The following is a 144,179-nucleotide window of genomic DNA, read 5'->3' as shown; positions in this document are numbered from 1 at the left end:
TTCTAATTTCTCGATGTTAAGCATGACATAAGTTGCTTCCTTCTTAGCCATTAGTTGTTGTTGTTGTTGCGTTAAATTAAAAGAAGAAAGGGCCAGATGTATCAAAGGGTTTTGTCCATTCTGTGTCTATGGGAAAATGTGTTTGTACATATGGCCCAAAATATCTCCCGTGCACTGACGTGCTGCCATGAAACGCGACCCGCATTCAATGTTTGAAGCGTCCAACCCAACTGCATAATGGACCTGATCTGACTCTTTCCATGGTATAAGGAAGACAAATCAGATTGTATAATGTCTATAGCAGAAGAGACAATGTTGTTAATTGTATATATCCGGTTGGCAAAGGTGTTAATCCCATTATCCACAACAGCTAATGCCTTTTTAAAATGTTCCTGGTCTATTTTCCTTAACCGGGCAGCAGCATCTTGTTGGGAAAATTTCCAAATCTCATTGCATACTGCATATAAAAAACGCTTCTTACGTGGTGTTCTGGGGCCTGACAAGAAATCTTGTAAGTCAGTGGAGTTAGACAGGAGATTGAGGTGCTCTCTAACCTCATTTAGTGAGGATGATTTTAGCCACTGTTGGCATAATTTTCCCACACTATGGGGGTCATTACGACCTCGGCGGGCGGCGGGCGCCGCCCGCCGGGCGGAGACCGCCAGAAGACCGCACCGCGGTCAAATGACCGCGCCGGTCATTCTGACTTTCTCGCTGGGCGGGCGGGCGACCGCCAAAAGGCCGCCCTCCCGCCCAGCGGGAAAGCCCCAGCAACGATGAAGCCGGCTCCGAATGGAGCCGGTGGAGTTGCTGGTGTGCGACGGGTGCAGTGGCACCCGTCGCGATTTTCAGTGTTTGCTTTGCAGACACTGAAAATCAGAATGGGGCCCTGTTAGAGGGCCCCACGACACCCGTTCCCGCCAGCCTCTTCCTGGCGGTGTAAACCGCCAGGAACAGGCTGGTGGGAAGGGGGTCGGAATCCCCATGGCGGCGCTGCTTGCAGCGCCGCCGTGGAGGATTCCCTGGGGCAGGGGAAAACCGGCGGGAAACCGCCGGTTCCCCTTTTCTGACCGCGGCTTTACCACTGCGGTCAGAATTGCCCCAGAAGCACCGCCAGCCTGTTGGCGGTGCTTCCTCCGTCCCCGGCCCTGACGGTCCATGACCGCCAGGGTCGGAATGAGGCCCTATATGTTGTAATGATATCTGCATGCTCCGGTGATATATAGCGAGGGTCTGGCTTACTCGTCCTAAAACCCCGAGGAGTTAATAAAATGTTGATGACACCCATTGGTATCTATTGGCCACAATAACCACCCGCCTAGACGTGTCAATGAAGCATTAAACGTACCATTCTGGACCCACTCATCAAGCTCGTCTTCAGTTGCATTCTAATTATTTTGCCATTTGTAAAATTTTGCCGGGGCAGGTATACTGGGCATGTTTAATTCCCCGTTTGTAGCTAAGCCTAAACAACTCGTTTGTTGCATTGTTGCATTTAAAAAGATAATTTGAACAGGAATGAGACATGCTCTAAACAATGTTTCTTTTCCCTTAATTTGCCAATTTTTATTCCCCAGACACTTTTCAGATCAATTGATTTTGACCATTATTCATAGCCTTCCATTGATAACCAGGAAACAAAGGATTCCGAATATATACATTTCGTATTGGTTAATAACATGTGTATGTCTTTAGTAGGCGGTACCTTAAAATAATATGACTCAGTATTCTTTTGATTGTGCCCAGAAAAATATGCAAACTTTTCAGAATATGTTTTAGAACTCACTTGCGGTGGAGTTGGGCAATGTTCCCATTGCGTGTAATTAAATACATTTTTGGGACTGCTCGCTCTATGTATGAAATGGTACCCATAATAATTGTAGCAAAACATGTCACCATAATTTTCTTTAAATCGGTAAACATCTTAATTTTCAAAGACTGTGTAATATTGTAATTCAGTTTTCAACTGTTTTCATATCCCAATCATCAGAAACAATGCCTGGTATCACTATATCATTCATTGATCATTTGAACACATACGGTATTTGCATAACTTCTGTGGGACCATATATATCAAACATTACTTTGTCCCAAACAATCCCATCAGGAATTGGCACTGCGGAAATGTTCACAAAGGATAAGTCGCTTCAGACTTTGTGTGAAGAAAAATGTGGTTTCAAAACCTCTTCCACCAGTTCAACTGTCGATCTTTCAGGTAAAAAATGACCATGTATTAATAAGTAAAAGGTAATGACAAAACCAAACAAAGTAGGAAGGCTAGGACAGTCAAAGAGAGCCATAGATAGTTCCATGGAAAAATAAAATAAGTTTCTTTAAGCCAGTTTGTTAGCTTACGTGTACTTGACAAATCAGATGTCAAAGAGGCGAATGAGTCTGAGAAATCATCGTTGAAGTCAGCAAAATAACCAGAGGCAGTTCGTGCAAATGGCAGAGCCGTTGTCAGTGGTGGAGTTGGTGTTTCCTGCGGTGGTACACTATAGACGGCACCATCCGTTTGGCTTGTAGTCGAGTTGACTTGGTCAAAAGATTCTAAATTAGTTGACATTAGTGGAACTCATGCAAGATCATCTTCCACCCTCCCCATGCTCGGAGAGGTATCGGTGTTGGTATAAACAACTTGTAGTGGAACTTCTTTGCCAGTAGTGAGAGGGAGTCGGGAACTACTGGATGTTCCTCTTCGTCGGCTGTGTAGGATCGGCCACATGGTGTAGTTTGACATTGTCAATGGAGACAAAATGATTTTCTTTGGTACCGGCCAACGGTGGTAGAATAACAGTTCTGGTATCGTGTATCCCTAGTACAGGGACTGGTGCTCGATAAGAAGGGCCAAATTCCTTTTTCACTGTGACTTTTTCACGTACAAGATCCCCAACTCTGGGAATCCAGCCGGTAGATGTTACAGGCAAATCCTTAATTCCTGTGGAGGCGGCACTTTTGGAAGAATTATCATCACGGAACTGTTGCAATTCATGTAAGACAGTGACACGTTCATTTATGTCAAAAGGTGTTTTTGCTGCCTCCACGCCAGGACCATCAAGATCCGGAACATACATTCGAGTTCCGAACAGGAACTCATATGAAGTACGACCTCCCCAGGGACCTTCTAGGCAGGTTATTTGGTGCTCTCTGGACTCCATACAGGTGATTAAGCCAACTATGACCCTAACCTAAGACTCTGGCTGTTAAGGATTGCTTTAAATCGCAGTTTAATCGCTCCACAACACTATTTCACTCAGGATGAAATGGAGACGAGTACTGGAGTTGGACCCCCAACAAAGCCATGGTGTCCCTGAATGCCCTTGAGGCGAAAGCATGGCCCTGGTCTGAATGGAAAGCTCAATTGCATATGTACCAATAAAGATTTGCTAATCTTTAATAACAGTCCGAGCGTCAGCCGAGCATTGTGGCCACACCCATACAAATCTGGAGCATGAATCAACAGCAACCAAGATATATTTGTATGCACTATCAGGTGTTAAGGGACCACAGTGGTCCAATTACACACATTGTAATGGTTTGTTTGAAATTAAGAGGGGTGTCTGCGGCGGGCGCTTGGCAGTTGAAACTTTGATTTGTTGACAGATGTCACAACAAAGGACATACTGCTTAGTCCCTTTGTAGAGACCTGGCCACCAATAACGAGCCTGCAAGATCAAAATTGCAGCCGCCACACCAGCATGGGCAGATGCCACCCCTTCATGCACTGCTTTAATCAATTGTGATCTTATGTTTCTGTTGGGGATGTCTCGTACACCTACGCCTGGCATCTTAACTTCAGCGTTCAGCATACTTCCCATAAGATAATTATATTTGTTAGGCAATCCTTTAGGATGGGGCTTACCATCTGCCGTAGCTTTCACGGCAGCCCAGATGTCTGTGTCTGGTTGTGAACTCGAGCGAGTCACTGCAGCTACAGTGGCTACTGCCACTGATGAATTTGTGGCTTCATCAGCCAATGTATTTCCAGCAACGTGTATTCCAACACGCTGGTGTCCAAGTGTATGTATAACATGGACATTTGGTAGCGTCTCTTTCAGGTCAGCTACTTTCCCCCACAGTAGTCTGTGTTTAATGGTGTTGCCTTTGGAATCTCTGAACCCATTCTGGCGGCAATAATGCAGATATTCATTAAAAGACTGGACACAGTAATATGAATTACAAACAATCAGCGTAGGATGTGCCGGATCCGTGTGTTCCAGTGCCATCAGCAGAGCTTTTAGCTCAGCCAATTGTGCTGTACAATCCTCTAGGGTCTGTGTAAAGGTATGTGGAGGACAAAACTTGTCCCCTTCCATATAGGCACTTACGACTGTGCAAGCAGCAGAATATTGATGTTTAGTTACAATTGCAAGTTGTGCAGAGCCATCGGTGTACATGACTCAATGATACTGATCAATAGGCAAAGTATTTGCTGGAACTGGATATTCTACTTCATACTGTAGAAATTCCTGAGTCTGTAGCTTTGGGTCAAAAATGTAGTCTACATCAGTGGCTGTCAGAGACGTAGCCCATTGTATCCAACGTGGATGTAATGCTTTTGCGTTTGGAATGCTAGCTTTTGTAACAGCCTGTAGGGCTGGGATTGGAGAAACAACAATAATGTGTTTTCCTTGGGCAAGAGGTCTTTCTTTAATGACAGTCATCTGTACAGCAGTGAGAATTTTCTCTGGGGGAGCAAAGCGTTGTTCTGCTGCTGAGTACAAATGCGATTTGTTTGCAATCGGGACTGTCTCACCTTCATTAAATGTGACATAGGTGAAACCAATGGCCCAAGCTATTACTCTGATGACCAAATGTGTTTTGTTGTCCCTTGTGTGTAAATGTTGTGCTGCAAGCATGTCTGTCTGTAACTCTTGCAGAATGTGTGTATGTTCTATTGTCGAGAATTTACTTGAAAAATCGGGACGCATTAAGTCATATAAAGGTTTTATGCGTATAGCATAATCTGGAATGTAGGTTGTGCCAAAATGTAAGAAACCCAATAATCAATGGAGTTTTTTAATCGTATTCGGTGGTTGTAACTGTGCGCATTTTTCTAAGAATTGTGGCGCTAGGCTCTTCCCTTCACTTGACAGCTCATATCCTAGAAACAAGACGCTAAAGAAGGCTATTTTTGTTTTTTTAAAGTTAAATTTGTAGCCAAATTCGGCAAACCCTACAACAATGCGGGCTACCCGTCTTAAATGTTGTAGTAGTTCATCATCCGTGAGATATATATCATCTACATAGGACAATGCTTCAGGGTCAATCTCGTGCAATATAGCAGTGACACGAGCTGCAAACAGTCCTGGGCTGTTCTTATACCCTTGAGGTAAACAACAGAATTTTCTGGGAGGCTAGTGCGCTGAAACTTGTTAAGTCTCTATTCTCAGGCATTATATTCTGGCAGAAAAACCCATTGGAAATGTCTAGTGTTGTTTTGTATTTTTTACGCACTATGTTGCTCATTAGTGCTGTGCTATGCAAATTTTGGATAGCATAGGTACGTGTATGACTGTTTAAATGTCTGTAGTCTAAGACTATTCTGTATGAATAGTCTGGTTTAGCTACTGGGAATAATGGGTTATTCATTGGTAAGACACAGGGTTCAATCACACCCTGGTACTCTAATTGCTTGAGTATTTCTCTCACTGGTGCTTTTGCTTCATGTTTTATAGGATACTGCGGTTGTGGCTGAGGTTCACTTTTAACAGGAATTACATGGTAGGGGGATTCTTTATCCCACCCTACGTGATTTCTGTATAATGCAGGTGCTTGTGCTAGAGCCCATTCAATAGAATAAGATTCAGCGAGTTCCTCTGGAACAAGGGGCAAGAAGGAAGGCTTAATGACATCTTCTCCATATGGGCAGGTACGGACAAAGACAGGTGGCCAATCTTGTTCGGCTAACAAGACATCATATACTTTTACTATGCGATCCCAAAAGATTGTGTCTATTGTGCGTTCAATGTCTCCTTCTAACTGTAGCGTTACTTTGTACACCCTATCAGGCTTGGAGACATGCATGTCCGCAGTTTCTACTTGTTTAAAGTCATCAGTTGCTTTCACTTCCAGATGCTCTAGAAGATTCCGGCGAACTATTGTGACCTCTGCCGCATTGTCTAGCAAAGCTAGAACCTAATTCTTGTTCTACAAGAGGACCCTCTTCCTGTGTGGCATGTCGGACTGCGACTGCTGCCACTTTTTTCTTTTTAAATTGTTGTTTTGGTTGGGCGGGTTTCTCTTCCTTTTTAACAGAAACCTCTGAAGAGCGTTGTGATGTCTGTCTCGGTTTCATGTACTCTGTTCTTCGCTCTGATCGCCCACCTCTCTCATCTCTCTTTTCCGATGAGTCCTCATCTCTCTTTTCCGTTGAGTCCTGAAAGGAACGAGATTGGCGTGTATCAGTATATTGATATCTATCAGGCGTTTTGATATTATCTCTATTTCTGAGATTATACCTATTTTGTGGGGTCTCCATACGCGTAGATTCTCCCCTTTCTTTCTTAGGAGTTTGTTGCTTTTCATCCCTCAGGTGCTTGCTTGGGGGTATCTTTGTTTGATTTACCGTGAAATTGAGGTTTTTGTGGTCTGGCCCCTAAGCTATCTCGACCGATACTTGAATAGGTCTCTGCTATTATTTTAGGCAGCTCTCGTTCTTGATCTTGTTGTGGAACGTCACAAAGCTGCATGCGCACTGCAAGTGCGACTGCTTCCCCTTTAAGGTTACTTAAAATGATTGAGGATACTGTGGCAAAATTGACCATCAATTGCATCCCCAAATCTAGGGCCGGGGCAGGCCCATATTCATCTTGAATTTGTTTCAGCACTTCCGGTAAATTGGCAAGTGTCGGTGTACCGTGTGCAGTTGTGTAGAGCACGGCAAATACCGTACCCCAGGTATTACAGTTTTCTACTGTAGGGACCATCCCGAAGGGCAAGCACATCGTTAAGATTCTATGTTTATCCTGAGGTCCCTTATGGGGAAATACTGCCTCCAGCGTATTAATTTTCTGTGCTAACCAAAACGGAGTTTCCTCTCGTTTGGTGGGTACTTTACCCATAATGAATGTACAGTCGCAGGATTTATACCTGGCGTTACTGCATGTGGATGAGATGGAGCAGCACAAGCTGGGTTTGTATTTAGTGTTTGCATCACGAATTGTACTAATCGTCTATATATTGCTATTAATTCAATATAAAAGCGACAAACCTCAGCTACTGCTAAATTTCCCACATCAGGATGTGCTGTATAGGTGGCCAGTAAAGGTCAGGTAGATCAGGTAGGACCGTCATTAATTAGTGGACCCAACCTTACTGGTAACATTGTGTGGGCTAGGGCACCATCAAGCCAATTATTTTGTTCTTGATAAGATAGAGGTATCTCTAAATATGCGTATGTTCTGTACTGTTTAGGTGCATTCGCAGGTGTATATTGATTAAATGTATTTGTGTTCCCATCAACTGTTGGAAATGTGAACCAAGAGTAAAAAAGTTCTGTTCCATAAGCAGCATGGGCATCCACCGTAAATGTGACTGGACATCCCTGGCCCGTTAGGCCATTTGTTAGTAAGTGTGCTGTGAGAGGTTGTCTCAGACTAACAGCTATTTGTACATGTTGGGGATTCACCATAATAGTAACACTATGAGTTCAGAGAAGGCACACCAAAATGGGGTTTCCTTTCAAAGTTCAAGCTTAAACAACCGCCAGTTGTAGTAGGGTTACCTACACAGCTGTGGTGGAAATCCTCAGCACCACGGATGTCTCCGCATACGGTACTGAAGTGTCATTACATATAATGAGACAGAGATATTCCAGAGGACCCGAAAATTAGAGCCTGACCAAACGTTGGCGGCGCCATGTCACGTAGGCTCTCATTATTCTAATGAGACTACTGGATTTTGAGCAGCAAGATCGTCCACAGTGTGGGGGACTGAGTCTGATCCACTGTGGGTGACACCTGATGCTCCAAATCCGGGTATTGCTCCGGCTAACTAGCAGTCCCTCATCTCTACCGAGGGGTAGAGATGATTGGGCAGCCGAGCGCATGACATATCATACTTCTCAGGGAAGTCGTGGTCACTCAGGTCACATCCGGTTCTCTCATTCACAATTCAGTCTCATATATGAATGACATTAAGAAGCAGTATGAGTTTTAAAGACTGGTTTAATAACACAACTGCATTTTAGATAGCAAAGTGTGAGCTGCAATAACCAGGACGACACAACATGACAATATTAAAATGGTGACCAGGAGAGTGAAGCATAAGAATAAAGCTATCATATTGTCACTAGGATTCATAGACTAAGTCGTAATCAGAGCACAGCATGTTAAGCTCCAATTCTGCCTTTCAGGTTCCCCCGGGAGGACATCAACCCTCATACCTGGGCAAAGGCCTGTAGTCTGCGTTAGCACCTGCAGAAAATCATTCAGCAGTAAGCATACAGTTGTGGTTCCCTGGCTGGAATCTCCCTCTTTACGTGTAAAGGGATTAGGAAGTGTTCTTATAATAACACAGCTGATGTTCTGAGAAAATGTCCCTACGTAAGAATGTGTATTTTCTATGAATGTTGGAGAGTAAACTTCTACCACGTTCACCGGCAATGTACCAAACTGTAGCCTTGACTGAAGCACAAAGTGATCAATAATGTCTTGTTTGAAAAGACAGTGCTGGGCTAAGCAAAACAGTTAGATAAATGAAAATAAAACAAGACCGTAAAACTGATTATTGTAAAAATAACAATGCAAAGCCGAATAAAATATATTTAGGTCAAAGTGCACAGCGGCCTAGTGTGTTCAAACTAAAGTGCATGGAGCTATAACTAAAATGGCTACACAAGAAAAGCTGCATGGCAAAGTTCTCTCTCATACAAATATAGTTGTCTGGTGGCAGGGACTGTTAGTGGAGCTGAATGTCACAAGATTCTGTGTAAGAAAGACCTACATAACACACCTCATCTGTAACTCATCTGATTGTTCTTGCACTGAGAGACACACCCCACTCTTCCAGGAAACACATTATTTTCTCCAGCTTCCCCTTTTTCAGCATTGGGGAACTACATATTTCTATGAAGGTATCACAGAATTGGCTTGCAACACCATTTCCCACTGCTGTACTAGCACCACCGAAATCTCTAAGATTACCCAGTATATCCCCATCATTTTAAACTGTGCTAGTGATCTTCAACTTTGACCTTCTGTTAGCAGGCCCAGCTACTTCAGTATGAAGTGTTTAAAAAACTCTATCAGTTGCACTGCAAATGTAATGGGGAAAGAAAGGAATGCTGCAAAGTAGGATACGTGAAATGTCACAGAGTTTTAGGTGTTAGTACAGTCTTATCAATTTTGGTGTTAATGTTAGAAATATTAATATGATTTTTATATGTTGTCTCGGCGATATAGAAACATATTCACACATCAGAGGCTTATCAGCTGGAAAAAGATGAGGAAGGAGACTGCTCCCCTCACTGCTGATTCCAGTTTCAGGGGCAGATTCATGGAAAGCTGCACTGCACCGAGTCTAGCGCCACTTTCCCTGCACCCTTTAGCACCCCCCTGCTGCCACCGTTTTTAAAATATGGCGCACCATGGTGCAGGTAGGGGGCAACAGCGTCATCTTTCAGACGCTATTGATGTACTCTGCAGGAATAGCGCCAAAATATTGACGCTATTCCTGCAGAGTACATAGGGCCCTATTCTAAAGAATGGAAGACCCCTTTTAATGCCTGCTTGGGGGACTGCCCCCTTTTGCATACATTATGCCTGGTGCAGGCATAATGTAGTGCAAAGTTTTACAGGGTGGCGCAATGCATGCATTGCGCCACCCTGTAATTACGGTGCTGAGATTTTGGCCACGTTGGGAAAAAATTAACATCAGAATAAAAGACGTTGATGTGGTGCTAGGTGGTGCTAGGGGCCTATAAATATGCCACTCAAGGTCATAAACTAGCACTAGTTTTTTCTGCAGTATGAAAAAGAAAGGATGACTCTTAGGCCCTGATTATGATTTAGGGGGCAAATTATCATCCTCAGCTCAGGGTAGTACCACATTCTAGTCCTCTCATCTCATAATCAGGGTCTTAAAGTCCTGTTTATGGTTGGCTGTTTTCAGAAGTGACTGATATGTAGCCTTCAGCTCCTGAAGGAATTGATTTGGTTGCAGGAAATAGGTGATTGCAAGGTGATGACTCGAAGTACGGAGGGATAAATATGGGGCTATGGGGTTAGCACAATTTTTTAGATGGGAATGCCAACTTTGCATCTCATTGATGCAAGGTAGGTTCACACATCTAAAAAATGGTGCAAACTCCAATATTTTGACGCTAGAAATGTCTAACATAAAATATAAATATAGAGTTAGTTTTGCGCCAAATTTGCATAAAAAAATATGATGCAAATTCATTGCAAATGGAAGATAAATATGCCCCTTAGAGTCATATGTTGCCCACTGATCTAATATGTATTGCCTACCCCTACAAAAGGTATTATCTATAGACTTATTGGATCCAATTCACAAAGGTTAATCTATGTGTGTTGATGTAGATTTCTGTGAATGCTTGGTTGTAAATCTTTGGGCAAAATTTTGCACCATATCGTAGAAATATGTGTACCTACATCCTGACATGAAGGATGGAGGCACATAAGACTTAAGACACTACCTCAAAGTAACTACTTGTAAACTTACAGATTATTTTTCTCAAGAATCATCCCAACATAATTCTATGTGGTCTAGTCAGAGATATCCACCTATTCTATTTAGAATTATGAATTAAAAAAAATAACAAACAAGTCAATACCTGATAAAAGTCACACCTGACAAACATAAATATAAAGCACATTAATACCGCTGAATCCTGGGCTTTGCACTCTTCCTCTTGTGTAACACCCTTTCTTATTTCAGACAAATGGCTGTCCAATTATGAATGTGTCCATATTAAAGGAATTTGCCTGCAAGGCAGTATTCAAGAAGGACAAAAGCATGCTGTTTTATGGTCATAATAAATTAGGACATCAGGTCTTTGAAGACATGATGGATCATCGCAAAGCTTTCTACAAGGTCCTACTTGATGACACATAGGGGGTTATTACAACTTTGGAGGAGGTGTTAATCCGTCCCAAAAGTGACGGTAAAGTGACGGATATACCACCAGCCGTATTACGAGTCCATTATATCCTATGGAACTCGTAATACGGCTGGTGGTATATTCGTCACTTTACCCTCACTTTTGGGACGGATTAACACCTCCTCCAAAGTTGTAATAACCCCCATAGTCTCAAAGCAGCTGTTGTCATAAGTGAATCCCACTAGACACATAGGCGGTCATTCTGACCGCGGTGGGCGGCGGTCGCCGCCCGCCATGCGGTCACCGCCGAATGACCGGTAAAAACCGCCAGGAACAGGATGGCGGGAAGGGGGTCGGAATCCCTGGAGGATTCCCTGGGCCAGGGGAAAACCGTCGGGAAACCGCTGGTTCCCCTTTTCTGACCGCGGCTTTACCGCCGCGGTCAGAATAGCCCAGGAAGCACCGCCAGCCTGTTGGCGGTGCTTCCGCGGTCCCCGGCCCTGGCGGTCATGGACCGCCAGGGTCGGAATGACCCCCATATATTGGGTAGATGGGAGTGGAGTCACACATGACGACCCAAGGGTGCCTGAAGCAAACTTCTCCCTTTGCTTTTTCTGGTGGTGAGCCCTATCTGTTAGCGGAATAAGAATGAGAAATGAGCCCCAAGCCTGCTGTTGTGACAACCTCTAGATTATCAGTGAAGGTGACCTAAGCCCCCCATGGTAAGATGACTTTGGGGGTCATTCTGACCCTGGCGGTCACCGACCGCCAGGGCCAACAACCGCGGAAGCACCGCCAACAGGCTGGCGGTGCTTCCTGGGCCATTCTGACCGCGGCGGTAAAGCCGCGGTCAGAAAAGGGGAACCGGTTTTCCCTTGGCCCAGGGAATCCTCCATGGCGGCGCTGCTTGCAGCGCCACCATGGGGATTCCGACCCCCTTCCCGCCATCCTGTTCCTGGCCGTTTTTACCGCCAGGAACAGGATGGCGGGAACGGGTGTCGTGGGGCCCCTGGGGGCCCCTGCACTGCCCATGCCACTGGCATGGGCAGTGCAGGGGCCCCCTAACAGGGCCCCATAATGATTTTCAGTGTCTGCTTTGCAGACACTGAAAATCGCGAAGGGTGCCACTGCACCCGTCGCACCCCAGCAACTCCGCCGGCTCCATTCGGAGCCGGCTTCATCGTTGCTGGGTCTTTCCCGCTGGGAGGGCGGGCGGCCTTTTGGCGGTCGCCCGTCCGCCCAGCGGGAAAGTCAGAATGACGGCGCCCGCCACCCGCCGGGGTCGGAATGACCCCCTTCGTCTTAGGACACCTCAGTGTTCTTCCGGCCAGAAGCACTGCTGATTTCAATTTCCTCCTGGCTGAGGGTGTCCATAGTGGCTAATTTTCACCTGCTTGAGATCTTCACCCAGAGATGTGTTGTGAGGAAGAGTGTCTGGATCTAGGGGGGCACACACTCCTCTATTCTGGTGGTATACTTGCCTGCACCTCCTTCACAGTAGTGATTGTTGGTACTAACCCTGATGAGGTGGTCATCTTACACTTTTGTCCAGGGTCTTATTGCTTACAACCTATTTCCTGGCTGCCAGCTGCAAAGGAACACATAGGGGGTCATTCCAACCCTGGCGGTCGGTTTTAAAGCGGCTGGCGGTTAAAAAAATGGAATTCTGACCCTGGCGGAAACCGCCAACAGAGACCGCCACATTAACACTCCGCCCGCCACAGCGGGACAAACAAACAGCGCGGCGGTCACCGCCAACAGACAGGCGGGAGTCAATGTACCGCCCACCCTATCACAACCCACCATTCCGCCACCTTTTCCGGGGCGTTAGCCCCGCCGATAAAAACACGGCGGAAACAGACATTTCAAACGGAAAACGCTCACCTCCATACACCCCACGAGGAATCTGGACAGCATGGAACCCGAACTACACATCCTACCAGCTATTGTATTCCTGCTCCTCTACCTGGAGCACGAACGCCGGCGCAGAAGACTGCAGTGAGTACTGCACCTAGGACACAGGGGAGGGGGGAGGAGAAAATATTACGGGCACACATACACTACACACCCACCACCACCCTCACCCACTACAACACACACATCAATGCATAGCAATACATCACTGTTACAACCCCCAAACCCCCCGGAAGAATGCAAAGACAAAATGAAATGATCATAAACAGTCGAATATATTGTATTATTGGCATATAAAAATATCACATATTTAAAACTAATATATACATAAATATTAAAAGTCCGATACTTTTAGCAGTCATTGTCCGTGGACCACTGGGCCCAAATCACATGGACAAGGCCCACACAGGATACCTGACACCAACGGAGAGAACACTGCAGGGGCATCAGATTGAAAAACTACAGGCACCTCAGGGGGAAGGGAAGGGGGGTACCTCAGCCACATGAGTACACGACGCCAGATCCACGAGGGGCCTCCATGCCCACTGTCCCATCCTGGGGAGTGAAAAGCCACAGTCTCTCAAGTCCAGACAGTGGGTGGTTTGCCCACTGTACCATCCTGGGGAGTGCAAAGCCACAGTCTCTCAAGTCCATACAGTGGGTGGCTTGCCCACTGTACCATCCTGGGGAGTGCAAAGCCACAGTCTCTCAAGTCCATACTGTGGGTGGCTTGCCCACTGTACCATCCTGGGGAGTGCAAAGCCACAGTCTCTCAAGTGGATGACAGTCTCCACTGGTTCTGGCGGGGGACTGGTGCCCAGAGTGCTTCGTGCAGCCCAGCCCGACACAGATGCGGCACTGCCCCTTCCGCCAATGCGCCAGCGGTGCTTGAGATGAAGAGCCCACTTCAGCGGTGTTTGAGATGAAGGGCCCTGTTCAGCGGTGCTTGAGACGGCGGTGCCCTGTTCAGCGGTGCTTGAGACGGCGGTGCCCAGCGGAGCGGTGCTTGAGTGAAAGGGCCCAGTTCAGCGGTGCTTGAGATGAAGGGCCCAGTTCAGCGGTGCTTGAGATGAAGGGCCCAGTTCAGCGGTGCTTGAGATGAAGGGCCCTGTTCAGCGGTGCTTGAGACGGCGGTGCCCAGCGGAGCGGTGCTTGAGTGAAAGGGCCCAGTTCAGCGGTGCTTGAGATGAGTGTCCAGTGCAGCGGTTCCGGCCCAGGCATGGATGTCACTCGCCACCTGACATGTGGCTGGCGGGGCCTTCCTGCCCATCTGTCTGTTGGCTTGCGGGGCCCTCCTGGCCTGCCGTTCCGGGCCTCTGGGTGTCCTCCTGCACACCTGGGATGGGGCTGGTGGGGCCCTCCTGGGCAGCTGACCTGCTGCCGGACTTGTCGGGTGTGCTGCCCTTCCCACCCTTCCCTGGTTGTCTGTGGCCCTTTCCCACCTTTGGTGGAGTGCCAGGTGCCACCCCACTTCCAGCCGGAGCCAGGGTAGTGATTTTGGTCCCTGGTGTCCTTGGCCTCTCGCGCCGGGCACTGGTAACCTTTGGGTGTTTTTCCGGGGGTGGGCTGGCCGTGCCTTGGCTCCTAGCAGAACTAGTTGCTCTTGAGGGTGGGGGACTCCACAGTCCTTGGAAAACAGTCTTGATAGGTCCTGGTTTGGTTGTGGCTGAGGTGCTGATTGCAGTCTTATTCGATGGACTCGGTGGGGGAGTTGTTGGAAAGAGGTCAAGTTTGGAAAGGAAAATCAATTTGGAAAGAGAGGGACGGCTAGGTGTAGTGGGTATGGGAGTGGAGGAAGAGGATGTGGTTGTAGGAGTGTGAAGTCTGGTGTCTTTGGGTGCAGGTGCTTGGGCTGGAGGCTGTCGTGAGGTGGATGGCTGTTGGGTGGGTGGCTGCCTGCGTTTGTGTGGTTTGGAAGAGGGGGTGACAGACACACTGGGAGAGGACACAGGGGACATGTAAATGGTAGTGGGGGTGGTGACTGCACGTGTGCGGAGTGTTCTGGTGGGTGTGCTGGTGATGGACGTACTGGCTGAAGATGTTGTGCATGCAAGTGTGAGTGGAGACGTCACAGGGAGGGAGGAGGGAGACGAGGAGGAGGGGTACACAGTGGAGGCAGTGGGTATTGGTGTGTCTGCATGAGGATGTTGCTTGTGTGAATGCTTGTGTGATGTGTGGTGCTTATGTCTGGATGAGCTTCCCTTGGGTGTTGAGGTGTGTGCAGGCTAGTCTGTAGGTGTGTCTGGGATAGGCAGAGGTACAGGGGATTGGTTCTGGGTGGAGGAAGTTGGAGGGGGGAGGCTAGAGACAGGGACAATTGCTGCCGTCAGTGCTGAGGCCAGAGCGTTGAACGATCGCTGATGGGCAGCCTGACCCGAATGAATGCCCTCCAGGTATGCATTACTCCGGTGCACCTCCCTTTCTACACCCTGGATGGCATTCAAAAGGGTAGACTGCCCAACAATGATGGTCCTCAGGAGGTCAATGACCTCCTCACTGAGGGCAGCAGGGGTGACAGGGGCAGGGCCTGAGGTGCCTGGGGCGAAGGAGATGCCCCCCTTCCTGGGTGAGCGGGCACGGGGAAAATGCTGAGGGGCTGCTGAGAGGGTGGTGCTGGTGCGCTGGGTGGCGGCTGTACCTGTTGTTGCGGGGGGCACGGATGTTGCCGCCACCACAAGGGAGCTCCCTTCAGAGGACGAGTCGCTGCCACTGACATCAGCACGAGTCCCCGCTGTGGAGCTCCCCTCGCCCTCCGTCCCACTGGTGTACTCAGAGTCCGTTGCATGGCCCTCCAGGGCCATGTGGGATGCAGCTCCCTCGTGCTCCGATGCCACTTCTCCTCCGCCTGATGCTAATGCACACATGAACAGGAAGACCACAAAAAAGGGGGGGGAGAAAGAAAGACATGTTGAGTGCATGCATAGGCGACACCGTTGGCGGAGAGGACAGACACAGAAGCCCCCTGCACTACGCTGCGCACTTGGGGTCCACTACTCAATCAGTGGGACATGGCCTACAAGCCTATGGACGACAACTGCACACATAGATAACACAGGGCCATGAATAGCTGTACTTGGCACCCTACAGAGGTGGGGGGCGGGGGCACAGGGCCATGCCTTACGGAGGGGCCTAGCCTACAGAAATCGCCCTGGCCTAGGGATACCCACAGCCCACCTCCCCCACCCAGACACCTCCACTGCGCGCAAAGTCACCAGAATGAGAGAGTACTCACCCCCTTGTGTCTGCTGTGATGTCCTCACGCGCCCATCCAAATCGGGGTAGGCCACCGCCAGGATCCGGGACATCAGGGGGGTCAATTGACGACTGGCACCCCTCCTACGTTGGGAGGCCATCCCCAGCAGAGCCTCCGCCGTCTTCCTGCTCCCGCGTCGGATGTCCTCCCACCTCTTCCGGCAGTGGGTTCCCTGTCTGTTGTGGACCCCCAGGGTCCGGACGTCCTTGGCGATGGCACGCCAAATAGCGATTTTCTGGTGGGCACTGACCTATGTGACATGTACAGGAGGAGAAAAAAAATCATCACCTTCTGCATGCTTGATGTGAGTGGCCCCCCATCCCCACCCTTGCCATGTGGCCAATGCTCTCATCTGTCGTCTGATGCATGCCTCAATCGCTCCACTCCCCACCATCTTTCATCCACCCGACTCAACCCATGCATTGCTGACAAAGCATGGTCCCAGTGTACTTACCTGTTGGTCTGGAGGACCGTAGAGTAGCGCATACTGGGGGAGGACCCCATCCACGAGTTTCTCCAATTCTTCAGAAGTGAAGGCAGCGGCCCTTTCCCCAGTCGCAGCAGCCATTGTCTCTTCCAGACCGAGGTCACAGCAGCACTTGCAGTGTAGGTCCTCTCCTGTGGAAGATCAGGTATCGAGTGATTAAGTAGATAGAAAATGGCGGTCACGCCCGCGGCGGTGCGTACCGCGACCGCCGGCACCATTCGTCATTGGCTCGTGAAACCCATAGGGTTCTATGTTAACCAATGCGGCTTTGCGCCGCGGTCTTCGACCGCCTACCGCCACGGTGTGCCACGCCAGCGCAATGACCTTACATCCCATTGTCACACTTCACAGGTCAGGCAGCCGCCATTTCAAGGGTCCACATGGCTTAATTTCTACTGCGTCACACATACCTAGGCCTTTCCTCAACACTCATACAAACCATTCAATGCATAGTGAATCGTGTTGTGTGAAAGCTGTGGGAACGTACCTGTGGGTTGATTGACTCTGTGCTCGCTGTTGTCCTTCCTAGGCACCGTCCACTGGGCAATGCGAGGAGATGGAGGAATCTTCCCGTGTACAGACCGCTGGTGGACCTGTCGACAATGGAGGAACGACATGTCATTCTGACATACAGGCTTGACCGAGCCACTATATATGAACTGTGTGCCCAGCTGGAGGCAGACCTGATGTCACCCATCCGCCAACCCACAGGGATTCCCCCTCTAGTGCAGGTGCTGTCAGTACTCGATTTCTTAGCAAGTGGGTCATTTCAAACAACAGTGGCAATATCATCAGGGATGTCTCAACCTATGTTTTCCAAGGTGTTGTCCAGAGTGTTGTCTGCCCTGCTGAAACACATGCGGAGCTACATCATTTTCCCTGAGGTGGGGGATTTGCCTACAGTGAAGGGTGATTTCTATGCCCTTGGACATATCCCCAACATCATTGGTGCCATTGATGGGACACATGTTGCTTTGGTCCCCCCCAGCAGGAGTGAACAGGGGTATGGGAACAGGAAAGGTTATCATTCGATGAATGTACAGATGGTCTGTTTGGCAGACCAGTACATCTCACATGTTAATGCCAAGTTCCCTGGGTCAGTGCATGACGCCTACATCCTGCGGAATAACAGCATCCCGTATGTGATGGGTCAACTCCAGAGGCACCGGGTGTGGCTATTAGGGGACTCTGGTTACCCCAACCTGTCCTGGCTACTGACCCCAGTGAGGAATCCCAGGACCAGGGCAGAGGAACGCTACAATGAGGCCCGTGGGCGGACTAGGATGGTGATCGAACCCACCTTTGGCCTCCTGAAGGCCAGGTTCAGGTGCCTCCATATGACAGGTGGATCCCTAATGTACTCACCAAAGAAGGTGTGCCAGATCATCGTAGCCTGCTGTATGCTTCACAACCTGGCTTTGCGCCGCCAGGTGCCTTTTCTGCAGGAGGATGGTCCAGATGGTGGTGTTGTAGCAGCTGTGGAGCCTGTGGAGAGTGAAGAAGAGGAAGCCGAAGAGGACGACATAGAAAACAGGAACACAGTAATAGAGCAATATTTTCAGTGACACACAGGTAAGAGTACACACCGGCATATTACATTTACTTAAAGACTCCTACCTCTCTACTGTCTGACTTTTTCCCCCAGTGTATGGTAACTGTGTTGTGACTTTCCCTTCCGTTTTCAGAGCTGTGGGCCCCACTGCGTGACATCTGCTTTGTTTCCCCATGGACTACAGCTGTGTGACAGCGGTTTGTTGGCATCACAATGTGAATAACAATTTTGGCACTGTCATGTCTAATACAGTTGTTAAAATCACAGACAGACTCCAGATTGTTTATTTGCAATAAGTGTGTTTATTCAAGTGCTCTAATTTGGATGGGTGGTTGCAAATCGGTGAGGGGTGATGGTGGAGGATTGTCCATGGCAGAGTCCAGACTATCAGTATCACAGGTGCATTGTCCAAATGCCTGTGGGAAGTGGAGCAAGGGCAGTTTAAGGTTGGACAGGGTGACAATGTGGGACAGGGGGATGACAATCAGGGCGGTATCCTTTGCGGGCGGGGGTCTTGACATGTTACTCTGTCTTCTTCCTGGATCTCAGGGCCCGCTTGCGGGGTGGTTCTCCTTCTGCAGGGGGTGGGGTTCTGGTGGCCTGTTGGTCTTGTGTCGGGGCCTCCTGTCCACTAGCACCGGCGGAGGTGGTAGCCAGTTCTTGGTCCATGCTAGTGTCAGGGGCCCTTTGAGGTGCCACAGTGGTCTGCAATGTGGTGATTAACTCATTCAGGGCCACTATGATGGTACCCATGGCGGAACTGATGTTTCTTAGTTCCTCCCTGAACCCCATATACTGTTGCTCCTGCAGAAGCTGGATTTCCTGAAACCTGGCCAGGACCTTCGCTATCGTCTCCTGGGAGCGGTGGTATGCTCCCATGATGGAGGAGAGGGCCTCGTGGAGAGTGGGTTCCCTTGGCCTGTCCCCCCCCCCTGTCGCACAGCAGCCCTCCCAGTTCCCCTGTTTCCCTGGGCCTCCGTCCCCTGGACCGTGTGCCCACTACCACTGCCCCCAGGTCCCTGTTGTTGTTGGGGTGGTGGGTTAGCCTGGGTTCCCTGTAGTGGTGGACACACCGCTGATTGACGTGTCCTGGGGACAGAGGTATGGGCCCGCTGGTTGGGTGCTGTGCTGGTGTTCCCAGAGGGGGGAAGGTCTTCTGTGGCCTGTGCCTGTCTGAGGGGAACCGACTGTCCCGAGGTCCCCGATGGACCGGGCTGGTCATCTAGATCCAGGGAGACAGAGCTGCTGTCATCACTGTGGGCTTCTTCTGGGGGTGGAGTGGACATTTGTGGACCCTCCTGCGCGGTGACCTGGCGTTCGGGTCCTGCAGGGGTATAAAAGTATGGTTATTGCTTCTGTGTGTGCCAATGGCGTGCAATGGGTGGGTGCCCGTGTACCCCAGTGCTGGCATTCCTTTGTGGGGGCTGTTGTGACGGTGTTTTGGGGGGGGGTGATGGGTATGTGCATTGGGCATGCTTTGGTGATGGGTGTCCATGCTTTCGGGCTGCATGCAGGGCTAAGTTTTGGGATGGGTGGGTTGTGATGGTGAGACATTTGCAAGGGGTAGTTGTGATGGGGTGAGGGTGAGGGTGGGGGTATGAGTTGGCATGCAGGTGGGGTGGGGGGGATGAAGTAGTGAAGATGAGACTTACCAGAGTCCATTCCTCCACCGACTCCTGCGAGGCCCTCAGGATGCAGGATGTTCAAGACTTGCTCCTCCCATGTTGTAAATTCTGGGGGAGGATGTGGGGGTCCGCCGCCAGTCCGCTGTACCGCGATGTTGTGCCTTGATACCATGGAACGCACCTTCCCCCGTAGGTCGTTCCACCGCTTCCTGATGTCGTCCCTATTTCTTGGGTGCTGTCCCACAGCGTTGACCCTGTCGACTATTCTGTTCCATAGCTCCATCTTCCTGGCAATGGTGGTGTGCTGCACCTGTGTCCCGAACAGATGGGGCTCTACTTGTACGATTTCCTCCACCATGACCCTGAGTTCATCATCTGAGAACCTGGGGTGTCTTTGAGGTGCCATGGGGTGGTGTGGATGATGTGTGGGGTGGAGTGTGTAGTGATAGGTGGGGTGCTATTTAGTGGTGTGTTGTGTGAGGTGCGTGGAAGTTCTGTGGGTATTGGTATTGTGTGCCTGTGGATGCTTGGTAGTTGACTGTGGTGTCTCTCTCTGGCCTTCTCTCAGAATTTCTGGTCATAGGGGTTTGTGGGTGATGTGGGTGTGCGTTTTATATTGTATTGGGTGTGTGGGAGTGGTGTGTGTATTTGTATCAGGTGTGTGTATTTCGAATTGGCCAATGTGGTAGTGTTTTGTACGAGTATGTGTATTTCGAACGCGGCAGTGTGTACCGCCAATAGAATACAGCGGTTGAAAGACCGCCGCGTGGATTCGTGGGTCGTAATGGCATGGGCGTATTTCTGTTGGCGTGACGGTGGAGATTTGGTCATCGCCAGTTTATCGCTGACCTTTGGTGTGGCGGACTTTTGTGGATGTCGGTATTTTGGCGGTTTGCCTGTTGTGGGTCAGAATGACCGTGGCGGTTTACCGCGGCGGTGTTATGGCGGTCTTCTGTGTGGCGGTAAGCGCTTTTTATCGCCGAGGTTGGAATGACCACCATAATGTGGAAAAGCGCTATGACTGCATGTCTTCACTGAGCCTTGTCTATCACAGAAGAGTTTGTTTTCTTATGAAAAGAGGGATGTTCCACACACCATTTAGTCATGTTCCACCTAGGCCAAAGAGATAAACTTTGTTGAACATTCTACTCCATAGCACATTGTATTTCAGGTATGATTAGCAATTGCCATATGTTATGTAGATCTACTTTAGGGACAAACTAGCTCCACTTACTGTGAGACATGCCTACGTGTTTACGCACATAGTAATCTGTTAGAATCATGAAACCACAAAATGCTAAGGCCCATATTTATACTTTTTGATGCAAAACTGTGCAAACGCAGTTTTGCATCAAAAGTATAGCTCCGGCTTGCGTCATTCCAGAGCGCCAGCTGGACGCCAAATTTATGGAATGCCGCAAGCTGGTGCAAAGGGTGGGCTACCATACAAATAAATGATGTTAGCCGGGTAAGGGTGGCAGTATGGGAGAAGGGGGTTTTGCACAAAAAAATGACGATAGCCTGATTAGAGGCAAAACAAATGCCTGTAACCAGCCTAGCATCATTTTCTGATGCAAAACCATCCATACCACATGACTTCTGTCTTAGAAAACACAGAAGTCATTCCCACCACCCCAATGGCCAGCACAGGGGGCCATTGCACCATGTGCCATGCAGGGGGCCCCAAGTTGGGCCCCAATGGCACTTTAAATTAAAAAAAATAAAACTTACCTATACATACCCTACTTACTTAGGATGGGGTCGCCCATCCTCCAATGTCCCTCTGGTGTGGGTGTTCCTGGGGCTTGATGAGGGCACCTGTGGACCCATTCCATGATGTTCAACCATGGAAATCGATCCCCAGGTCCCCTAATGCCTGGTCTGACCCAGGTGTTAAATAATGGTGCAAAGCAAGCTTTGCAGCATTTTTTAGCCCCTCCTCCCACCCATGTGTAATTTCAGCACAGGTGGATAAATATGGGGCTATGAGGTTAACACGATTTTTTAGATGGGAACGCCTGCCTTGCATCTCATTGACACAAGGAATGTTCACACATATAAAACTGGTGCAAACTCCAATATTTTGACATTAGACAGGTCTAACGTCAAAATATAAATATGGAGTTATTTTTCTGCAGAATTTACATTAAAAAATTATGCAAATTCGGCACAAATGGAGTATAAATATGCCCTGAAGAGTGTAAAGGCCTGGCTGTGTGCAAGAATTAATACCAAGGATTTGCTGCTGTATCTGTTATGACATCATGAATTGATGGCAGGTTTAGACATTAGGGGCCAGATGTACGAAGCATTTTTCTAGTCGCATAGGGACTGATTCGCAGAATCATCCCGTTTGTGACTAGAAAAATGCTTTTTGGGATGTACAAGCCCAAACTGCGACCTACCTCATGAATTTTCATGAGGTAGGTCATTTGCGACCCCATTGCGAATCGCAGACAGTGTCATTGACACTGTTGCACATCCGGTTTTGCGACTCGCACACAACCGGATCTTCATACATGTGGCCCTAGGTGAGGAATTATGGATCTATTTGAAATTATTGCACAAATATATTTCAGATTTTACATCATAGAACTGTGTATGGCGGTCTGCGGGTTATAGTAAGTTTTGGCCTATGTGTAAAGTATAACTTTAAGTTATAACTATAACTATAGAATTTCTAATTTTTATGTCATGTGATTTTGGTTTGTACAGAAATAATAAATCATTTTTTCTAACTATGACTAATCTTTAACCTTTGTGTTTTTTCATTGAATTTCAATCCTTTTTTTATAAAACTGTGTTTCAAATCGTAGAGTGGAGTGTTGTTGAGTGGAGTGTCATAAAGTACAGTGGAGGAGAGTGTTGTAGAGTAGAAAGTTGTACAGAGGAGTATCATAGAGTGGAGTAGAGTGGAGTGGCACTGAATGGAGTGCCATAGATTGGAGAGGAATAGAGTCAAAGAGTATTGTCTCGTACAGTGTTGTAGAGTGTGGTAAAATAGTCTTGTGGAGTACAGTATCATTGTGCAGAGTGGAATGGTGTAGAGAGTAGTGGTGTGTAATAGACTAAAATGGAGTGATATCATAGAATTACATGTTGTAAAGTGTCTTAGAGTAGAGGGGCATAAAGTGGAATAGCCTAGAGTGGAGAGGAATAACATAGAGTGAGGTGGCATGACATAGAGTGGTGTAGCATGTTTTAGAGTGGAGTAGCGTGTCATAGAGCTTTGACGAGTGGAGTGGAGTGGAGTGGAGTGCCGTACAGTTTAGTGGTGTGTCATGAAGTGGAATGACATGTCATACAGTACTGTGGATTGGAGTGGAGTGTTGTAGGGTGGAGTAATGTGGTGTCGAGTTGAGGAGCATAAAGTGGAGCAGAGTGTTATAGAGTGGAGTGGAGTAGAGTGGAATGGCATGCCATAAAATACAGTGGAGTGGTATGTCGTACAGTGTCTTAGGCTGGAGGGGCATAAAGTGAAGTGGCGTAGGACGGTTTGGCATGTCGTCTTGTGAAGTGGCATGTCATCGAGTGAGTGATGTGTTGTAGAGTAGAGTGGTGTGTCATAGAGTGGAGTTGCCTGTCATGCAGTAGCACATCATGGAGTGTCGAGTGGAGCGGTGTAGAGTAGAGTGGCATAGAGTGAAGTGGCATGCCGTAGAGTAGAGTGGCATGTCTTACAGTGGAGAGGTGTGGAGTGTCATAACGTGAAATGGAGTGTTGTTGGAGTGTTGTTGAGTGGAGTGCATATCGTACAGTAGAGTGGTGTGTCATAGAGTGGAGTTGAGTGGTGCATCGTAGAGTGCTGTATAGTAGAGAACAGGGCATAGAGTGGATTAGAGTGTTGTAGCGTGGAGTGGCATAGAGTTGAGTGGTGTGTCATACAGTATAGTGGAGTGGCTTGTCATAGATTGGTGTGTCATAGAGTGTTTTAGAGTGGTAGACCGTAGACTGGAGTTGCATAGAGTGGATTGGCATATCCCACAGTGGAGTGGCATGTTGTACAGTGGAGTGATGTGGACTATTGTAGAGTGGAGTGTTGTGGAGTATCTTAGAGTGAAGTGGCAAGACAAAGAGTGGAGTGGGATGTCGGAGAGTGGGGTAGTGTGTTACAGAGTGAAGTGGCATGTCGTAGAGTGCTGTAGATGGCATGTCAGAGAGCGTTGTAGAGTGCAGTGGCATAAAGTAGGGTGGAGTGTCTTGGAGCAGAGTGGTATGTCATAGAGTGGTGTGTCTTACAGTGTGTCAGAGTGGAATGATGTTCTGTGGAGTGGTGTGGCATGTTGTGTAGTGGAGTGTCATGTTGTAGAGTGGAATTATGTTTTGTACAGCGGAATGCCATATAGTAGAGTGGAGTGGCACAGAGTGGCATGCTATACAGTATCATATCATAGAGTTTCTTCCAGTGGAGGAGCGTGGCATATAGTAAAGGACAGTGGCATAGAGTTGAGGGGCATAGAGTGGATTTGAGTATTGCATGGTGGAGTGGTGTATAGTAGAGTGTTGTGTTGTACAGTAGAGTGGACTGGTGTGTTATATAGTGGCATGTTGTACAGTGTTGTAGAGTGGAAGGCTGTAGAGTGGAGTGGTGTACAGTGAAGTGTCATGTCCTATAGTGGAATGGCATGTCATAGAGTGGCGTGGCATGTTGTACAATGGAGTGGCATGTCCTACAGTGAAGTGGCATGAGTGTCATAGAGTGAAGTGGTTTGTTGTAGAGTGCAGTAGAGTGTTGTGCCATAGAGTGCCGTACAGTGGAACACAGGAGCTTAGAGTGGAGGGACGTAGAGTGGTGTACAATATTGTAGAGTGAGTGGTGTAGAATGGAGTGGAGTGATCTAGAGTATACTGGAGTGGTGTGTCATAGGCTGGCATGTCATAGATTGTCTTAGAGTGGAAAACCGTAGAGTGTTGTGGCATACCTTAGAGTGTATTAGAGTGGAAAGCCATGGAGTAGAGTGGCTTACAGTGGAGAAGCATGTTGTACAGCAGAGTAGCGTGTCACAGAGAGGAGTGGTATGTCGTACGTGTCAGAGAGGAGTGGTGTGTCGTACCATGGAGTGGCATGTTGTGCAGTGGAATACTATGGAGTCTCATAGAGAGGAGTGTCGTAGAGTTAAATAGGGTGTTGTAGAGTGGGTTGGCATGTCGTAGACTATTGTAGCGTGGAGAACTATGACGTAGACTGGAGGGGCATAGAGTGGAGTAGAGTGTTGCAGACTGGAGTGACATAGAGTGGAGTCGACTGTTGTAAAGTAAATTGGAGTGGCGTGTCATAGACTGGCATGTCATAGAGTGTCTTAGAGTGGAGGGGCATACAGTGGAGTGGTGTAGAGTGAAGTGGCATGTCATAAGTGAAGTGGCATGTTGTAGAGTGGAATGGTATGTGGTACAGTGGAGTGGTGTAGAGTTTGTAAAGTGGATTGGAGTGTAATACAGTAGAGTGGCGTGTCATGGAGTGAAGTGTTGTGTTATAGTCTGGAGTGAAGTGGCATGTCATGGAGTGGAGTAGAGTGGAGTGGAGGGGCATACCGTGGAGTGGTGTGTATGTAGAAGAGTTGATTGGCATGTGTAGGAGGCTGGCCTGGCTTGTAGTGGGTACCAAGGGGTACTTATACTCTGTACCAGGTCCAGTTATCCCTTATTAGTGTTCAAGAGGTGTTTCTAGCAGCTTAGGCTGATAGAAGGTAGCTACAGCAGAGCAGCTTAGGCTGAACTAGGAGACATGCAAAGCTCCTACTATACCACTGGTGTCATATGCACAATATCATAAGAAAACACAATACACAGATATACTAAAAATAAAGGTACTTTATTTTTATGACAATATGCCAAAAGTATCTCAGTGAGTACCCTCAGTATGAGGATGCCAAATATACACAAGATATATGTACACAATACCAAAAATATGCAGTAATAGCAAAAGGAAGTAATGCAAGCAGTGTATAGTTACAATGGATTGCAATAGGAGCACATAGGTATAGGGGCAACACAAACCATATACTCCAAAAGTGGAATGCGAATAAAGTATGGACCCCAAACCTATGTGAGCTCGTAGAAGGTCGCTGGGACTGTAAGAAAACAGTGAGGATTAGAAAAATAGCCCACCCCAAGACCCTGAAAAGTAGGTGTAAAGTGCACCTATATTCCCCAGAGAGCACAGAAGTCGTGATAGGGGAATTCTGCAAGGAAGACCAACAACAGCAATGCAAACAAAGTGGATTTCCGGACGAGAGTACCTGTGGAACAAGGGGACCAAGTCCAAGAGTAGATTGGGCAGATGCCCAGGAAATGCCAGCTGAGGGTGCAAAGAAGCTGCCACAGGATGGTAGAAGCTGTGGATTCTGTAAGAACCAAGAGGGCTAGAAACTTCCCCTTTGGAGGATGGATGTCCCACGTCGTGAAGAAGCTTGCAGAGGTGTTCCCACGCAGAAAGGCCGCAAACAAGCCATGCTAGCTGAAAGGGTCGCAGTTAGGGTTTTTGGATGCTGCTGTGGCCCAGGAGGGACCAGGATGTCGCCAATTGCGTGAGGAGACAGAGGGGGTACCCAGCAAGACAGGGAGCCCTCACAGAAGCAGGCAGCACCCGCAGAAGTGCCGGAACAGGCACTATGAAGAGGAGTGAACCGGAGCTCACCCGAAGTCACAAAAGAACATCCCACGACGCTGGAGGACAACTCAGGAGGTTGTGCACTGCAGGTTAGAGTGTCAGGGACCCAGGCTTGGCTGTGCACAAAGGAAATCCTGGAAGAGTGCACCGGAGCCGGAGCAGCTGCAAATCACGCGGTACCCAGCAATGCAGTCTAGCGTGGGGAGGCAAGGACTTACCTCCACCAAACTTGGACTGAAGAGTCACTGGACTGTGGGAGTCACTTGGACAGAGTTGCTGAGTTCCAGGGACCACGCTTGTCGTGCTGAGAGGGGACCCAGAGGACCGGTGATGCAGTCTTTTGTTGCCTGCGGTTGCAGGGGGAAGATTCCGTCGACCCACAGGAGATTTCTTCAGAGCTTCTAGTGCAGAGAGGAGGCAGACTACCCCCACAGCATGCACCACCAGGAAAACAGTCGAGAAGGCGGCAGGATCAGCGATACAAGGTTGCAGTAGTCATCTTTGCTACTTTGTTGCGGTTTTGCAGGCGTCCTGAGCAGTCAGCGGTCGATTCCTTGGCAGAAGGTGAAGAGAGAGATGCAGAGGAACTCTGATGAGCTCTTGTATTCGTTATCTAAAGAATTCCCCAAAGCAGAGACCCTAAATAGCCAGAAAAGGAGGTTTGGCTACCTAGGAAGGAGAATAGGCTAGCAACACAGGTAAGAGCCTATCAGAAGGAGTCTCTGACGTCACCTGCTGGCACTGGCCACTCAGAGCAGTCCAGTGTGCCAGCAACACCTCTGTTTCCAAGATGGCAGAGGTCTGGGGCACACTGGAGGAACTCTGGGCACCTCCCCTGGGAGGTGCAGATCAGGGGAGTGGTCACTCCCCTTTCCTTTGTCCAGTTTCGCGCCAGAGCAGGGCTGGGGGATCCCTGAACCGGTGTAGACTGGCTTATGCAGAGATGGGCACCATCTGTGCCCATCAAAGCATTTCCAGAGGCTGGGGGAGGCTACTCCTCCCCAGCCCTGACACCTTTTTCCAAAGGGAGAGGGTGTAACACCCTCTCTCTGAGGAAGTCCTTTGTTCTGCCTTCCTGGGCCAAGCCTGGCTGGACCCCAGGAGGGCAGACACCTGTCTGAGGGGTTGACAGCAGCAGCAGCTGCAGTGAAACCCCAGGAAAGGCAGTTTGGCAGCACCCGGGTCTGTGCTAGAGACTCGGGGGATCATGGAATTGTCTCCCCAATTCCATGATCTTAGACATGTTACATGGCCATGTTCGGAGTTACCATTGTGACGCTATACATAGGTATAGTTCACGCGTGTAATGGTGTCCCCGCACTCACAAAGTCCGGTGAATTTGTCCTGAATGATGTGGGCCCACCTTGGCTATTGCCAGGGTGCCCACACACTAAGTAACTTAGCACCCAACCTTTACCAGGTAAGGGTTAGACATATAGGTGACTTATAAGTTACTTAAGTGCAGTGGTAAATGGCTGTGAAATAACGTGGACGTTATTTCACTCAGGCTGCAGTGGCAGGCCTGTGTAAGAATTGTCAGAGCTTCCTATGGGTGGCAAAAGAAATGCTGCAGCCCATAGGGATCTCCTGGAACCCCAATACCCTGGGTACCTTAGTACCATATACTAGGGAATTATAAGGGTGTTCCAGTATGCCAATGTGAATTGGTGAAATTGGTCACTAGCCTGTTAGTGACAATTTGGAAAGCAGAGAGAGCATAACCACTGAGGTTCTGGTTAGCAGAGCCTCAGTGAGACAGTTAGTCATCACACAGGGAACACATACAGGGCACACTTATGAGCACTGGGGCCCTGGCTGGCAGGGTCCCAGTGACACATACACTAAAACAATATATATACAGTGAAATGTGGGGGTAACATGCCAGGCAAGATGGTACTTTCCTACACAACCCCCCCCCCCCCCCAAACGAAGGACAATAAGACTACCTGATGAGTCTTCATTGTCTAAGTGGAAATATCTGGAGAGTCCATCTGCATTGGAGTGGGTACTCCCAGGTCTATGTTCCACTGTATAGTAGATTCCCTGTAGAGATATGGACCACCTCAACAATTTAGGGTTTTCACCTTTCATTTGTTTTAGCCAAAGTAGAGGTTTGTGGTCTGTCTGAACAATGAAGTGAGTGCCAAACAGGTATGGCCTCAACTTCTTCAGTGCCCAGACCACAGCAAAAGCCTCCCTCTCTATGGCAGACCAACGCTTTTCTCTAGGGGTCAACCTCCTGCTGATAAAAGCAACAGGTTGATCCTGGCTCTCAGAATTGAGTTGTGATAAGTCTGCCTCTACCCCTAATTCAGATGCATCAGTTTGAACAATGAATTTCTTGGAGTAACATGGGCTTTTTAGGACAGGTGCAGTGCACATGGCCTGTTTCAGCTCCTCAAAAGCTTTCCGACAGCTAGCTGTCCACAATACCTTTTTAGGCATTTTCTTTGAAGTGAGGTCATTAAGAGGGGCTGCTATGGAGCCATAGTTCTTTATGAACCTCCTGTAATACCCATCTCTCTTTTCCCATCTTTAGAGTGAGGCTTTGGTACAAGTACCACAGGAGAGGCCCATGGACTTTCAGAGTGCTCAACCACTCCCAGTTCAAGCATTTTCTGAACTTCTTGTTTTATGCAGTCCCTGACATGGTCAGGCTGCCTATAGATCTTACTTTTGACAGACATGCTGTCTCCAGTATCTATAGTGTGCTCACACCAAGAAGTGGTGCCTGGCACAGTAGAAAAGAGTTCAGAAAACTGACCCAGGAGATTTATGCAGTGGTCTTTCTGCTCAGCAGTAAGACAATCTGCCAAAACTACACCTTCCACTAGAGCATCTTGTTCTGTGGAAGAGAAGAGATCAGGGATAGGGTCACTCTCTTCTTCCTGTCCTTCATCTGTTGCCATGAGCAGGGTGAGATCATCCCTGTCATAGTAGGGTTTCAGGCGATTGACATGGAGCACCCTAAGGGGGCTCCTGGCAGTGCCCAAGTCAACTAAATAGGTGACTTCTCCCTTCTTTTCAACAATAATGTGGGGTCCACTCCATTTGTCTTGGAGTGCTCTTGGGGCCACAGGCTCCAAGACCCACACTTTCTGCCCTGGTTGGTACTGAATCAGAACAGCCTTCTGGCCATGCCATTGCTTTTGGAGCTCTTGGCTGTCCTGGAGGTTTTTAATTGGCCTTTTTCATGTACTCCGCCATTCTGGATCTTAGGCCAAGTACATAGTCCACTATGTCTTGCTTAGGAGCTTTTAAATGTTGTTCCCAACCCTCCTTTACAAGTGTTAGAGGACCTCTTACAGGGTGTCCAAATAGGAGTTCAAAGGGGCTGAAGCCCACTCCTTTCTGGGGTACCTCCCTGTAAGCAAAAAGGAGGCAAGGTAACAGGACATCCCATCTCCTCCTGAGTTTTTCAGGGAGTCCCATTATCATACCTTTGAGAGTTTTGTTAAACCTCTCAACCAGTCCATTTGTTTGTGGATCTTAAGGTGTGGTGAATTTGTATGTTACACCACATTCCTTCCACATGGCCTTCAAGTATGCAGACATAAAGTTGCTACCCCTGTCTGATACCACCTCTTTTGGGAAACCCACCCTGGAAAAGATTCCCAGGAGGGCTTTTGCCACTGCAGGAGCTGTAGTGGTCCTTGGAGGAATTGCTTCAGGATACCTTGTGGCATGGTCCACTATCACCAAGATAAACCTATTGCCTGAAGCAGTAGGATGGTCAAGAGGGCCAACTATGTCAACCCCTACCCTTTCCAGGGGAACCCCAACCACAGGCAGTGGAATAAGGGGAGCCTTTGGGGTGCCACCAGTCTTGCCACTGGCTTGAGAGGTGACACAGGACATACAAAAATCTTTTGTGTCCTCTGACATCCTAGGCCAATGAAACAGGGGGACAAGCCTTTCCCATGTTTTAATTTGCCCTAGATGTCCAGCCAAGGGAATGTCATGGGCTAGAGTTAGGAGGAACTCTCTGTATTGCAGGGGAATGACCAATCTCATGGCTGCTCCAGGTTAGGGTCCCTTGCCTCTATATACAAGAGGTTGTCCTCCCAGTAAACTCTATGTGAGTCACTGACATCCCCATTTTGCTGTTTGACAGCTTGCTGTCTTAGGGGGTCATTCCGACCCTGGCGGTCCATGACCGCCAGGGCCGGGTACCGCGGAAGCACCGCCAACAGGCTGGCGGTGCTTCCTGGGCCATTCTGACCGCGGCGGTAAAGCCGCGGTCAGAAAAGGGCAACCCCTGGCTCAGGGAATCCTCCATGGCGGCGCTGCTTGCAGCGCCGCCATGGGGATTCCGACCCCCTTCCCGCCATCCTGTTCCTGGCCGTTTTTACCGCCAGGAACAGGATGGCGGGAACTGGAGTCGTGGGGCCCCTGGGGGCCCCTGCACTGCCCATGCCACTGGCACTGGCATGGGCAGTGCAGGGGACCCCTAACAGGGCCCCATAAAGACTGAAAATCGCGACGGGTGCCACTGCACCTGTCGCACCCCTACAACTCCGCCGGCTCCATTCGGAGCCGGCTTCATTGTTGAGGGGGGTTTCCCGCTGGGCCGGCGGGCGGCCTTCTGGCGGTCGCCCGCCGGCCCAGCGGGAAAGCCAGAATGGCCGCCGCGGTCTTTTGACCGCGGTGCGGTCATTCGGCGGTTCCCTCCAGGCGGGCGGCTCCCGCCGCCCGCCGGGGTCAGAATGACCCCCTTAGACCCTCTAATGTGGGACAGGTTTGCTGTGCCACACTCAGCTCCTCCCTGGCAGGGCCCCCTCCACCCAAAAGCTCAGCAGTGCCTGCTTCCAGCTCCTCTGGTGAAGGTTCTGCACAGGGGGGAAGTTCTTCTTCCTCAAAAGTTGAATCATCTGTAGAGGGAGGGATAGTAGGTAGGGATTTACCTTTACTAACCCTAGCTTTAGGGAGCACTTGTTCCATTGTTCCAGGATCCAATTCACCCTGTCCTTTTTGCTTTTTGGCCTGAGTCCTGGTTAAAGCATAAATATGCCCAGGAATGCCCAGCATTGCTGCATGAGCCTCCAACTCCACTTCTGCCCAAGCTGATGTCTCTAAATCGTTCCCTAGTAGACAGTCTACAGGTAAATCTGAGGCAACCACAACTTTCTTTGGACCAGTAACCCCCCCCCCCAAGTTGAGATTTACAACAGCCATGGGGTGTCTAAGAGTGTTGTTATGAGCATCAGTCACTTGGTACTGGTGACCAAGTAGGTGTTGTTCAGGGTGTACCAGTTTCTCTATTACCATGGTAACACTGGCACCTGTGTCCTTGTAGGCCTGAACCTCAACACCATTTATTAGGGGAAGTTGCTTGTACTTATCCATATTAAGGGGACAAGCAACCAAGGTGGCCAAATCAATGGCACCTTCAGAGACTAACACAGCCTCTGTGGTCTCCCTAACAAGACCAACCCCAACTAAATTACCAAAAGTGAGCCCAGCTACTCCCTTGGATTGGCTATTTGTAGGTTTGCTCCCACCACCACTGCTATTACTAGGGGCACTAGGTGTAGCAGTAGGGGTTGTGGTAGTGGGAGGCTTGGTGCTTTTCTTTGGACAACTGGCATCAGTTGTCCAATGGCCTTTTACTTTACATAAATAGCACCATGGTTTCTTTACTTGATTAGAAGAAGATTTGGACCCACCACCCCCACCAGAGTGTTTTTGTGGGCCTGATGAAGACTCATTTTTAGATTTGTCCCCACCCTTGTCTGAAGACTTACCATCCTTCTTCTTGCCATCCTTGTCACCCCCTGTATGAACTTTTCTGTTCACTCTTGTTCTGACCCATTTGTCTGCCTTCTTTCCCAATTCTTGGGGAGAGGTCAGATCTGAGTCCACTAGATATTGGTGTAACAAATCAGACACACAGTTATTCAGAATATGCTCTCTCAGGATCAGATTATACAGGCTTTCATAGTCAGAAACTTTACTCCCATATAACCACCCCTCCAAGGCCTTCACTGAATAGTCAACAAAGTCTACCCAGTCTTGTGAGGACTCTTTTCTGGTTTCTCTGAACTTAGTCCTGTATTGTTCAGTGGTTAAGCCAAATCCATCCAAGAGTGCATTCTTCAAAACTGTAAAATTATTGGCATCACTTTCCTTTACAGTAAGGAGCCTATCCCTACCCTTTCCACTGAAAGATAGCCATAGGATAGCAGCCCACTGCCTTTGAGGGACCCCTTGTACAACACAGGCCCTCTCAAGTGCAGCAAACCACTTGTTAATGTCACCCCCCTCCTTGTAAGGGGGAACTATCTTATGCAGATTCCTAGAATCATGCTCTTTCACAGGATTACTATCTGTAATACTGCTACTGCCACCATGGGGTCCTAACCCCAACCTCTGTCTTTCTTTTTCTAAGTCTAAAGATTCCCTGTCTAGAGCCAGCTGTGCTGTTTAAGCTTCAGCCTGGACTCTTCCACCCTCAATCTATTGAGCTCCCTTTCTAACATTCTGTCATCAGGGTGGGTGGTTTGGGCATGCTTTGACACAGAAGAATGGTGTGAATGGACAGAGGGAGACCTGTCCCTAACAGTTGGTACCCTAACAACCTGGCCTGCAGGAATGACATCCCTACTGTGATGAGAGCTCACATTAGTACCAGCTATGCTAGGTGGTCTGCTAAGGGGCAGGTTGGGAAGGATACCATATAACATTCTCCCTAGGGGTGCCCCAGAGTCAGAGTATGAACCATCTCCTAACTTCTCAACTGATGTGCCAGCTAAGGCCCTATCATTTTCAATGAGCATGTTAATTAACAATTCTCTAGAGGGATTCTTCCCTACCCCTAAACCTCTATCAATGCAGAGACTCCTCAACCCTTTCCAGCTAAGGTTATCATAAGCAGAGCTGACCAGATCAAGAGTAGGACCTGTACCAGACATGATAGAAAAAGGTTTAGGGACAGATAAAAGAAAGAAAAAGTTTCAGAACCTTTTAAGGAAACAGAAAAAAAAACTTTTTCAACTTTTTAGAACTTTTTGAAAGTTTCAAAGGTACTTTTCAGCACTTAGCAAATAGAGTAAGAGAAGAAAAACGAAACTTTTTGGTTAGGTGTACATACCCTGAACTTGTTTTGTATATTTTTCTCTTATGAAAAGTACAATATGACAAAGTGGTAAGCAGTTACAAGTACTTATCCCACCACTGCACCACCAATGTAGGAGGCTGGACTGGCTTGTAGTGGGTACCAAGGGGTACTTACACTCTGTACCAGGTCCAGTTATCCCTTATTAGTGTAGAAGAGGTGTTTCTAGCAGCTTAGGCTGATAGAAGGTAGCTATAGCAGAGCAGTTAAGGCTGAACTAGGAGACATGCAAAGCTCCTACTATACCACTGGTGTCATATGCACAATATCATAAGAAAACACAATGCACAGATATACTAAAAATAAAGGTACTTTATTTTTATGACAATATGCCAAAAGTATCTCAGTGAGTACCCTCAGTATGAGGATGCCAAATATACACAAGATATATGTACACAATACCAAAAATATGCAGTAATAGCAAAAGGAAGTAATGCAAGCAGTGTATAGTTACAATAGATTGCAATAGGAGCACATAGGTATAGGGGCAACACAAACCATATACTCCAAAAGTGGAATGCGAATAACGTATGGACCCCAAACCTATGTGAGCTCATAGAGGGTCGCTGGGACTGTAAGAAAACAGTGAGGGTTAGAAAAATAGCTCACCCCAAGACCCTGAAAAGTAGGTGTAAAGTGCACCTATATTCCCCTGAGAGCACAGAAGTCGTGATAGGGGAATTCTGCAAGGAAGACCAACACCAGCAATGCAACCAAAGTGGATTTCCAGACGAGAGTACCTGTGGAATAAGGGGACCAAGTCCAAGAGTCGCGACAAAGTCGAGATTGGGCAGATGCCCAGGAAATGCCAGCTGAGGGTACAAAGAAGCTGCCACCGGATGGTAGAAGCTGTGGATTCTGCAAGAACGAAGAGGGCTAGAAACTTCCCCTTTGGAGGATGGATGTCCCACGTCGTGAAGAAGCTTGCAGAGGTGTTCCCACACAGAAAGCCCGCAAACAAGCCTTGCTAGCTGCAAGAGTCGCGGTTATGGTTTTTGGATGCTGCTGTGGCCCAGGAGGGACCAGGATGTCGCCAATTGCATGAGGAGACAGAGGGGGCACCCAGCAAGACAGGGAGCCCTCACAGAAGCAGGCAGCACCCACAGAAGTGCCGGAACAGGCACTACAAAGAGGAGAGAACTGGAGCTCACCCGAAGTCACAAAAGAAGATCCCACGACGCCGGAGGACAACTCAGGAGGTTGTGCACTGCAGGTTAGAGTATCGGGCACCCAGGCTTGGCTGTGCACAAAGGAAATCCTGGAAGAGTGCACAGGAGCCGGAGCAGCTGCAAATCACACGGTACCCAGCAATGCAGTCTAGCGTGGGGAGGCAAGGACTTACCTCCACCAAACTTGGACTGAAGAGTCACTGGACTGTGGGAGTCACTTGGACAGAGTTTCTGAGTTCCAGGCACCACGCTTGTTGTGCTGAGAGGGGACCCAGAGGACCGGTGATGCAGTCTTTTGTTGCCTGCGGTTGCAGGGGGAAGATTCCGTCGACCCACGGGAGATTTCTTTGGAGCTTCTAGTGCAGAGAGGAGGCAGACTACCCCCACAGCATGCACCACCAGGAAAACAGTCGAGAAGGCGGCAGGATCTGCGATACAAGGTTGCAGTAGTCGTCTTTGCTACTTTGTTGCGGTTTTTCAGGTGTCCTGAGCAGTCAGCGGTCGATTCCTTGGCAGAAGGTGAAGAGAGAGATGGAGAGGAACTCTGATGAGCTCTTGCATTCGTTATCTAAAGAATTCCCCAAAGCAGAGACCCTAAATAGCCAGAAAAGGAGGTTTGGCTACCTAGGAAGGAGGATAGGCTAGCAACACAGGTAAGAGCCTATCAGAAGGAGTCTCTGACGTCACCTGCTGGCACTGGCCACTCAGAGCAGTCCAGTGTGCCAGCAACACCTCTGTTTCCTAGATGGCCGAGGTCTGGGGCACACTGGAGGAGCTCTGGGCACCTCTTCTGGGAGGTGCAGGTCAGGGGAGTGGTCACTCCCCTTTCCTTTGTCCAGTTTCGCGCCAGAGCAGGGCTGGGGGATCCCTGAACTGGTGTAGAATGGCTTATGCAGAGATGGGCACCATCTGTGCCCATCAAAGCATTTCCAGAGGCTGGGGGAGGCTACTCCTCCCCAGCCCTGACACCTTTTTCCAAAGGGAGAGGGTGTAACACCCTCTCTCTGAGGAAGTCCTTTGTTCTGCCTTCCTGGGCCAAGCCTGGCTGGACCCCAGGAGGGCAGACACCTGTTTGAGGGGTTGGCAGCAGCAGCAGCTGCGGTGAAACCGCAGGAAAGGCAGTTTGGCAGCACCCGGGTCAGTGCTAGAGACTCGGGGGATCATGAAATTGTCTCCCCAATGCCAGAATGGCATTGGGGTGACAATTCCATGATCTTAGACATGTTACATGGCAATGTTCGGAGTTACCATTGTGACGCTATACATAGGTAGTGACCTATGTATAGTGCACGCGTGTAATGGTGTCCCGCACTCACAAAGTCCGGGGAATTTGCCCTGAACGATGTGGGGGCACCTTGGCTAGTGCCAGGGTGCCCACACACTAAGGCGGTCATTCCAACTGGCGGGAACCGCCGAATGACCTCACCGCGGTCAAAAGACCGCAGCTGTCATTTTGGCTTTCCCGCTGGGCCGGCGGGCGACCGCCAAAAGGCCGCCCGCCGGCCCAGCGGGAAAGACCCAGCAACGATGAAGCCGGCTCCGAATGGAGCCGGTGGAGTTGCTGGGGTGCGACGGGTGCAGTGGCACCCGTCGCGATTTTCAGTGTCTGCAAAGCAGACACTGAAAATCTTTCTGGGGCCCTGTTAGGGGGCCCCTGCACTGCCCATGCCAGTGGCATGGGCAGTGTAGGGGCCCCCAGGGGTCCCAGGACACCCGTTCCCGCCATCCTGTTCCTGGCGGTAAAAACCGCCAGGACCAGGATGGCGGGAAGGGGGTCGGAATCCAGGCCCAGGAAGCACCGCCAGCCTGTTGGCGGTGCTTCCGCAGTCGTTGGCCCTGGCGGTCGGTGACCGCCAGGGTCAGAATGACCCCGTAAGTAACTTAGCACCCAACCTTTACCAGGTAAGGGTTAGACATATAGGTGACTCATAAGTTACTTAAGTGCAGTGGTAAATGGCTGTGAAATAACGTGGACGTTATTTCACTCAGGCTGCAGTGGCAGGCCTGTGTAAGAATTGTCAGAGCTCCCTATGGGTGGCAAAAGAAATGCTGCAGCCCATAGGGATCTCCTGGAACCCCAATACCTTGGGTACCTTAGTACCATATACTAGGGAATTATAAGGGTGTTCCAGTATGCCAATGTGAATTGGTGAAATTGGTCACTAGCCTGTTAGTGACAATTTGGAAAGAAGAGAGAGCATAAACACTGAGTTTCTGGTTAGCAGAGCCTCAGTGAGACAGTTAGTCATCACACAGGGAACACATACAGGGCACACTTATGAGCACTTGGGCCCTGGCTGGCAGGGTCCCAGTGACACATACACTAAAACAACATATATATACAGTGAAATATCGGGGTAACATGCCAGGCAAGATGGTACTTTCCTACAGCATGTCATAGAGTGACGCTTCATAGATTGTCATAGATTGTCTTAGAGTGAATGGAAATACAGTGAAGTGGCGATGGATGGATTGGGATGTGGCACAAGCAATTGCCAGGGGCTGAGATGAATTCAAGCATTCCTTCCATCAACTCATTCTTTTTGCAATTACTGCCCTAGGTGAGCCATGGATGCCCATATGAGGGTCATGGGCTCACTGTGCAACTGGAACCAAGCTATACCCGGCTGAAAATCCCTAACCAGGGCACAACCTGGCATAGGTTTCTTGTGTTCTGGTTTAGGGAAGGCCTGGCCTCGCAGTTCAGGCTGGACTGTTCCCATGAGGAAACTGAATGGGTACAGTAGGCAAAAAAAATGGTGGATTGGGATGCAGCCCAGAGGGATTGTCAGTGGCTGAGATTAATTCAAGCATTCCATCTATCACCTTGTTGTTTTTGTAGAGTAGAGTGGCAAGTTATAAAGGGGAGTGGCATGCAGTAGAGTTGAGTGGCATGGTGTGGAGGGGCGTGTCATTCAGTGGAGTGGCATGGAGTGGTGCAGAGTGGAATGGAGGGTAGTGCTGTAGAGTTGAATGGTGTGCCATAGTGGTGTGTCATAGAGTAGAGTGGCATATGGTACAGTGGAGCACCATCTTGCAGAGTGTCATGGTTTAGAGTGGTCTGGCTTACAGTGGAGTGGTATAGAGTGGAATGGCATGGAGTGGAAAGTGTAGAGTGGAGTGAAGTAGAGTAGAATGAAAGTTGTTGGGTTGACTGGAGTGGTGTAGAGTGGAGTGACATGTTGTAGAGTAGAGCAGAGTGTTGTGTCATAAAGTGGCTTGTTGTGCAGTCTCTTACAGTGGGTGGATGTAAGGTGGCGGGGCATGTCGTACAGTAGAGTGCTGTAGAGTGAAGTGATGTGTTGTGAAGTAGAATAGGATTTTGCATCATAGACTGTCATGCTAGACAGTGTCTTAGAGAGGATGGATGTAGAGTGGAAGGGCGTAGTGTTGAGTGGCATGTAATAGAGTGGAGTAACGTGCCATAGAGTGAAGGGAAATGTCATAGAGTAGAGTGGAGTGGAGTGTTGTAGACTGCCATTTGTCATATTGAATTTTTTGTGTGTGATTTACATTGGTACAGCAGTACTTCCTAAATAGTTTGGAGGAGGTGCCAAGGTACTCCGTAAACTTTTTTAAAACGTCAAAAAATGAAAACACTTTTCCCTACTGCTACAGACTTTTGAAGAGGGCCTAATTTCTTTCTATACATTCTAAAAAAATAATAACCTATATTTCCCATTCATACCCAGAACAATCACTAAGGACCTGATTTAGAACTCGGTAGATGGGTTACTCCGTCACAACTGTGACGGATATCTCCTCCGCCGAAATCTAAACATAGGATTTAGATTTTGGTAGTCGGGATATCTGTAACTGTTAGGATGGATTTACGTGTCTGCCAAGTCCTAAATCAGGCCTTTAGTTTGGTCTAAACAATATGGCTGCATTTTTGTTTTGTGAGGGCTGTCATCAGCTAGTAACATTGTGTAGGTCATCGCCATGTACCACATTATACCTCAAAATTACCATGGTATACTGCGGTCCAATATATCACAAAGTTTTTGTCCCATTAAAAATACTAAGCAAATTCATATCAGACACCAAAAAAGACCCACAATCTGTATTCCTGCCAAATTGCATTGAAATCCATCTAGCCATTTTGTTGCTACATCTGTGTAAAATGTTTGTTGAAAATGCAGAAGTGGAAATACATGTCTTGGGACTCCCCTTTTTTCCTTGCAACCCGTTAACTAATCACCACAAAACTTTGCATCACCAGCCAATGTAGATAAAGGAAGAGGTCCACAAAGTTTTGAGGAAAACTCTTCAACAGGTGGCCAAGTTATTAGCAAGCAAATATCTGAGGGTTCTATCTCTGGTAATCCTAACTATAACTACAGATTTCCTACTGTCACTCTGTAAAATGCACATACACTTCTTAAAATTAGATGGCATCAGTTCATATAACAATATAATACATTTGTGATGTAAACAATGATATTGCTCATGTGACATTAGCTTCCTTTATCCCGTAACATTTGTACTTACATTTAGAGAACAACAACATATAAAAAAAATTACAACAAAGTGCACATATGGCAAAACATTACACATATTACATTAATGCAAATTCACCCACATGAAACATTACACCTGGGTCCCATAATTACACGAACAAATTTATACATAACTTCAGGAGATATGACAAAAAACACTTGTCACATGCATAAATGTTAAAAACTTCTGAATGCCTTGGACCATGATCTAGGCCCCGAGTCAGAAGTCATCCCGCTCTTAAGACACTCCCAGGATTTTCTGGTTAAAACTTTTACTGCATATATTTACTGACAGTCCAAGATCAGATCGGCTCAGGTATTGCTCAACTGGTTGTCAAGGTCACTAATTAACCTGAGGGTAGGTTTTGAAGACCTCTTTCCTTAGGTATAGAGTTAGGGACCCTCCCAATGAGCTCCTCACCATTTTGGAAACAAACAGGACAAATGCAACTACTAGATGAAGGTGAATGTGGTTCAACTGGACTAGGAATGAGTATTCCTGGTCTTCTGCTAAGTAATTTCCTGCGTGGCGTGGTCAACAAATGTGTCAGCTACACAGTTTTATCTTGGGGGGTAGCAGACAAAGTATGAAAAAGAGAGTAAAAAAAAAAGGAAAAGAAGGGCACAGCATGAAAGCCACCCTGGTAATACTACTCACCACTTTCATGTGAAATAACAGACAGGGAAAACATTTGTGTTTCGTACATTGTAAACCAAGGCATGTCGGTGTGTTATTGCCTGCAGCACCTTTTTCTACCTAAAGTAATTGTTCCTCAAAATGAAGGGCAAGCCAAAAACACATTCACCAACATGGTGAACAACATTAGTTTGGTTGAGTGTTGCATTCTAATGTGGCTAGATTATGTGTGATTGGTTGGTGGGACATTGGGGATCATGTGGTGATGTGTGTGATGGACTCATGTTTGTTGTTTCCCTAACCTCCAAAACCTTGGCAGATGTGCTTAATGGCAGTGTACTCTTTTAGCTTATGTGTACCCCTCTCAATTTGAAGTGTTAACTTTCTTTCTATTACATTGTGTGACAGTCTGTTTTTTGTTATTTCTTGTTTTAATATGTTGATACTTCTCTAGATGTTAACATGTATTGGGTGAGCTTTGTTTGGATTGGGTTTTTGCATTTTTTGCATTTTTTGTATTTTTGTTTTCCCTTTGTGCTGCCAGTGTTATTCCATAGATCTTTATTACCTAAGTGATTCTCTTGCTGTGACTGTGAGAGACTAAGGGACTGATTTAGTATTGGATGGTCGTTATTCCGCTTATGAGGTTGGTATCAGACATTCCCTTTGTCAATCTGATGGACTACGGTCCATCAAATTTATAGATGACTGCCAGCCAAGCAGTACTTTTTGACATTGAAAGGAACAGCTGTTACAGATATTTTTTTCAATGCACAAAAGGTTCAGTAGGTGCTGCTTTCATTATTTATGGACATTCACCAAACTGTAAAAAATGTTTGTTTTTCTGAAACAATCTCCCCAAAGTGCAGTTTGTTTCTGAAAAAAAACACTAATAACCCGCAGACCCTGGGAAATTTCTGTCAGTGTATTAGGTTTATTACTGCTTTTTGCCCCCTCACCTCCAGGTTTTCCAGATGGTGGCAACAGGAAAAAATAAAATATTACACAAAAGAAAAGTTTCCATCCACAGATGTGGCAAGGGCTCCAATAATGTAAAAACATATGGTCCCCCCTTCTGTAGATGAGAAGGCGAACAAAGGTTCTCAGTCATGTTTGCGACACAGTGCCTTATCTGCCAAACTCTAAATTGGACTCTATAACTTACAGGCTAGAACAGTAAGCCTGTTTGGGCTATGTAATGATGTACCAAATGTGGTGGTAACCTTTGTGAATTGCAACTGACTTAAACTTTGTATGTGTGTATTTTTATATTACATGTGGCTTCCTGAGTGCCTCCTTAACTTTCAATTACTTCTCTTCTTTGTAGTGAATATTGCCCATTTTCCAGTCACTGACCAATGACTGTCCCACACTTAGGCCCTCATTCTGACCCTGGCGGACAGTGTTAAAGCGGCGGCCAACCCGCCAACAGGCTGGCGGCCGAAAAATATGAATTCTGACCCTGGCGGGAACACTCCGACCGCCACGGCGGTGCAAACAAACAGCGCGGCGGTCACCGCCAACAGGCAGGCGGCAGACAATGTACCGCCCACCCTATCACGACCCACCAATCCGCCATCTTTTCCGGGGCGGGAGCCCCGCCGATAAAAACACGGCGGAAACAGACATCTCCAATGGACACCGCTTACCTCGACACACTCCACGCGGAATCGGAACAGCATGGAACCCGAACTCCACATCCTCCCAGCCATTGCCTTCCTGCTGTTCTTCCGGGATCACGAACCACGCCGCAGACGACAACGGTGAGTACTGCACCTACGACACAGGGGAGGGGGGAGGAGGAAAGGTTACGGGCACACACATACGCAACACACCCACCACCACCCTCACCCCCACCGAAATACCTACACACCTATGCAGATATAAAAGTCAGAGTGACACCCCAAACCCCCCCCAAACAAAGACAAAAGCCAATGCATGTAAAAGTAGAACCATATTATTGCAACAATAAAGTATAGCGACCTTAGCAATATATGAAGAATGAATACACATCTAGAACTCCATCCATACAAGCAGCAAAAGACCGGCCCAGTCAATCAAAGTCCCAAGGTCCGTGGGCCAATGTGCAGCAACACATGGGCAAAGCCCACACACGAGATCCAGTCCATTGGAGAGAACACTGCTGGGGCATCACTAAAATAATAAGACAGGCACCTCAGGGGGAAGGGAAGGGGGGGCACCTCAGCCACATGAGTCCACGACGCCAGATCCACGACGGGCCTCCATGCCCACTGTGCCATCCTGGGGAGTGCAAAGCCACAGTCTCACAAGTCTCTACAGTGGGTGGGTTGCCCACTGTGCCATCCTGGGGAGTGCAAAGCCACAGTCTCACAAGTCTCTACAGTGGGTGGGTTGCCCACTGTGCCATCCTGGGGAGTGCAAAGCCACAGTCTCACAAGTCTCTACAGTGGGTGGGTTGCCCACTGTGCCATCCTGGGGAGTGCAAAGCCACAGTCTCACAAGTCTCTACAGTGGGTGGATTGCCCACTGTTACATCCTGGGGAGTGCAAAGCCACAGTCCATCAGGTGGATTACAGAGACCACTGGTCATGGAGGAGGCATGGTGGGCAGAGTGCGTCGTGAAGGCCTGCCCGACACAGAACCAGGACTGCCAATGGGCCAGCGGTGCTTGACAGGAAGAGCCCAGCGGAGCGGTGCCTGAGATGAAGGGCCCAGCGGAGCGGTGCTTGAGATGAAGGGCCCAGCGGAGCGGTGCTTGAGATGAAGGGCCCAGCGGAGCGGTGCTTGAGATGAAGGGCCCAGCGGAGCGGTGCTTGACAGGAAGGGCCCAGCGGAGCGGTGCTTGACAGGAAGGGCCCAGCAGAGCGGTGCTTGACAGGAAGGGCCCAGCGGAGCGGTGCTTGAGATGAAGGGCCCAGCGGAGCGGTGCTTGAGATGAAGGGCCCAGCGGAGCGGTGCTTGACAGGAAGGGCCCAGCGGAGCGGTGCTTGACAGGAAGGGCCCAGCGGAGCGGTGCTTGAGATGAAGGGCCCAGCGGAGCGGTGCTTGACAGGAAGGGCCCAGCGGAGCGTGCTTGACAGGAAGGGCCCTGTTCAGCGGTGCTTCTCACGGCGGGGCCCTGTTCAGCGGTGCTCCTCACGGCGGGGCCCTGTTCAGCGGTGCTCCTCACGGCGGGGCCCTTTTCAGCGGTTCTGCTCACGGCGGGGCCCTGTTCAGCGGTGCTTCTCACGGCGGGGCCCTGTTCAGCGGTTCTGCTCACGGCGGGGCCCTGTTCAGCGGTTCTGCTCACGGCGGGGCCCTGTTCAGCGGTTTTGCTCACGGCGGGGCCCTGTTCAGCGGTGCTCCTCACGGCGGGCCCTGTTCAGCGGTGCTCCTCACGGCGGGGCCCTGTTCAGCGGTGCTCCTCACGGCGGGGCCTTGTTCAGCGGTTCTGCTCACGGCGGGGCCCTGTTCAGCGGTGCTCCTCACGGCGGGGCCCTGTTCAGCGGTGCTGCTCACGGCGGGGTCCTGTTCAGCGGTGCTCCTCACGGCGGGGCCCTGTTCAGCGGTGCCTGTCTTCTGTTTCCAGTGAACCACACCTGGCCAATATTTGCCGCTCACTCTGCATCGGACCTTTCCGTTGCGGGGCCCTCCTGTGATGGAGTCCTGGGGCCCTGGCTCTCCTTCGATACCCCCGGAATGGGGCTGGTGGGGCCCTCATGGCCAGGTCGGCTGCTCCCTGCCCTTTGCTCCTTGCTGCCCTTGCCCTCCTTGGCAGACTGTCCGTGGCCCTTGGCTCCCTTACCCGATGTGGCAGGTGACGGTGCAAGGCTACCCTCCTTGGGGGCAGGCGTATCAGGCCTGTCGCGCCTGCCCTTCAGTTTCTTGGTCCTCTTCCCAGGGGGGGGGCTGGCTGTGCCTTTGCTGCTGGACGATGTCCCAGCCCAAGGAAAGGGCGGACTCCAAAAACCAGGCACGACGTTCTTCGGAGTTGCTGGGCTGGTGGTGGCTGAGGTGTTTGTGGAACTCTTACGGGATGGAGGGGGTGGGTCAGGTGAGGAAAAGAGGTCCACTTTGGAGAGGAAAATTTTCTTGGGAGCCATGGGAAGGGTGGCTGGAGTGGGTATGGGAGTGGAGGAAGAGGATGTGGTTGTAGGAGAGTCAAGTGTGCTGTCTTTGGGTGCAGGTGCTTGGGCAGGAGGCTGACGTGAGGTGGATGGCTGTTGTTTGGGTGCCTGCCTGCGTTTGTGTGGTTGGGAAGCGGGGGTGACAGACACACTGGGAGAGGACACAGGGGATGTGTACATGGCAGTGGGGGTGGTGACTGCACGTTTGCGGACTGGTGTGGAGGGTGTGCTGGTGATGGGTGCAATGGCTGATGGTGGTGTGCTTGCAGGTGTGTGTGGAGACGTCACAGGGAGGGAGGAGGGAGACGAGGAGGTGGGGGACACAGAGGAGGTAGTGGCTGTTGGCATGTCTGCATCTGGATGTTGCTTGGGTGAATGCTTGTGTCTCCTGTGGTGCTTATGTCTGGATGAGCTGCCCTTGGGTGTTGAGGTGTGTGCAGGCTGGTCTGTAGGTGTCGATGGGATAGGCAGAGAAACAGGGGAGTGGGACTGGGTGGAGGGAGTCAGAAGAGGGAGGCTGGAGACAGGGACAATGGCTGCCGTCAGTGCTGAGGCCAGAGCGTTGAACGATCGTTGATGGGCAGCCTGACCCGAATGAAGGCCCTCCAGGTATGCATTGCTTTGATGCACCTCCCTCTCCACACCCTGGATGGCATTCAAAAGGGTAGACTGCCCAACAATGATGGTCCTCAGGAGGTCAATGACCTCCTCACTGAGGGCAGCAGGGGTGACTGGGGCAGGGCCTGAGGTGCCTGGGGCGAAGGAGATGGCCGGCTTCCTGGCCTTGCGGGCACGGGCCGAGGGCCGAGGGGCTGCTGGGAGGGCGGATCTGGTGCGCTGGGTGGCGGCTGTATCTGTTTCTGCGGTGGGCACGGATGTTGCCGCCACCGCAAGGGAGCTCCCTTCCGAGGACGTGTCGGTGTCGCTGCCGTCTCCACGGGTCCCCGTGGTGGAGCCCCCCTCGCCCTCCGTCTCACTGGTCATGTCGGAGTCCGTTGCATGGGCCTCCGGGGCCATGTGAGATGCAGCTCCCTCTTGCGCCGATGCCACTTCTCCTCCGCCTGATGATGCTAATGCACACATTCACAGATAAACAAAGAAAATGGGGGGGGTGGAAAACATAAAGACAAGTTGAGTGCATGCACTGGGGACATCGTTGGCGGAGAGGACAGACACAGAAGCCCCCTGCACTACGCTGCGCACTTGGGGTACACTACTCATTCACTGGGACATGCCCTACAAGCCTATGGGCGACAACTGCCCACACAGTATACACTGGTCCATGAATCGCGTTACTAGGCACCCTACAGAGGTGGGGGGTGGGGGCATAGGACCATACTTCACAGACGGGCCTATCCTACAGAAATCGCCTTGGCCTAGGGATACCCACAGCCCTCCTCCCCCACCCAGGCACCTCCACTGTGCGCAAAATAGCTGAATGTGCTGGTACTCACCCCCTTGTGTCTGCTGTGATGTCCTCAAGCGCCCATCTAAATCGGGGTAGGCCACCGCCAGGATCCGGGACATCAGGGGGGTCAAGGTACGACTGGCACCCCTCCAAGGTTGGGAGGCCATCCCCAGCAGAGCCTCCGCCGTCTTCCTGCTCCCGCGGCGGATGTCCTCCCACCTCTTGCGGCAGTGGGTGCCCCTTCTGGTGTGGACCCCCAGGGCCCGGACGTCCTTGGCGATGGCACGCCAAATGTCAATCTTCTGATGGGCGCTGACCTATGTGACATGTACAGGGGGGGAAGAGAAACATCATCACTTTTCTGCATGCTCGATGTGAGTGGCCCCCCCTCCCCAACCTTGCCATGTGGCACATGCTCTCATCTGTCGTGCCATGCATTCGTCATTCGCTGCCCTCCCCTCCATCGTACATCCTCCCCACTCAGGCCAGGCATTGGGCACTATGCATTGCCCCCGTGTACTCACCTGTTGGTCTGGAGGCCCGTAGAGTAGCGCATACTGGGGGAGGACCCAACTCCTCGGAACTGAAGGCGGGGGCCCTTTCCCCAGTCCCAGCAGCCATTGTCACTTCCAGACCGAGGTCACAGCAGCACTTGCAGTATTGGTCCTCTCCTGTGGATGCTCAGGTCTCGTGTGGTCAAGCAGAGAGAAAATGGCGGTTACGGCCGCCGCGGTGCGTACCGCGGCGGCCGGCGCTCACCGCCATTGGCTCCTGAAACCCATAGGGTTCAATGTTGTCCAATGCGGCTTAGCGCCGCGGACTGCGACCGCCTACCGCCACGGTGTGCCACGCTTGCGCAATTACCTCACTTCACATTGTCACACTTCACAGGTCAGGCAGCCGCCATTTCAAGGGCCCACATGGCTTCATTCATACTGCGTCACACATGGCTAGGCCTTGCACCGACAATCATACTAGCCATTCAATCCCGAGAGATACGTGAACAGGGCATGCTGTGGGCACTTACCTGTGGGTTGCTTGACTCTGTGCTCCATGTTGTCCTTCCTAGGCATCGTCCGCTGGGACTTGCGAGGAGACAGAGGAATCTTCCCGTGTACAGACCGCTGGTGGACCTGTCGACAATGGAAGAAAGACACGTCATACTCACCTACAGACTCAACCGTGCCACTATACAGGAACTGTGTGCCCAGCTGGAGCCAGACCTGATGTCACCCATCCGCCAACCCACAGGGATTCCGCCTCTAGTGCAGGAGCTGTCAGTACTGCATTTTTTGGCAAGTGGATCATTTCAAACTACCGTGGCCATTTCATCTGGGATGTCTCAGCCTATGTTTTCGAAGGTGTTGTCCAGAGTGTTGTCTGCCCTGATGAAATACATGCGGAGCTACATCATTTTCCCTGAGGTGGGTGACTTGCCTACAGTGAAGGGTGATTTCTATGCCCTTGGACACATTCCCAATATCATTGGTGCCATTGATGGTACCCATGTGGCTTTGGTTCCCCCAAAAGACGATGAGCAGGTGTACAGGAACCGTAAAAACTATCATTCGATGAATGTCCAGGTGGTCTGTTTGGCTGACCAGTACATCTCCCATTTAAGTGCCAAATTCCCAGGGTCAGTGCATGACGCGTACATCATGCGAAATAGCAGCATCCCTTATGTGATGGAACAGCTACAGAGACACCGTGTGTGGCTAATTGGTGACTCTGGTTACCCAAACCTGCCTTGGCTATTGACCCCAGTGAGGAATCCCAGGACCAGGGCAGAGGAACGGTACAATGAGGCCCATGGGCGGACTAGGAGGGTGATTGAGCGGACCTTCGGCCTCCTGAAGGCCAGGTTTAGGTGCCTGCATATGACTGGTGGATCCCTAATGTACTCACCAAGGAAGGTGTGTCATATCATCGTGGCCTGCTGCATGCTTCACAACCTGGCTTTGCGACGCCAGGTGCCTTTCCTGCAGGAGGATGGTCCAGATGGTGGTGTTGTGGCCGCTGTGGAGCCTGCGGAGAGTGAAGAGGAGGAAGACGAAGAGGACGACACAGACAACAGGGACAGAGTGATACTGCAGTATTTCCAGTGACACACAGGTAATAATCTACTCCAGCATTGTATTATATCTGTAACTGTAGTGGCTCTCTACTGTCTGACCTTTCACCCCAATGTATGATAACTTAGTTGTGTATATCACTTCCTATTTCAGTGATCTGATCCCCACGGAGTGCCCTCTGGTTTTTTTCCCCATGGACTACCGCTGTGTGACACTGGTATGTTGTCATCACAATGTAACTAGAACTGTTTTGTTGGTTATATCGAATACATTTGGTTTAAATAAATAGATAGCAGAATCCAGTTGGTTAATGTGCAATAATTGTGTTTATTGAAGTTTTAAAATAGGTGTATGGTTCAAACAGGGTGATGGTGGAGGCATGTCCATGGCAGTGTCCAGACTGTCGTTCCTACAGGTCCATTGTCCATATGCCTGTGGAAGGTGGAGCAGGGGCAGTTCAAGGTTGGACAGGGTAAACAAGTGGGACAGTGGGATGACATCCGGGGGTTTCCGTGCATGGCGGGGGTCTTGACATCCTACTCTGTCTTCTTCCTCGATCTCAGGCCTTTCTTGCGGGGTGGTCCTTGTTCTGCAGGGGGTGGGGTCCGGGAGGGCCGTTGCTGTTGTGTCGGGGCCTCCTGACCACTAGCGCCAGCGGAGGTGGTGGGCTGTTCTTCCTCCATGCTAGTGGCAGGGGCCCTTTGGGGGGCCACATGGTCCCGCAATGTGGTGACAATCTGGTTGAGTGCCACCACGATTGTACCCATTGCGGAACTGATGGTGCGCAGTTCTTCCCGGAACCCCATGTACTGGCCCTCCTGCATGGCCTGGATCTCCTGGAACCTGGCCAGGACCGTCGCCATCGTCTCTTGGGAGTGGTGGTACGCTCCCATGATGGTGGTGAGGGCCTCTTGGACAGTGGGTTCCCTAGGCCTGTCCTCCCTCTGTCGCACAGCAGCCCTCCCAGTTCCTCTTTGTTCCTGGGCCTCTGTCCCCTGGACGGTGTGCCCACTACCAGTGCCCCCAGGTCCCTGTTGTTGTTGGGGTTGTGTGTTACCCTGGGTGCCCTGTACTTGTAGACACACCGCTGCTTGACCTGTCCTGGAGACAGAAGCATTGGCCCGCTGGGTGGGTGCTGTGCTGGTGTTTCCTGAGGGGGGTAGGTCTGCTGTGGCCTGGGGCTGACTGAGGGTAACGGACTGTCCAGAGGTCCCCGATGGTCCGGGCTGGTCATCAGGTTCTAGGTCGACAGAGCTGCTGTCATCACTGGGGGCCTGTTCTGGGGGTGGGATGGACAAATCTGGACCCTCCTGGCCGGTGTGTTGGTGTTCGGGCCCTGCAGGGGTAAAAGAATATGGTTATTGATTTTGTGTGTGCCGTGGTGTGCGATTTGTGGGTGCCCTTGTCCCCCAGTGCTGGCAGTCCCATGTGGGAGGAGTTGTGAGGGTGGTTTGTGGGGGGGGGATGGGTATGTGCAGTGGTCATGCTTAGGTGATGGGTGTCCATGGTTTGTGTTGGCATTCAGGGGTTTGGGTTGGGTTGGGTGGGTTATGCTGGTGAGACATTAGCAGGGAGGATATGTGCTGGGGGGTTGGGGGTGAGGGTGGGGGTGTGGGTTGGCATGCTGGTGGTTGGGGGGGTGAAGTAGTTGAGATTCGACTTACCAGAGTCCATTCCTCCGCCTACTCCAGCGAGGCCCTCAGGATGCAGGATGTTCAAGACCTCTTTCTCCCATGCTGTGAATTCGGGTGGAGTGGGTGGGGGTCCGCCGCCAGTCTTCTGAACAGCGATGTTGTATCTTGACACCATCGACCGCACCTTCCCCCGTAGGTCGTTCCAGCGCTTTCGGATGTCTTCCCGATTTCTGGGATGCTGTCCCACAGCGTTGACCCTACCGACGATCCTTTGCCATAGCTCCGCCTTCCTGGCTATTGTGGTGTGCTGCACCTGTGTGCCGAAGAGCTGCGGCTCTACCCTGATTATTTCCTCCACCATGACCCTGAGTTCTTGGTCCGAGAACCTGGGGTGTCTTTGGGGTGCCATGGGGTGGTGTGGATGAGGTGTGGGGTGGTGTTTGTGGTGATGATTGTAGTGGTGTGTGGTGTTTTGTGCATAGATGTGGTGTGGGTGATGATGTTGGGTTCCTGTGTGTGTTGTGGTTTGCGTTCCCTGTGCTCTCTCTCTGTGTATTGCGCCGTGTCTCTGAATTTCGCTTTGTGGGGGTTTGTGGGTGATGTGGGTGTGTGTTTTATATGGTGATGGGTGTGTGGGAGTGGTGTTTGTATGTGTATCAGGTGTGTGTATTTGGAATTGTCCAATGTGGCTGTGTTTTGTAAAAGTGTGGGTATTTTGAGCGCGGCAGTGTGTACCGCCAATGGAATACCGCGGTTGAAAGACCGCCGCGTGGATTCGTGGGTCGTAATGGCATGGGCGTGTTTGTGTTGGCGTGACGGTGGAGGTTTGGTCATCTCCAGGTTATCGCTGACCGCTGATGAGGCGGCCTTCAGTGGATGTCGGGTTTTTGGCGGTTTGGCAGTTGTGGGTCAGAATGACCGTGGCGGTTTACCGCGGCCGCGGCGGGATGATGGCGGTCTTCTGACCGGCGGTACGTGCCTTTTACCGCCAGGGTCAGAATGACCGCCTTAGTCCTAAAAGGTAAGTCCTTCATGTGCAGATTTCCATTGACTCTTTGCAGTGAACACTGCATAAAAGGAGTAGGACAGAGTTGGAAATGGCCAATCTCTACAGGGTCACCCCTAAACTTTTTGACTTTGTTCTCCACTTTTTGCTGAATTCATTTTTGCTATCCATAGGACTCAATACACTTTACCACTGCTAACCAACGCTAAAGTGTTGTTCTCTCTCTTTGAAATATGGGACATTGCCTCCTACCCAATTGATATATTGGGGGCCAGATTTATACTTTTTGGCGCAAAACTGTGCTAATGCAGTTTTGCGTCGAAAAGGTTAGCGCTGACCAGCGCCTTTTTTTAACACCACCCAGTCGTCATATTTATACTATGATGCTGGGTGGTGCTAAAAATTGGTTAGAGTAATTTTTCCGACATTAACAATAACGCCTTGTTGTAAGGCAAAATGACGCTAACGGAGGAAAAATTACTCTAATCCGGTTTATGACATGTAAACACGTCACAAAACAGAAATACACCATTTTTGCCCGCAATAGCGTGAAAAAACAGACGCTAACAGAGAAACAGTACAAAGGAGAGCCAAAATGGACCCAGGAAGCCAGGAGAGACCCAAGGGAGACCCCATTCAACCAGGAACCAGTCAGGAAGACACAGACAACGCCCATGGTAGGGAGAAGAAAAATAGGAAATGTTGTTTCAGCACAGAGGAGCATGAAATACTGGTGAGAGAGGTGACAGAGCATCAACATCAACTCTTCGTCACCTCTAAATTGCCAATTGGAAGGAGAGAGGCAATCTGGCAGCAGATAACGGATAAGATCAACAGTGTGGAAGAGGTCAGGAGAACTGTAACTGAGTGCAAGAAACGCTGGCATGGCAAGCGAAGGACAAAGGAAAAAATGGCACAGAACAGGAAGGCAGCACTGCAAACTGGAGGTAAAAGTCCAGCACCACAAGAGGACTTGGACGAGATGGACGAGATGGTTGCAGCGGTCATCCCGGAGGAAATCGTCACATAAATTGCTGGACAGGACAGCACAAACTACCAGGAAACACCACAAAAGCAGGGTAAGCTGCATGGGGAAAATTTATGCTCAAATGTCAAGTGCAAGAAGGGGGAGGCACATAGGATTTACACAATGCATGTAAAAGGAGCGCAGAGGGACACAATGCACATTAAGCAAGTTGCACCATGCTGACGTAAGCTACACATGTACCTACGCCTTGGTAGTGCCATGCACCATGACACATACACAACCTGGACATACTTTGAACACGAGGCCTAAATACATGCATGTACACATGCAGCACAGAGGTTGGATGGCATGTATAATCACTGTGCCACTGGTTGTGACATCACAATATTCCGTGCATGTAGTCATATCAACACTACCAACACGACCAAGACCTCAGAGACCAGGTAGTCAGTCAACACCATTCCTGGGGTTTCATCATAGTCGTGTCCCTTGCAGTAACACCTTGCAACTGCCTTGCCTCATTGCCCAAATGCATGTGTGCTGCATCTCACAGCACACAAGTCATTGCAACTTGTTTCAACAGTACCCTGGCATGTGCCGGTAGCACCACAACACCGCACATAGACAACACATCCACAAGAGGCAGCCATCCCTACATCATGCAGTCAGGGTGTCCCCTGGGTGCATGGAACAATGAACTGAAAAGGCGCTGGGAGAATAGCAGCCTGGCCCTGTATCATTGGTAACATTTCACTACCCAGACCAACCAAACTGAAGTAGTGTTGAACCACACATCTGGATGCTGAACTGAAATGTGCCACTACAGAAAATATGTACTACAGATAGCAAACAGTAGGTCACAACAGTCACAGGCTGATCCCACAACTACTCTGACACAACCATGTCAGACACATAGGAATGGGGAAATAAACACAAGCATGCAACTCATGGGGTATGACTGTGAACATAATGGTGGATAATTCGACATCGATGGGCGGGGAATGGTGCAAGGGCAAGTCTGGTGTTGGTAAGACTGCCAGTGCAATGTACCTTTGCACTTGGCAGTATGAGTCACACGTTGGGATGGCGACTGGAAATCTGTCTGCTCATGGTAGCTCGGTGGGTCACTTAGCACAACATTCTTGACAGATCAAATAGGCTACATTGGGTGTAACAGGACACGTTGCACTCAGCACTGCAAATCAGGCAGTGGAAAGGGCAAAGGGACAGGGCATGGGAGCCCCTGCACTGCCCATGCCAAGTGCATGGGCTGTGCAGGGGCACCCAGGGCCACAACACATCACCAACAACCATTTCATGGGGGTTACACCACCATGCAAAGGCTGGTGGAATGCAGAAACAGAACTGGAGGGAAGTGTTGAATGTAATACTGGTCTGGTGTCACAGGACAGATGCCATAGCCAGTCCGCAAGCTGCTGGAAACCTGCCATGTCCAGGCCATTGGCCCATGGTGCATTCCACATTGACAACAGTTGCCACTACCACCTGTGCTTTTGGGGGCGGTCAAGTACACAGTGGCAGTCAGGTGCCCACTGGACTGTTGCATTTGAGTATGACTACCTGCAGATTCACCTCTAACTTGCTTCAGGCCCTGATCTAAGTACAACTCCTGTTAACTGGCTATGTCCATAGACTCATTTACCATCAGGCACTGTCACATACAGAATGATGTACACAGTAGAAATGTCATACCCATACCCATCCCTGGGTTCAACCCTGTGCTTGTGTCAAATGAGCTGTACCATCACCATGCTGTACTCATGTATCATAGTGCAAAGAGGCCAATTGCCATATGTGGTGCCGTGGAACAAGCACAGCAGCACCCATTGCAAGGCCTCACCGTGGAAATGGATGTAAAGGGAGAGTAGAACATGAAAATATGGTGTCAAGCCACAAAAAGGATAGACAACACACTTAGAAGATATGACACAGCCAATTGTGCCAGCTGGCCTTCCCTTCACGTGACATGCAGGTGGGGCATAGGGCTGTAGACTGCAGCCATGATGTAGTGGAACAATCCTTTGGAACTAAGGGGCGCATCAGAGGCCCCTAGTGCCACAGGAGCATCACATTCAGTGATGCTCCTGTGGCACTAAGCACTGTGCCATATTGTGGCTTAAAGTCATCCTGTAAATACAGCCCCTTCCCAACCATCACTGTGCGTGAAAGGGGTGTGCATTGGGTGTTGCTGTGGGCGTCCCATTCTGATGCTGCCTCAGATAAATGAAATTTTTTCAACCTGAGGCAGTGCCAAAATTTTACGCCACCCCTGGGGTGGCATTAACAGGGTGCAGTGAGGAGGAATAGATTTATACCTCCTCGTTTTTTTGCATTTCCTATGTGAGCTGCATTCTGAAGCATGCATAGGAAGAGGAAAATGCCAGAAATTATTGTTTATGTGGGTGAAGGTGTACCTTCCTGCACATAAACTATCATCTGAAAATGACGCTTTGGTTCTTCTGTGTGTGCTGCATTCTACAGCTCACACAGAAGTGCCAAAGCGCCATTAGTGATTGTTAATGTGTAGGAAGGGACACCTTCACGCACATAAACAATCACACCCCTCAACGCATACATCCTTGCATGATGGTGCAAGGATGCCTGCGTTTGCGCTGGCAGCTGAATTTTGCACCAGAGTGGGGGGGCAACACAGGGGTGCACCATATTCACTTACATACAGCAAATCCTTGTGTTACCAAAGTGACACAGCGCTGCCAATTTTTGCACAGCACCACACTGCACCACTTTTCCACAAATATTGCCCTAAGATGACAATGAGCCTCAAATATCAAGTCAGTGACGTAACATATCAACTGCCACAACACAGATAGACTGATTTTACACCATCTCATTGCAGAGGATGATGGCTCTGCTGCAGAACTACCTATCCTGGAGTACCCTGATGACCTGGATGACCAGTTGGCAACTATCAGCCAAGAGATCCTCCAAGAAGTCCTTGTAAACCTCCAGACACCACCTCCAGTCGCAGGGAAGAGTATTGATGTAGCAGACATTCCACAGGCCCCACTTAGCACCCCAATAGTACCACCTGCCAGCACTGACACAGCCGAGCACTCCAAGGACCCAGGGACCAGCTTTGAGAGAACAGTGGTAGGAGTCCAGCGGGAGCTGGCCAAGGAGGTGTTGGTGGGGATACAAACTACAGCGTCAGCCTCAAGGGAATGAAGGACATAGCTTCTGCCATGAGGGAGAAGCCACAACATCTGCCCTCCCAAACTGACATCAGTGTGCCTGAGGACAAGATGCACTCCATGCACCGGGAAATGGTCTCCTTCAGGGCAGACATGGCTGCCTACCACAGGGATGTTGCCGCTATACTTAAAAATCAGCAGCTCCTCCTTGCTGCAGTGATGCCATGTGCAGTTTCACAGATGGAAAGCTGCTGGGCATTGGGAGTACACATCACCAACCACTGAAGTGTGTGTGGTGCCCTCTACCTCCCCACTACCACCATCAAGGGTAGAGGAGGCACCACACACTTCAGAGGATGAAGATGTGGAACAGATCATCTTCACTTGTGGGAGTTCCCAGTAGCACCAGCCCATGCCACATGGGCAGTGTTTACCTTTGTCCCGTGCTTGACATCATGCCAGTGTTATCACTGTTGCAGATGTGCACTCTTCACCGACACACTGTTGACCTTTCTGCTATGGACTGCAATTGTCTCTAACTTTTCAATTGGCAATTTATTTCACCTGCACTGAAAGACACTTTACCCAAGCATGTCCCATGACATGTCCCTCAAACCTCTGGACTTGTATAGTGTCACAATCGGATGGATACCACGAATGGGGTCACAGACCTGGACGTTGTAAATATTGCACTATAACACTTCTCATTAAACACCACCTACACAACCAGCATGTATTTGTGTGTTGTGACACATCAACTACACTTAGGAATTGTGATGTGGGTAACATATCTTAAGTCACAGAGTGTCAGTACAAGAGTGAATGAATATGCGGGCACATATCTATGAACATGGTACCTACATGATGAACTTCGATGCTGACCTCATCCCCTACAAGCAATTCACTGAGTATGTAAAAAATGTTGAACACATGTATGCTACACCCACTACATACGGCAGGAATGGCTGTGAAACAGTTCTCTGGAAATATTGTCAGTTGGGAGTACCAGTATAACACATTGGTGTGAAACAGAGGGACTCAACCTCATCTGTAATTGCCCCTGGTCAGTTTTGCTGGATATAAATGAAATATAGGTTGTTGTCAGATGTCCCACAGTGCCCAACATTCTGACACAGGACCCATACAATGACAGCTGAATTATCACACCTACCTGTCCTATACATGGTCAACCTCGTCACCTTGAGTCGTGGGTACACTGGATGGCAGATGCACAGACAAGTAGATGGGTTGTAGCTGCCAGTGTGACAGCTCAGTTGTAAGAAGGTGATGAACATGTCAAGAGAGGGATCCAGAGGCAGGACGGAATCCCTAGGACAACACACAATTTTCACTGTACACCCATGGGAAGAGCCCGAGACCCAAGCATAAGACACATGAAGTAAGAGAGTACCCAATTTTTTTTTTGTTTAATTCGAATTTAACTAAACTAAAAATGAATTAAGAACACCTATCCTAACCTAACCTATCCTAACTATACATAACTGTTAGACCTGACAGCCTTAGGGTGGTCACCCCTAACTTTTTGCCTGCCCCCTTCCACTTTTGAGATACTGTTTTTTCTGGTTTTTAGACTCTGTGCATTTTACCACTGCTAACCAGTGCTAAAGTGCATATGCTCTCTCCCTTTAAACATGGTAACATTGAATCACACCCAATTGGGCTATTCAATTCACGTATAAGTCCCTAGTAAAGTGCACTATATGTGCCCAGGGCCTGTAGATTAAAAGCTACTAGTGGGCCTGCAGCACTGATTGTGCCATCCACTTAAGTAGCCCCTTAACCTTGTCTCAGGCCTGCCATTGCAAGGCCTGTGTGTGCAGTTTCACTGCCAATTCGACTTGGCATTTAAAAGTACTTGCCAAGCCTAAAACTCCCCTTTTTCTAACCATATGTCCCCCCTAAGGTGTGCCCTAGGTAACCCCTAGGGCAGGGTGCTGTGTAGGTAAAAGGCAGAACATGTACCTGTGTAGTTGACATGTCCTGGCAGTGTAAAACACCTAAATTCATTTTTACACTACTGTGAGTCCTGCTCCCTTCATTAGCTAACATTGGGGCTGCCCTCAAACAATGTTTGAGTGGTTGCTGCTGATCGGAAAGGAGTAGGAAGGTCATATTTAGTATGGCCAGAATGGTAATACAAAATCCTGCTGACTGGTGAAGTTGGATTAAATCTTACTATTTTAGAAATGCCACTTTTAGAAAGTGAGCATTTCTCTTTCTGTGCCTTACAATCCACATCTGGCTGGGTTTAGTTGACACCTCCTTGTGCATTCACTCAGACACACCCCAATCACAGGATACTCAGCCTCACTTGAATACATCTGCATTTTGAATGGGTCTTCCTGGGCTGGGAGGGTGGAGGGACTGCTCTCACACAAAGGACTGCCACACACCCCTACTGGGACCCTGGCTGACAGGATTGAACTGAAAGGGGCCTGGTGCACTTCTAAGCCAATCTTTGAAGTCTCCCCCACTTCAAAGGCACATTTGGGTATAAAAACAGGGCATCTGCCCTACCAACTCAGACACTTCATGGAGAAGATACCTAAACCAGAACCTGCACCCTGACAAGAAGAACTGCCCAGCTGCCCAAACGTCTCACCTAACTGCTTTCTGAAGAGGACTGCTGCCATGCTGTTGCCCTGCTGTCTTGCTGCTCTCTTGCTGTGCTGCAGAAGTGCTCTCTAAAGGCTTGGATACAGCTTGCCTCCTGTTCCCTGAAGTCTTAGGACCAAAAAGACTTCTCTCCTGCAGCTGAAATCCCCACGCGGCGAAAATTCGACGCACCGCCTGCCAAGAACGACGCACAGCCTGCTGGCGGTGAAAAATTCACTGCATGCCGAGTCCGGAACGATGCAGCCCGACTTCGTGACAGAAGATCGATGCAGCACCAGTGACGCGACCGGAACTTCGACGCACGGCCGTACTGGATTGATGCAAGCCGACTCAGAACGATGCAGCCCGACTTCCTGAGAGTAATCGACGCAGGGCCTGCCATGCGGTAGAAAATTCCATGCATCACCTACTGGAATCGATGCAGCCCCTGTACCTTCGCTCTGCCAGCCCAGGATTCTACGTATCATCCCTGGGGCGTCCGAAAACCCCGCAACCCGAAGAGGATTCAAGTTCACGCACCCGAAATCGACGAAACGTCTTCCCCACGTCAAAAATAACAATGCAAGTCCATGTGCGAAGGAGTGAAAACAGACGCATACCTACTGTTTTCCACATGCCTCCTCCTCTGCGGTTCCTTGCAAGGATTTTTCAATGCAAACCGGGCACTTTACCCTGCAAGAGACACTTGTTGTTTCTAGGAGAACTTAAGACACTTTTTATTGCTTTTTGCAATAATATTTCACCTCTAAGACACTTGATATCACTTTCAGTGATATCCCTACATTTGCTTATTTCATCTTTAATCGTTTTGACCTGCATTTATTCAGATAAATATTATATATTTTTCTAAATAGTGTGTGGTGTATTTTTGTGGTGTTATATTGGGGTATTGTATGATTTATTGCAGAAATACTTTACACATTGCCTTCTAAGTTAAGCCTGACTGCTCTGTGCCAAGCTACCAGAGGGTGGGCACAGGATAATTTTGACTGTGTGTGACTTACCCTGACTAGAGTGAGGGTCCTTGCTTGGACAGGGGGTAACCTGACTGCCAACCAAAGACCCCATTTCTAACAATAACCTACAACAGACCCTAACTACTCTATGCTAAACTTACCTAACACATTTAACAGCACACTCTAAACACTGGCCTCCCACCCCCCCTTATATCACAAGACACATGCAGGACAACAATTACTAAATTACACAAATACTACCTATTACTAAACAAATATATATTTTTGTGTCATATATTTTTATTTTTATTTTTTAGAATACATAGAAGCCCCAACATCACCCCCATCCACCCACCCACATAGTAAAATGTAAAAAGTAGAAAACCCATCCCCCAAACCTACTTATCCTAACTAAACCACTAACCTAATCTAACCTACAACTAACCCCCTAATACTCACTAAAAAACATTAAAACAAATGAGGAAGAAGGGGACTGAATTGGGGATGAGTGCCATTCTGCCATTCACAGATTGGCCCTTTTGAGTTTCCTCTTTATGAATGTTAGTCTCTTTGTATTCTTCTCCACCTCCTTCTCAAGAGAGTCCAACTTTTTGAGGACTAGTGTGACATCCCTCTGTAGGTCCCTAATAGCACTCATGTCCATGGCAGCAGGTGTGGTTGGCTGTGACACGGATGTTGAGGGTGCAGCAGCTGGGGATTTGGTGATGGTGGCAGCTGTGTCACCCTGCACAGCTGTGGTGCTTGGTCCTCTCTGTGTGGGCAGTGTGGGTCCCCCTTGGGTGAATGCCCGCCCATCACCTGTTGATCGATCCGTGCAATTGCGATGTGCCATCCTCCTGAACACAGATTCCACTGTCAGTTTGTGCCGATAGCGGACTGCCCTCTTCTGAAACGAACGCAGTTCCTCGTTGTTCACGTTGGCAGCTGTTAAAGTTAAAATGAGACAGGCAACAATCAGTGTCATCATTGTGTGGAGTATATACAGATTATTAGCTTACACTCTACATCGAATTGCACATACACGCCAACTCACATTCTGGATAATACAATGGCCCTGATGGATAAAACAACAATGACTCCTTAGCATCATTTTATTGACACCATAGCCACGCACAAGAAGATTAGGAAACAAACAAAATTAGATGTGCATTGATTTTGTGCTATGTGTAACAGTGCAAAAGCAGCCTTAGATTCACATAGATCAGGGCCACTAGTCCTCATCATCTGTGTCAAATTTCAACCATACATCACCAGTAACTTGAATCTGTTATAGGGAGTTTGGGATGGAGTTTGTAACCATAAGGGCTCTGTGTTGATAGAGAATGATGGCTCTGCTGCGGAACTACCTATCCTGGAGTACCCTGATGACCTGGATGACCAGTTGGCAATTATCAGCCAAGAGATCCTCCAAGAAGTCCTTGTAAACCTCCAGACACCACCTCCAGTCGCAGGGAAGAGTATTGATGTAGCAGACATTCCACAGGCCCCACTTAGCACCCCAATAGTACCACCTGCCAGCACTGACACAGCTGAGCACTCCAAGGACCCAGGGACCAGCTTTGAGAGAACAGTGGTAGGAGTCCAGCGGGAGCTGGCCAAGGAGGTGTTGGTGGGGATACAAACTACAGCGTCAGCCTCAAGGGAATGAAGTTTTGCACGGTTAGGGTAACTGAACAGACTGCATCCAACTGACGCACACACTCCCCAATACGTGGGGTCCAGGAGTGTCTGAAGGACATAGCTTCTGCCATGAGGGAGAAGCCACAACAACTGCCCTCCCAAACTGACATTGGTGTGCCTGAGGACAAGATGCACTCCATGCACCGGGAAATGGTCTCCTTCAGGGCAGACATGGCTGCCTACCAAAGGGATGTTGCCGCTATACTTAAAAATCAGCAGCTCCTCCTTGCTGCAGTGATGCCATGTGCAGTTTCACAGATGGCAGCTGCTGGGCATTGGGAGTACACATCACCAACCACTGAAGTGTGTGTGGTGCCCTCTACCTCCCCACTGCCACCATCAAGGGTAGAGGAGGCACCACACACTTCAGAGGATGAAGATGTGGAACAGATCATCTTCACTTGTGGGAGTTCCCAGTAGCACCAGCCCATGCCACATGGGCAGTGTTTACCTTTGTCCCGTGCTTGACATCATGCCAGTGTTATCACTGTTGCAGATATGCACTCTTCACCGACACACTGTTGACCTTTCTGCTATGGACTGCAATTGTCTCTAACTTTTCAATTGGCAATTTATTTCACCTGCACTGAAAGACACTTTACCCAAGCATGTCCTATGACATGTCCCTCAAACCTCTGGGCTTGTAAAGTGTCACAATTGGATGGATACCACGTATGGGGTCACAGACCTGGACGTTGTAAATATTGCACTATAACACTTCTCATTAAACACCACCTACACAACCAGCATGTATTTGTGTGTTGTGACACATCAACTACACTTAGAAATTGTGATGTGGGTAACATATCTTAAGTCACAGAGTGTCAGTACAAGAGTGAATGAATATGCGGGCACATATCTATGAACATGGTACCTACATGATGAATGTCGATGCTGGCCTCATCCCCTACAAGCAATTCACTGAGTATTTAAAAAATGTTGAACACATGTATGCTACACCCACTACATACAGCAGGAATGGCTGTGAAACAGTTCTCTGGAAATATTGTCAGTTGGGAGTACCAGTATAACACATTGGTGTGAAACAGAGGGACTCAACCTCATCTGTAATTGCCCCTGGTCAGTTTTGCTGGATATAAATGAAATATAGGTTGTTGTCAGATGTCCCACAGTGCCCAACATTCTGACACAGGACCCATACAATGACAGCTGAATTATCACACCTACCTGTCCTATACATGGTCAACCTCGTCACCTTGAGTCGTGGGTACACTGGATGGCAGATGCACAGACAAGTAGATGGGTTGTAGCTGCCAGTGTGACAGCTCAGTTGTAAGAAGGTGATGAACATGTCAAGAGAGGGATCCAGAGGCAGGACGGAATCCCTAGGACAACACACAATTTTCACTGTACACCCATGGGAAGAGCCCGAGACCCAAGCATAAGACACATGAAGTAAGGGAGTACCCAATTTTTTTTTTGTTTAATTCGAATTTAACTAAACTAAAAATGAATTAAGAACACCTATCCTAACCTAACCTATCCTAACTATACATAACTGTTAGACCTGACAGCCTTAGGGTGGTCACCCCTAACTTTTTGCCTGCCTCCTTCCACTTTTGAGATACTGTTTTTTCTGGTTTTTAGACTCTGTGCATTTTACCACTGCTAACCAGTGCTAAAGTGCATATGCTCTCTCCCTTTAAACATGGTAACATTGAATCACACCCAATTGGGCTATTCAATTCACGTATAAGTCCCTAGTAAAGTGCACTATATGTGCCCAGGGCCTGTAGATTAAAAGCTACTAGTGGGCCTGCAGCACTGATTGTGCCACCCACTTAAGTAGCCCCTTAACCTTGTCTCAGGCCTGCCATTGCAAGGTCTGTGTGTGCAGTTTCACTGCCAATTCGACTTGGCATTTAAAAGTACTTGCCAAGCCTAAAACTCCCCTTTTTCTAACCATATGTCCCCCCTAAGGTGTGCCCTAGGTAACCCCTACGGCAGGGTGCTGTCTGGGTAAAAGGCAGAACATGTACCTGTGTATTTGACATGTCCTGGCAGTGTAAAACACCTAAATTCATTTTTACACTACTGTGAGTCCTGCTCCCTTCATTAGCTAACATTGGGGCTGCCCTCATACAATGTTTGAGTGGTTGCTGCTGATCGGAAAGGAGTAGGAAGGTCATATTTAGTATGGCCAGAATGGTAATACAAAATCCTGCTGACTGGTGAAGTTGGATTAAATCTTACTATTTTAGAAATGCCACTTTTAGAAAGTGAGCATTTCTCTTTCTGTGCCTTACAATCCACATCTGGCTGGGTTTAGTTGACACCTCCTTGTGCATTCACTCAGACACACCCCAATCACAGGATACTCAGCCTCACTTGAATACATCTGCATTTTGAATGGGTCTTCCTGGGCTGGGAGGGTGGAGGGACTGCTCTCACACAAAGGACTGCCACACCCCATTACTGGGACCCTGGCAGACAGGATTGAACTGAAAGCGGCCTGGTGCACTTCTAAGCCAATCTTTGAAGTCTCCCCCACTTCAAAGGCACATTTGGTTATAAAAACAGGGCATCTGCCCTACCAACTCAGACACTTCTTGGAGAAGATACCTAAACCAGAACCTGCACCCTGACAAGAAGAACTGCCCGGCTGCCCAAACGTCTCACCTAACTGCTTTCTGAAGAGGACTGCTGACATGCTGTTGCCCTGCTGTCTTGCTGCTCTCTTGCTGTGCTGCAGAAGTGCTCTCTAAGGGCTTGGATACAGCTTGCCTCCTGTTCCCTGAAGTCTTAGGACCAAAAAGACTTCTCTCCTGCAGCTGAAATCCCCACGCGGCGAAAATTCGACGCACCGCCTGCCATGAACGACGCACAGCCTGCTGGCGGTGAAAAATTCACTGCACGCCGAGTCCGGAACGATGCAGCCCGACTTCGCGACAGAAGATCGATGCAGCGCCAGTGACGCAACTGGAACTTCGACGCACGGCCGTACTGGATCGATGCAAGCCGACTCAGAACGATGCAGCCCGACTTCCTGAGAGTAATCGACGCAGGGCCTGCCATTCAGTAGAAAATTCCATGCATCACCTACTGGAATCGATGCAGCCCCTGTAACTTCGCTCTGCCAGCCCAGGATTCCACGTATCATCCGTGGGGCGTCCGACAACCCCGCAACCCGAAGAGGATTCAAGTCCACGCACCCGAAATCGACAAAACGTCTTCCCCATGTTGAAAATAACAATGCAAGTCCATGTGCGAAGGGGCGAAAACAGACGCATACCTACTGTTTTCCACATGCCTCCTCCTCTGCGGTTCCTTGCAAGGATTTTTCAATGCAAACCGGGTACTTTACCCTGCAAGAGACACTTGTTGTTTCTAGGAGAACTTAAGACACTTTTTATTGCTTTTTGCAATAATATTTCACCTCTAAGACACTTGATATCACTTTCAGTGATATCCCTACATTTGCTTATTTCATCTTTAATCGTTTTGACCTGCATTTATCCAGATAAATATTATATATTTTTCTAAATACTGTGTGGTGTATTTTTGTGGTGTTATATTGGGGTATTGTATGATTTATTGCAGAAATACTTTACACATTGCCTTCTAAGTTAAGCCTGACTGCTCAGTGCTAAGCTACCAGAGGGTGGGCACAGGATAATTTTGACTGTGTGTGACTTACCCTGACTAGAGTGAGGGTCCTTGCTTGGACAGGGGGTAACCTGACTGCCAACCAAAGACCCCATTTCTAACAATAACCTACAACAGACCCTAACTACTCTATGCTAAACTTAACACATTTAACAACACACTCTAAACACTGGCCTCCCACCCCCCCTTATATCACAAGACACATGCAGGACAACAATTACTAAATTACACAAATACTACCTATTAGTAAACAAATATATATTTTTGTGCCATATATTTTTATTTTTTATTTTTTAGAATACATAGAAGCCCCAACATCACCCCCATCCACCCACCCACATAGTAAAATGTAAAAAGTAGAAAACCCATCCCCCAAACCTACTTATCCTAACTAAACCACTAACCTAATCTAACCTACAACTAACCCCCTAATACTCACTAAAAAACATTAAAACAAATGAGGAAGAAGGGGACTGAATTGGGGATGAGTGCCATTCTGCCATTCACAGATTGGCCCTTTTGAGATTCCTCTTTATGAATGTTAGTCTCTTTGTATTCTTCTCCACCTCCTTCTCAAGAGAGTCCAACTTTTTGAGGACTAGTGTGACATCCCTCTGTAGGTCCCTAATAGCACTCATGTCCATGGCAGCAGGTGTGGTTGGCTGTGACACGGATGTTGAGGGTGCAGCAGCTGGGGATTTGGTGATGGTGGCAGCTGTGTCACCCTGCACAGCTGTGGTGCTTGGTCCTCTCTGTGTGGGCAGTGTGGGTCCCCCTTGGGTGAATGCCCGCCAATCACCTGTTGATCGATCCGTGCAATTTGCGATGTGCCATCCTCCTGAACACAGATTCCACTGTCAGTTTGTGCCGATAGCGGACTGCCCTCTTCCTAAACGAACGCAGTTCCTCGTTGTTCACGTTGGCAGCTGGTAAAGTTAAAAGGAGACAGGCAACAATCAGTGTCATCATTGTGTGGAGTATATACAGATTATTAGCTTACACTCTACATCGAATTGCACATACACGCTGTAGTGCTTTCCTCTTATTTAGTTTCTAAGCACTAACATAACACAACAGAAATGCACTTCTGAGGTCAAAGAAGACTTTTATTGTTGTTAATTCTTCCCCAACCACAATATTTTATGTATGACGAATTAGTAGCTTTCAAGTCCGCGTTAATCAAACAAAATATATCAGTTTGCAATATACACAGCAGGTTTTATTTATAAGATATTGAATGCAAAGCAAAACAAATACTTCACCGTGTGGGAACTATCTACAGCTTCATCTTTCTAAGGTCTGCAAGCTGATGACCCCTGTCAGCCGCGAGAAAGAGAGATTCATCTACCCACACGGGATTGCTGGCAGCCTGCGCCAAGCTCCAGCACGAGGTCCGGCAGATTCGAATCTGACTCTCTGCAGCCTGTTACTTTCGTTACAAAGGTGTGCCCCCTCCTCTCAGACCTGGGAAACTGAGCAAGCCTTTTGGAGACTGGCCAGGTCTCCAAGACTACTCCTGTTCCCAAGCTCAAGCAGAGAGAACAACACCCATGTACTTTCTCTTATCATGTCTAGTCTACTGTGAGAAAAACATCTTGGTTCATCTTGTGCAAAAACACAGCTTGGAAAAATACAGCTTGGATTCTCAACTGCAATGTCTAACTCCACGTTAAAGGCAATGGGCAGCTAACCTAAATATCAAATGCAATGTCATGTTAAAGGCAATAGGCAGCTAACCTAAATATCAAATGCAATGTCTAGTGTCATGTCAAAGCCAATAGGCAGCTGAGCTGAATATAAAATGCAATGTATAATATCATGTCAAAGCCCATAGGCAGCTGAGCTGAATACAAAATGCAATGTCTAATATCATGTCAAAGCCAATAGGCAGCTGAGCTGAATACAAAATGCAATATGTGATATCATGTCAAAGCCAATAGGCAGCGGAGCTGAATACAAAATGTAATATATGATATCATGTCAAAGCCAATAGGCAGAATATCTAATAGCATGTCAAAGTCAATAGGCAGCTAAACTGAATACATCATGTCAAAGTCAATAGGAATGCAATGTCAAAGCCAATAGGCGGCTAGACTGGATACAGCATGTCAAAGCCAATAGGCGGCTAAACTGAACAAAACATACCATGTGCTACTGGTGAACATTGAGCAACTAATATGCGCAGTGGTGAAACACAAAGTCATTGGTCAAAACAAACTTTATCAAATGGCAGTACATTCCGCCCTTTGACCAATGAATTTTTGTTTCACATATCTCTTGTTTCAAACAAAAAAAAGATTTGAATGATCAAAGCAATCCCTGTAAAGCAATAGAAGTGAATTAACACATTGATTTCATAACCTTTCACATCAGATACATCTACATAGAAAAGACTGAGCAATTTTTTTTCTCTGAATGAGTCTCTAATTCAACAGTGTTAGCAATTTGATGTGGCATGAGTTCTGCTCATGTAAAGAGGCACGGTCCACCTGAAAGGTTTGCTGGAAGATAAGCAAAAGTCAGAGTTCCATACGAGAAGGGAAAAAAAAAAAACACAGCTTAGTTCCGGTGGAAGAATGCAATCAAACAAGTTGAACTTGAACTGAAGGCGCAGTTTGCGCAAAATGGATCCATGGTGCTGGCACTTTACTCAGCCAGGTTCAGGTTGGGGATTCGGTCCCTTCCCCGACCCCACACGCACACACCGGAAGGGGGACCACACAGCACACTCAGGGACAGTGGCGAAACGTGGTAGGATCTGCAAAAGAAACAAGTATGACTTTTCTTGCAAATAACATTTTTCATTTAAACTGCACCCTTCCTCTTTCTTTCCCTGTTTTATAATCAGCAGGACGTTTTTGGGGCCCTTTGTTATATTTTCTGCAGGTTCTGGAGGGTCACTTAGGGCTTCAGCCCACACATCAGCACTGATGTTTTTATCTGCTGCGCCACAGCTTCCCTTTTCTTGCACTGTCAGAAGGGCTGGGGCAGACTCATTCTTTAACAAACCTCCATTCACTGCACTTTTGTCAAGTTGGGCCATTCTGTCTCCAATTTGTATGAATGAATCAGATTCTTTTCTAGGTATCAGCATAATTTCGATTTTTCCTTGGTAATTTGCAACAATCACTTTCCCTAAAACCTGATCAATTTGCCATTTCTGTCCTGGTAACTTTCCTCTCCCCAACTGCTCTGTGACTGCTTGCATGACAAATTGCTTTTGTGCGTGCTGCACAGTTTTTATCAAATCTAGGGGAATATGCATCTCTCTCATCTCTGCCCACCTGTAAGTGGCTTTTTCTCTCAGCTGTTCACATTTCTGGGGCACCCACTTAGCCATCCCCACTAAGGCAGAATTCTGGGTGAACACTTCTCTCTCTGCATTTTTCTCATTAACATCTGCAAGGTAATTGAACCAGTTAGGTGCTAAAACATTAGCAATGAACCAAAAATAAGCGTAAAAATGACACATCTCACGTAGCTCTTGCTTTAAAATCTGACACACATTATACAACGCTGTTCCTTCTACTGTGCCAGAAAGCAACATTTCAGTCAATGAATCATTAGTAAAACAAACATGCTTTTTATCTTCAGTAGACACGAATTCAAATGGTGCACACAATTTCACCGGTAATTCTTTTATCTGTGGTACTCTAGCCCTGTCTTGCAAGTACCAGATCCATTGTATGATTCTAGCTAGGGGCACTATTTTCTTTCCTTGTTCATGATTTAAATGTACATCAGTTTTTTCTTCTTGCACTGCGCAGAAACCTAAAGTCTGCATTATTTCATTTGCCAAATCACAAGCGCGCAGCTGCATATTATTTTTCACAGTGACCATATACAAAAGTGTTAGGATTTCTCTCAAATGAGGGCTATTCTTTTTCCAAAAATCAAACAAGCTAATGAAAGTCGGGGTGGCTTGCTCTAAAATCCTTCGTTTTACTTGTGCATTTTGCAACGGTAACTCGTAAATCACATTCTGGTCTCTCTCGTCCGTGTTATCAGTTAAGGAATGCATTTTGGCTGCCAAAAACCCTGGCTCACACGAAAACTCAGTGCAGCTCAGAGCTGTCTTAACCCCCTCATTACTGGAATGGGACAAGAAAGATTCTTCAAAAACAGCCCTTTTATAACTTTCAGTCGGGCTAATTTGCTCACGTAAATTCCTATTTTCATGTTCCAACTTCCTACATTTCTCCTGCATTTCTCTGTAAGCAGATAAAGGTATCCAGACCTTTCTGTCATCATTACTTCCAAAACACACGTTTTCTACATCAGGCATTTTAGCTACACATGCATTTTCTTCTGTAATTCCCCAAACAGAAAACAATTCACAGTTTTTCTTAGCACCATCAGGCAGTTTATCAACACATGCATTCTCAGACATGGTCTGCGGTGCTACTGTGATTCCCCAAACAGAAAACAATTTCTGTAATTCTCCAAACAACAAAAAAAACAATTTCTGTAATTCTCCAAACAACAAAAACAATTACACTTTTAAAGTGTGCACTTAGAAATCTACCAACTCGTCAACACCCTCTTAATCACCTCTTAATGACCGACCCCACTCCTGGTACCAATTGTAGTGCTTTCCTCTTATTTAGTTTCTAAGCACTAACATAACACAACAGAAATGCACTTCTGAGGTCAAAGAAGACTTTTATTGTTGTTAATTCTTCCCCAACCACAATATTTTATGTATGACGAATTAGTAGCTTTCAAGTCCGCGTTAATCAAACAAAATATATCAGTTTGCAATATACACAGCAGGTTATATTTATAAGATATTGAATGCAAAGCAAAACAAATACTTCACCGTGTGGGAACTATCTACAGCTTCATCTTTCTAAGGTCTGCAAGCTGATGACCCTTGTCAGCCGCGAGAAAGAGAGATTCATCTACCCACACGGGATTGCTGGCAGCCTGCGCCAAGCTCCAGCACGAGGTCCGGCAGATTCGAATCTGACTCTCTGCAGCCTGTTACTTTCGTTACAAAGGTGTGCCCCCTCCTCTCAGACCTGGGAAACTGAGCAAGCCTTTTGGAGACTGGCCAGGTCTCCAAGACTACTCCTGTTCCCAAGCTCAAGCAGAGAGAACAACACCCATGTACTTTCTCTTATCATGTCTAGTCTACTGTGAGAAAAACATCTTGGTTCATCTTGTGCAAAAACACAGCTTGGAAAAATACAGCTTGGATTCTCAACTGCAATGTCTAACTCCACGTTAAAGGCAATGGGCAGCTAACCTAAATATCAAATGCAATGTCATGTTAAAGGCAATAGGCAGCTAACCTAAATATCAAATGCAATGTCTAGTGTCATGTCAAAGCCAATAGGCAGCTGAGCTGAATATAAAATGCAATGTATAATATCATGTCAAAGCCCATAGGCAGCTGAGCTGAATACAAAATGCAATGTCTAATATCATGTCAAAGCCAATAGGCAGCTGAGCTGAATACAAAATGCAATATGTGATATCATGTCAAAGCCAATAGGCAGCGGAGCTGAATACAAAATGTAATATATGATATCATGTCAAAGCCAATAGGCAGAATATCTAATAGCATGTCAAAGTCAATAGGCAGCTAAACTGAATACATCATGTCAAAGTCAATAGGAATGCAATGTCAAAGCCAATAGGCGGCTAGACTGGATACAGCATGTCAAAGCCAATAGGCGGCTAAACTGAACAAAACATACCATGTGCTACTGGTGAACATTGAGCAACTAATATGCGCAGTGGTGAAACACAAAGTCATTGGTCAAAACAAACTTTATCAAATGGCAGTACATTCCGCCCTTTGACCAATGAATTTTTGTTTCACATATCTCTTGTTTCAAACAAAAAAAAGATTTGAATGATCAAAGCAATCCCTGTAAAGCAATAGAAGTGAATTAACACATTGATTTCATAACCTTTCACATCAGATACATCTACATAGAAAAGACTGAGCAATTTTTTTTCTCTGAATGAGTCTCTAATTCAACAGTGTTAGCAATTTGATGTGGCATGAGTTCTGCTCATGTAAAGAGGCACGGTCCACCTGAAAGGTTTGCTGGAAGATAAGCAAAAGTCAGAGTTCCATACGAGAAGGGAAAAAAAAAAAACACAGCTTAGTTCCGGTGGAAGAATGCAATCAAACAAGTTGAACTTGAACTGAAGGCGCAGTTTGCGCAAAATGGATCCATGGTGCTGGCACTTTACTCAGCCAGGTTCAGGTTGGGGATTCGGTCCCTTCCCCGACCCCACACGCACACACCGGAAGGGGGACCACACAGCACACTCAGGGACAGTGGCGAAACGTGGTAGGATCTGCAAAAGAAACAAGTATGACTTTTCTTGCAAATAACATTTTTCATTTAAACTGCACCCTTCCTCTTTCTTTCCCTGTTTTATAATCAGCAGGACGTTTTTGGGGCCCTTTGTTATATTTTCTGCAGGTTCTGGAGGGTCACTTAGGGCTTCAGCCCACACATCAGCACTGATGTTTTTATCTGCTGCGCCACAGCTTCCCTTTTCTTGCACTGTCAGAAGGGCTGGGGCAGACTCATTCTTTAACAAACCTCCATTCACTGCACTTTTGTCAAGTTGGGCCATTCTGTCTCCAATTTGTATGAATGAATCAGATTCTTTTCTAGGTATCAGCATAATTTCGATTTTTCCTTGGTAATTTGCAACAATCACTTTCCCTAAAACCTGATCAATTTGCCATTTCTGTCCTGGTAACTTTCCTCTCCCCAACTGCTCTGTGACTGCTTGCATGACAAATTGCTATTGTGCGTGCTGCACAGTTTTTATCAAATCTAGGGGAATATGCATCTCTCTCATCTCTGCCCACCTGTAAGTGGCTTTTTCTCTCAGCTGTTCACATTTCTGGGGCACCCACTTAGCCATCCCCACTAAGGCAGAATTCTGGGTGAACACTTCTCTCTCTGCATTTTTCTCATTAACATCTGCAAGGTAATTGAACCAGTTAGGTGCTAAAACATTAGCAATGAACCAAAAATAAGCGTAAAAATGACACATCTCACGTAGCTCTTGCTTTAAAATCTGACACACATTATACAACGCTGTTCCTTCTACTGTGCCAGAAAGCAACATTTCAGTCAATGAATCATTAGTAAAACAAACATGCTTTTTATCTTCAGTAGACACGAATTCAAATGGTGCACACAATTTCACCGGTAATTCTTTTATCTGTGGTACTCTAGCCCTGTCTTGCAAGTACCAGATCCATTGTATGATTCTAGCTAGGGGCACTATTTTCTTTCCTTGTTCATGATTTAAATGTACATCAGTTTTTTCTTCTTGCACTGCGCAGAAACCTAAAGTCTGCATTATTTCATTTGCCAAATCACAAGCGCGCAGCTGCATATTATTTTTCACAGTGACCATATACAAAAGTGTTAGGATTTCTCTCAAATGAGAGCTATTCTTTTTCCAAAAATCAAACAAGCTAATGAAAGTCGGGGTGGCTTGCTCTAAAATCCTTCGTTTTACTTGTGCATTTTGCAACGGTAACTCGTAAATCACATTCTGGTCTCTCTCGTCCGTGTTATCAGTTAAGGAATGCATTTTGGCTGCCAAAAACCCTGGCTCACACGAAAACTCAGTGCAGCTCAGAGCTGTCTTAACCCCCTCATTACTGGAATGGGACAAGAAAGATTCTTCAAAAACAGCCCTTTTATAACTTTCAGTCGGGCTAATTTGCTCACGTAAATTCCTATTTTCATGTTCCAACTTCCTACATTTCTCCTGCATTTCTCTGTAAGCAGATAAAGGTATCCAGACCTTTCTGTCATCATTACTTCCAAAACACACGTTTTCTACATCAGGCATTTTAGCTACACATGCATTTTCTTCTGTAATTCCCCAAACAGAAAACAATTCACAGTTTTTCTTAGCACCATCAGGCAGTTTATCAACACATGCATTCTCAGACATGGTCTGCGGTGCTACTGTGATTCCCCAAACAGAAAACAATTTCTGTAATTCTCCAAACAACAAAAAAAACAATTTCTGTAATTCTCCAAACAACAAAAACAATTACACTTTTAAAGTGTGCACTTAGAAATCTACCAACTCGTCAACACCCTCTTAATCACCTCTTAATGACCGACCCCACTCCTGGTACCAATTGTAGTGCTTTCCTCTTATTTAGTTTCTAAGCACTAACATAACACAACAGAAATGCACTTCTGAGGTCAAAGAAGACTTTTATTGTTGTTAATTCTTCCCCAACCACAATATTTTATGTATGACGAATTAGTAGCTTTCAAGTCCGCGTTAATCAAACAAAATATATCAGTTTGCAATATACACAGCAGGTTATATTTATAAGATATTGAATGCAAAGCAAAACAAATACTTCACCGTGTGGGAACTATCTACAGCTTCATCTTTCTAAGGTCTGCAAGCTGATGACCCTTGTCAGCCGCGAGAAAGAGAGATTCATCTACCCACACGGGATTGCTGGCAGCCTGCGCCAAGCTCCAGCACGAGGTCCGGCAGATTCGAATCTGACTCTCTGCAGCCTGTTACTTTCGTTACAAAGGTGTGCCCCCTCCTCTCAGACCTGGGAAACTGAGCAAGCCTTTTGGAGACTGGCCAGGTCTCCAAGACTACTCCTGTTCCCAAGCTCAAGCAGAGAGAACAACACCCATGTACTTTCTCTTATCATGTCTAGTCTACTGTGAGAAAAACATCTTGGTTCATCTTGTGCAAAAACACAGCTTGGAAAAATACAGCTTGGATTCTCAACTGCAATGTCTAACTCCACGTTAAAGGCAATGGGCAGCTAACCTAAATATCAAATGCAATGTCATGTTAAAGGCAATAGGCAGCTAACCTAAATATCAAATGCAATGTCTAGTGTCATGTCAAAGCCAATAGGCAGCTGAGCTGAATATAAAATGCAATGTATAATATCATGTCAAAGCCCATAGGCAGCTGAGCTGAATACAAAATGCAATGTCTAATATCATGTCAAAGCCAATAGGCAGCTGAGCTGAATACAAAATGCAATATGTGATATCATGTCAAAGCCAATAGGCAGCGGAGCTGAATACAAAATGTAATATATGATATCATGTCAAAGCCAATAGGCAGAATATCTAATAGCATGTCAAAGTCAATAGGCAGCTAAACTGAATACATCATGTCAAAGTCAATAGGAATGCAATGTCAAAGCCAATAGGCGGCTAGACTGGATACAGCATGTCAAAGCCAATAGGCGGCTAAACTGAACAAAACATACCATGTGCTACTGGTGAACATTGAGCAACTAATATGCGCAGTGGTGAAACACAAAGTCATTGGTCAAAACAAACTTTATCAAATGGCAGTACATTCCGCCCTTTGACCAATGAATTTTTGTTTCACATATCTCTTGTTTCAAACAAAAAAAAGATTTGAATGATCAAAGCAATCCCTGTAAAGCAATAGAAGTGAATTAACACATTGATTTCATAACCTTTCACATCAGATACATCTACATAGAAAAGACTGAGCAATTTTTTTTCTCTGAATGAGTCTCTAATTCAACAGTGTTAGCAATTTGATGTGGCATGAGTTCTGCTCATGTAAAGAGGCACGGTCCACCTGAAAGGTTTGCTGGAAGATAAGCAAAAGTCAGAGTTCCATACGAGAAGGGAAAAAAAAAAAACACAGCTTAGTTCCGGTGGAAGAATGCAATCAAACAAGTTGAACTTGAACTGAAGGCGCAGTTTGCGCAAAATGGATCCATGGTGCTGGCACTTTACTCAGCCAGGTTCAGGTTGGGGATTCGGTCCCTTCCCCGACCCCACACGCACACACCGGAAGGGGGACCACACAGCACACTCAGGGACAGTGGCGAAACGTGGTAGGATCTGCAAAAGAAACAAGTATGACTTTTCTTGCAAATAACATTTTTCATTTAAACTGCACCCTTCCTCTTTCTTTCCCTGTTTTATAATCAGCAGGACGTTTTTGGGGCCCTTTGTTATATTTTCTGCAGGTTCTGGAGGGTCACTTAGGGCTTCAGCCCACACATCAGCACTGATGTTTTTATCTGCTGCGCCACAGCTTCCCTTTTCTTGCACTGTCAGAAGGGCTGGGGCAGACTCATTCTTTAACAAACCTCCATTCACTGCACTTTTGTCAAGTTGGGCCATTCTGTCTCCAATTTGTATGAATGAATCAGATTCTTTTCTAGGTATCAGCATAATTTCGATTTTTCCTTGGTAATTTGCAACAATCACTTTCCCTAAAACCTGATCAATTTGCCATTTCTGTCCTGGTAACTTTCCTCTCCCCAACTGCTCTGTGACTGCTTGCATGACAAATTGCTTTTGTGCGTGCTGCACAGTTTTTATCAAATCTAGGGGAATATGCATCTCTCTCATCTCTGCCCACCTGTAAGTGGCTTTTTCTCTCAGCTGTTCACATTTCTGGGGCACCCACTTAGCCATCCCCACTAAGGCAGAATTCTGGGTGAACACTTCTCTCTCTGCATTTTTCTCATTAACATCTGCAAGGTAATTGAACCAGTTAGGTGCTAAAACATTAGCAATGAACCAAAAATAAGCGTAAAAATGACACATCTCACGTAGCTCTTGCTTTAAAATCTGACACACATTATACAACGCTGTTCCTTCTACTGTGCCAGAAAGCAACATTTCAGTCAATGAATCATTAGTAAAACAAACATGCTTTTTATCTTCAGTAGACACGAATTCAAATGGTGCACACAATTTCACCGGTAATTCTTTTATCTGTGGTACTCTAGCCCTGTCTTGCAAGTACCAGATCCATTGTATGATTCTAGCTAGGGGCACTATTTTCTTTCCTTGTTCATGATTTAAATGTACATCAGTTTTTTCTTCTTGCACTGCGCAGAAACCTAAAGTCTGCATTATTTCATTTGCCAAATCACAAGCGCGCAGCTGCATATTATTTTTCACAGTGACCATATACAAAAGTGTTAGGATTTCTCTCAAATGAGGGCTATTCTTTTTCCAAAAATCAAACAAGCTAATGAAAGTCGGGGTGGCTTGCTCTAAAATCCTTCGTTTTACTTGTGCATTTTGCAACGGTAACTCGTAAATCACATTCTGTCGAAAACTCAGTGCAGCTCAGAGCTGTCTTAACCCCCTCATTACTGGAATGGGACAAGAAAGATTCTTCAAAAACAGCCCTTTTATAACTTTCAGTCGGGCTAATTTGCTCACGTAAATTCCTATTTTCATGTTCCAACTTCCTACATTTCTCCTGCATTTCTCTGTAAGCAGATAAAGGTATCCAGACCTTTCTGTCATCATTACTTCCAAAACACACGTTTTCTACATCAGGCATTTTAGCTACACATGCATTTTCTTCTGTAATTCCCCAAACAGAAAACAATTCACAGTTTTTCTTAGCACCATCAGGCAGTTTATCAACACATGCATTCTCAGACATGGTCTGCGGTGCTACTGTGATTCCCCAAACAGAAAACAATTTCTGTAATTCTCCAAACAACAAAAAAAACAATTTCTGTAATTCTCCAAACAACAAAAACAATTACACTTTTAAAGTGTGCACTTAGAAATCTACCAACTCGTCAACACCCTCTTAATCACCTCTTAATGACCGACCCCACTCCTGGTACCAATTGTAGTGCTTTCCTCTTATTTAGTTTCTAAGCACTAACATAACACAACAGAAATGCACTTCTGAGGTCAAAGAAGACTTTTATTGTTGTTAATTCTTCCCCAACCACAATATTGTATGTATGACGAATTAGTAGCTTTCAAGTCCGCGTTAATCAAACAAAATATATCAGTTTGCAATATACACAGCAGGTTATATTTATAAGATATTGAATGCAAAGCAAAACAAATACTTCACCTTGTGGGAACTATCTACAGCTTCATCTTTCTAAGGTCTGCAAGCTGATGACCCCTGTCAGCCGCGAGAAAGAGAGATTCATCTACCCACACGGGATTGCTGGCAGCCTGCGCCAAGCTCCAGCACGAGGTCCGGCAGATTCGAATCTGACTCTCTGCAGCCTGTTACTTTCGTTACAAAGGTGTGCCCCCTCCTCTCAGACCTGGGAAACTGAGCAAGCCTTTTGGAGACTGGCCAGGTCTCCAAGACTACTCCTGTTCCCAAGCTCAAGCAGAGAGAACAACATCCATGTACTCTCTCTTATCATGTCTAGTCTACTGTGAGAAAAACATCTTGGTTCATCTTGTGCAAAAACACAGCTTGGAAAAATACAGCTTGGATTCTCAACTGCAATGTCTAACTCCACGTTAAAGGCAATGGGCAGCTAACCTAAATATCAAATGCAATGTCATGTTAAAGGCAATAGGCAGCTAACCTAAATATCAAATGCAATGTCTAGTGTCATGTCAAAGCCAATAGGCAGCTGAGCTGAATATAAAATGCAATGTATAATATCATGTCAAAGCCCATAGGCAGCTGAGCTGAATACAAAATGCAATGTCTAATATCATGTCAAAGCCAATAGGCAGCTGAGCTGAATACAAAATGCAATATGTGATATCATGTCAAAGCCAATAGGCAGCGGAGCTGAATACAAAATGTAATATATGATATCATGTCAAAGCCAATAGGCAGAATATCTAATAGCATGTCAAAGTCAATAGGCAGCTAAACTGAATACATCATGTCAAAGTCAATAGGAATGCAATGTCAAAGCCAATAGGCGGCTAGACTGGATACAGCATGTCAAAGCCAATAGGCGGCTAAACTGAACAAAACATACCATGTGCTACTGGTGAACATTGAGCAACTAATATGCGCAGTGGTGAAACACAAAGTCATTGGTCAAAACAAACTTTATCAAATGGCAGTACACACGCCAACTCACATTCTGGATAATACAATGGCCCTGATGGATAAAACAACAATGCTTCCTTAGCATCATTTTATTGACACCATAGCCACGCACAAGAAGATTAGGAAACAAACAAAATTAGATGTGCATTGATTTTGTGCTATGTGTAACAGTGCAAAAGCAGCCTTAGCTTCACATAGATCAGGGCCACTAGTCCTCATCATCTGTGTCAAATTTCAACCATACATCACCAGTAACTTGAATCTGTTATAGGGAGTTTGGGATGGAGTTTGTAACCATAAGGGCTCTGTGTTGATAGGTACACATGCAAGCCTGATCAAAATGACTGTCACTGACACTGTGAACATCACACCTGCCTACAAATTTGTTGTTCCCGCACCCTGTGCCTCAGGGGGGATTGGTCATGCATTTCATCATCTCAACTGTCCAGGTCATCCACCAAGGCATGCCACCTCATACATGGAGTCAGAGAGTGGACCATATGTTAGGAGGGCTGACAACTAGGAAGCTGGTATCCATAGGTCTTTCACATCTACATTCATGTGTCCAGTTGTAGACACCCATCAATATCTGATCAGCCAATACCATTCCTTACACACCCATATCCATGCCATCACACAGTTGGACTTGACCTTAATACACGCCTATTACATTCCATATAAGTGTCACATAAGTGGAGTACAATATATGTGGAACCATGCTGAGGGACAATTGCCCACCCAGCCCTACATGTACATTATAATACAAGAATTCACCAATTTGTGTACAAAATGGTGCATCACTGTATTTTGAGAATGATGGTGTGTCCCAGTGCCAATATTTTCACAGCAGATACCGGATAAGATCAACAGTGTGGTAGAGGTCAGGAGAACTGTAACTGAGTGCAAGAAACGCTGGCATGGCAAGCGAAGGACAAAGGAAAAAATGGCACAGAACAGAAAGGCAGCACTGCAAACTGGAGGTAAAAGTCCAGCACCACAAGAGGACTTGGACGAGATGGTTGCAGCGGTCATCCCGGAGGAAATCGTCACATAAATTGCTGGACAGGACAGCACAAACTACCAGGAAACACCACAAAAGCAGGGTAAGCTGCATGGGGGTAATTTATGCTCAAATGTCAAGTGCAAGAAGGGGGAGGCACATAGGATTTACACAATGCATGTAAAAGGAGCGTAGAGGGACACAATGCACATTAAGCAAGTTGCACCATGCTGACGTAAGCTACACATGTACCTACGCCTTGGTAGTGCCATGCACCATGACACATACACAACCTGGACATACTTTGAACACGAGGCCTAAATACATGCATGTACACATGCAGCACAGAGGTTGGATGGCATGTATAATCACTGTGCCACTGGTTGTGACATCACAATATTCCGTGCATGTAGTCATATCAACACTACCAACACGACCAAGACCTCAGAGACCAGGTAGTCAGTCAACACCATTCCTGGGGTTTCATCATAGTGGTGTCCCTTGCAGTAACACCTTGCAACTGCCTTGCCTCATTGCCCAAATGCATGTGTGCTGCATCTCACAGCACACAAGTCATTGCAACTTGTTTCAACAGTACCCTGGCATGTGCCTGTAGCACCACAACACCGCACATAGACAACACATCCACAAGAGGCAGCCATCCCTACATCATGCAGTCAGGGTGTCCCCTGGGTGCATGGAACAATGAACTGAAAAGGAAATATTTTCACAACAGTGCACATCGAAGTCACATATGGGCCTACATGTGGCTTGTCATCACCTTGTTTACACAATGCTGCCCATTGAGCACCACAAGCCTCACAAGATATGACTCTCTGCACCTGCATGGGGAACCCTTAAATATGACAGTGTCACCTACTTTGATATCTGATCATTTGACAGCTCATCACTTCTATCAATATACAAATGTAATGGGCTGGGCTGCAGTGTGGCATTTTGTGCATGGCCATATGTGGTAGTCCATACAACAATGTGATTTGGGTGTGATTGGTCTGTTACACCAATGTCTGTGTTACAGAATCAACAGCATGCAAATGTATTCACATCGTGCAAATGTATGTATGTGTGATAACAGTGTATCCACATATGTATGGCAGTCAGTACTATGCAAGAGTAATGGAATGTGATTGTGAATTGTGTTAACTTATGTGATGTGTGTAGTTTTCTTACAGAGCATCACATTTCAGATGACATACACAGCTCGGGCATTGTTGATGATGGCTGTTGAATGCTATTTAGAAAATGTTACCCGACAACTGTCTCCATACGTTGATCTTGAGTATATGGTGACTTGTGTGTGGACTACACATATGTCTGACATGTGTACATATTTGGTACATGCTGTGATTGACATACTCTGCCTACATTCCAACCATATCATTTTTTTAACACAATAGTCAGATCATAGTCATTACATGTAGCATTGTAATAATACTTTTTTTCTGTGGTGGACTTGCAGCCCTAGCTGCATATGTTTTTTTTTTTTTTTTCAAATATGTTTTTATTAACTTTTTGCTGTTTTACATATGTGTGTCTATTTGAAATAACATTTTGTCTTTATTGTACATTTCTATTATCTGAGCCGCGTCTCTGTTATACTTTGCTTGCAATGTGCTTCGTGATCATCTGTTCATTTCGATTACAAATTAGCATTTATACATCATTATTTCCAGCTCTTTAATCAATCCGTTTTTTGGGCATCAGTTCTTTCAGTGCCCCTTGTTACTTTTGTGCTTGGTGACCTAATAACAGACTTAACTCAACTTCAAACGGTAAATAAACTTATTGGCTTATGTGGGTGGATCTGCTTAATTTCTAAAGGGCGGATTACCGGGGTGTTCCTTATCATGTAGTAGTGGCCTGTACTCCACTCCCCCTCCTCCTCTATCCTTTAGTTATTGTGTCCTATCCCCCCCTGCTCTTCGTCCCTACAATTATCCTGGCGGGGCATCTGGTATTTCTCTCGTCCTGGATTCGGGGATCTTCCCCAGCAATCATATCTATTGGCCATTTCAGCTAGTTCATCCCACCCCCTCAGGTGCTAACGGTCTCTTCGTTAGGTCGTCCCAGTTTGTCACTAGGTTTTCCCATTCCGAAGCGATGGGGGTCTGGCGAACTCCCCTGGCCTCCTCGGCTTTAAGGACCTGCAGCTCAGCCCTGGACCATCTTGTGACATCACTTCTCCACTCAGACAGAGAGGGGCAGCCGGGTGACTTCCAGCCTTTTACAATCAGTCTTTTATAGAGGGCTAGGGACAAGTCAAGGAAACGACCCCCAACCTTACTCCACTTGACGCCAGCTCTAAGGCCCAATAGGCACATGGCGGGGGCTGGCCGAAGCTCCGCCCCGTACATCTCTGTGAGGACTGCCATCATCGCGCCCCAACCCCTCTGGAGTATCGGGCATCCCCACATCATGTGATCATAGTCGGCCCTGCCATCCCCACATCTGGGGCATGTCCTGGGCACCCCCCCATATATGCGGTGCAGTCGTTGAGGAGTGAGGTATGTTCTGTGTAGGTAGTTGTATTGGATGTATCTCAACCTTGTGTTGCGTGAGATCATCCTGGGATAAGCTAGTGCTCTGGCCCACTCTGATTCAGACAGGTCCCGTCCAATTGTCCCCACCCATTTTTCTCTTAGGGAATGCAGGGGGTCCACCGCTGCCTCCACTTGGGCCCGGTAGATTTTAGTAATCAAGTGAGATTCCTCTCCTGCTGTCAATAGGAGATGCAACACCCCGTGGACAGTGGGTTCCGCGTTAATCGTGTCCCAATGATCTTTCAGGGTGTGCACCAGCTTCCTGAAGAGTAAAAATTGTCCTCGTGGCACTCCCCCCTCTGTTATCTCAGTGAAGCTCCTCAACACGCATCCTTGAATAGCCCCCCGATTGTCACCATCCCTGCTCTCGTCCATGGTCCCAATCCCAGTCCCCGCCTCACCTCCACTCCCAGGTCCAGGGCGACGACCGCCATCGGCAGAGCGGGAGAGTATGGCGGCCCCACTCCAGTCCTTTTCGAGCACCGTTTCCAGCATTTCATTGCCACATTGCACAGTATATTGTCTCTTATAGGGGCAATCTTCCTGCCCGCCATACTTGCTGCTAACCGAGCTGTGTCTATTACTCCGTGTGCGGTAGACAGGTCCAGCTGTCCCCTGCCCACCAGCCAGCCGGCCACCCATTGTAACTGGGATGCCAAGTAATAAGCCTCGAAGTCAGGGGCACCCAGACCCCCCAGATGTGTCGGTCTACAGATAGTCGAGAGCGCCGTTCTCCTGCGGCCCTCATCCCATATCAGCTCTCTAAGCAGAGCGTTCAACTCTCAAAACCATGCAGAGGGGATCTGTAGCGGTAAGTTAGCAAAGTAGTAGAGGAGGCGTGGAAGCATGATCATTTTTGAGAGCGCCACTCTGGCCATTATTGATAGTTTCAATGATCTCCAGAACCCCACCGAGGAGCGCAGGGATCTGAGTGTCCTGCCAAGATTACCGTCCCTGAGGTCGCTCACTTCGTGAAATATTTGTATGCCCAGGTATTTAAAAGTCAGCGGGACCCAGTTTACATCCGCTGGGCATGCATCAGGGCGCGCGCTGCCTGACTGCACGGGGAACACAAATGTTTTCCTCCGATTAAGGCGAAGTCCGGATAAGTCCCGAAGTCTTCCAGGATCCCCAATGCCCACGTAAGTTCTCTTGTCCCGTCCCTCAGGTAGAGAAGTATGTCATCAGCATACAGAGAAACAATATGCTCAGTCGGACCCCAAATGATTCCCTTGCCCATGCCTTCGCACCGCAGCTGCGAGGCCAGGGGTTCAATTGCCAGGGCAAACAATAGTGGGGACAAGGGGCAGCCCTGCCTGGTTCCCCGGTATACTGGGTATGCACTGGAAATCGTCCTTCCAGTCTTAACTCTTGCTAGTGGGGATGAGTATAACAGGTCCACCCATTTCACCCACTCCTCCCCCAGCCCCATTTTAAGCATCACAGTCCTTAGATAGTCCCACCTGATAGAGTCGAAGGCCTTCTCGAAGTCTACCGCGAGCAAGACCCCCGTTGGCGGCTTCAGGTCCTCGGGCATGTGCAAAACCGTAAACACCCGTCTCAGATTCAGGGAGGTACTGCGGCCAGGGACAAAGCTGTTCTGGTCAGCGTGGACTAACTTGGTCATAAGGGGGAGCAGCCGATCGGCCATAATCTTGCTAAGGATCTTGAAATCGCTGTTTAGCATTGATAAAGGCCTAAAGTCCGTCACCGGAGCTTCCCTGATTTTTGTCTTGGGGAGTGGCACCACTAAAGCTTCCCGCAGCGTGCGTGGTAGCTCTCCTTGATGCAGTGCCTCCGCATACATCTCTGCCAGTTGGGGAGCCAGCAGAGACTTGTATTTTTTATAAAAATCCATGGGGAGACTGTCTGTTCCAGGGGTCTTCCCAGGTGCTAACTGTGCAATGGCTTTGCTTACTTCCTCCACCGACACTGGTCCCCCCAGGCTAACTCTCTCCTCTGCACTCAATGTTGGCAGTGGAGTTTGCTGTAAGTACCTATCAAAGGTCTCCGTCCGCAGTTCGCTGGGTTTCCCGTACAATTGCGTATAGTATTCCCTGAATGCATCATTTATGGGGCCCGGTCTGAGCCTGCGAGATCCCTCTCCATCTAGCAAACATGTGATAGGCTCACCCTGTCCCCCTGGGCGGACCAGCCATGCCAACAGTTTCCCCGATCTGCCCTCCTCCGCCTGAATGGATGCTAAATATTTTTTCATATTGTGGCACCTAAGCTGTTCTTCAATCCGGGAGTGTTCCCTGCGGGCACGGTTATATTCTTCATTCCCCTGAGCTGCTTTCCCCTTTCCCAATTCCCCCTCATGTATATCCTTCTCCAGGGCATTCAGTTCCTTTTCAAGTGTGCGCTTCACCCCCACTGATTGCCCCAAGCAGTAGCCCCTCGTCACTACCTTGAGTGTCTCCCACTCCAAGGCCCTAGAGGAGGTGGACCCACTGTTCGTCTCGATATATTCTGCTAGATGACATTGTAGGGCCTCCCTATACGCCTGGTCTTCAAGTGCTGAGGGGGGCAGTCTCCATGACGGTATTGGGGGTCTATCCTCCAACACCCTCATCGTTACTAGCAAGGGATTATGGTCAGACAGGGTGCGGGCTAGATATTCTGAGCGTGTCATATTATTTATCAGGCCTGCAGTGCAGACCACTCTGTCAATTCTAGTGTGCACCCGGTGGAGACCTGAGTAGTAAGAGTAGTCTCTAGCAGTTGGGTGATGCACTCGCCAGACATCCGTCAACCCCCACGTGTCCAACCACTCGCCTAACCTTTTGGCTGTTTTAATTGTCGCTGCCCCCTGTAGAGGCGGGGTGGACCTGTCCATGTTTGTGTCTAGCACTGCGTTAAAATCCCCCCCTACTAATAGTTCTCCGGTGCATTGGCGTATAAGGTGTCTCGATAGGCCCGTCATGAAGGGTACCTGGTCTTGGTTGGGGGCATAAATGCAACTCAAGACTATCGGTATACCATGTAGCCTCCCCTCTAATATCACGAATCTTCCCTCCCGGTCTATGTTGGAAGAGATCATTGTGAAAGGGACCCCGCTCTGATCCATACCAATATACCTCTCGCGTAGGCTGAGTATTCCGATGCGAACACCTGCCCCCTTCATCTGCGTCTAAGCTTCTCTCCCTCCCCTGGCGCCAAGTGGGTCTCCTGCAGCAATGCCACCTGTACACCCCTTCTCTTTAAATAGGAGAGTATTTTGTGCCTTTTCGCTGGTGTGCCCATCCCCCTAACGTTCCAGGTCAAGAGATTGTAATCTGCCATTTCATGATATCAGTCTGGTGACATTGTCCCCGGCTCTCCCAGGCCTCGGTGTTGTTTTTCCGCATGTTCATGTCTTTGCCATAAACTAGTTCCGCCACCCACTTTGCCATATTAACTTGTAACTGTGTAACCCAACTCCCGATCCCCAGGGCGCCTCTCAACCTATAGGTTACCCAGTAAACTGTGCAACAGTGCAACTGTTCAACCACTTGTCAGCAGTACTCGCCATTCTGTTGGATAGGCGAGGTTCTGGTCCGGGGGGTGGCCAAGTCCAGAGGGGCCGCTAGTTCCCATGACATGCCTTATCTCCAGAGCCCACTGCAGGTCCAGGTTAGCCAAGTTCGTCGGCCGTTTGCGGAGTCACCCTCGGGGCTGGGATGAGTGTTCCAGGTCTCCCGCAGATGACACCAATGTGTCGTCCGATTCCTCCTCGGAGCCTTCCTGGGGGGACGCCTCACCACCCATGCGTGCCGCAGCTTCCAGCGCTTCTTTCCTGCCTTTCTCCTTCTGTGTTTGCATTGAAGCCAGTCGTCGACGGTCTCTGGATTTCCTTCCCTTCAGAGCTCGGCGAGCCCTGCCTCCAGTTGGGCCCTCTCCTGCGGGCCCCCCGCCTGGGAGCCATGTGATTCCAGCCACTCCCACGCCTCGTCTGGAGTACGGAAGAACGTTGTCTTCCCTTCCAGCATCACTCTTAATCTGGCTGGGTAGAGTAGCGAGTGCTGGATTCGTTCTTCTCTTAGGGCTCTCTTGACTGTCAGAAACGAAGCTCGCTTGTTTTGTACCTCCAGGGTAAAGTCCGGGAATAGTGTCACCTCCCCGTTTGCAACTTTAAATGGGCCCGATTCTCTGGCCCTCTGCAGGAGGGTGTCCCTGTCTTTGTAGTGTAACAGTTTAGCTATAACGGTACGGGGGGGCCTACCCGGAGCAAGGGGTCTCGCTGGTACCCGGTGCGCCCGCTCCAGTGTGTAGAAAGGAGTCAGGCGCCCCGGCGCCACTGTCGTACTGAACCACTTCTCCAGGAATTCAACAATGTTCGTCCCCTCGGCCCCCTCCGGGAGGCCCACCACGCGAACATTATTCCTTCTGTTCCTCCCTTCCGCGTCTTCAGCTCTCTTTTCGAGGCGCGTCACTCTGTCAACAAGGGAAGTCACTTCGGCCCCTAGGTCTTTCTGTTTTGGTGCGATGTCCGCCAATACGGTTTCTGTCTCTTTGACTCTGTCTACTAGTTTGTGGTGATCCGCTCTCAATAGGCTCACCTCGACCGCGACTTGGTTGATCTCCCGCTGCAACGTTGCTTTTGTGTCCTCAATCGCCCCGAGTATTTTATCTAGAGTATCCTGGACTTTGACCTGCGTGTGGTCCGGTGGGCCCAGTTCCCCGCTCTCGGCCGGAGCCGCGGTGTCCATGGTTCTATTCTTGTGGCGGCTCTTGGGGGACATCGGACCGGCGGGAGGCCGCACCTCAGGGGCCCTGACAGCAGCCCCAACGGTGTCTATAATTCCTCTCCAGGTCTTCACTCCTCACTCTCCCTAGGCCGCGACTTTGTTCCCAGTTCGTCCTCAGCAGGATCCCTGCACCCCATCGGGACCCGCTGTTTCCGGGTTGTGGCGCTGGGGGCTCCGCGCTGACACTTTCTATTTAGCCACTAATCTCTTCAGCTCCGGACCCTTTAGTGCGTCGTAGGCTCGCATCTATCCCCCTTCCTCCTGGCTCCGGTGTTGCCTCCCTCTTGTACTCCTTGTTGCGCAATAGTCACTTTTAGGCACCCTCAGTCACCCCTCTAGGGCTTTTCTCCTCTTGTATGCTGTCCTCCATCCTGCTCGCTTAGGGGTCTCTGGCGCTCCCGGGTACCTGGGGGAGTCCGCGATTCCATCTGCTGGGCCTTCCACCCACCGCTCCCCCCCAGGGCGCGAGCCGCTACTCACCAACACCACTGATTGATCCTTTTGCTTCGCTGGCTTGATCCTGTCAGTTGGATCCTCCTGCCCCTGCCTCCAGGTCAGCTCCCAGGGGTCTCAGCTCGGCGCGGGCCCGGGCCGCTCCACTCCGGCACCCACCTCAAATGGTCTACCTGTCCCGCCACAGTCTCATCAATGCCCACAGGGGCTTACCAGGGTTCGCTGTCCGCTACTCTTTCTGTTTATTCAGCGTTTGCCAGGGCCCAGGGCTCCACCTCCAGTCAAGCGGCCCCGCAGCATGCCCCCTGGTCGCACCACCACCTCGGCGTCGTCTTGCTCTTTCTCCCTCGTGGCCCCGCATCGGCCCGACCCTCTCTGAGGTCACGCCCATGACCAGGAGCAGCGCCTCTCCGCCTCCCGACGGGGTGTGTCTTTAATTGGGCCCCTGGGCCCCAACCGGCATTTCCTTTGCAGCGGGGAGACTCTTCTGGAGTCCCCCGCTGTTCTCGGGCCGACCGCCCCCGAGCCGCCTCGGCCCGCAGCCCAGCGCGAGGCCAGAACCTCCTTCGCGGGTCGGCCCCTGTGTTTTCTGGGGGCCACCCGCTCCAGAAGCGCCGCTTCGCCGCACCCCGACTGGGCGCATCTTTACTTGGGCTCCCGGGCCCCCTCTGGCATCACCGCGGTCGCGGGGAGACTCGTCCAGAGTCCCCCGCTGTTTTTGGGACGTCCGCCCTCATGCCGCATCGGGTCGCGGCCCCACGCAAGGCCGCGGCTTCGGCCGCGTGCCCAGGCCTCCGGCCCTTGATCTCGCCGATGGGCCGATTCCGCCCCCCGGCACCCTCCGGGGTCGCCACAGGGGCCCGATCACGCCCGGCCACTTCCGTCAGTTCCGCCCCTCCACTCGGACCCTGATCGGCCCGGAGAAGGCACGCTTTTAAACGTTTTCTCACCGGCCCCTCCGGAGCGAGAAATTCAGGCGTGCGCCATCTCCGGGTCCTTGGCCACGCCCCCGCCCTAGCTACATATGTTCTCCTCCATTTTGATGCGCATTCCACAGACGTGTTAGTCTGAAGTGTGAGGTCATGTGTACTCTGTGACAGGATTGGGCCCCATGGCAGTGGCAGGACTGATTTCCATGGATGGACTGTGCAGGATCAGTTTCTCCCATTGCTTGTCATACCTGGGCTAATCATGATGATCATTGTCACCAATGATGTCCCCCCTTGTCACACATGCTCCATACAGCCATTGCAACTCTCACACTGAGTTGTGTCAGTGGGCTATTCTAACATTACAGTCTCACCATGAGTTTAAATCCACTGCCTCATGTTTGGGCCCCTTGTTTACTGCCTATTTGGAAATGTTGTAGTTGTGTGTGATGAGCTATTGTTATACAAGTTGTCAACATAGATGTAAATAATATGTTGTGGCCCATAGATTGTGTCCTTCAGTTGTCACATTCAAGTGATGAGGCTATTTGTGAAATGAGTGATGGTAGCAATTCAATCTTACACATCACATATGATGTTGCTAATGTACTCATCAGATTAGTGTTTGTGACATGCTCCCTGAGATTAGACTCACAATCCTTCGGTATATGTTGTGGAGATTGAAGAGACCAAAGCTGAATGTTGTGAATAAGTGAGGTGTTTATTAACAAAATGTAGAAGGTGAGTTACGTAAATATTAAGTGAAGAAGTTTTCAACAATGTGCAGTCTGCAGCGTATCCCAGCAGCTGTGTTGTGATGTTCCCCCTCATTTTCTTCTCCACTATCCTCCTCCTCAGGCAGGTCATCATCCGGCTCATGTAAGGAGATGTTCATCCACGCACATATGTTGTGCAGAATGGCACATGTCATGATTATCTTGCAGAAGATGTGTGGGGCATATAGGAGGCTGCCTCCTGTGATGTCCAGGCACCTAAATCTGGACTTCAGGATGCCAAATATCCTTTCCACAATAGTCTGTGTCCTCCGATGTCCCTTATTATATGCACGCTCTGCTGCTGTGTTTGGGTTGGGAAATGGGGTCATTGACCATGGCTTTGTGCCACAACCCTGTACCACTGCAAAAGATTCAGGGCCATATTTATACTTTTTTACGCCAAACGGCGCTAACGCAGTTTTGCGCCAAATAAATTAGCGCCGGCTAACGCCATTCTGAAGCGCCATGCGGGCGCCGTATATTATTCAATGACGTTAGCCGGCGTTAGCCGCCGGCGCTGTCTGGTGTGCGTTAAAAAAAACCACGTACACCAGGCAGCGCCGGCGTAGGGGGAAAATGGCGTATGGGCGTCCACAAATGGTGCAAGTCAGGCTGAGGCAAAAAAATCGCCACAACCCGATTTGCGCCATTTTTTTACGACGCCCATCCCCCATTGAAATGACTACTGTCTTAGCAAAGACAGGAGTCATGCCCCCTTGCCCAATGGCCATGCCCAGGGGACTTCTGTCCCCTGGGCATGGTCATTGGGCATAGTGGCATGTGGCATGTAGGGGGGCACAAATCAGGCCCCCCTATGTCCCTCCCTCCTTGGGTGTCCTCCTGGGGTGGGCAAGGGTGGCAGGGGGTGTCCCTGGGGGCAGGGGAGGGCACCTCTGGGCTCATTCTGAGCCCACAGGTCCCTTAACGCCTGCCCTGACCCAGGCGCTAAAATCCGGCGCTAATGCAGGTTTTTTAGACCCGCCCACTCCCGGGCGTCATTTTTGCCCGGGAGTATAAATACGACGCATATGCATCGGAGTCATTTTTTAAGACGGGAACGCCTACCTTGCATATCATTAACGCAAGGAAGGTGTTCACGCAAAAAAATGACGCTAACTCCATGAACTTTGGCGCTAGACGCGTCTAACGCCAAAGTATAAATATGGAGTTAGTTTTGCGTCGAATTTACGTCAAACAAAAACGACGCAAATTCGGCGCAAACGGAGTATAAATATGCCCCTCACGGTGTAAGTTGTTGTTAGGGCTTGCAACAGGTACGTCATGTTGCATGACAGTTGATATTTTGAGCTGGTTTTGACTCATGTATTTGTGGTAGAGTGTGAGTTCCTATCCTTGTGTAATGTCTCCTCAACACTAGGTTGTTGGACATGACAATCTTGTGTTTGGCTCAAGGACCTGGGACACAATGTTTGGATTCCAAACTGATGGTCATTATGTATGTACCATGCATTGTGCAGTGCACCTGTGTCTCAGTGTGCTATCACTAGTGGGGACATGACACATCCTCACAGCACAATGGGGTCAGATGTTGTGGCAATATGGTAGCAGTACAGAGCCTGGATATCCCATCCCTTTTGACATGTGTCATTGCATATGATGTGTGACACTTAGGGCCTTTGAAACTGGTAAGTGAGAATGCATAGCACGTGTCTAAAATTGGCTGCACTGTCCTGCAACATTTTGACTATGCACAAATGCCCCATGTGTGACATGTTACTTGGCAAGCCTTTGTTGTCCCCTGCGCCAGTTGCTCATATGCAGCCGTGCATCGACACTACCTACCCTGCACCAAGGTACTTGGCTAGCTACCTTGTGTAGGTAGATGTATCTGGCAGGAAGGTACACCACCCTATACATATGTTGTTTTGATGGCCAATTGGCTCTTTCTGTGTGTGCAGCAGTACGCAGTATGTATTGGTGGCACAATCATCTGAGTTCAAAGCACAGTCTACTTCCTTGTTGCAACCTACATGCAGCACCCCTGAGGTGGTGTTTGTTGTTGGAACTTCCTCAGGTTTTAGGTGACAGCTACATGTGAGTCAGCATCATCATGCTATGTATCCTGTGGTGACAGACCTGCAGCAACACACATTGAACACCTCTTCCACACTACTTACAGCATGAGAGCGTGGCCGATTTACAATGTGGCTTCAAAACATTATGAAATGGTAATCTGCCAAGTTGTACATACAGTGCAGGCCATGACAAAGGAACTGTGGGCTATTACATAGGTCCCTTGGTGATCCAAGGTTGCAGCTAATGTTTGTGGCAGCCATGAGGTGTCCAAGGGTGTGTATCCCATTGTCACAGGATGATCAACATAACTACCAGTGTGTCTCCTATCTTCCAAAACATTAATGTGCATTTATACAGTCAACACATGCACAGTGCTGGCTATGGGATGGAGCTCAGCTACTTAGCAAATGTGTCCCTTGGCACAGTGCATATGAGGTCAGTGATGTCCTGTTTTCTCCTACTGGGTCCCACTATGACATCCATGATCTGCACTGTCTGACGGTGATTCGGCCCCAGTTGAGCCATTTATTGTATATTATACAGACATGGTGGTGTTGTGGGTCAGTGAGTGTTCGATGGAAGTGGAACTACATTAGGTGTGGTACCACTTATCACACATCTGGCACATGGTATGTGATGGGCATTGATCTTGTACTCCTATGTGTGTGAGCCAATGCGTCGGGCAGATGTCTCTGCACACTACAGGTAAGTCAGGTATGTGTTGATGAGATGTAGTCAATATAAAAGTTGCCTGGTATTTGATATTTGTTCTGGCAGTGATTTGCACAGCATGACTTGAGGGATCTGTGCCTACATGGAACTTACATGACATGGGCATGGTGCATGCCATGGACATGTCTGTGTTATTCTTTGTTTGGTGTACTGTGTGTGAAGTGTACGTAGTAGGCAACCTGTGGGCACTTGTAGTGGTCTGTGTAGTTCTACTGTTGGCAAAGGGTACATGTCTGCACCTGTCCTTCACGTGGTGTGCCTGTCAAGATGTGGGTGTGTTACGCACATGTGGGTGTATGTATTGTGGTGTGCGCTGATTGTGCTGTACTGCAGCATGGTACATATGTGTTGTTACCTGCACATGTGTGTTACCCTGGCCATGTGTTAATGTAGTGGTGTATGTCTTGTGTGTCTGACAGGCTTGGTGTGTTGTGTGTATATTGCTAGATTTGTAGACTTACCCACTAGTAGGCCATTTCTAAATTGTCCATCCTGGAATTGTTCATTGATCCTGCTGTGCCCGAATATGTAGGTGTCATGGACACTCCCAGGATACTTGGCCAAAATGTTTACAAATAGTCCCCGGTGGTCCACTATGCCCTGCACATTAATGGAATGTGTATGCTTCCGATTCTGGTATAAGTGTTCTGTTGTTGCAGGTGGTACGAGCTGGACATGGGTGCAGTCAATTGCATCAAGCACATGTGGGAAGCCATAGATTTGATAGAACCCCTGTTGTAGGAAAGTCCTTTTTTTTTGCCTGATCACCCCCACTCTTTCTGGATAGGTACTGGTGGTTACTGACTCTTGGCTGTGCCCTGGGTACTGCTTACCAGTCCTAGGGCCAGTGCTCTGTGTAAAATGGATATGCAAATTAGGCTAATTATAATTGGCTAAGTTAACCTACCTATAAGTCCCTAGTATATGGTAGGGCATGTAGGTTTAGGGACCACAGCATAGGTGGTGCACACCTAGGTGCATTGCTGAGGTGCCCAGTGTCATTTTAAAAGCAAGCCTGCCTTGCTGGCTGCTTTTAAATTAAAGTTATATGCAAATTCGACTTTGGAATTAAAGGTACTTCCAAAGTCTTAAACTACTTTATGTTTACATATAAGTCACCCCTAAGGTGTGCCCTATGTGCCCCTAGGGCTGGGTGCCATGTAACTATAAGCAGGGACTTTATAAAAATAGATTTATAAGCCCTGGTGAGGTAAAAACAGCCAAATTCGTTTTTCCCTCATTGAAGTAAATGGCCTTCATAGGCTAGAATGGGCAGACTTTATTTTAAATTTTAAAGTCTCCTTAAATGTTACATACCAAGAATTTGGTATCAAATTGATTGTTATAATAAATCCCACAACTTCCAGTTGTTGGATTTAATATAACTAGTGCATGTAAAAAGTTTAGACTTTACCTAAAAAGTTGCCAATTTCAGCTCTGCATTGTTTTTGCTGCTGTGCTCTGATTGGCCAGCCTGCAGCAGCTTCTGCCAGGCTACTTTAATGAGGTGTGAAGTGGCCTGGCTTCACACAAAGGAATGTGCTTGGGGGAGAGAATCTCCCCTCAGCAGATGGTGAGGCAGGAAGGGGGAGGGCTGCCAAACTGGTCTTCAAAGGCAGAGAAGGACATCTGGAGCATCCAGCAACACCCCCACATCCTGCAACCCCAGACAGCTAGGTGCCCCCTTGATTAGATTAGGAGAGGGCAGGAGAGGGGTGTGTTTATGATTTTTAGCCACACCAGTGGGTGGGCTCAGCCAGATCTCTCCTCCAAAAATCAGATTCATCCATTTTGGATTTTTAGAGACTGTTGCCTTCTGGGATGGATTTTTGCCACACTTCCCAGGAAGTGGTCATCACAGGGGGACGACCCTGTCCCTGATTGGAGAACCAGGGCCCCCCTGCTTTTCACCCAGGAGCAAGGATAAAACTGGCAGACCTGCACCCACACCTCAGATCCCCACCAAATTTCAAGAAGAAGGAACTACAAGGAGAAGAAGGACTGCCCTGCTGGACCCCTGGCCTGCACCTGGACCCTGCACTCTGAAAGACTGCACCAGCTGCACACTTGGGCTTCACCACAAGAAGGACTTTGCCTGGCTTCCACTGGTTCAAGGAGGGACTCCCTGTTTGCTACAGGTGAAAAATTGCTATCCAGAGTCCCCTGCACCAACTCCTGAAAAAGTGACCAGCTGACCACTGTCCAGTGGCCAAAAAGGAGTTTGTGCCAGGTGTATTCTGGGAGTTGAAGTCCGCACTTCCCAAGGACCATCACAGAACTTCTGGACCCTTGGGGTGAGCTGTGGACCCCAAAAGAACCTTAAAAGAACATCTGGGTGAAGCCCCAGAAGTTTGGAAAAGATTGGAGAATTTTTGAAAAAAAGCTCCATAAAGTGACCGACCCGACGCGGAAATTCTAGCCGGCTTGCCTCAACCGCGACCCGGCCTGACTTCGTGGTTCGTCCCGGTAAAGAAAAACATCCAAAAAAGAGACTAAGTCCGAACGTAAAAAGTTGACCGGGACCTTCCAGCCATCGTATCCGAGAAGGGCTCCACGGACGTCGGATCAAGATCCAGGTTTACCCCGGTCGAAGGATTTTCATCTCGAAAAAACGACTAAGTCCGAAGGTAAAGATCACCACCGAGGAAACCGACTTCGCGTATCCGGACAAGGGCTCCAGGAGGTCGGATCCAACTGGCAGGTTCGTCCCGGGGAAGAAAAACATCAAAAAAGAGACTAAGTCAGAAGGTAACTTTTTAACCGAGGCCTCCCGCGACTTGTAGCCGAGTAGGGCTCCATCGCGGTCGGCCTGAAAGTTTGACTTTGCCCCGGTCCTGGTGCAACCAGATGACCCGATTGGCGCTTTTTGTTTCTAAGCGCTAGAAAATAATAATACTTTAAAAATTCATATCTCCGGTTCCCCTGAACCGATTTTAATCGTTTTTGTGTCATTTTAAAGATAAAAATATAAGCTATTTTTATAAATTGGTTTTGGATTTTTAAACTGTTTCCTGTGTTTTATTTAATTACTGTTTAGTGAAATTTGAATGCTTTACACTTTGTCTCCTAAGTTAAGCCTTGACGCTCGATGCCAAGCTACCAAGGGTAGAGCTGGGATTAATTTACTGAGACCTAACTGTACTTATGTGGAGGTTTGTGGCTTGTTGCTAGGTGTAGGTACCTACCTGCCCTATCAATAACCCATTTTCCAACATAATTGGAAGCAGCGACGGGATCCTGTACTTGTGTTCAATATCACGTTACAGTTTTAGATAAAACAAATTAAAAATCCTTTAAATTGTCCTAGTGCAAAAATTGTTTTTAATTTTTAATTTTTTTTTTTTTTTTATTTGGATTAATTTCAATTATTGAATTTTTGTAATTTTTCTAAATTCTTGTTACCAATTTTTGCAAAAAGTTTTTGTTGACACAAAACAAGGGAACCATGGAGCTTGATCTGGCTAGCCTACCCACACTGACAGTAGTCCAGCTTAGGGGGTTGTGTATTGAGAGAGGGTTGCCTGCAACCCCTGATCTCAGGAAGCAAATCCTGATTAAATCCCTGACAGCATGGGCTGAGGCCCAAGAGGTAGAGACAGAGGAAGCTCCAGAGGAGGAAGAAAAAGGGGAAGATGCTAACTCTAACCACTCAGGGGAGGGAAGGCGTCCGAGCCTAAGTGAGGAAGAGGAGGAACGGTCCTCAGTGGATACAGTCACTAGGGGCAGACCCAAAGCTAGTGGTAGGAAGGGGGTCCTTTCAGGAGGAGAGAACCCATCCATCAGAGAAAGAGAGCTGGAAGCCCAGCTAGCCTACATAGCTTTGGAAGCAGAGAAGCTGGCCCTAGAAAAGAAAAAGTGGGCAAGCAAAGAAAAAAAAGATGGAGGCAGCGAGAAAGAAACTGAGGTGTCCCTGGGTGGGGGTTTTGCCCCCAGATTACCCAAAGGGGTGGTTCCTGCCTATGTAGAGGGGGATGACATAGATAAGTGGCTGGGGGCCTTTGAGAGGGCCCTCCAGATGAGGAAAGTCAAGCCTCAGTACTGGGGTTCACTCCTTTGGGAGTTAGTTCCCAACTCTGGGAGGGATAGGCTCCTAACCATGAGTGGGGAGGATGCAGACTCATACCCCAGTATGAAGAGTTGCTTGACTAAAAAGTTTGGTCTAACCCCAGAGCAGTATAGGCTTAAGTTTAGGGATACCCAAAAGACAAGCACCCAGTCCTGGGTGGACTTTGTGGACATTTCAGTAAAAGCACTGGAGGGCTGGATACAGGGCAACAGGATAAGTACCTTTGAGGGGCTGTACAATTTGATTATGAGGGAGCACCTTCTAACTAATTGTGTCCAAGAGAGGCTCCGCCAGTATCTAGTAGACTCTAGGTTGACCAACCCCAGAGAGCTGGGGGAGGCAGCAGATGACTGGTTAAGAACTAGGGTTAACCAGAAACCCCCAGGGGGTGATCAGAAAAAGGGAGGACATGGTTCTTCTCAGGGGAAGAACCAGGGGAAAGATGGCAAAAAACCCAAAGAGTCCTCACAAGAGTCCCCAAAAACGTCTCAGGGAGGGGGAGCCCCGAGCCAATTAACTTTTAAAGGGAAAGGGTATCAGGGAAAGAATTATGATCCTGCTAAAGCAGGAAAGTTTCAGGAGCTTGCTAAGGCCGGCAAGTGTTTTGACTGTCATCAGCCAGGACATAAAAGAGGAGATGCTATCTGCACCAAGAAGCCCCCCACTGGTGGGCAATCCCAGGGGATTGCTAGTGTAGGGTTGGGGGTGGAAGTTGGCCCAGGGGTGGAATCAGGGTACACTGAGGTCACCTTAGTATCCGTGGGTGGGGTGGACATTGCAACTATGGCCACCTTACCTCCCATCATGGAGAGGTATAGGCAGAGGCCTAAAGTCAATGGAACTGAAGTGGAAGCTCTGAGAGATACAGGAGCCAGTGTGACAATGGTCGCAGAAAAGCTGGTTTCTCCAGAGCAGGTCTTACCTGGTGTCTTCCACCAGGTGACTTATGCAGATACCAGAACCAAACTCCATCCCATGGCTATGGTGAGTCTGGAATGGGGAGGTGTGACTGGCCCTAAAAAAGTAGCTGTAGCTCCTGCCCTCCCAGTAGAATGTCTACTGGGGAATGATCTTGAAGCATCTGAGTGGTCAGAAGTGGAAAGAAGGGTCCATGCACAGATGCTGGACCTCCCTGAATGGGTGTGTGCTGTGACCAGGTCACAGGCGGCACAACAGGGGAATGCTGGACACTTGGACCCTGGAACAATGGGCCAAGCCTCCAAGAAAAAGAGAAAAGGCACTGGGTCTGGCTTGCCAGCCCCAACAAGTACAGAGGGTCAGGAAGAATCCAACCCTGAGGGGGAGGATCTAAACTCTGAGGGAGGGACACCTTCCCTGCAAACTCTGCCTGACTTGGCAGAACTGCAAGGGGCAGGTGGGCCCACCAGAGAAGATTTGTGCCAGGGACAAAGAGAGTGTCCCACTCTTGAGGGCCTGAGGCAGACTGCTGCCAGGCAAGAACAAGGGGATACCAGTGGTACCCACAAGGTTTACTGGGAGGATGGAGTTCTCTACACTGAGGCAAGGGCCCTTAAAGAAGGGGCTACTAGGAGAGTAGTGGTCCCCCAAAAGTATAGAGAATTCCTCCTTACCTTAAGCCATGATATCCCCTTAGCTGGTCATTTGGGACAGACCAAGACCTGGAGCAGGCTGGTCAACCATTTTTATTGGCCCGAAATGTCAGAAAAAGTCAGGGAGTTTTGCAGCTCCTGTGTCACCTGTCAAGCCAGTGGCAAGACAGGGGGCAAGCCAAAGGCTCCCTTGATTCCACTGCCAGTGGTTGGGACTCCCTTTGAGAGGGTGGGGATTGACATTGTTGGTCCCTTAGACCCACCAACTGCTTCAGGAAACAGGTACATTGTGGTGGTAGTGGACCATGCTACCAGGTACCCTGAGGCAATACCCCTCCGGACAGTCACTGCTCCCACAGTGGCTAATGCCCTACTTGGTGTGTTCACCAGAGTGGGATTCCCAAAGGAGGTGGTCTCAGATAGGGGCACAAACTTTATGTCAGCCTATCTGAAAGCCATGTGGGAGGAGTGTGGTGTTACTTATAAGTTCAGCACACCCTACCATCCACAGACCAATGGTCTGGTGGAAAGATTCAATAAGACCCTGAAGGGCATGATCATGGGTTTGTCTGACAAACTCAGGAGGAGATGGGATGTCCTCCTCCCATGCCTGCTGTTTGCCTACAGGGAGGTGCCACAGAAGGGGGTTGGATTCAGCCCCTTTGAGTTACTGTTTGGGCACCCTGTAAGAGGCCCATTGTGCTTGGTGAGAGAGTCTTGGGAAAAGCCTCTCAAGGAATCCAAGGAGAATGTGCTGGATTATGTACTAGGCCTGCGGTCTCGCATGGCTGAGTATATGAAGAAGGCAAGCAGAAACCTGGAGGCCAGTCAGGAGCTCATGAAGCTCTGGCATGATCAAAAGGCTACCATGCCTGAGTATCACCCAGGACAGCTGGTGTGGGTTTTGGAGCCCATGGCTCCTAGGGCACTACAGGCCAAATGGACTGGGCCCTATCCAATCCTAGAGAAAAAAGGTGAGGTCACCTACTTGGTGGACCTTGGCACCCCCAGGAATCCTCACAGGATCCTACATGTAAACAGGATGAAACCCCACCAGGACAGGGCAGACATGACCATGCTGATGGTCACTGATGAAGGGAAGGAGGAGGAGGGTGAACCTCTGCCAGACCTCCTGTCCTCAAAGGCAAAAGATGCGTCAGTGGAGGGAGTGGTACTCTCTCTCAAATTGACAGATCAGCAACAACAAGACTGTAAGCAAGTCTTGGGACAGTTTGCTAGTCTGTTCTCCCTGACCCCTGGACTCACCAATTGGTGTGTCCATGATGTTGACACTGGTGACAGCTTGCCTGTCAAGAACAAGCTGTACAGGCTGTCTGACCAGGTCAAGGCCAACATCAAAGCTGAAGTGGCTAAGATGTTGGACCTGAAGGTAATTGAGCCCTCTGATAGTCCTTGGTCCAGTCCAGTGGTACTGGTGCCCAAAGCTAATCCCCAAGGTGGGAAGAAAGAATTAAGATTCTGTGTGGACTACAGAGGTCTAAATGCAGTCACTAGGACTGATGCTCACCCCATACCTAGAGCTGATGAGCTCATTGACAGGTTGGGGGCTGCCAAATTCCTGAGCACATTTGATCTGACCTCAGGATATTGGCAGATTGCCTTAAGTCCAAGAGCTAAGGAGAGGTCAGCATTTTCCACACCAGAGGGCCACTTTCAGTTCAAGGTGATGCCCTTTGGCATGAAAAATGCTCCTGCCACCTTCCAACGGTTGGTGAATAGAGTCCTATCTGGGTTGGAATCTTTTAGTGCAGCTTATCTGGATGATATAGCTGTATTTAGTTCCACCTGGAGGGACCACCTGGTCCACCTGAAGGAAGTGCTTCAGGCCCTGCTTCAAGCAGGCCTGACTATCAAGGCAAGCAAGTGCCAGATAGGGCAAAGTTCTGTTGTGTACCTGGGCCACCTTGTTGGTGGAGGCCATGTACAACCTCTCCAGCCCAAGATCCAGACTATCCTGGATTGGGAGGCTCCAAAAACCCAGACTCATTTCAGGGCCTTTCTTGGCCTGACTGGGTATTACAGGAGGTTTGTTCAAAATTTTGGGACCATAGTGGCCCCTCTAACTGAGCTTACCTCCAAGAAACAACCCAAGAAGGTCATTTGGACCCCAGAGTGTCAGAAAGCTTTTGACACCCTAAAACAGGCTATGTGTTCAGCACCAGTGTTACTGGCCCCTGACTATAGCAAGGAATTTGTAGTGCAAACAGATGCTTCAGAGGAAGGGATTGGGGCAGTGTTAGCACAAGTTAATGAAGAGGGCCATGATCACCCAGTTGCCTTCATCAGCAGGCGACTACTCCCCAGAGAGAAAAAATGGAGTGCCATTGAGAGGGAGGCCTTTGCTGTGGTTTGGTCCCTGAAGAAGTTGAGGCCTTACTTGTTTGGCACTCACTTCCATGTACAAACTGACCACAGACCTCTCAGATGGTTGATGCAGATGAGAGGGGAGAACCCAAAACTGTTAAGGTGGTCCATTTCCCTACAGGGGATGGACTTCACAGTGGAGCACAGACCTGGGACTGCCCATGCCAATGCAGATGGCCTTTCCAGGTTTTTCCACTTAGCTGATGAGGACTACCAGGGTGTAGGTTAGTACCCATCACCTTTCATCTGGGGGGGGCAGTGTAGGAAAGTCCTTTTTTTTTTGCCTGATCACCCCCACTCTTTCTGGATAGGTACTGGTGGTTACTGACTCTTGGCTGTGCCCTGGGTACTGCTTACCAGTCCTAGGGCCAGTGCTCTGTGTAAAATGGATATGCAAATTAGGCTAATTATAATTGGCTAAGTTAACCTACCTATAAGTCCCTAGTATATGGTATGGCATGTAGGTTTAGGGACCACAGCATAGGTGGTGCACACCTAGGTGCATTGCTGAGGTGCCCAGTGTCATTTTAAAAGCAAGCCTGCCTTGCTGGCTGCTTTTAAATTAAAGTTATATGCAAATTCGACTTTGGAATTAAAGGTACTTCCAAAGTCTTAAACTACCTTATTTTTACATATAAGTCACCCCTAAGGTGTGCCCTATGTGCCCCTAGGGCTGGGTGCCATGTAACTATAAGCAGGGACTTTATAAAAATAGATTTATAAGCCCTGGTGAGGTAAAAACAGCCAAATTCGTTTTTCCCTCATTGAAGTAAATGGCCTTCATAGGCTAGAATGGGCAGACTTTATTTTAAATTTTAAAGTCTCCTTAAATGTTACATACCAAGAATTTGGTATCAAATTGATTGTTATAATAAATCCCACAACTTCCAGTTGTTGGATTTAATATAACTAGTGCAGGTAAAAAGTTTAGACTTTACCTAAAAAGTTGCCAATTTCAGCTCTGCATTGTTTTTGCTGCTGTGCTCTGATTGGCCAGCCTGCAGCAGCTTCTGCCAGGCTACTTTAATGAGGCGTGAAGTGGCCTGGCTTCACACAAAGGAATGTGCTTGGGGGAGAGAATCTCCCCTCAGCAGATGGTGAGGCAGGAAGGGGGAGGGCTGCCAAACTGGTCTTCAAAGGCAGAGAAGGACATCTGGAGCATCCAGCAACACCCCCACATCCTGCAACCCCAGACAGCTAGGTGCCCCCTTGATTAGATTAGGAGAGGGCAGGAGAGGGGTGTGTTTATGATTTTTAGCCACACCAGTGGGTGGGCTCAGCCAGATCTCTCCTCCAAAAATCAGATTCATCCATTTTGGATTTTTAGAGACTGTTGCCTTCTGGGATGGATTTTTGCCACACTTCCCAGGAAGTGGTCATCACAGGGGGACGACCCTGTCCCTGATTGGAGAACCGAGGGCCCCCCTGCTTTTCACCCAGGAGCAAGGATAAAACTGGCAGACCTGCACCCACGCCTCAGATCCCCACCAAATTTCAAGAAGAAGGAACTACAAGGAGAAGAAGGACTGCCCTGCTGGACCCCTGGCCTGCACCTGGACCCTGCACTCAGAAAGACTGCACCAGCTGCACACTTGGGCTTCACCACAAGAAGGACTTTGCCTGGCTTCCACTGGTTCAAGGAGGGACTCCCTGTTTGCTACAGGTGAAAAATTGCTATCCAGAGTCCCCTGCACCAACTCCTGAAAAAGTGACCAGCTGACCACTGTCCAGTGGCCAAAAAGGAGTTTGCGCCAGGTGTATTCTGGGAGTTGAAGTCCGCACTTCCCAAGGACCATCACAGAACTTCTGGACCCTTGGGGTGAGCTGTGGACCCCAAAAGAACCTTAAAAGAACATCTGGGTGAAGCCCCAGAAGTTTGGAAAAGATTGGAGAATTTTTGAAAAAAAGCTCCATAAAGTGACCGACCCGACGCGGAAATTCTAGCCGGCTTGCCTCAACCGCGACCCGGCCTGACTTCGTGGTTCGTCCCGGTAAAGAAAAACATCCAAAAAAGAGACTAAGTCCGAACGTAAAAAGTTGACCGGGACCTTCCAGCCATCGTATCCGAGAAGGGCTCCACGGACGTCGGATCAAGATCCAGGTTTACCCCGGTCGAAGGATTTTCATCTCGAAAAAACGACTAAGTCCGAAGGTAAAAATCACCACCGAGGAAACCGACTTCGCGTATCCGGACAAGGGCTCCAGGAGGTCGGATCCAACTGGCAGGTTCGTCCCGGGGAAGAAAAACATCAAAAAAGAAACTAAGTCAGAAGGTAACTTTTTAACCGAGGCCTCCCGCGACTTGTAGCCGAGCAGGGCTCCATCGCGGTCGGCCTGAAAGTTTGACTTTGCCCCGGTCCTGGTGCAACCAGATGACCCGATTGGCGCTTTTTGTTTCTAAGCGCTAGAAAATAATAATACTTTAAAAATTCATATCTCCGGTTCCCCTGAACCGATTTTAATCGTTTTTGTGTCATTTTAAAGATAAAAATATAAGCTATTTTTATAAATTGGTTTTGGATTTTTAAACTGTTTCCTGTGTTTTATTTAATTACTGTTTTGTGATATTTGAATGCTTTACACTTTGTCTCCTAAGTTAAGCCTTGACGCTCGATGCCAAGCTACCAAGGGTAGAGCTGGGATTAATTTACTGAGACCTAACTGTACTTATGTGGAGGTTTGTGGCTTGTTGCTAGGTGTAGGTACCTACCTGCCCTACCAATAACCCATTTTCCAACACCTGTATGTTCTCCTTCTGTTTTTGCTGGGTGTTGGGGAAGCTGATATGGCGGGGCGTAAGGGAGATGATCTTTGGCAGGAATGCAGAGAACGACAGCTGTGAGACACCAGCAACCATTGCACCCGTTGTTTGGAAAGAACCACTTGCCAGCATGTGCAGGACAGCTAGCAGCTTTGTCATAGGTGGTATGTTGTGTGGGGTCTGCAGGCTGGCTGTAATTTGTGGCTCAATGTGGTGCAGCAAGTGTAATAAGGCTTGCCGGTTCAGTCTGTAGGTCCGAATAATGTCTAGGTCACTGTGGCTAAGGATGGTTGTCCTGGTTCTGAAGACCCTCTCCTGCCTTCTGTGTTGCCTTTGTGGGCCGTGTTGTCATGCTGGTGATTGCTGGAGTTGTTGCTGTCATCTGCGCCGTCTTGCAAGCTAGATCATTATCATCACCTCCATGTTCTCCTGTGAGTTTGTAGTGTTGCTTCTTTGTGTTCTCCTTAAGTAGTGGTCTGTTTACCTCATTTTAACGCCTGCCCTGACCCAGGCATTACATTTTGACGCAAATCAGTGTTAGTGTCATTTTTTGGGTTCGCCTCTCACCTGTGCATCTTTTTGGCCCGGGTGGATAAATACGGTGCTAGGGTGCTTGAGTCATTTTTTGGACTGGAACGTCTACTTGCATCTCATTGACACAAGGAGGTTTCACGCATCGAAAAATTATGTTAACACCAATATTTTAATGCTAGATGAGTCTAGCATCGAAATATAAATATGGCGTTGAGTTTGCACTGAATTAGCGTAAAAAAAACGCTAACTCAGCACAAACAGAGTATAAATCTAGGCCTTAGTTTACTTGTAAGTTCCTAGTAGAGGAGCACTATATGTGCCCAAGGACTGTAAATTATATGCTACTAGTTGGTCATCAGCACAAATTATGCCTCACACTTAAGTAGCCCTTTAAACATGTCTCAGGCCTTCCATTGAAACCTATGTTTGCAGTTTTTAACTGCCATTTTGACCTGGCAAAATAAACGTTTTGCCAGGCCCAAATCTGCGTTTCTAATACTAATGTCACCCCTAGGGCAGGCACTGGACAGCCAAGAGGGCAGGGATCAGGGTACTTAAAAAGTGGAACATGTAATTTTAAGTTTTGCCTATCCTGCTAGTGAAAAAATCCTCAATTTGTTTTTCACTACTGCAAATCCTGACTCTCCAATAGACTGACAGTGGAGTTACCTTTTTACTCTTAATAAGTTGTCATTTATGAATGGTGACCAGTTCATGTTAAGTGTATTTGGAATTTATACTTATGGTGAAATTGGATTTTGAATTACAATTTTGTAAGTGTCTTTTTAGAAAAATAAAATTTTCCTGCCTTAGCAATTTACGGGCATATTTGTACTTGTTTTGGGCTGAATTTGCGTCATTTTTTTTTTAGGAAAATTCAGTGCAAAACTAACTCTATATTTATACTTTGGCGCTAGACCCGTCTAGCGCCAAATTTATGGAGTTAAAGTCATTTTTTAGACGTGGAAACCTACTTTGCGTCAATGAGATTCTATGGTCATAGCCCCATACATGCTGAACTTCACATCAAACACCCTCGTCAATGATATCCGTGACACAGGATCTCTCACTGCAACCTCACCACATTTCCGAAACAATGCATCGCTTTGGCTGCATGATGCTCACAACTAGGATTTAAGGAACTTTGGCGCAGATTTAAGGAAAGTGCACTACACACAGTGCAGCAACACTTTTCTTGCGCCCCTTAGCACCCTCCTACCCCCACCATGTGTGCGCCTTATCTAAGATACGGTGCACAATGGCTCAGGATAGGGGCAGTAGTGTCAAAATGTTTGATGCTATTGATATACTATTCTGGGTTAGTGCCAAAATGTTGATGCTAACCCTGAACAGTACCTAGGGGCCCATTGTAAACAATGGTGTGCCCCCTTTTAACGCCTGTTCTGAGCAGGTGTTAAAAGTGCCCATAAAATTACGCAAAGAAATCTCTTCGATTTCTTTGTGCCATTTATTTGGCCCCTCTAATGGGGAAACGCCCCCTTTGCATGTAGTATGCATGGCATATGCATAATGTAGTGCAAAGGGTTACAAAGTAGCACCATGCATGCATGGTGCCACTTTGTAAATTTGATGCGGGCCACCTTGATGTTAAAGCAGCACTAAAGTGGTGCTAGGCCCTCTTAAATCTGGGCCTTTGTTCAGTGGGCCTAATTGGGTCCCTGTAGTGTGCCTTCTCTACATCGTGGTCTGCCTGAAGATGTGTCTTTGTCCCAATCCAGCACGACCACATATCCACAGTTGACGATTTACAGGTTTTCATGCTATTTTTACTAAAATCTTTCAAATTGAACCTCTCCGATTCTACTGATTTGATTTGTGTCATTTTGGTCTTGTTTTATTTATTAAACATTGCTCTATGTTACTAAACTGGTGTAGGATGCTTTTGTGGCATGTTTATCACAGCATTACTGTTGAACAAATACTTTACACATTGCCTTTAAGTTAAGCCTGACTACTCTGTGCCAAGCTACACAAAGGTTGTGCACAGTTGAATTTGGAGTTTGCTTGTGATTTCATCCTGAGAAGAATTGTGGATGCTGTTTGAGAAGAGTTTCACCCCCTTAACTGGTAACCAAATTTCTTACAGACCGTTATCTGTGGATATCTCCATCTGCATCTTAGCTTCTTATTGAATAGCATTCATAGGTATGTGAAGTATTTCGGTAGTGTTACTAAGCCTGTAAATGCCTCTATGAATTAGTCCCACTATATTGACTGTACAAATATCCGAAATCTCATTGGTACCTGTGGTAGATTTGCAAGAAAATCTAAGGGCCAGATTTGCGAGAAACTGGTGCAGCGAGGTGCTGCACTAAAATCAGCAGCAGCGCTCTGCGCCAGATTTAGAATGCAGGGCTGCATCATTTTCACAAGAATACAGTGCAGCCCTGCTTTTCCCCCTGTTCCGGTGCTAAATTAAGCTGCCTGCACCAATGCAGGCATCCTTATACCATAGTGCACAGGTGTCTGCATTGAGGGGAGTGATTGTTTATGTGCAGGAAGGTATCCCTTCCTGCAGATAAATAACCTACAATGGTGATTTGGCACTTCTATGTGTGCTGCAGGATGCAGCACTCAAAAAAGTAACAAAGAGTGATTTTGAATGCTTTTTCATGTGCAGGAAGGACACCTTCCTGCACATAAACAATCATCCATGGCATTTTACTTCTTCTATGTGGGCTGCAGAATGCAGCACACATAGGAAAAGCAAAAAACGAGGAGAAATAAAATCATTCCTCCTTATTTTGCCATGCTAACGCCACTCCTGGGGTGACGTTAGTTTTTGGTGCTGGCACAAATTTATGATTTCCCATAAATCTGGGGCAGCTTAAAAAACAATGGGTGTTGCGATGAAACACCCATTGCATGCCTCTCTGACGCAGAAAACTGTGTTGGAGGGGCCTATATTTACAAGGAGGTGTAACAATACAAAAAGGGGCATTACACCTCCTTGTAAATATGGAACAGTGGTTAGAGACACTGGAGCGTCACAAAATGTGACACCCCGGTGGAGATAGGGCCTTGTAAATCTGGCCCTAAATGCACCTCATCCCCAATTTGGATTTAAATGCCATTTAAGCAATGCCTGAGAAAGAAACCTGTACAGAAATTTCAATTCAGAAAACATGAAGGCCCACATTGATGATGAAGTGGCGCAGCGTGGTGCTGCAACAAAATTAGCAGCGCCGTGCTGCACCACGTTTGAAATGCAGGGATGCGCTGTATTTACAGGACCCCTGTGTTTCCTCCTGCACTGGTGCTGAATTAAGCTGCCTGCACCAATGCAGGCATTCTTGCACCATAGTGAAAGGGTGTCTGCGTTGAAGGGATAGATTGTTTATGTGTAGTAAGGTGCTCCTTCCTGCCCATAAACAATCTGCAATGGCGATTGGGCACTTCTATGTGTGCCGCAAAGAGCAGCACACTTAGAAAAAGCAAAGAACAAGAAGTAATAAAAGTGTTCCTCCTCATTGTGCCATGCTAACACCACCTCTGGGGTGGCATAAATTTTTGGCGCTGCCTCAGATTTACGCCTTCTTGTAAACCTGGGGCAGCGTCAAAAGCAATGGGTGTTGCAATGGAACGCCCACAGCAACACCCATAAGCATGCCTCTGTGATGCAGAGATGCGTCGAAGGGGTCCATATATACAAGGAGGCATTATGCCACAAAAAGTGGCTTAAGGACTCCTTGTAAATATGATGCAGTGAAAAGCACCACCGGAGCTTCACTAAAAGTGACGCTCCGATGGCGCTAGGATCTTGTCAATCTGGCCCGAAGTGCGTTGTCTTCCATGCAAACATCAATTAGAAACATAAGCTGCAGGAGGAGAACAAGTTAAAGTCAACTTGCAAAGGCAATGAGAGGTAAAATTTGTTAGGAGTTCTGTTGAATTAACACATAAAAGTCCCTACAGCAGAAACCATTAGATGGATACCTTCATTAGCCAAGAGGACCTACGAACGATATGGGAAGAAAATTGATTACTTTCCCCATAAATAATACAGCACGGGGACTTGGAGAATGCAGGGTCCGACGCGTATAAATACCAGCCCCATAATTAACTTTGTAAGAAAAGATTCCTGCGGAATCACGTGGATTTATGGATGTTTCTCCCATAGTATCCTTTAGTGCTGTCCCATTTAATATCCATGAGCGTGTGTGTATGTACACCCTAAGTACACCCATGTACAGCTTTATTGTTTGCATTCTACGGTATATGTGACCTAATACTTTATTGTTTACTGAATAACTTCTTCCTTCACAGTTTTGACCTGCCGAAATTGCTTTTTTTTAAGGCCCTGTTATGTGAATGTCAAGTGTGCCACAGAATGAAATCCGACATTTCCACAACTCTGAAAGTGGTCACATTAGGCCTGTCTCAGCAGAAAACAACATGCTGACAAACCATCTCCAGTTTTACATAAAAGTGTTCAGCTTAATAGTGTACCAAGGAATATTAAGGTGTACGTTTAGTAACATTTTGCGCTGAGTTTGCGCCATGATAATATTTTACTTTCCAGCGCAAAACTTGTTTTGTCAAAAAACAATTGACTGAAAGTAATGCAAAGTAGAGCAAAGCGTTGTTTTGCATTACTTAGCGTCCAAGGGGCATTACATGAGCGTTCCCATGCAAACACCGACCTTTTTTGATGCAAAACACTACGGCCCATATTTATACTTTTTTTGCGCCGCACTTGCCTAATTTTTTGTCACAAAAGCGGCGCAAACTTACAAAATATAATAATTGTATTTTGCATGTTTGCGACGCTTTTTCATGAAAAAGTGACACAAATGTGGCACAAAAAAAGTATAAATATGGGCCTATCTACTCAAAATGTAAGGCAGGGTTTTGCATAAAAAAGAAAGCCTTTTTGAAACCAAGGCCCATATTTATACTTGGTTTGTGCTGAATTAGCGTCATTGTTTTTTTTATGCTAATTCAGCGCAAACCTAACTCCATATTTATACTTTGGCGCTAGACACATTGCACAGTGGGAATGTTTTCCTGTTGAAACTTTTTTCTCATTGTTTAGGGAGTGTCCAGGACTCACAATTAGCTTGTGGATCTTACAAAAGGGACACCTCACCCCAAGCTCATCAGAACAAATACGTACCTGAGAAAAAAGCAGCAGAGGACTGGACCTGCGGTTTGTAACCTGTGTGGAGACCTGAGAATGAATCTGCTCCTATTTGTACCTAGGACAGAGAAGTAGACTGCAAGATTCAGTTGTCTGACTTCCTGTGTGACTAAAAGGACACAACAAGTTGCAAGATGCTGTTTTCCTGGAGTGACCCACTAACCAGATGCAACTAGACCTCAAGTGGGCCCTGCTAGTGGCTCTTGCTGGACTGATTGAGAACTGGCCCCTGACTGCTTTCTCTGGGGCTCTGGGAGCCTTAAAAGTGACAAAGAGGAGCAGCACCAGAAAGTATGAAAAGATGGCTAAAGGTATCCTGTTTCAAGAGGACTTCATGAGATACAGATCCAGGCTTGAATCGATGGGAGGGTTTTAGTTACAAAACAGAGATAAAGTCTGAAGGTGAAAACTTTGACATGGTGAAGCTATAAAAAGTATCTGCTTGGCGAGAGGACTTCAGTAACTACAAAATTTGGATTTTCCCACTTGGAATTGTTCCACCAAAACCATCAGCTTCAGAGAAACCTGAGTTTGAGAGGACTGTGCCTGGTAAAGCCTGCAACAGTGCCCTCTTTGAGGTTTTCAACTTCCTTTTCAGAGACTAAGTCAGAAGGTGAAATCTTAAACTGAGATGACCTGCTTGTTGTATCTGAATTATGCAATACAACAGTCATCCTGAAATTGAACCTAGGTCACGGTCAACAGTAAACAGCAACTTTTTATTAGCAGTTTCCTTTTTTTTCTTTCTTTTGTCCTACGATTTCAAAAATCATACCTCTGGTTCCCTTATTGGAATTTGGGTGTCTTATTGTGATTTTTCTCATCACACATTCCTCTAGTTTTAGAAATTGGTTGTGAAATTTTTATTGTTCTGTGTTTAGACCTTTACATTTTTTGGGTTCTTCTAAATAATTTTGTAATTATCCTTAAGTTAAGTGTGTCTTCTCTGTGCCACAGCTACTAGGGGTTGAGCCCATGTTTATATATCAAATTTGTGTGTTGCATCTGACAAAAGTGTTGAATTAGAACTTTGAAAGGACTCACATCAGAAAGACCTACCAAAAGCTATATTAGCTGCCAAGAAAGAGTCAGTTTCTGAGAAGGGTTGAAAGGCATAAAAGTCTACTAAGGCTCTGCTACAGGGTATGAGAAAGATAGCAAGTCATAAATCTCTAGTAAATAACTGAACTTCTAAATAAGTGGCTTATTCATGTGTATGCTATGGGTTCGTCAATTGTTCTACTTGATTTGAGGGTGCAACTGTTTAGTGTGCTGCTCAGGGTCGCAGTTTTGTTAAGAGGCATTATAAGCTGAATTTTCATCATTTATCCAGTGTTGTGAATGGTTATGTGTTTTTGTTGAAGGTAAACCTTCTGAATGCATGATATGCAGACTTGTTAACATATATGGACGTAAGGCTGAGTGGTGGTAGTAAGCCACCTATTTTGCTTTGGTGCCATGATGAGAACATGAAGGTGCTAAGGAGATGTGCCTAATGTGATGGTTAGGGGCAAGAAGGGTTATAAATATATCTTGATAAGACTGTCCTCTTGGGGTGGCAAAGCTTGTCTAACCATACCGCTTAAGTGCTGTGTTGTGCACATGAAGATGCTAGGGGATCTGTCTAGTGTGTATTATTTATTTGTTTATTTATTTTAATATGTATATATTCATTTATTTGCGTATTTACTTATAGATTTACATAAAGTTCTGAGAGATGAGTGCAAGGTAAATAGAAACAAATTGATGTATAGGCTCAAACATACACAGACATAGGTAAAACAAACATTTATACCCTTTCAACAGTGAGCATGTCATAATAATGTAGGTGTTATGAATCTATTAGTAGAAAGATGTTATCAGATCAAGAGAAGTGCAGGGCTGCTGAAGGGGGGTGGTATTGACAAGGGTAGACAGGTAGAGAGAGTGGAAGAGCAGGAAGGAGACAGCAGACAAGGAAGTATGTGTTCAGGTTAAAGCAAACAGAAAAGGTGATATTGAAAATGATGTCAACCTTGGAAAGCAAATACATGACAAGTGTAGGAGTAGGTATAATTCATGTGATCCTGTGTGGCGTAATCACAGGACTTCCCCCCAAATTCTGCAAGATTCTGCAAAATTATGCAAGCTGCATCTCATGCACGTTGCGTCAGAAAAATGATGCCATGATGCCATTTGCGCTAAGAAACAGAGCGAACAGCATGATGTGCTTCTCTATCATGCAGCCATTTTATTTTTTAAGGTCCGCTCCTGCCAAGCCATCCCTTCTTGTCTCCAGCACCCAGGCCCCATCCATACCAAATCCCCTCTATTTAGCTCCACCTATCATCCCTTTTTTGGTATGCTTTCACAATACTTTCCTACTCCCCAGTGTGTTTACTTTACTTTTTTCTCCCACGGATGGTATATTTTTGTACCTATCCCACCCAACCCCTAACAATGGCCGCATCACAGGGCCCCTGTAGCAAATGGGTTGCAAGAGCATGATGCCCTGGCACATGCTTAGCAAAGCAGTGATGGTTGCGCCAGCTCTTTATGCACAGCACCACCTCCCTCTTATGCTTGCAGAGGGCAGTATGGGTTTCTTTGATAAATTTGCACAAGACTTTCCCCCCCAAAAAAACTTCATCCACTTCAGCTTCCTGGAACGTTTCTCAGTGATCCATCAAGCAGGAGCAGAGAAAAAAGTGAGGGTCCCAAAAACGCAAAACTCCATGCATTTTCCATAGACTTCTTTAGGCAGGGCTGCACCAAAATCTACTGAACAAAATTACACCAAATTCATCAGGGAGCAAGATCTTGGTCCACAGTTTGTGCTTTTGTGATTCGGTGTAAATCCGTTAAGTAGTTTTTGAGAAACTATGGCCCATATTTATCCTTTTTTATGCACTGCATTTGCATAATTTTTTGACGCAAAAGTGGTGCAAATCTACAAAATATAATTGTAGTTTCCAAATTTGCACAGCTTTTGCATCACAAAAATGACTCAAAAGCGGCACAAAATAAGTATAAATGTGGGTTTAAGGGTGAAAAATAATTGTGTGTTTTGGCAGTTGGGCTCACAAGAGTCCTACGAGCCTCCCACAAAAGTGCAAAATCAAAACTGTAGCCCTGTGATTGGTTAAAAGGTAAATTTTTCCTGTGATCTGTGAGTCCCACGAGAGCAAGGACTTTCGTGAGATTGTGAATAGTAAAAAGGAGCAGATGAGTTCACAATACACTCTGCTAGTAGGAATACATATTGTGGTCCTTGCTTTTTAGAGGAAATGTGTAAGAGATAAGTACTGTGATGAGTAGAAGGTTAATTCTTTTATCAATAAAAAGTTACGACCTCACAAAACGTTTGCCGGAGAGTGAAAAGTAGGAAATAATGGGTGATCTTTCTGTATGGTCCAGTATGCACACTTGTTCATATAGGAAGGAGTCTTACTAGAGATGGTGTTTATCACAGTCTGCTATTAATGCCCATTGGCTTGGGAAGAATTATGAGTAGAGTTAAGGCTCTTCCCATACCCTATTATGAACACTGATCATCTGAGGGAGAGGTCCGACAGGAGAAGGCTATCCCTCACCACACACTACTACGCACACCCATCATCTGAGAGAGAGGTCTATAAGGAGAGGCTACACCTGTTATGCGGTTCCTACTTTGGTAATAGGTCGGCATGTTTAGAACATCAGAACAGCATAGTGTTGGAGACTGAGTCTATTCAAACAGATAGTAACTGTTGGCCTAACTGCCGGCTATCACACAGTGCCTCACCCAAACCTTCAAAGCCACCGGGGTAAAAGGTGATTATGGCAACCTGAACATGACACTCTTACTCCCCAGGGAAGTAATCAGCATTACGAACATGGCAAAGAAGATAAACAATCCTACCATGATGTATGTGTTTCTAGATGTGCAAGGGGTTCCTATGTAACTACGGGGTTCATTACAACATTGGCGGTAAAAGCTGCATACCACCGTGCAGAAGACCGCCAACACAACGCCGCAGCCGTGGAATTCCGCCACGGTCATTATGACCCAAAGGCCGGAATCCGCCAAAATCTAGACACCCACACAAGTCCGTCATACCAAAGGTCAGTGATAAACTGGCGATAACAAAACCTCCACCGTCATGCCAACAGGAATACGCCCACACTATCACGACCCACGAATCCATGCGGCGGTCTTTCAACCGCGATATTCCATTGGCGGTACACACCGCCGCACTCAAAATACACACACATTTACAAAACACAGCCAAATTGGACAATTCGAAATACACACACCTGATACACATACACACACCACTCCCACACACCCAATACAATATAAAACACACACCCACATCACCCACAAACCCTTGCGACCACAATTGCGATTGAAGGCCACAGAGAAACACCACCATCTCCAAACGAGCATCCACAGGCACTCAACACCATCACCCACATAGCATCCACGTACCTCACATAACACACCTCTAAATATCACCCCACACATCACAACACACACCACCCCACTCATCACCCACACAACCACATGGCACGGCAAAGACACCCCAGGTTCTCTGAGGAGGAGTTCAGGGTCATGGTGGAGGAAATCATCCGGGAAGAGCCACTGCTTTTTGGATCACAGGTGCAGCACACCTCCATTGCTAGGATGATGGAGCTATGGCGAAGAATAGTGGACAGGGTCAACGCAGTGGGACACCACCCAAGAAATAGGGATGACATCAGGAAGAGGTGGAATGACTTACGGGGGAAGGTGCGTTCCGTAGTCTCAAGACACCACCTTGTGGTACAGAGGACTGGCGGAGGACCCCCACCTCCTCCCCCACAACTAACAACATGGGAGGAGCAGATCTTGGCTATTCTGCATCCTGAGGGCCTTGCAGGAGTAGCTGGAGGAATGGACTCTGGTAAGTATAATCTTTACTATTACATCCCCCACCCTACCTGCATGCAATCACATACCCCCACCCTCGTCCTCACCCCCATCACTCCTACTCCTCACACATGTACCAATATCACAAACCACCCATTCCCACATCAAGCCCTGCATGCAGCACCAAAGCATGGACACCCATCACCAATGCATGGCCAATGCACATACCGATACACCCCCCTAAACCATCATCACACAAGGTCCTACACAGGAATGCAAGCACTGGGGTACACGGTCACCCACCCATTCCACACCATGGCACATACAGATGCAATAATCATGCCTTTACACCCCTGCACGACCCCTACCCAACGTCACCGGACAGGAGGTTCCAGATATGTCCACTCCACCCACAGAAGAGGCTCACAGTGATGACAGCAGCCCTGTCCAATTGGATCTAGATGACCAGCCCAGCCCATCTGGGACATCGGGACAGTCGGTTCCACTCACACTGGCACAGGCCAATACAGAGCTTGCCCCCTCTGTAAACACCTGCACAGCACCCACCCAGTGGGCCCATACCTCTGTCCCCAGGACACGTCAATCAGCAGTGTGTCCACCACTACAGGGAACCCAGGATAACCCACCACCCCAACAACAACAGGGACCTGGGGGCAGTGGCAGTGGGCACACGGTTCAGGGGACAGAGGCACAGGAACACAGGGGAACTGGGAGGACTGCTGTATGACCGGGGAGGACAGGCCCAGGGAACCCACTCTCCACGAGGCCCTCTCCAACATCATGGGAGCCTACCATCATTCCCAGGAGATGATGGCAACGGTACTGGCCAAGTTTCAGGAGACCCAGCGGCTGCAGGTAGAACAGAATTTGGGCTTCAGGGAGGAACTCAGATCCATCAATTCCACCCTGGGCACCATTGTAGGGGTGCTGAAGGAACTCCTCAACACCAAGAGGAACACTGTGGCACAAGAAGGGTTCCCTGACACTAGCTTGGACGATGAACTGCCCATCACCTCCGCCAGAGCTACTGGACAGGAGGCACTGCCACAGGACCACCACACCAGCACCCCACCCCCTGCAGAGGGAGAACCACCCCGCAAAAGGTCCCTGAGATCCAGGACAAAGACAGAGAAGGATGTCAAGACACCCACAAAGAAATGAGACCACCCTGATTGTCATCCATTTGTCCCACCTTGTCACCCTGTTCATACTTAAACTGCCCCAGCTCCACTTCCTATGCCCCTTTGCACAATGCACCTGTGAGACTAATAGACTGGACTCTGCCATGGACATTCCTCCACCATCACCCCTCACCATTTTACAACCCCCTCCAATATTGAGCACTTAAATAAACACCCTTAAAGCACAAAACAATCAGGAGTCTGTCTGTGATTTCGAAATTGTGTATTAGCAATAACAGAGGCAAAATGATCTTTCAAATGTAATGTCAACATACCTATGGCACACAGCTCTAGTCCATGAGGAAACAAAGCAGATGTCACACTGTGGGACCCAAATCTGTGAAATCGTAAGGGAAAGTGACAACTCAGTGACCATACACTGGGTGAAAATGACAGACAGTAGAGAGGTAGTGGATGAAAATCAGATGTAGCAGGCAGTGTTGTCTTCTTACCTGTGTCTCACTGGAAGTATTGCAGGATCATCGTGTTCCTGCTGTCAATGTCCTCTTCTTCTGCTTCCTCGTCTTCATTGTACACAGGCTCCACAGCTGCCACAACACCTCTATCTGGACCATCCTCCTGCAGAAAAGGCACCTGCCGTCGCAAAGCCAAGTTGTGAAGCATACAGCAGGCCACGATTATCTGGCACACCTTCTTTGGTGAGTAGAATAGGGAACCACCTGTCATATGGAGGCACCGGAACCTGGGGTTCAGGAGGCCGAAGGTTCGCTCTATAATCCTCCTAGTTCGCCCATGGGCCTCATTGAGGCGTTCCTCTGCCCTTGTCCTGGGATTCCTCATTGGGGTCAGTAGCCATGACAGGTTGGGGTAACCAGAGTCACATGCAAATGTTGAGGGACAACTGTTAGACACACACTGACTTATAGGGACATCCACAGACCCAGACAACTATTCCCACTGATTTGGGTCCATGTCCTCACCTAATAGCCATACCCGGTGCCTCTGGAGTTGCCACATCACATAAGGGATGCTGCTATTCCACAGGATGTAAGCATCATGCACTGAGCCAGGGAATTTGGCATTAACATGGGAGATGTACTGGTCTGCCAAACACACCATCTGCACATTCATCGAATGGTAACTCTTCTGGTTTCTATACACCTGTTCACTCCTGCGGGGGGGACCAAAGCCACATGTGTCCCATCAATGGCACCTATGATGTTGGGGATATGTCCCAGGGCATAGAAGTCACCTTTCACAGTAGGCAAATCCTCCACCTGAGGGAAAACGATGTAGCCCGTATGTTTTTCAGCAGGGCAGACAACACTCTGGACAACACGTTGTAAAACATAGGCGGGGACATCCCTGATGCTATGGCCACTGTTGTTTGAAATTACCCACTTGCTAAGAAATGGAGTACTGACAGCACCTGCACTTGAGGGCGGATTCCTGTGGGATGGCGGAAAGCTGACATCTGGTCTGGCTCCAACTGGGCACACAGTTCCTGGATTGTGGCACGATCAAGCCTGTAGGTGATGATCACATGTCTTTCCTCCATTGTCGATAGGTCCACCAGCGGTCTGTACACCGGAGGATGCCGCCATCTCCTCACATGCCCCAGCGGACGGTGCCTATGGAGGAGAACAGCGAGCAGAGAGTCAACGAACTCTGAGGTACGTAAACACAGCTTACTCTGAAAATATTAATAAATCGATATTTGCCTGTATGAGTGGTTAGGCAAGGCCTAGGTATGTGTGACGCAGTCTAAAATAATGCCATGTGGGCCCTTGAAATGGCAGTTGCCTGACCTGTAAAGTGGGACAGGGGGATATGAGGTAACTACGCTGGCGTTGTACACCGTCGCGGTAGGCGCTTGAAGACCGCAGCGCAATTCTGCATTGGTTAACATTGGGCCCTATGGGTCCCAGGAGCCAATGACGATGTACGCCGGCAGTGAGAGCATGCACCGCCGCGGACGTGACTGCCATTTTCTATCTGTTCAATCACTCAATACCTGATCTTCGAGAGGAGAGGACCTACACTGTAAGTGCTGCTGTGACCTCAGTCTGGAAGAGACAATGGCTCGTGTGTCTGGGGAAAGGGCCCCTGCCTTCAGCACGGAGGAGTTGGAGAAACTTGTGGATGGGGTCCTCCTCCAGTACACGCTACTCTATGGTCCTTCAGACAAACAGGTATGTACACTGTGAGCATGCTGTATGGGCAATGCCTGTGTGGAGTGGGGTGGATGAAAGATAGGGGGGGTGAGAATGAGGCATGCATGAAACGACGGTGAGTGCATGTGCGTCATGGCAAGGGTAGGGATGCGGGCCAATGACTGTGACGGTGCAGTTGGTAATTACTTCTCTTTTCCCCTGTACAATTCCTGTAGGTCAGCGCCCACCAGAAGAAGGACACTTAGCGTGGCATCGCCAAGGAAGATCGGACCCTGCGTGTCTTCCACAGATGGAGCACCCACTGCCGGAAAAGATGGGAGGACATTCGCCGCTGGAGCAAGAAGACGGCGGAGGCCCAGCTGGGGATGGCCTCCCAAAGTGGGAGGGGTGCCCGTCGCACCATGACCCCCCTGATGTTCAGGATCCTGGCGGTGGCATATCCGGACTTGGATGGGCACTTGAGGGCATCACAGCAGCAACAAGGGGGTGAGTACACTCTCATTCTGCTGATTCAGCGCGCATTTTAGGTGTCTGGGTGGGGGAGGTGGGCTGTGGGTACCCCTAGGCCAGGGCGGGTTTGCTAGTTAAGTTCCCTTCTTCAGGCAGGCCCTGTGGCACCCCACCTGTGTACCGTGCCAACTACACCTAGTCAGGCTCCTGTGACATCCATGTGTGCAGCAATCGGCCATAGCCTTGTAAGCCATGTCCCAGGGATTGAATAGTGGACCCCAAGTGCGCAGTGTAGTGCAGGGGGCTTCTGTGTCTGTCGTGTCCACCAACAGTAGCGGTATTGCATACACTGAACATGTCTTTCTTCTTTCTTCCCCCCCTTTTTGTGGTCTCCCTGCCCTTGTGTGCATTAGCATCATCAGGCGGAGGAGCAGTGGCACCGGAGCAGGAGGGAGCTGCATCCCACATGGCCCTGGAGGGCGACACTACGGACTCCGAATTCACCAGTGGGACGGATGGCGAGGGGAGCTCCACGGTGGGTACAGGAGCTGACAACAGCGAGACGGACTTCTCCTCTGATAGGAGCTCCCTTGCGGTGGCAGCCCCATCTGTGCCCCCGCGTCTACAGGTACAGCCACCACCCCCCCTACCAGCACCGCTCTCCCAGCAGCCCCTCAGCATTTGCCCCGTTTCTGCTCACCCAGGAGGTGGGCATTTCCTTTGCCCCAGGCACCTCAGGCCCTGCCCCTGTCACCCCTGCTGCCCTCAGTGAGGAGGCCATTGACCTCCTCAGGTCCCTCACCGTTGGGCAGTCTACCATTTTGAATGGCATCCAGGGTGTAGAGAGGCAGTTGCAACAAACCAATGCATTCCTGGAGGGCATTCACTCTGGTCAGGCAGCCCTTCAGCGAGCTTTTTGGACTCTGGCCTCAGCACTGGTGGCAGCCATTGTCCCTGTCTCTAGCCTCCCCCCTCCAACTTCCTACACCCAGACCCACACCTCTGTACCTCAGCCTATTCCAAGCACACCATCAGACCAGCATGCACACACCTCAACACACAAGGGAAGCTCTGGCAAACATAAGCACCACACATCCCACAGGCACTCACGCAAGCATCATACACATACAGACACACCAACATCCACTGCCTCCACTGTGTCCCCCTCCTCCTCGTCTCCCTCCTCCCTCCCTGGCTCGACTCCACTCACACCTGCATGCACTACATCCTCAGCCAGTACGTCCATTACCAGCACACCCACCACCACACCCTGCTCACATGCAGTCACCTCCCCCACTACCATTCACACATCCCCTGTGTCCTCTCCCAGTGTGTCTGTGAGGCCACCTCCCAAGGTACACAAATGCAGCCACACACCCACCCAACAGCCATCCACCTCACGACAGCCTACAGCCCATGCACCTTCACCCAAAGTCACAAAACGTACACCGCCTACAACCACTACCTCTTCCTCCACTCCCAAACCCCCTCCAGCTACCCGTCCCAGTGTTCCTAAGAAACTTTTCCTGTCCAGCCTTGACCTCTTTCCCTCACCTCCCCCACCCCGTCAGTCTCCTGGGGCCCGACTCTCCAGGTCCCAACCTAGCACCTCAGCCACAACATCGGCTGGACCCGTGGTGCCAGTAGTCACCGGATTATGGAGTGCACCAGGCAGCAGGGCAGGCAGTGTGGCAAGGAGCCAGAGCACGGACAGTCCCCCACCTGTCAAGCATAAAAAGTTGGACAGTGCCCGGCGGGAGAGGGGAAAGAAACCAGCCACCAAAGCCGCTCCCAGGGGGACAGTTGGGAGTGTGGAGACAGCTGCGACACCATCCAAGGGGGGAAAGGGGCACAGTAAAACCGGCAAGTCTGGGAAGATCAGCAAGGTGGACAAGACCACCAGCAGCCCCGCTGCCCAGGAAGCGACCGCCAGCAGCAGCCCCGCTGCCACAGACAGGACCGCCAGCAGCCCCACTGCCCAGGAAGTGACCGGCAGCAGCCCCGCTGCCCAGGAAGCGACAGCCAGCAGCAGCCCCGCTGCCACAGACAGGACCGCCAGCAGTCCCGCTGCCCAGGAAGCGACCGCCAGCAGTAGCCCTGATGCCATAGACAGGACCGCCAGCAGCCACACTGCCCAGGAAGCGACCGCCAGCAGCAGTCCTGCTGCCACAGACAGGACCGCCAGCAGCCCTGCTGCCCAGGAAGCGACCGCCAGCAGCAGCTCCGCTGCCACAGACAGGACCGCCAGCAGCCACACTGCCCAGGAAGTGACCACCAGCAGCAGCCCCGCTGCCCAGGAAGCGACCGCCAGCAGCAGCCCCGCTGCCACAGACAGGACCGCCAGCAGCTGAACCGCTGCCCAGGACACCGCCGCCAGCAGCCCCGCAGGGCAGAACAAGACCGCCAGCAGCTGAACCACTGCCCAGGACACCGCCGCCAGCAGCCCCGCAGGGTAGAACAAGACCGCCAGCAGCTGAACCGATGCCCAGGACACCGGCGCTACAAGAAGCACTGCCAAGGACACCGCCACAAGCACCGCTGCCCAGGACACCGCCGCCAGCAGCCCCGCAGGCCAGTCATCGCAAATTATTCCGACGCTACTGAGTCCGCCACGGGCAGGATGAAGCACTCTGGGCACAAGACCCCCTCCAGAACCAGTGGAGAGATACATCCACTACCTCTGTCTTTGGCAGGATGAAGCAGTCTGGGCACAAGGCCCCCTCCAGAACCAGTGGAGAAAGGCATCCACTACCTCTGTCCTTGGCAGGATGAAGCACTCTGGGCACAAGGCCCCCTCCAGAACCAGTGGAGAGATACATCCACTACCTCTGTCCTTGGCAGGATGAAGCACTCTGGGGGCAAGGCCCCCTCCAGAACCAGTGGTGACTGTTCTCCACTTGAGAGTCTGTGGCTTTGCACTCCCCAGGATTGAACAGTGGGCAAACCACCCACTTTAGAGACTTGAGAGACTGTAGCTTTGCACTCCCCAGGATTGAACTGTGGGCAAACCACCCACTGTAGAGACTTGAGAGACTGTGGCTTTGCACTCCCCAGGATTGAACAGTGGGCAAACCACCCACTGTAGAGACTTGTGAGACTGTGGCTTTGCACTCCCCAAGATACATCAATGGGCATGGAGCCCCCTTGTGGATCTGGCATCGTGCACTCAACCGGCTAAGGTGCCCCCCTTCCCTTCCCCCTAAGGTGCCTGTTTTATTTCTATCTGATGCCCCTGCAGTGTTCCCTCCATTTTGATCGGGTATTGAGAAAGCGCATTTTGTCAAGGGAGGAGGCGGAGGCTGCACCTGAAAGGGCAGGATCCCTTTTAAATCGAACTTTCGTGCTCCCGCCCTGCGAGAAGTGCGTTTTGTCAAGGGTGCCCTGCGGGAAGCGCGGTTTGTCAAAGGAAGAGGCGGCGGCTGCACCTGAAAGGGCAGGAGCCCTTTCAATCGAACTCTCGCGCTCCCGCCCTGCGGGAAGCGCATTTTGTCAAGGGAGGAGGCGGCGGCTGCACCTGAAAGGGCAGGAGCCCTTTAAATCGAACTCTCGCGCTCCCGCCCTGCGGGAAGCGCGTTTTGTCAAGGGAGGAGGCGGCGGCTGCACCTGAAAGGGCAGGAGCCCTTTAAATCGAACTCCAGCGCTCCTGCCCTGCGGGAAGCACGTTTTGTCAGAGGAAGAGGCGGCGGCTGCACCTGAAAGGGCAGGAGCCCTTTAAATCGAACTCTCACGCTCCCGCCCTGCGGGAAGCGCGTTTTGTCAAAGGAGGAGGCGGCAGCTGCACCTGAAAGGGCAAGAGCCCTTTTATATCGAACTCTCGCACTCCCGCCCTGCGGGAAGCGCGTTTTGTCAAGGGAGGAGGCGGCGGCTGCACCTGAAAGGGCAGGAGCCCTTTAAATCGAACTCTTGCGCTCCCGCCTCGCGGGACGCGCACGGGCCGCGCCCGGGCCAAGGGCGGGCCCGTCCTGCGCCCGTCAGTGTCTGACAGAGGCTGGGCTGGGCCACCCCCTTGATATTTTCATTTGGATATTACTGGTTTCTCTTCTTGGGCAACTATATATGGTAGGGGTGTGTGCTCTTTCATTTCGATTCACATATGGACTACATCATCGAATGGGCTATAGGGCCAAGAGGAGACGTTTAAAGACTTTGAGCTGCTGCTAGTGCTGGCTCTATAGACAGGGGCAGAGGCCCTTTAACAACTCCTTTCTCTGCACTCCCGTGTCGTGCCCGCCAGAGCCCGGAGGAGGCTGGGCTGGGCTGGACTCATTTTGCTGTTATTTGTTGTTATTTGGCTTAGTGACTTGCATATATTTTGTTGCGACTAGATAAAAGTGTTTAACATAGTAACCCCATATACATAATATACATAATGGGGAAAAGAAAGCAAAATCAAATAGGGAATGGTATTAATAAAAAAAAACAGGGAAGTGCTAATACGATCACAAATTACCTCACAGATGCAATGGGGAAAATTAATGAAGAAATTATCAATGCTGAAGCACGCTTAGTGGCAACAAAAAAGGTCATACGTGAGGCCATTATTGAAGTGAGCACTGAGGCTGTAGGCTTAATTACTGAACTGAAATCCCCAAAGGGAAAAGGTACTGGGACGGATCCTAGACTTTCCTTAGGCTCCCTTTTACCTACAGATATAATAGAAGAAATTGATTCCTTGAACAGTACAGATGACCAAATTTCCTCACCACCAAAGAAAAAAAGAAGTAGGCAGACTACTAATACTAAATTTTTACAACCAACCTCACAGTTTTCTAAGGGTAGGAAATTAATAACTGAAATGCATGGGGGTCATGCAGTAACACTATCACCAGACACCGATGGCCCCTTACAAAAACGTATGGAAACTCTTTTCAAGAAACTGCATGGCAAGCTAGACCAGATAGAGTCAAAAGTATTATTAGAATTCAAGGAGATAAAAGAACATATAACTAAGATAGAAGCAAGTGTTAATTCAATGACTAAAGCAAAACATTTGTCCCATGGTTGTGACACTATACCAAATGAAGATATAAGGAATAGTGCAATGAGAGGGAAAGAAGATTCCAATGAAAGAAGTATAGAAAATCGGCCCCTCATACAGAAAGAGATTCCACTGCCTAAGGAACCCACGACCAATCATACGGAGCAATTGGATAGGAATCATAGATGCCAGTCCTTGATTAGAAATAGACCTGTGAAAGAGGTATTACAACTACCGCCAGATGCTATACCATATACAATCATTCTAAAAAATGTTCCCAAATTAGGACAAAATATCATTTAACCTGGGCGGATTTACGTAACAAGGTAGTACACTGGATGGCAGAGTATATATGTACACCAGATATAATATTTCGTGAAATATTATATGCAAGAAGAGTTGATTGGGTGGGATATTTGGAGAAAGAAGAGTGAGACTGCATTGTGGTTAATTTTCGTAACCCTCATTTTGTGGGCCAATTACTGGCGGACTTGGATATAAGATATGGGACTCGCAAAAATCTGAGGAAAGAGATTATGGCTGTTCCTCTAGGATATTTTTATAGAATGATGAATACCTGAGGCACAAGAGACACGGGGGATACAGGGAAAACATCCAGTAAACTGGTGAGGTATAACAAACTAGAGTGCTCCAATCGATTTGCTCCCCTGAGTAACATGGAGGATTTGGATTGACAACAGGAGGACATGAGTAGGAAAGAGATCCTGTTACCTGATAAAATACAACCTACTATTGTAGCCCCCTCTCTAAAATCTCCAGGTTGCAATGGTGACACTGAGATAGACAGGAGACCCCTAGCAGGAGACTTAATTATACTCATGTCATGGAATATAGCTGGAGTAAAAACGAAAATGGATGAGAAGGAATGGCAGACCACAATAAGTTAATCACATATAGGGGGTCATTCCAACCCTGGCGGTCAATGACCGCCGGGTTGGAGGACCGCGGGATCACCGCCGACAGGCCGGCGGTGCTCCCAAGGGCATTCCGACCGCGGCGGTAAAGCCGCGATCGGACCGGCAACACTGGCGGTCTCCCGCCAGTGTACCGCCGCCCTTTGGAATCCTCCAAGGCGGCGCAGCTAGCTGCGCCGCCGAGGGGATTCCGACCCCCCCTACCGCCATCCAGTTCCCGGCGGTCCGCCCGCCGGGAACCGGATGGCGGTGGGGGGGTCGCGGGGCCCCTGGGGGCCCCTGCAGTGCCCATGCCACTGGCATGGGCACTGCAGGGGCCCCCGTAAGAGGGCCCCTACAAGTATTTCACTGTCTGCTTGGCAGACAGTGAAATACGCGACGGGTGCAACAGCACCCGTCGCACCTTCCCACTCCGCCGGCTCGATTACGAGCCGGCATCCTCGTGGGAAGGGAGTTTTTCCCTGGGCTGGCGGGCGGTCTTTTGGCGACCGCCCGCCAGCCCAGGGAAAAACTTAGAATACCCTCCGCGGTCTTTCGACCGCGGAGCGGTATTTCGGAGGGGGGAACTCTGGCGGGCGGCCTCCGCCGCCCGTCAGGGTCAGAATGACCCCCATAATCTGCCTACAAGAGACGTGGCACACGGGATCCTTTTTTATTGAAGGATATGCCATATTTTCCACCCCAGCTACTGCCTCACCTAGCGGAAGGGCAAAGGGAGGATTAGCAATATTGCTCTCAACACTGGTTCCTTATACTCTGGTGAAATCTTCCCTTGATTCTCCTTATTATCAGTTTTTATTTCTTCAGATAGATGGGATTTTAGGGATTGTTTTTAATAAACTACTACAATAATAAATTTGATGGCACCAATAGAGTAGTGGCATCGACTCTTCAGGAAGATTTGCAAACTTTCGTAAATTATATAACTTCAAGCTATATAATAATATGGGTTGGAGACTTTAATATTGGGACATGCCAGAATACTATAGGAAAGACATGTGGAATTGTCGACGATGGGGGGAGTGCACAATTGCACTTTTTAAATAACAACTATGGAATTGTACTGAATGAGATATTATTTAGATATGATCTAGACTTGATGGAACAAGAGGGGCTTAAAGGAATGAAACTTACATCATCTATAGGAAGAGGACATTTCTCATTAATTGACCATATATTAATGTCAAAGAGCAATATGGATATGGTCGAATCCCTGAAGATTGAGCCAACCATCTATAGTGATCATTATCCCTTGTTGTTAACTTTGAGATTGGTTAAACCTTTTAATATAGGTGAACGATTGGCAAGGAATATAGGAATAAGAAGGGAAAATGGCATTGTAATTAAATGGACTGGGGTAAATGAAACAGATGTGATGAAAAAAGTTGTAACGCGACATCATCAAGACATTCTCACATGTACAGAACATAACCAAAGCCCAAATGAGATCCTAGGATCCTTCATCCAGCTTAGAAATGCCATTGCAGGATACCTAGTGAGAACATTGGGGAGTAAAAAGAGCGGAAAAGTGGGGTGGTTTGATCACAACTGTTCACTAGCAAGTCAGGAATTAAAACAAGCCCTGCAGGCTCGACCAAGAAACAGGGAAGAGGTAATTATTAAACGTTCTAATTACAAACTTGCACTAATGACAAGGAAGGCACAATTGAGAGCTAGGGCATGGGCTGATCTTGAGCAAGCAACAACATTAACAGATAGTACTTTATTTTGGAAAACAATTAATCAACCATTCCTAAAAAATAATGATGTACCCCAAATAAAAGTACATGTTCCGTCATCAGAATGGCTTTCACATTTTGGCTTAACTTTTAACCCAGATAATCTGATTACCCACATATCGAATAGGGGGGTAATCGAGATAAAGCCACCTTTTTTGCAACCAGTTAGTATAGGGGAAGTGAAATCTGCTATGGGAAGATGTTTGAAAGGGAAGGCACCAGGCCCTGATGGGGTGCCAGTAGATGCTTACTTGACATACATCGATTTATGGTGCCCTATTTTGACCCAAGTCTTCTTCAGTGTGACAAAGGGATATATATTAACATCTTGGACTGGAAGCATAATTGTCCCCATTTTCAAAAAGGGAGATAGAGGTGACCCCAAATGCTATCGGCCAATCTCACTTTTAGATACCTCCATCAAATTGTTGGGAAGAGTACTCCTAGAAAGATTAGAATTATGGGCAACCAAAAACCATATACTCACAGAGGCCCAATTGGGATTCAGGGCTGGGGTTGGTACTCTGGAACAATGCATAAATCTTAACCTAATAATAAGTAAATATACAATAGCGAGGAAGGGTCATATGTTCCTCTGCTTCGCTGATCTTAACAGTGCTTTTAATTTGGTGAACTGTGTTAAGCTGTGGAAAGTTTTGACAGACATGGGTGCACCCCTAGATATAATAAGTTTTTGGGCACAATTATATAATCATTTAACAGCATGGGTGAGATATGGAAGAAATGGTGAGTGTACCCCAGGTTTTAGGATAGGGAGAGGAATACGTCAAGGCTGTGTCTTGGCACCTCTTCTATTCTCCCTTTACATAAATGGAGTAGATGCCCATTTAAAAAATATGAATATCGATACCCCTAAAATAGGAGAATGCTCTATCCCAGTTCTTTTATATGCAGATGATGCTGTACTGCTGTCACGAACTGCAAATGGGCTGCAGAGGCTAATTGAGGGTTTGTGGAATTTATGGAGGAAAGAGATATGTTGTTGAATCTGAGCAAAACTGTTGTAATGACCTGCGGGCAGGGAAAAGTCAGGAAGAAAGCTTTTTTTATCAAAGGTCAAAAATGTGAGGAGGTGAATGGATTTACATACCTGGGTATACAATTCTCTAATATGGGACATTGGAAACAACATCTAGAAATCATTAAGATGAAGTATGTTATGACAACTGAGGCTGTTTTTAGATTTTCAAAACAAATCGGCAATAAACCCCTTAGGGAAATGCTGCAAATCTACAAAAGTAAATCAATTAACAGCATTACGTATGGTTCTGCCCTTTGGGGTTCGATGCCCGAGATCCGCTCATTACAAGTGCTAGAGAATACATTTTTTTGCAGAATATTGGCGGTGCCAAATACTACTTCCACATTTATGGTACATAAGGAGTTGGGTTGCCCTTACGTGGAAGATCTAATATACACCAACGCGTTGTTGTCCTGGCATGGTATTTGGTCTAAAGAAGGGGCGCTTTTTACTCAAAAGATTATTAAAGATTGCCTTACACTAGAATACTGGGATAGAATTCCATGGTTCATGCACTTAAAAGATTTGTTGAAAGGCATAAATCTAGTTCCAAATTTGGATAACCCAGGTATTACCCTCCAATTTAGTAAGAAATAATTGAAAGATTAACTTACAGCATGGAGGGTCTGTGAAAGAGAAAATAGGGAACGTAGGAAGACAACAGTAGCACTTTATATGACTGAAAATAATGAGCTAATGCCAAATTATTTGATGAACGTAGCAAACATTCAGGATAGATTTTATCTGACTCGAATGCGCTTTAGAACGCTACACTTTTTGGTAGCTTTCCCAAAGATGAGGATTTGGAGTAAAAGTCTACCTAAGTGCCCCTGTGTGGGACAGTTTGCACAATCCACAATGCACTTTATTATATCTTGTAAATTTTATCACGATGCTAGGAAGACATTTTTAAAACCTTTATTTATTTCTAATAAATTATTTTATTGTAGAGAGGCTTTTAACTACTTATGTAATTTGGATACTAATGAGAAATGTGATGCAGTGATAACATTTATCCTAAATGCCATTGAATTAAGAAAAAAGCTGTCATATTTAGAAAATCTTCGGTATGAGAATGAAAAATTCCACAACCTGTAGTAGTAAGGGTTTTTATTTATCTATTTATCTATTAGTAATGTTTTTTTTTTTTTTTTTTTTTTGTATTTTATTCTATTGTATATTTTACTATTATTCTAAAGGGATTGTTTTTATCTTTTGTGGAGTAAAATCCGAATAAAGATTGATTTGATTTGATTTGATTTGATTTGATTTGAGTGTGGGCCTCACCCATGCCTTTTGGGCCCAGTGATCCACGGACTATGATGGTGGAATCCCTTGGACTTGTGTTTTTGGTGTACATAATTGTATATTGTATAAAAGTATATATTTGTATATATTTTCGATTCATTTCTTTGAATATATCCAATTATTCGACTCATCTCCTTTTGTCCTTGCATTCTTCCAGGGGGGTTGGGGGGTGTAACTGTGATGTATCAACATGTACTTGTGTGTGTGTTGTAGTGGGTGAAGGTGGGGGTGTTGCATATTGCATGTGTGTGTCACTGTTTTTTCCATCCCCCCGTGTCGTAGGTGCAGTACTCACCGTTGTCTTTGCCGCCGGCGTTCGTGCTCCTGGTAGAGGAGCAGGAAGATAAAGGCTGGCAGAATTTGGAGCTCCGGTTCCATGGCATCCTGGTTCCTCGTGGGGTGTGTAGAGGTGAGTGTTTTCCCTTCGAAGTCCTGTTTCCGCTGTGTTTTTGTTTGCTGTGAATACGCCCCAGTGGCGGATTGGTGGGTTGTAATTCTGTGGGCAGTACATTGTCCTCCTCCTGTCTGTTGGCGGTTACCGCCGCGCTGTTTGTTTGTACCGCCGTGGCGGTCGGAGTGTTAAAGTGGCTGTATGTGTTGGCGGTTTCCGCCACGGTCATAATTCTATTTTTTTTACCGCCGGCCTGTTGGCGCTTTTACCGCCGCTTTAACACCAACCGCCAGGGTTGTAATGACCACCTATGTGTCTAGTCTGACAGCATATTGCCCGACCCGATTTTAGAGGTTAGCCCCAGATCCATACTTGGATATAATGTCAGTAATCTGCCTTTGGTGTAGATGGTAATCCTCTTGAGAGGCTGCTAGATCCGTGACAGACGAACTACATGTCTCACAGTGTGCGTCCCAGGATAATCATCTTTGAATGCCCTCTGCCCCCTCTAGGTCAGTGCACTGTTTATATTATAAACCATACTGTATTGGAAGTACAGTTCCGATATAATGCTATGTCGTGGTGATAGAAGCTGTCTTCTGAACAGGCAACACAAACAAGCATATTGCGTAGAGTTCTTCTAGCCTAGGACAGAAAGTACTGATTATATGTTGTGCAAAGGTCAATTAAAGAAACAGCTTGTTCCTCACTTTCCCAGAATAAATTAGAATAAAAGATAGCTGATTTAAACATATAAAAATCATCGCTAAAAGCAACAACTAAAAAATGAACAGTAAAATGAAGCGAAAACAGCGTTGACCAACCTGGGTCCTAAAGATCCTCACCACACACCATCCGCACACCTTACAACACACACCCATGATTTGAGAGAGAGGTCTGACAGGAGAATGCTGTTCCTTCCCCACACAATACTACGCACACCACTATTTGAGAGAGAAGTCTGGCAAGAGAAGTCAGTTCATCCACACACCCAACCATGCATGCCTGTTATCTGAGAGAGAAGTCTGACAGGAGCGGGCAGTCCATCCCCACACTCTTGTACCACGCACTCCTGTTTCATGAGAGAGAGGTCTGAATGGAGAGGACAGTCCATCCACACGCCCTACAACACACACCCCTCATCTGAGAGAGAGGTATGACAAAAGAGGTCAGTTCCTCTCCACATGTTACTACTAGAGGTGGGAGGAATTTTTAATTCAGCCTGCAGAACTGGAGGAATTTAGTAATACTTTGTTACTCTTGTAACCTGAAATTACTAATAAATTCCACCACTCCGCCGGTGGAATTAATCAGCACTACTATAGACTACAGCTCAGTGCACTTTTACATCACAATAACTTTTTTAGAGACTATTCTGGATCCTTTGTAAATGCAGTGGTGACAAGAAACACGCATGCATGCGAGAACCCTAGATTCATTGCTGCTTCTTACAAGGATTCCTAGGGGTTAATGAGGGGAAGTGTCTTCCTGTGAAACCTAGACAGAGTTCAGCTTAACCCAGCCGCATCAAGCACTCCATGGAGTCACACTGTATACCCTGGTTTTTGCCACCAGTAATTGAGCCATCACACCACAGGCCTTCTCTGGGCCAATCAGCAGGCTTCTTGCTTTGAGGCTGCATTTCTTGTCACTAGAATAGACAAGATGACAGAAATGTGGCAGTTTGCTAAAAGCACAGCGACATGTGTTGGTCAGGTTTTATTATGTAGCAAATTTTCAGTGCACATTTTTCTAGTAAACCGAGCAACAACTCAACTGGAGCTTGAAAAAGTCAAATATTCTAAGACGAACTGAGAGCTACAATATTTTCCAGGGTGTCGAATACAACATTGGAATTGTTAAAATAATTTAATCTTAAATAGTTTTTATGTCTAATCATAAGTAAAAGTGTTGCTTATGTTTGTAAACATTCTTGAGTCACCTCAGAATATGCTTTTATTACAGATTCAGCATTCCTATACTGGAAACTTACAAATTAAAATATGTCTGAAACAGTTGTCTGTTCTCCATGACTCATTCATTAGGGTTTTGGTTGTTTACCAGGGTGGGGGAATGGGCTTTATTGCAGAGGAGTGTTATTTACCTCAAAGCAAAGCAGTAGAGGAGGCACTTAAAGCAAAACAAGTTAGGTGAAAGACCACAGTCTAAAGCCAGGAATGAGCCACAGGCGTTCAGTATAAAGCAGAATGGGAGATGGGCATAAACTGTATGGCGCAGAAGGAAGGGGGCATTCACTGTAAAGTGTGGCAAGAGAAAGGGGCATTCATGGTAAAGCAGGATAGACGATCACTGCAGTGGAGCGCAGCACAGGCAACAAAGAGATCTACTGCAAAGAAGACTTTCACCTGAAGGTAGGGTGCTACAAAAGGGGAATTCAGTGCCAAATGTGGCTTTAAAAATGGCATTTTCTGCACACAGTACAGAGCTGTACACTTAAGCTGCATTAGAATGCACTTAGTGGGGAGCAGTACAAAGCTTGCATGAAAGAACCGATTGCTCCGGGGAGGAGGACACTGCACTGGTGGGTCTGAGAGCAAGGCAACAGCACGGCAGGTTTGAGGAGAAGTGCATGGCACTGAAGGTCTGTGGCAGTAGGGTACAATAGTGAGGCGCAAGGCGGAGAACACACACGTCAGAGGAGCAGGCAGGGCACTGCACTGACTGGTCTAGGGAGCAGGATACTGCCTGACACTGCAGTGCCAGGTATCCTGTTGCATGAGTCTTGGTAGCAGTGCAAAGCGCAATCAACGGGGCTGGGGCTTCAGGGGGTAGGTCACTGCAGGGCAGGAACTATGGAGGGAAGGTTAAGGCATGCAGCTCTGGGGACATGGGGTGATACTCAGGGCGGATGTGCCGGGTCATCTTCATGCCAGTGATCACTGCTGGCTTCTTTGTGGTGAAGAAGGATGGGTAGAACCCCATGAAATCTCACAGAGTTTTTATGTAACTCCATGGATTTCTGCAAAGGAAAACTCCATGAGTTCTGCCCACCTCTAGTTACTATGCACACCCATTATTTCAGAGAGAGGTTTGAAAAGAGAGGTCAGTCCATCCTCACACTAAATGAAGCACAACCATTGTCTGATAGAGATGTTTCATAGGAGAGGCCTGTCACGCCCTCAAATTACTACACACACCGATCATCTGAGAGAGAGATCTGAGAGGAGTGACCAGGCCCACCACACTTACAACTAGGCATGTCTGTCAGAGAGGTGTGAAAAGAGAGGCCAGTCCCTTCACACACCCTATTACACATACCTGTCATCTGAGACAAAAGTCTCAGTGGAGAGAACAGTCCCTCTCCACACACCCTACTTTGCACACTTGTCATCTGAGTGACAAGTCTGACAGAAGAGACCAGTCCATGTAAACACTCTAATAATGCTAGCCAGTCATCTCAGACAGAGGTCTGAAAGAAAAGGGCAGTCCCGCTACACTCAGTACTACTCACATCTATTGTCTGATAGAGATGTCTCAAGAGAGAAGCCTGTATCTGCTCCCACATCCTACTACACACATCCATCATCTCAGAGAGGGGTCTGAGAGGAAAGGGAAGTCTGTTTCTACTCACCACTAAACACACTTGTCATCTGAGATAGAGGTCTTAGTGGAGAGGCTAGTTTCCCTGCACACACACTACTATGCACACTCGTCATGTGAGAGAGAGGTCTGACAAGAGAGACCTATCCATATACACACCCTAACACAATATATTAATTAAAATCCTTCTACCATGCATACACTCACAAAAACAATTATTTTACTTTAAAACAAAACGTAGAAAGTCACATAAAAAGACAAAAGTTTAAAGTAACATTATAGTCAGGTGTAATAAAAATATCTGTTTTCATTAAAAAAAAAACCTTAGCAATTCACTGACAAAAAGGTTAATGTAACATTATAATTAGGTGAATTTCTCAGTGACAATGTTAACATTTTGAACAAATTTTTTTTAAATTCAGCAGTTATAGTTAGCAGCACTAACTATAACTTGCACCCCAGGCATGCGCTGCTTAAGACCTCATGTATGATATCACTCATGACATGTTCCATGACATTACAGATGACGTCATCCAAGCTTCTTTTGTACACATTGCTCTATAAACAGGTATATCATTAGAGCTTTAAATGTAAGTGCAAAATAGCTCAGAAGAATATGAGGCATCATTAATGCCATCACAGAAACAACACTTAGGTTTTGAAAGCATGGGTTGTGTGCCACCTTGACCATGTACCATACACTTCATGGGTAGCATAGTCTACTTTAACAGTCAATCACAGATATAAGGGAAACCCACATTACATACAGTGCTCAGTCTGTATACACCTGTTCAGAGAACGCCAAATTCCTGAAAAAATACTGAACATCTGTTCCAAAAGGAATGCCCTACAAGGGACACTTTTTGTCTGTATCAAACCCCTGACAGTCACCAAACCTACAATAAGAAATGAAGTTGATATAAGTAGAGTAGTGGGTACTGTAAACATAATTCACTATATGGAGAGAATATGCCCTGTAACAGACTGTATGCAGACAGTGATACTCTCATGAGAAATACACTACAGAGTATTCAAACATATCTACTAAGAATAGTGTACACTGTATGCAACACTTGGCAAAAATACACCATTCTCCACAAATATACAGGTGTTAAAGATTATACTTTCTGCAGCTTGTGTGTAAATCTTTACAGAGGGCCCATCTTCTGAAGCAAAACAACCACATGTACATAGCTTAATACCTGGTGGGTACAATCTTCTATATGAAGTAGAAACTGTCATGCTGAAACAATTCTGTCTAATAACTCAAGGCTTCCTACAATACTTAGAGGCCTATGTTAGGGCTGGTATGCATCACTCTTGCAGCACGTAATGTGGTGCAAGAGTGGCACAAACCTTAAGTCAGATTTAGGAAGCCACACAAGGATACTTTGAGTGGCCCTGAATGGCTCCATAAATCTGGAGTAAGGCAACACAAATCACTGTTTTTGATGCATTCCCACATCTACCAGAACTGGTAAGCCTGGGACTGCACCATAAAGATACAGCTTCTCAGGAGAGGTGTAACGAGGAGAAATATCTTTAATTCTACAGCACACATAGAAAGTGGAATATGTCTCTTAGTATTGTTTTTGTACAGGAAGGTGTACCTTACTGCACAAAACCAATCCTGCGTGCAGCACAGGCACTTTGTACCATTGTGCAAGGATGCCTGCGTTGGTGCTAGGCTACCAAAAAAGATCCAATGCAGATGAAAAGGCAGGATTGTGATGCATTGCGTTAAATATTTTACACATTCCTGCCCTTTATCTGTCACGCAGTTCAGCGCAGCAAGGTGACTTGCTACACTGCATCGCAGGACTTTTTCATAAATAGTCCCCTTTGTATGTAAAATCTTTGTCCTCCTAGAAACTATTCCTGCAGTGCCAAATGTGTGTATAACACATATCTTCAACTGTCACTTACACACAGAGCTACTCTTCAATACAAAAAAAAATGATGTGTTTAATACCTTCACACACCTGTGATGCACTACAAGCACCAAATAGCTGCACAAAGGCTGTAACAAATTAGGTAGAAAAATAAAATGGTATTTAACCACCACTATGTAAACTATAAAACAAACTAGCACACTTATTGGTTGATGTCATCCCATAAATTGGAGGGTGGTGATGAGCTCAAAGAAGAAAGGAAAGGGAGACTCAGGATGTTGCTCTTCAAACCTCGTCTGTTCAAGCTAAGGGGGACTCAGCAAGATCAGCTCCAGTTTCTATCCCACCTGCAGAGGTTGACACAGAGCAGGGACATAGTGGAGCAGTTTGGAAGTGTAAAAGAAGAAATAAAAGTTTTTTTTCAGAACTATCCACATACTTCTAATGTTGAAGAGCTATTGCCAATGCTGACCACTTTTTTCAAAGTTATATATATCTACGTGGAGAAGAAAATGGACGGAAAGTCAGGTGAAAGGTAAAATTTCAAATGGAGGTAGACTACTGTTTTCATTGTTTTGTGTTTCCAGGAGAGAAGTAACAATAACTTTACATGACTGCCATCACTTAACACCTACAGAGATAAAGATGAGCATAATGTTGTAGTTCTCATGAAACACTGTGAAAAAACACATATGTAATTGATTGTGAAAAAAACATAAATGCTGTGCTTGTCCAACTGGTTACTTGTCCACTCATTCATAAAAAGCAAATATTATCTAAATAGCCAAATTAACACTATCAGTAGATTTCTTCAAAAGACGTCAGCAATTCTAGGTCACATAATGGCATTGTTACTGAATGATGTAACTCCTACTCTGCAACACCTTTCTACCTTAGTGAAAAAGTCTGTATTTGAAATTAAAATGAAGGCTGTTGAATTAGTAGATATGAGTTTTTGCAAATTTTGTGTCAGCCTTTGTTTAAATGAAAAATTATTTTCATCATTTACCCTCCACCCTGTGTTGTTTTTTAAATATATTGTATAGTGATCTGAAATTGTTGTTTCACTATGATGGCAGATAATGGCATAATACGTAAACAAGTAAAACCCCAGTCAGAAACTGAAATTTGAGTGGCAGTGAAGTTAGTAATCAATGTAGGATTTTTCTATTATTCATAGAGCTTCCTTGAGCTTTCAAAATGATATACTTTGTGACCATAGTTAAAAGAAGTGAGGACACTACCTGTGATCTACAGTTAAGACAAAAGTTTAAGTGCATGACATTAAAGTCTAAACTTTTAAATGCCACTGATTTGAAATCAGGGTTTGCTATGTAAGCAAATCTTTCAAATTCAATTATGGTACATGCAGAATTGAAGCAATGTAAATATTCATGTACCGGAAAGTAGTTTACAGCAAAAAAGGTCTATGTTTGGCTGAGTTTCATTAGCAACTATTTGTTGATCAACCATACAAAATTCTTGAGCAGCTTGCAGTTTATTTATTAAGAACTGAAAATAACCTGTACACACATCAACAATACCTATGGCAACATTAGTGGAATGACACACTTGCTGTTGTGACAGAAGTAGGCCATGAAGAGTACTTAAGGTGCAGCATAAAGGTTTATGGACATATTGTTGCACTACTTCTTTTACAGATGGTGACTAAAGAAGTAGATTTAAATAACATTACTATAATAGTTGCTGCCATTGTCATACATAAACTGATATCCAATTATTGTGGAATTTTTAATTCCGCCATCAGAATTGGATGAATTTGGAAATTCTGTGTTACTCTCGTAATGCAGAATTACTAATAAATTCTGCTGCTCCACCGGTGTAATTAATCTGCAGTGTTTTGTTTTTAAACAGGGCTGGAAGAGGAAGCATTCTCTATATGTTTAAAAACCACTACAGATCAAGCTTCATCCTCTGGCCTGGTTTAAAAGCCACTGAGTGCACTGCTGTGCATACCCCCTGGTGCCCTACATGTTCAGAGTGTATAAGGCTTTACCTCACCCCTCTTATACACACTTATGGCTTATCTCTATGCATGCAGTACCTGATGGGAGATTGACTTGGCCCATAGCTTTCAGAGTGTCAGCATTTCAAAACTGTATGAAGTAAGGTGGAGGCACAATTTATTATTTTGTGTTCAGGGTTGAACTGAAGTGAAGTAAAGGATGGCTTAGTCAGACAGTGGGGGGCATATTTATGAGAGATTTGCACTGCTGTTGTGCCAAAAGCATTGATGCAACAGGGGCACATGCATTACTCCACATCTATGAGACAACCCTTTGCCCAAATCTGTTGTTTTTTAGGGCTTGTGTATGGCAAAAGCTCCGCCTACAGCAGCTGCCCCACACACAAATTAAAATATGCAAGGTAGGCGTTCCCCCACAAAATCTCATGCAAAACTCACATAGTGATTTGTATGGGTTTGGCAATGTGTGACGCATCAGCAAAGGTACCTAGTACAATCTTGAGAGTATCAGTAACTCCAATCTTGTGCCAAGTACAGCCTTGTTCTGTGTATTGCTCGGCTTCAAGTGTAGCCTATGTACTGAGTGTAACCTATTTCTGAGAGTGACCTGGTCTCTAGCCACCAGAAACTCAGACCCACTTTGTATACATTTCAACCTCTGTACAAAGATAAATCGTATTTCTATGTTCCTTTGTGAGTGTTCCCAACCACAATCCATGCATGTGGAAGTGTCCAAAGCATCAGGACATGGACAACATTAGCATTGACACAGATAACTGGAAGGCACATGTGCCAAACCACGGTCAACTGTATGTATAACCCATAAAGTTCTATCCTGTAAGAAATATGTATGAATTAGTTAGTATACATAACACACATGGACAGGTATGTCTCTGTAACAATGTGCATAATAACTAACATATCTCTTTTTTCTACTTTCAGCTGACCAAGATTATGGTCTGCAGCCATGGATCCATGATCCCATTCCCCCACCCCCAGATAGAGACCGGAAATGGTATAATGCGGTGTTAACCAAGACTCAGAACATAAAAACCAGAAAGGGAGTACCCTGCTCACACTCCAGCGTACAGTCAGCCCCAGTGCATCATGGTAAATGCAGTACAAGTTCATTTTTTATCCGTAAAGTAAAGTAAAGTTTTTCACCTTAGTAGGTGCAGCAAGTGCTGTAAATCTTGTGTTTCTGGGTAAGCCCTTCATCAGCAGAGAGCAGCTTTGTCTGTGGGGTTGCTGGAAATGCTTCCAAAAGTCCTCTCAGGTTTCTGTACCACTTACTGGCACGCAGGTGCTTCAAGACTCAGAACATGGTGGAACAGATGTTCAGGGTTCTGAAGTCCAAGTTTCAGTCCCTGATATGTCTGAGGGAAGATTGCTTTAAACACCCCCTATGGTGTGCAAGATCATCTTGGTATGTTCCATTTTACACCACATTTGTGTCCAAACAAGTGTGCCATGGGACTTGGAGCCGGAGGAAAGTGAGCCAATGGAGGGGGAGGAGGAAAATGTTGGAGACTTCCAACACACACTGGCAGGACATTGGCAATGCAATACCATTGTGTCTAATTTATTTTCATAATTATTTTCCACAATGTACAAAATGTCAGAAAAAATCTTCTCAGTTCTGCATGGAAATAAATGTTTGAACTCATTGTCACAGTCAATGTAAACATCGAGTCAGTCACATCTCCTCAACTAGAAGTAGGCCAAAACATGCATCAATCATATTGTCAGACCCGTTGAGCAACATGGGGCCATGGCTCCAAATATTCAGCCAACAACGCATCAATGCAATGTGATGCAATGTACTGCATGTAAAGGCTTGCCACATATCCACATCTAAATAGTACATTTCTGTGCTCATGCTCTTGAGCAGCATATTGCTGCACAGCTAACAGTATTTCTGTCTTCTGCAGCAGCAAAGTGTGTTTCGTATTTGTTAGAAATTGGGTCTCTAGTTGGCAGAGGCATACAAACTGTCAAATTAAGGACCAAAATCCTAATCAGAGTAAGTCAGGTACACTCCCTAAATTAACATGTGGTCACCCTATTATGTAAAGTGTCTGTGCAACACTTTAATTACAGTAATGTAGTGAAAACGCCACAAAAAGGACACTACACTAGAAAAATAGAGAATATTTATCTGAGTAAAACAAGACCCAAGCAACATAAATCCAATAAGTAGGTCTGGAGATATGCAAAGATTTAGGTGAAAATACAAGTGCAAAAGCCCAACAGTGGTTATTTTGCCACACCGGACCGGGACAAAGTCAAGAGTTCAGGCTGACCATGATAGAGGGAGGGCAGGATACAGGGACCCACTTAGGCCAGTGGAACATAGAACCTTAGAGGCCACATGTACAAAGATCCGGTTTTGCGATTCGCAAACTGAGTCTTAGTGACTGGCAAAACCGGATATACAACAGTGTACTTTACACTGATTGCGAATCCCAGTGGGGTCGCAAATAACCTACCTCATGAATATTCATGAGGTAGGTCACAATTTGGGAATTGAAAATGAGATGCATTTAAAAAATGAACGTTTTTCTTTTCATTTTTTCAGAGCAGGCAGTGGTCCGTGGGACCACTGCCTGCTCTGAAAAGATATTTTTGCTGCCATTCACAAATGGATTAGCACCAGTTTGAAACTGGTGCTAACTGCGATTGCTTTGAGACCGCATTTGCGGTCACAAAACAATCATATATACCATTTGGATTCGGTATTAGGAAGGGATGCCTTTGACATGCCCCTTCCTAATACCGAATCGCAAAACCCAAACTGCGATTCGGTAATAAGATACCGAATTGCAGTTTGGGCTTTGTACATCCCAAAAAGCATTTTTCAAGTCGCAAACGGGCCGATTCTGCGAATCGGCCTGTTTGCGACTTGAAAAAGCTTTGTACATCTGGCCCTAGATCCTTGTGCATGGTCTGTGTAATGTTGCTTTGCGAAGGCTTTCCAGAGGTTCTGGTAAGGACCACAGGAGGCAGAGCACCTTAGGCTCACTTCCAAGGGTCTAGGAATGGGGTGGTACCACTTGGTAGGGCTCACAGACTCACAGATGGCAAAGCCCTGTTGCAACACCAGGTTGGTTGGAAGACTTTTGTGTCCCAGAGTCTTCAGAAAGCAGGAGGCTAGTCAGCAGGTCCTGAGTTGTAGATATACAGGCCCAATCCTTCTCATTGCTAGGGAAGAGGGCAGAAGGCACAAGTCAACACAGCAAGTCAGGGGTCCAGCAAAGTAGCAGTCCAGCAGAGTGGCAGTCCTTCAGCAGCACATCAGTCCTTCTTCCTGGCAGAGTATCCAAATGTCCAGAAGTGTACTGAGGTAGTGGTGTCTGAGGTCCAGTCTATATACTTTGGTGTCCTGGTTCTGGAAGGTGAAAAAATCTCCTAGAGGCATGCCTTTGAAGTGCAAATATGTATGCTTTCCCTGTCCTGGCTCCAAGCTGGCTGGAGTGACAATGCAGGGTCGTTAAGCCCTATTGTGTGTGGACAGGACAAGCCTAGTCAGGTGTAAGTGAGACAGTGCTAAGCTCCACCCTCCCTGAAGCCAGTTAATGGCCCATCAAGTCACACATAATCTCCCATTGTGTGTGGCTGTCTAGTGCAAATGCAAAAGACCTAGGTGTCACCCACCCCAGATGTGTATTGGAGACAGGCAGCAGGCACACAAGAGCAGAAAAATGTCAACTTTAAAAAAAAGTGCATTTTTAAAATTACAATGATAAATTCGATTTTAGCATTGAAGAGGATTTAGCATTACAATTCAATAGGTACTAAATATGAAAGCTCCAGCTTCTTCCTATCAGGAAGTAAACTTAATAACTGTATTAAGGAATCCCCAATCTTATCCTATGAGAGGAGTAGGCCTCACAGTAGTGAAAAACAAATTTGGGAGTTTTTCACTACCAGGGCATATAAAACTGAAGTGCATATGTCCTGCCTTTCTACTTAAACCGCACCATGACCTATGGGCTACCTTGGGCCTAACTTATGTGTAATAAAAGTGGAGTTTGAGGCTTGGCAAGGGGTTTTAAATGCCAAGTTAACTGCACATACAGGCTCTGCTGTGGTAGCCTGAGACATGTTTTAAGGGCTACTTAATTGGGCAGCACAATCAGTGCTACAGACCTACTAGTAGCATTTAATGTACAGGCACTAGGCACTTATATTTCATCTACTTATACGTACCTAGTAAAGGGCACTATAACACTTGTGGATACACCAATGTTACCATGTTTTGGGGGTGTGAACACATGCACATTAGCACTGTTTAGCAGTGGCAAAGTGCCCTGAGTACTAAAGCCAACAAAAATGAATTCAGGGGAGGAGGAGGGCAAAACATATGGGTGTGGCCCTGCAGAAACGGCCATTTCCAACAGTATGGTTCTCAGTGAGTTTTCAACACAAATCATCCAATATGTCCATAACTGAGACAAACCACTCAGTGCATTGTGTTTCACCAATGTGGTAGCATGCAGAATGGCAACACTTTGCAGGCGCAAATATTGTAGCGTGAGTGACAGTTGTCATGGATAAAGGCCAAGTATGATGTGCACAAGATCAAGTTTTGCTTGTACAAAATACATACATGCATGTCTGGTGTTCTTCAAAACACTACACATGTGAGTCAATTTGTTGCCACATTGTCATATATACAAAGTCAGGCCACAGTTGTCAAAAGACACATTTCACATGCATTGCACAGCAATTCGATGAGAGTCAAAGCCCTGTAACACAACAATGTGAGCAGATGAATTTCCAATGTGAGCAATTATCCAGAGAAGTATGATAATGGAGATGTATTTTACAAACATTACAGCACCTGAAGAATACAGAGATGTCAAGAGTGTGAAGTGACAATGTCAAAAGTCAGACAAAACTGCATGTGAACACACACTAACTCTTTGAACATGGTGTGATGGGTTAATATGGATATGAACTAACAAGAGTAGTCAGCCCCTGCCCTGGGTGTACAAGTGCATATTTGAGGGGATAACAATTGTTTATCATCCCATGCCTGTGTTAGGGAATGCCATCTTCTAGGATCAGGAGGACCACACAAAGACCTGCCCTCAGAGTAGATGCACTGCTACTGCCTTTGACAGGAGTAAGACAGAGATCATGGGCCTTATTATGACCCTGGCGGTCTTAAGACTGCGAGGGCGACGGTGGCGGTCAGCTCACCGCCAATGTGGATGTCTGACATCCACAATTTCGACTGTGGCAGTTGCGCCACCGTCGGACCGCCAGTACTGCCACTTCTCCTCCAATGGAGGGGCTAGAAGTGCTGATGGTCCGAATCCGCCAGGGCAGGGCTGAGAGCAGCGCTGCCCGGGGATGACGATCCCCCTCTCTGCTAGCTTTTACATGGGCACTGCCATGTAAAGGCTGGTGGAGAATGGGTGCAGGGGCTCCACTGGGGCCCCTGCATTGCCCATGCACTTGGCATGGGCAGTGCAGGGCCCCCCATGGCCTGCCTTGTCACGCTTTTCACTTTCTGCTTTGCAGACACTTTGCAGACAGTGAAAAGCATGACGGGTGCTGGTGCACCCTACGCACCACAACATTGCCGCTGGCTCAATTATGAGAAACTGTGGTTCCGCCTGCTGACCCAGCAGAAAACTCATAGTAGGGGCTGAGGGAGGGGGACCGAACTGGCGGTACCCTGACTGCGGGACTCCGGCAGACGGCCTTTTCCATCCACCAAAGTCATAATTAGGGCTCATGTGTGTTTGACAGCATGATGTTCATTGAACATCAGTAGTGAACATGACCATGTGACCCTGGTTCACTGCATTGATGCCTAATAGTTCACTCCCCTATTCCAAAGGTGTGTTGCTGTGTGTTTCACTCACCCCTGCCCAACATTATGCTGATAGAAATATGTGTGCATGATAACATCATGTGTAGAACACATGTGCATGTGCAAGACATACAAAACAGAAATGTTGCAATGTAGAACAGTGTGCATGGCTGAGAGTGTGTGTGCTGCAAGACACTCCAGCACAGTCAAAAGGGAGTGTCGAACCAAACAGTGTCCGATGAATGATTGTGTGTGTTGCATGTCATGAAGTTTATTTACGCCACCACATGTGGATCACAGTATGGTTCCCATAATGTCCTGTGACTGTAAACAGAGGGGCATATAAAGAGCATTGGCACACAGTGCAGCACAGATAGTCTACCTACTCAGTAGCTATGTGTGATAGCAAATTGCAAGTAATGTTCTGTATCCAACTGAATACAAAACAATCATGCCTCTTCCTCTGTGCCGGTGCTGTTCTGGCTAACTAGGGTCAACACAAGCATACTTGCACCATGGAGCAGGGTTGCAACTATCTCACAAGAGAATGCTTGGATTAATTACCGGTAATCTTCATTACTCAAATTCTTTCTTACTCGTTCTATTGCTTACTACATGATGTTTTACCTCTGCTGTTCCCAGTTCCCACAGTATCACAAAGTTTTCTTCCCATTCCATTAACATAAAACCCTTCCTCTCCCTCAGTAGTTACTGAGCATTACCAAAGTGGATAATGAATAAATCCAGATACGAAGGCCAAGAGAGAGAGGGAGTGGGGGAGGGCTGTAAATTATGGGATGAGGTAGAGAGAATTGGAGTAATGGAGATTACCGATAAGTAATCTGAGCATTACCATCCTCATCTCTTTTCTCACCCCAGCACCTACTACATGAGAATATACACAAGCAAATGGTCTTCTTATAGTGCAAGACCGAAAAGAAAAGACCAGAACACACCGGCTTCAATAGTGAAACCATTTTATTGAAACACTGCACACCCCAACACATGCCCAAAACATCAGACCTTCAGTAAGACAAGAACCCAGGGAATCCTAGGACACATCTGTTGAGAAAGGAATCTGGGAAACTGCCTTTGAAAGAACCCCCGCAGCAAAATCCAGCAGAACCCTGGGCAACGTCAAGTCTGTAGTGAGACACAAAAGTGGATGGGGAAGCCCATGTTGCTGCTGTGTAAATGTCAGACACAGAAACCCCTGTCAATTCAGCCCATGAGGCAGCTATGCCACATGTAGAATGAGCCTTAATCCCCTTTGGAAACTCAAACCCAGAATGTTTGTAAGCCAAAGAAATTACTGCTTTGATCCACTGGGCAAGGGTGGATCAGGACGGCTTACAAACCTTGCTGGCATATCCAAAATTAACAAACAACGAGTCAGACTTCTGAAAAACTGAGGGTCTCTTTAAATATATGATAAGAGACCTTAACACATCCAATGAGGTGACCAAAGGGTCAGAGGAGTCCACCTCCATGGAGGGGAGAACAGTGTCCTGGTTTCTGCGAAAAGGAGAGTTATTTTGAAGATAAAATCGGGACCTAAAGACAAAATAGCCCTATCTTCAAGCATTTAAAAAAAGAAGGAGAGAATTGGAACGAACCCAATTTCCCCAGTCTCCTGGCAGAAGTTATTGCAACCAAGAAAAATACCTTTAAGTATAAAAACGTCTCTGAGGTGTCATTCAAAGGCTGAAATGGGGGAAGTTGAAGAAAAGAAAGGACCAGAGGCTAATCCCAAGGAGGAAAAAAGGACCTGACTTTTGGCCGAAGAAGGGAGAACCCCTCAAAGAGCCTACCAATCAGGGAATCAAGATGCTCCAGTTCCCTTCCAGGGAAATCTTAAAGCCCTGATAGCTGACCAATGTAGTCTCTAGGTAGAAACAGAAAAAAGTTTCTCAAAACTCTCCTGAAGGAAATCTAAAATAGTTTCAGGGGAACACTCCAGAGAAGAGACACACTTGGCCTGACACCATTTATGAAACAAGGCCAAATGATGGTTGTATGACTTCCAAGTTGATTCTCTCCTGGAAGCCTGTGGAGACAAGGAAACAGACAAGAAGAGATCCTTCTTCAAAAGGCCACTCCCTTCATCCTCCAGGCCGACAGACAGACGGGCGACAGAGTGGAGAGACAAGGCTGGGCAAATAATTGAAACGGGAGCTAGTTGGAGAATCGATTCCACGGAGACAGCTAGAGAGCGAAGAAGGGGAAACCACATCCTCGGGCAGTATGGGACCCATATAATCAGAAATTACTTCTCCTTCAAGATTTTTAGAAGAACTTTCTCAATGAGGGGAAAAGGGGAAAGGGCATACAGGAAAGCCCTGGACCAAGGTTGAAGCAGGGCATCCACCCACAGTGAATGATTCACCTGATTTTGAGAAAAACACACAGGAAGCTGTGCATTTGAAAAGTCGACAAAGAGGTCCAGGACTGGAACACCCCATCTGCTGCACATACCTTGACACACAAGGGGAGTGAGGGCAAACTCCTGCAAACAGGAAAAAACACGACTCAACCTGTCAGCCTGAGTGTTGAGACTCCCCTGAATGTGAACTGGTCTGATGGACAACTTATGTGCCTTCAACCTAGCCATTTTCTGAAGAGCTAACAGATTGAGAAACTGTCTCTTTGTTCCAAATTGGCGACTGAGGTAGGCTTTCGTTATTCTGTTGTCCTTCCTGACCACCCTGGCGGAAACCCTCAACTGCAGAAGGAAAACTATCAATGCCTCCTGTACTGTCTTCAGCTCCCTCCAATCAAAGAATGAGCCCCCTCCTGAGGGGACCAAAGAGCCTGAGTAGACAAGTCCCACAGAGAAGCCCCTCAGCCCAGTTTGCTAGCATCTGTGCTAACGATCAGGGAGTCTGGGAGTGCAAACAAAGTATCTGCCCCAACATCAGAGAATACAACCACAAGCCCAGATGAGATCTGATGACCGGTGTGGGGGGAATGAGCTGTTTGCAATTGTTAGAACTGGCATCCTCGGCGTGGTTTCCCCTGTTTTTTTTTTTGCCTCTGCTTCCTGTATTTTTGACTGTGTGCTGGATTTATTTTTCACTGGCTTTGGTTCTATGGGCACTTCATCACTGTTGACCAGTGCTAAAGTGCATGTGCTCCCTGCGTAAATTGGGATTATGATTGGATATCCCTGATTGGCATATCTGATTTACTAGTATGTCTCCAGTAATGTACACTACGGGTGCCCAGGGCCTGTAAATCACATGCTCCTAGTTGGCCTGCAGCACTGATTATGCCACCCACATGAGTAGCCCTGTAAACAGGTCTCAGAACTGCCATTGGAGTATCTGTGTGTGCAGTTTTAAATTGCCAGTTTGACCTGGCAAGTGTACCCACTTGCCAGGCCCAAACTTAGCCTTTTACTACTTGTAAGTCACCCCTAAGGTAGGCCCTGGGTAGCCGGCATGGGTCGTGTGTAGTGTATTTAATAGGTAGAGCATGTCCTAGCATGTTTTACATGTCCTGCTAGTGAAATACTGCCAAATTTATTTTTCACTACTGCAAGCCCTATCTCTCCCATAGGTTAAAAAGGGGATTGCCTTTAAACGTCTTTTAAGTGTAGTTATCCATTGGGAGCAAATAGAGATTTGGAGATTGGTTTCTCAGAACTCCGACTTTAAAAATACATCTTTTGGTAAAGTTGTTTTTTATATTGTCTGTTTGAAACGGCCACTTTTACAAAGTTGGCATTTTCTTGCTTAGTCATTCTGGCCCTCTACTAGGCTGCTGAATCAACACCTGGGTCAGACTGACAGTTGGGCTGTTTATGAATTCACAAAAGGAACACAAAGGGAGCTGAGGTGTGTCCTGCATATCCTAATGAGTCTTCCTGGGCAAGAGTGGGAGGGAGGAGCCCCCACCTGCACCTGAAAGGGCTGTGTCTGACCCCTCACAATACAGTCTTCAGCCCCCTAGAGGGTGGCTAGGTCAGGGCAAGGAAGAGGCAGGGTCTTGTGCACTACAAAGACTTTCATTTGAAAGTTGCCTACTTCAAAGGCACAAATGAGTATAAGTAGTGGACCCAAAACCCCAGATTTTTAGAATGCTTCTGGATCAAGAGGAACCTTTGCCAAGGAGAAGAGCTGAAGAGCTTTGAGGGGAAGTATTGCCCATTTGCTGTGTGTACTTTGCTGGGTTGGCCTGCAGTTGCTGTTACTGCCTTAGAGAGGACAAAGACTGGACTTTGCTTTGTATCTTGCTTGTGAAGATTCTCCAAGGGCTTGGACTGAGCTTGCCACCTTTTAAAAAGTCTCAGGGACATCAAAGACTTCATCTTCCAGCAGCTGGGCTCTCCCTGACTTGCCAAGCGGTGCCACTTGCCCTGGGCCCCTGGAAGGAGAAGCTGGCAGGACATGAGTGAAGATCCACACTCTGGAGCGGAGTGTCAGAAAAATTGAGTCAGCACCCACCTCATGGCTGTAAAATTGATACATCATCTGTCTCGCGGCTGCAGAAATAAACTCATCGCCAGCTCAACACGGATTCATCAGTGCATGCATCCGGATTTCCCACTCATCGTCCCTGGGCATCAAAATCTTCAACATTACCGCACAAACCTGAAGCTGCTTATCCAGAAACCGGCTTCCCTTCGATGTGATAAAAGAATTGATGCATTGCTTACCTGGCAGAGAACGAATCGACGCACGGCCTCACTTGTGAGTAAGGAATTGACGCATTGCTAGCCTTTCCGATGCACGCTCGCCCCGGCAGCTTTATTTTTGACGCATATCAGGTACTTTGTACTAAAACAACGCATCTATTGATTCTTACGGAGTAAGACTCTTTTTACTTTAAAAATGTCTAACTTTTGTTGTGTATGTTGGATGTTTGACATTTTGGTCTTGTTTGATTTAGATAAATATTGGCTATTTTTCTAAACTGGTGTGAAGTCCTTTTGCGGTGTATGTGTATGTGAAAATACTCTAGACATTGCCTCACATAAGTCTGACTGCTTGTGCCAAGCTACAAATGGGGTGAGCAGGGGTTATCTGAGCTTTGTATCTCCCTTACCCTGACTAGACTGAGGGTCCTTACATTCTAACATTGGTGATCCATGATGAGAATAGGCTATGTATTTGTACTTGACACACAGTGATTGGTGTACACTACTGGTTTATTGCAGACCATTATACATACTGTTTTTCTCTTGGATTTTTGCTTTTCCTTTTTTGGCCTATTTGGGATCTCTCCCTTTTGAAACTTTGCACTTTTGTTGCTCGTAATCCACAAACATGCCTCAGCCTGGGGAGCCATTAGCAGTTGCTACAAATGTGGTGTTTGAGCTGGAGATGTTGGAGGAATACACAGTAGCCCAGCTCAAGCAGTTTTTCAAGGAGTTCAGGTGTCCAATCAAAAGCTCCACCAAGAAGGCTGCAAAGGGTGCTGAGGGCCTGGTTAGCGACAAAAAATGGCGAGGAGCACACAGCAGAGGAGAATATTTCTGTGGATGAGGAGGTGCAGAGCATACATGATGATTCGATGTATAACCAGAACCTGCCCGGAGGGAGGGCCTCTGGAGCAGGTAGCAGTGTTTCTTCTACGAGGCTGATCCCAGAGGAACTGAGGGAGAGACAAGCAGAGAGAAGGCATCATGTGGAGCTTGAGACGCTTAAGCTGGAATTGGTTCAAATGGATAGAGAGGCAGAAGCAAAGAAAATGGCAATGGCCATGGAGTAGAGAAAAATGTTGTTAGCTCATGAGCTGAGCTCAAAGGAGCTGTACTTGAAGGGCAGGTCCAACACAGATGGTGGAAGCAATACCACAGTGCAACCTGAGAGGAGAGTGCACATTTTCAAAGATCTGGGAAAACATTATATGAGGGGGATGACATATACTTGTGGTTCAAGGGGTATGAGTCAGCTCTTCACAAGAACATGGTCCCTGAGGTACACTGGGGGGCAGCTCTATGGAGGCACTTTGAGGTGGAGGGGAGGGACACCTTAACAGCCATAGGGGATCCCCAGGGGCCCACCTACTCTACCATGAAGGAAGCCCTACTCACTAGGGATGGTCTCACTCCAAAGCAGTACAAGGAAACATTTAGGTCTTACAAGAAGGGGGATTCTTAATCTTGGTTGGAATGTGTTGATT

Source organism: Pleurodeles waltl, chromosome 3_1 (genome assembly GCF_031143425.1).
Source record: "Pleurodeles waltl isolate 20211129_DDA chromosome 3_1, aPleWal1.hap1.20221129, whole genome shotgun sequence".
In the NCBI taxonomy this organism is placed as follows: domain Eukaryota; kingdom Metazoa; phylum Chordata; class Amphibia; order Caudata; family Salamandridae; genus Pleurodeles; species Pleurodeles waltl.
Note: the sequence above shows the minus strand (reverse complement) of the source record.